General features: G+C 42.0%; 1 protein-coding gene across 2 annotated transcripts; it reads right to left on the bottom strand.

Annotated features, from left to right (window-relative positions):
- Positions 1–14591: 14591 nt before the first annotated feature.
- On the bottom strand, positions 14592–120536 carry MCTP2 (multiple C2 and transmembrane domain containing 2). 2 transcript variants are annotated; one of them, XM_075431833.1, is made up of 22 exons: positions 120022–120536; positions 115218–115280; positions 113948–114056; positions 102091–102233; positions 101220–101296; positions 99950–100061; positions 97909–97944; positions 88695–88859; positions 86741–86871; positions 79961–80147; positions 78973–79066; positions 75129–75231; positions 72636–72738; positions 63277–63378; positions 62477–62551; positions 61558–61677; positions 37921–38043; positions 35029–35070; positions 24381–24490; positions 21956–22065; positions 19553–19650; positions 14592–17315 (listed from the first exon to the last, which is right to left on the bottom strand). In XM_075431833.1, the coding sequence occupies exons 1-22, from the start codon at positions 120490–120492 to the stop codon at positions 17247–17249; spliced, it is 2643 nt and encodes an 880-aa protein (XP_075287948.1). In that variant the 5' UTR covers positions 120493–120536; the 3' UTR covers positions 14592–17246. The 2 variants fall into 2 exon arrangements, with proteins under 2 accessions (XP_075287948.1, XP_075287947.1); XM_075431832.1 differs by lacking the exons at positions 99950–100061; positions 101220–101296; positions 102091–102233; ... (1 more) ...; positions 115218–115280; positions 120022–120536 and having other exon boundaries at positions 86741–86806; positions 97909–97938.
- Between the last annotated feature and the right edge of the window lie 1862 nt (positions 120537–122398).

The following is a 122398-nucleotide window of genomic DNA, read 5'->3' as shown; positions in this document are numbered from 1 at the left end:
ACTGCAACCAGAAAACCAGTGTGCCGTCTCAGACCTGACAATGGGCTTGAATATGGAAAAGCTTGTCTCCCCACCCACAACTGTGATGAGTTTGTCAAATAAAAGATACTAGCTTTCTCCACGACCCTTGGCTTACTTGCTTTACTAACACTCCTCCTGTGAGTGAGGTTTTTCCCTCTAAGCATGGTGATAGATGTGCTCAGTGAGCACAATCACATGCAGGGCTGCAAGTTGTTAGAAGAAATGGCTATTTTAATTCCTACTGACCATTTGAAGTTTTGCAGGTAAGTTCTTTGAGACTGGCCCTGGTTCTCTGAGCAATGCTTAAAATCGTCCTTGTATTGCTCAAGAGATGTGTCTGTTCTCCCAGCCATTGCTTTTCAATCACTGTCAAATTCTGAAGCAGGTAAAAATGGACAAAAGGGATGGACGTAAGATGCTTCCCTCCCCTAGGCATACCTCATACAGGGTACTTACCTGTGGAATAAAAATTGCTCCAGTCAAAGCGAGGTCCACGCGCTTCCAGGCAGAGATGTTTGCTATTGCCTTCCCACGCATCATCTGGGAGAGCTGCAAGGTGGGACCACGACACAATGGAGTCATGGATTAATCTAAAGAATGAATCAGGCAAAAAGAAGCCCTAACCAAAAGGCTGTAGAAATGGTATATCTAAAAGAAAATGTTGGTTGGAATGACTGGCCATAGATGCAGATTTTGGGCATATTTTTGCTTTTGTAAAGTTTTTATTAATTGTTGTGACTTTATTGCATTCACTGAAGAAAGGTAAACATTTCCTTTAAGAAAGGTAAGCCTATCCTTAAAGAAAAAGATAAAAAGTATCCATCTGGTTTCAAATAAACCACTGAACATTTCAAAGTGAAGGAAACTGTGGACGCACATCCAAGAAGCCTGCAAAGGTGGTTGTGAAGATCAAGCCCATTCTCCTAGGCTCACATTTACACAAGAATCTTCATCTCACCTGTAATGTTTGAAGGGTCCATAAGCAGAAGAAAGATCAGCAATCTGCTCAAAAGGATGGTATCACAGTTACAGCACTAGACTGACTGCCAGGAGACCACTGCTTAATCCCTAGACATGTTACAGCCCGGATGCATGACCACAGACAAGCTGATCAGACCTGGTTCAGAATGAGTTAATCCTGCTACGTATCCAGCTCCTCAGACAAATATTGCAGCCTACACTGAGCTCCCACAGCAAAAGTGTAAATAAAGATTTGATGTTTTCAGGTAAGGCTGAAATTCAGGTGAGAACTAGTGTCCTGAGATTATCCAATCTGCACTTGAGTTGAAATAATTTTGCAGACAGAAATCAGAGCTCAACTCTTAAATTTTTAAATGCAGTGGATTAAATTTCAGACCCAAACCTGGTCAATCACACTTTGTAAGTGCTTCAGTTTAAGCAACATGTGTGAGCAGAACTGGCAGGTACACAGAGGACGAGAAGGGCATTAGCATAGCATTTCAGAAAAATGAAAGGTACAAACCTTTCAGAGTAGAAAGGAAAGCTGCTTGAGAGAGCTCAATGGTCCAGAGCGGTCTTTATGCTCCGAAATATATCTCCTTCCATAAGGTTTAGAAGGAGATTCCTGACTTTGAAACTTTCCTCGTTTATTTACTTCTTACATTTTTTGTCCAGGCAGGTGTGTTGAGAGGATGCGTACACTCCAAAGGGGTATGGAAAAGAAACAGCAGACCAGGAGAAGGGAATGCAGTAAGTGCTGGAAATGGACAGACATGTTATCGAAATTCTGACCTTTCTGACAGCTCCTGGCTTCCCGTCGGCATTGTGTCAGGGCCATGACTATCACATTTCAGCCTGCGCATTGCCTGCAGCAGCGTGTAGCAATTCCTTTATAATCAGTGAATTTTTTGTTTAATTGCATCATGATAGCACCTGAGCAGAGATTTTTAGGGAGGGTGCAAGCAGAGGATGAGAATCTCAACTGAGGAGAACTGGGAGCTGCTCAATTCAGGCTAAATGGAACTGGGCTTATTTATAACGACCATAGTTCAGTCCAAGATGCACTAATGACTAAACTACTCCTCTCTGCTAATGCAAAAATTAAGGGGTTAAACATTGCTTCTCTTCAAGTCAATGATAAAACTCTCTTTGGCAATAGTAGGAGTAAAATGCCATTAAAAATTTCTAATGCTGCTTCTAAGAAAAGTTTTGGGTAGGAAGGATAACTGTTGAGAATTTTTTTTTTCTGTGGTATCTTAGGTTGACTTATTATCAGAACTATTGCACTGTTACAAAATATTTTCCAAGGTCTTGCAATGAAACATAGCTGGTGATTTAAATAAAACATATGAAATGTGACTAGAAGTTTTAACAGACAGTTTGCTGCCTTCCATTTTGGAAATGGCAAAAATATCTTGGAATTTCAAGGCAAAGTATAAATCTGTATTTGTATCATAGCACTTACTATCAGGTTATGAACTGATTTGCTCCTCATACGTAACTGACTGGACACCTGCAATTTTCAGGCTAAAAGAGAGAAAAGCTAGAAGCATTACCGACAAAACTATGTGATATAAATTGAGCGCTAAAACTATAAAGACAGAGATAACTCCTAGCAGCATGTGCCTGTCACCACTGTATTACTAGGAGCTCCTTAAAAGAAACTACTTATTGAGTAGCAAGATAGGAGATTTCTTGATAATGTTTATTGTCCATTAAATTTCACAAAGTATTAGACCTGGGTAAGGGTTTTAAAGAATGTTTTGCAGATATTTGAATTGACTTGAATTGCTTCAGCGGTGCTGAGCCTCCTTTGGTGATTCGTAGGGTTAGTGTTACAGGGAAAGAATTTTATGTGAAGTAAGGAAATTAAGATACTTGGAATATACGAGCAGCCATAAGTGAACATCAGTGCCAGAAACATGACTTGCAAAATACGCTCACCCAGTCAAGAATCCAAAAAGCTGCACAGGTAAGAGTCCATTTGAAATGGTGTGAAATGCAGGTGGAACTAGCTAGGAACTTCTGAAGAACTTCATTATTTCAGAGTCCAGGACTATGACCCTCTTCTCAGGCTGCTAGAGACAATCCACCAGGACAAGATCTCCTTGTGGCATCATTCAGCATTTTTAAACGCTAATTTGAAAAAGTTCTGAACAATTTTTTCCAAGCTTTATGAACAGAAAGTGTAGAAGAAAAATCTAGGTTATATTCTAAGAACTATTCATTTCTATGAACCATGCCAGCAAGTCTTCATCATTCTCTCTCTAGAGAGTAACACAACCTCTGCCCCAGATGATGAGCAGTAATTCTCTTGTTCTTCTCTCTGAAAGCATCCAGACCTATTTCCTTTCAAGGACATGTTTGGGTCTGTGAAGTCTATCTCTGCCACTATGCTCTGCTCCCAGCGTGACCTCGCAGATGAGACCCAGCAAGTACCCGAGTGTATACCACTAAGGAAGGCAGACAACACCGAGGCATGGACATACTCTCTAATCCCAAGGGACTGCTGACTTTCTCGCAGCAAGAGATGCAAAACTCTTCCATCTCTCAGCTACAAGAAATATTAATTCTCCTGCATTAGAAGATCATCCATTAGCTTCTATAAATAAGAATTAGCCAGCATCAAACAATCAAGTCCCTGTGTATTCATCAGTTCTTTAAAAGTCGTATTATTTTGGATACCTTCTTGTGTCTAACTCTTCATTTTCTCCTATTCTGTGATTTAAGTGTTTGAATATTGCAGGAGGAAACTCAGAGTAAATATGAGGTAAATTGGGTTTTTTAGCAGGACAAAAACAAAACAAGCATTTTTCTCCAGGTCTCCTCTGTAAAGTAGGAAAGTGAGTTATAATAATGAAACATTTCTATTTTAGTGGTGCTTTTATCACTTTTCCAAAACTCCAATGCCTAATAATACAGCACATGGCTGTGGATTGCCAAAGGCATTAAAGTTTCACTTCTAAAAGCTGGCAGTAAACTTCAAAACCATTTGATTGGGCAGCATTCTCAAATTTTCAGCTTAATCTATAACTCTGGGACTAAAGCGACAAACTTGCATAAATTTGGTCCCTAAATGCCAGGACCATAACAAGTATCCAGTTGTTTTCAGAAAGGTGGCCTCAACTGGGCGAGTCTTCATCAATGTGTACATCCAAGCTTGTAATTCAAATATTCATGGACTTGTTTGCGTGGTTGAAGTAGGAGAAATGTCCTTTAAAAAGTAAAGGCAAGTGAATCCCCCAACAAAACAAAAAAATCCCGAAACTAAATACACAAGATTCGAACTCCAGGCTCTGCTAAGGAGCAGAAAATATTTTCCTGACCATTTCACACAAGGCCAGATGTGAATGTGTTACAGATTTTTGAGTAAGGGGCATTGAGTCACAACCTTCCTTGACTATCTTGGACTTGCAAAACTGTGGCAGAAAAAAGGGCTGAAACTATTGTGACAGCTCCTTGGGATTCTGGCTCCCTAACGTCTTCTGTCCCCAGTTCTGACCTTCTCAGACGTTTCCATCCATTTGGAAAGCACAGTTAAAGCAACTGCTGCAATGTTGTGGTTTGCAGTCCAGAATGCTGGGGATGTTTTAATGCAACAGGCTGCACTTTAGTAGCAGCGGTGATTGGGGAGGGAACCATCGCAGCTCCCTGAAGGCAAGCCACCCTCACTCATGGGTCCAAACCTTTTGATCTTCCAGCTCTAAAGGATGCAAACTCATTTCTCAGCAGTATTGCTTGAGGCAAAGTTTTGCCCCATGAAGTCAGTCACTGGATTTCCAGACAACAGACTCCCACCAGGGTTCAGCTGCTTTCAGCGCTGGTATTTTACCTTGTGGATGATGGAACACACGCTAGCAGAGAGTTTGTTTTGGCCCCACGATACAGGGCCGGTTGCACTCTGCATCCAGCAGAAGACTGTTGTTCCAGCAATGGAAAACGGAAGGGGGAATGAGATGAACTCAGAGCACGCAGCGCACCAATGCCAAAACACACATTGCAGATATTTCTTCTACAGTGGGATACGTAGGTGAAGCCAAGACAACACTCTGCAAGTCTGAAAACTCACAGTCCAGCGAGCGCCAGCCCTCAGCAGACCCTAACAGAGCAAAGGCTTATTACTCTGGAAAAGCAACTGGTAGAGGGGAAGCTTGAGGTTTTTAACAAGTTTCTCTAAAGACTTAATACCATATCTCCTCCTCTGATGCATTCCCTTCCTACAGCCAAGCCCTCCCAGGACGTTGCACACAGTTAAGTCACTCAGCTGCGAGACAAAGGAAGAGGAGGGTAAAGAGCAACTCAGGGAGCAAAAGATGGGACAGGTGGGAAGGTAACGCAGCTGCAACAGAGACCGCTGTCCCAGCTACGTGAGGGAGCTGCTGAGAGCAAAGATAGGAGAGAGAGAGATCACGCAAAAGAAGCCACCGGCATTGGCAAGTTGTCCTCCCCTGACTCCGCTGACTTTGCACATCAATTACAGTGTGAGGATGTCTGGAGCGAGTCCCTCTGGATAACACAGGCACTCCGATTCACTCACGGCAAAACCAGAGGAGCTACTCGACTGTGTCTTACCCAGCCTTGTCAGTGTGAGAAAATAAAGCTGCGCGCAGCCCCGGCTCATTGCAGGGAGATGTAAACAGCCGGAGGTTGTGTCCAGGTGCTGGCTCAGCCGCAGGCGGTGGGAGGTTTCTCAAAGCATCCTCACCACGCAGGTCAGCACCCCAGCACCAAGACACGGCATTTGCACACCCAGTTACACATCTGAAGCCCTGAACCAGCAGTACCCTTTGACTAGGATGCCTCAGCCTCTCCCTTCCCTCGCTGAAGCTCAAGAGAGATAATTAAAGCTGAACAGGGTTTTTTCGTTCTTTGACTTCTAGGCAAAGGGCATGAGCTGAGCTGTGGAGATATAAACTGCTTCATCCCAAACTCTGAGAACAGGCCTCTATGTGTGCTTTATCATGGCACATACCCTGGATTTTATACCACACGTCTGTCTTTGTTTTTTCTTCCTCTCCCCTTCCCTCCCCTCTCATCCCTTCCACAGGCACAGGCTGAAATCAGCTTTACTTCTACCCCATCCTCTCTCAGCATCTTTTCTTTGGGCTATAATCACTCCTCTTTGTCCACTGGCTTTGTCCTCCACGCTCTCCCCAAGCACAACGCAACATCCCAGCATCAGCTGAGTTCAGTCTAAAGCATTCAAATATACTACTCTGGACTGGATGAAAACTCAGGCTTGGGAATTTTGCATATCCGCCATGTATTCAGCTTGTACAAACGGTAGCAGATATTTCTGTCCCTTCTACACAGGCACACACACACGCTCCTGCTGCTCCCCTCCCTACAGGCATTCCCCAAAAGCCATCTAAAAATTATTGTAAATGCAACACCACGTTATGTCTTCTAAAAAATAAAATAAAATAGGATAGTCAAACCCTGGCGTATCTCCAGAGAGGAAAGCGTCAGATCTCAGCTGGTAAATAAGATGTTACTGTGAAGCTTGTAAAGCCAACGCTATTTCTCCTTTGTAAAGGCTCTACCTGCATAACATGAAGGGGGCTCAGTGACAGACACATTAAAACACCATTAAACTGTGAAATAGAACACAGTGTGAAAATAGATTTAACCTTCACAGCATATTGATCTCTACCCCGCACCGTGCCTAAGTTCTTGGACAACTGTTTTATAATAGGTTTTACTTATTTTCCTGTTGCTATTCTGACTTCCTCAGAGGAGGGTGTTATTTCTAAAAGCTCCTGACAGCTAAGGGAAAAGTGGGCTTGTTTCTTAGTCATTGCTCAGAGCTTGAGCGTTGCTGCTGCCAGCTGCTCCATAAACAGAAATCAGTTTTATGCGAGTGAAGGATGGGTCTGGGCAGCAGTGATTGCAGTGGGATGGGAGGAGGAGGAAGGGGAAGCGGAAAGGGAAGAGGAGACGGGCTGTTTGCAAGGACTCTGCTGAACAAAACTACGCAGGATGCAGGCAACCAGGCTGAACCTGAAATGCCTTCTGAAAGGGACAGCGCCAAGATTTATTTAAGCGTGCAGGGATGTGGACTGTGTTTGCGAAGATAGGTAAAATAATTGTGCACACATCTGCATATTCAGACGGGAAATCCTTCTGATGAAAAGACTGCTACAGGTCACACTGCTGCCAGCCAGTTCCTACACTTTCACTGTGAGACAGGACTTCTCGCAGCGATGAGTTATGCCGTAGGACCTTTGACCCCCACCGTCACCTCCCCTCCCACCATTCATCCATCTCCCAGCACGTTATGCGAAGAGTTCAAGCCCTTCCAAATGGCCAGGTAATTTTCTTTTTCGCATCAGCTCAACAAAAATGTTTCACCCTCCTCCACACTGGGATTTCCTTTCTGACCACCCCAAAATAAACCCTGCCGGAAGACAGGACAGATAATGTCCAGCCAAGTCCTGTAGCCATGAATGAGGGTTTTTGTAACACCCATGCATGAAGTAGATAAATTTTGGGGGGTGTGAATGGGTTATTGTTACGGAAATATTTCTGATACCTTCCCCACTGTGGTCATCTGGTAAATCCTGGCCTGGCTGGAGATCTCTAAACACGCGTGAAGGGGAGGCTGAGCCCATCCGTCAGCTATCCCTGAGATGCTGAACAGAAATCAAACCTCTAAACCGGCTGCTGGGCATGGCTGCAGCTCCCCCTGAGCAACGCTCTGGATCTGTGTGCCCAGACCGTGCCAGTAAATCAGCACCACACCAGACACGTTTGAACCCGTGGTTCACGGACCATTTGCAGATTGTCTGTGAGACAACCATGCAGCTGCAAACAGCACAGGCCACGAAGGTGACTACCCAGCAATGCTGTCCAGGGCTAATTTCAGCACAATGAGAGAGTTTCGTTGACTTCAGCAGGACTGGGATGGTGCCCAATGAATTTAAGGCAACTGCCTGCTGAAAATCTCAGTATACTTTCCCTTTGGGTTAGGTGTTCCAGTTTTCTGTAACATTGCACATTTTGATGTAGCATGAATGCCAACAAATTCCGCAAAACTGCAGTCCATCAAAATGTATAACAAGGCTAAATTTATCTCATAAACACTTGAACTATAATGATAATAATAATGATAGTAAAAAAATGGGAAGGCTGATGGCAAACTGGCCTTAAAAGCTGGCAATGGGAAGAATTATCTCTGGAAAAAATTTGTGGGGCAAGCATATATTCTACAGAAGGAGTTTCCTGTTCTGAATTACCTTAATACAAGTCACACTGTGATGATGGAAAAGACTGAACATGTGAGAAAATGGGAAATAACTACTTAGGAGGAAATCCCCTGTAAAGAAGCCTGACGCTATGCATGTGCAACAGAAAAGCATCAGCAAGGCCCCTCGCGTCCCCAGACTCCTCCTTTTCTGAGCACATCCACACGCTGCGCTCCTGGGCACTGCCTCTGGTGAGCAGCATCTCTGCAGAGCTTCAGGGGACAAATGAAATCCCTTAAAGCCCCTTCCAAGGAAGGAGGGAGGTGACAACTGGAAAAGCAGCAAGCTTGAATTTTCTGCGGTGCAGAGGTGGGCCAGGAGTGACTGTCGAAATCGCTAGGGCTCTGCTGGCACGAGCCAGAAAGGTGCGATCCTTCGCACTCCTAGTGCACAGTGCCGCAGTGGAGGAGACAACATGCCACGTTTGCAGAATTTGAGCGATGGAGCAGCTCCCTCCTTGCTGATCATATGAGAAGAGGCTCACTCTGGGGGTTCACAGTAAGCTTTTAACCCAGAGACGTTCAGGGGGTGCCAGCTCTTCTCCTGCGCTGCCACATGCAAACCCTGGGCAGACGGGTTTTGGCTGGCTGACAGAAGCCTGCATCATATCACGCTCTGGGCACGGTCAGCTTTTGGCAGGAGCTGAACAGCTCCTGCCTCTGCATGGGCATGGTGGCTTGCACGTGCCATGCAAGGCTCGGCTTCGTAACACCAGGCTACCCCGGGCAGGAAGGGGATTTTCCGAGTTTTGTGCACCCCAAAACCCCACCACTTACAGAGACGTTAAATTCTGCTGGCTTGCGATGCAAGCGGAAGGTGGGCAACAAATTCACATGACCTTGGATCCTGATGGGTCCAAATCAAATTATTTAATCTCAGCTGCAGCAGATCTGGGCATGGGTTGTCCTCTGCTGCCTTTGGGTGAAGCTACACCTGAAGTAGCATCTTTGTACCAGCTTGGAGCTCTTGAGGATCCCTGTGCTTTTTTGAAACAGAGCTGCTGCCCATTTTTTCCCCACTGAACCAAAGTTTTTCTGCTCTTTAGAAAACGTGAATACCCTGGCACACTGTCAGCAGGGCTGGCCACTGAGTGCCAGTTAATCTTCACCACCATGAAGGAACAGGCTAGACAGACGGACTGAGCGCGGAGCGTGAGCTCCAGCCCTCTCCTCCAAGCTGGCGTGAAAATGGGAGTGTGCGTGGTCAGCTGAGAGCTGCTTACAGCATCATTTGCTGCTCCACACTCATTTGGCAGTGGGCATGCCCCTAATAGAAGAATAATTTCCAAGGAGCACCATGTTGCATTTAGGAAAGCTCTTCCAGGGCATCACCTTCCTCCCAGCTTCGGGTGCACCCAGTTTATCAGCAGCATATCTGGCCACTATTTATGCCTTTTATAGACATAGCCAGACTGATCCAAAGCCTTTTGAGCTCAGCAGGCATTTGGCTTCAGTGCACTTCAGCTGCAGCTCATGAAGAACAACACTGTAGCACAGCAATGCAAGTGCAATACACTCAGCTGTTAATTTCTTTTTCATGTAGAGAAGTGGCTATATTTCCCTACAGGAATTCTGACACTGCTTCTGTTCCCAGGAAAAGGAATTCACCTTTTCCCTGAGCCTTCAAGAGAGCAAACGCTCCTCCCCAGAACAGCTGAGGAAGCCATTTCCATTTTTGATGATGCTGGGTGAGAAGGACATAGCACTCAGCCGTTTGACTGAAGATCAGTGAAAATGCAGACCTTCACCTTTCCTATGTTTCATCCACTTGTGGACACCACCACTCTGTTTTAAGAAACTCCCCAGAAACTTCTGTCTCGCTGTCACAGATGGCCCACAGCCTCTATGCATGTACCCGGTCAGTACTGTATAATTTCAACACTGTGTTTCCAGTTTACCCTGCTCCCAAACAGACACCTTAATTTGTTCCAGTTAGCCTCTTTTTAAAGAACTCTTCTGAATAATCCTCTCCTTCATGATTCAGTGCAACTTTTACCTGCTCTTACCTCTAGAGCAAACAACGGGGCTTGAGGGTCTTCCCTGGGGTCTGCGCACGCTTCGCGCAGCAGGACACAGGCACGGGGCTGTTGCTAATCCTGGACTTCTCTGTGGGTAGAACAGGTCAGCAGGCAGTGAGGAGCAGCAGATCCTGATGTTGGGTCAATGTCCCATGGAGGATGATAAAACTAGCTTGACACGTAACAAGGAGAAAATTTAAAGACAAGGCAAAGAAAGCGGACAGCTGACAATAGGAAAGAATAAACCACAGCAATTCAGGCTGTTAGTCCTTTTTTTGCCAGAGTCTCGCTCTGCGACCTCAGGCAAACCCTTCCTCAGTAAACGGCTCAAGTTTCTCCACTTGCCCTCTGGTCTTCTGATCAAAATGCCAAAATCTTTAGGATAGCACCTGAAACTTATGCATTGTATTTGGATCTCCAAGTTCAACCACTTAACAAACCAATTTAACCGTAATCTCAAGTGCAAAGCCTGAGATGCAAATGCCTCACTCAGAAACATATTTCGAAGCAGTAGTCACACATGACTATGGAAAGATGATGATAATTGTGACTGCTTACAGCAAATGGTATTGCCCAAATTGATATCATATCATACTCAAAAGGTCTGAACAGAAGCATCTGGACCATCATGGTAGAGTTAAAAACAAGCCCATCGAAAATGGATAAACAATTAAAAATGTATTGAAAGAAGAAAGAAAAAGAGAAATCATTCCTAATTAATTCTAGTGCCCTGTACAACCCCAGACTATTTGTAATCCTACAGGGAACATCTTTATTGATCTGAGGGACGCTGCAGCAGACTTCTGATGCTTATCTCAGCATAAAAATAGGCTCTTGTGATGAGCAGTGATTTAATTACATGACAATCACTGCTAACAATGCATGGCGAATACCAAAAATATGCAGAGCAAGAGTGGCAGTGATAAATGCAAGGGAATGGCATTGACTTTCAGTAAAGTCGTCTATTGCCAGAGACAGAGGGAGACTTCCCCCCCTCTTCTTCTAAGGTTGTAGCTGCTGAGCGGCTCCAGATACTCACTCTGTGGAGTGAGCCGACCACAGGGAGACAGAAGGTGGAGGGAGAAATCAGCCAGCCATGATCAAAGCAAAATTTAGCACAAAAGTCAATGAAACTAACAGTCTTTTTTTGTCTGTAGGAACATATGCTCTTTCCACTATGCATCTCCACTTGAAAATGATGATATTTACTCTGGGCGGTGGCAGTACTGAGCAAGTGAATAATACATGGGTTTGCTATGCACAGGCTCGGGACTTCAGAAGCAGTCAAATCCCATCTTCCACATACAGTAGCTAGAATAGCAGTAGCAGAAAGGATTTGCTCAAGCAATAAAAATAATGCATTTTGGTTTGCTTCTTTCCAGGTCACCTCCTTAAAAAAAATACCCACAATAGGAACAAAGGGAAATGTCACTAAGACAAACCCCCTTTTATTCAGTTACCCCCATGGAGGACGCAACTGAGGTATTTGCCAGCACCTTCGAAATCACTGTAACAATACCGGTGAGCAGACTTTGCACTTCTCTGAAGGATTTTGGATCCAGCAGCATTTTATACTCACATGCCTTTGGGACTGAAGGAGAATCTAGGCTGACCATGCATTTGGAAGTGTAAGTCCCAAGTCTTTCGGTTTTATCATCTCCAAGGTGGCAGGTGACAGTTAAACATCTAATATGCTTCCCAGACATAAAAGTAACTTACCGAAAATGCAGAGATCAAGAGCAGACAAATTCCTCATTCATATGCTAGAAATATGACCACAACAAATCGGGTGTAGAGGAGAAATCTCCAGCTGAGCAGTCCCAGGTTGCCTGGGAAAGCAGTCCCTAGCACAGGTTCCCTATTCATACCCGTCCATCTACCCCTCAAATCATTGAAGCCCAGTGCCTTATCCTTCCTCCATGGGCTGAGGGCCACTCTTTAAATGCACCATGGCTTCATGGAGCCATTCTAGTAGCCAATGAGCACTGGTGCGAGGCACAATCTGTTGATCATCTAAATCTGACTATGGTTGGCCCTGGAAGACCCAGAACCAGGTGTATGTGCCCAGCCCATGAGCCTGTCCTACCTTCCTTCCGCAAGGAAGTCCTCAAGAGGTTGGAAGGCTGGTTGCACTAAGACATCAGCACAAATGAAGTTTACACCAGCATGTCTTCCAGCTCTTACTTTCTTCCCCTGGAAGAGGCATATCATCTTGTTCAGCCAAGAGGGAGACTGCAGGTGTTCAGTCCAACATGCAACAACCAATTGGCAACGTTCCTTCAAGTAAAATTTAACAAGAATCACCAGCCCTCAAGTTAAAGCCATGCTGAGAACTTGAACTCCTGCCCGCCCAGGTGCTGCTGCTGTTGCAAACACCGAGACCTGAATACCACCTCCTGCTTCCCCTTGCTCAGCTTCATGACTCATGTCAGAAAAGCACGTTTTCTATTCAAAACAAAATGACCTTCTAAATTCTCTTGAAATGCTACACTGTTTTAAGTCAAGGCATCACAGAGAAAAGTAGATTACAAATGCTATAATCTCAAGAGGCTGTTTTTTCACTCTAAAATTATTTCTAAATGCTTGTGAATACTTACATTAATGATAAACACATCTTTTGCTCACATGTTCCTTGAACTATATAATTACTGTTGCCGCTGAGGTTCTTCCCCACTGATAAACAGTCAGGCAGATACTTTGTCCCAGAATTATGGAATTTCACCTGGCTTAACTTACCCCAATTTGAGAACGATTAAAACACTCCATCTGCAATACAGCAGACTAGCAATCATTTGTAGCATCTCGGCTTCTTTCCGAGTTGCTAACTTTAAGAATGCTAAAAAGCAGATACTCTTATCATGTCCCTGTGTGATCTGAAGGGGCAGATGCACCAGGGCCCTGACACATGTAGCTTTAAAGATAAAACACACGTACAATATTAAGTCAGAACAGGAGTCACTTCCAACACATGCCATAGTCTCTAAAGTCAAAGCTAACATTTCCCAAACAGTCTAACAGCTTAGTTTAAAGCATGGAGAATCTAAAGGTTAAGGTTTGATTAGAATGTATTTTCTCGATTTTTTCTTAACACATCAGAGCTGCCAAATTCCTTCCCAGTGTGAACCTACCGGTCCGATGAGAAAATAAGTCCAGTTCCACTCATGATAATGCCTGCAGGATAAGGCCCTCCAAATTAAAAATAAATAAAATAAATCATAGCCCCATGTAGAGTATAAGAAATTAAGTGGCAAGTCTCTGTTTTCTAGGGGGACAGCCCAATTCCAGGAGTTGCTATTGCTTTTACCCCAGGCAGTGAATTGGCAGCAGCCAGTGCAATTTCTCGGGGCCAAGCGCATTGCCTTTCCCAGGCACGGGGCGGCTGGTCTGCCGGCCACCGCTCTCCGGTGGGACCCCGGGCAGGGCTTTGTGGGTGGCTGGGGAGAGGGCACAGGGGGAAGCAGAGGGAGGAACGGCTACAGCTGAAGGTTAAAATCAGAGCTTTGCATGCAAAAAAAAAAAAAAAAAAAGGCGCGTGACATTTCCACCGACTTTGCTTTGTTTAGCTACTCGCTGGCTTTCCACAAGGTGCGTTTCAGTGACTGAGTTTTACTGACAGTGATCCATAGGGGAGCTGAGTCCTCAGTCCTATTCGTGATTATTCAAGAAACCAACCTTCAGCAGCAGCTTGTTTGGGCAAATTTGAGTACATATTGCATTTGCACATATACGTCAATTCCAGTTATTTACACACCGTACCGGTAGTGGACATGTTTAGTCATATTCTGGTATCTCCATGATTCTGTAATCAAGAGTCATCCAAAAGATCTACAGTTAGATTTAAATTTCTAAATGCCTTCTGGTCTTAGAGACTTTAGAATGCAAATGTATATATTGTTGCAGTGAAATGACTACCTTAAATTAAAACTGTAAGCTTATAATTTTCATGCTATACATTGAATAGATCAACAATGTAAAAGCTGATCATTTACACAGGCAAGTGGACACACAGAGATATGTATCAACTAATCTTCTTGCTTTAAGAACCAAATGAAAAGTCTCAGTAAAGAGTCTGATTACGGGGGTGTGCAGTAAATGCACATAATCCTCCTTTCCTTAGGCAGGGCCTAGGAAATCCCACTGAAGCATTGAAAGCAGGTGGCGCAAGGCTTCACCTCCTCTCCTGACGCAGTGCAGGCTCCATTACAAGTAACCTCCAGCGCCAGCTGTTACACTGCACTGTCAAGCGATGTACTTGCTTACCTAGTCAGATACTAAATAGCATAGCACAGTGAGCATTTTGCAAAGAATGGGAAATGTATCTTTTAATCCAGATAAATTAAAAGCATCAGTTTAACCTCAAATGTTTATTGCATTTCAAACAGCATTTATCAAAACACAGAGCTCATTACAACATATATAGGTACTGGACCATCCCAACCCCTTCATTTGGTATGTCTCCAGCATAACAATGTAATACAAATTATTCTGAAATACAACATATCTACATTAAAAAAAAAAAAGACATCACCCTGTCTCCTGAACAGAAATCAGTTCCACGTGGAAAAATCTACAGGAAAAAAAACCCCAAAACTATTAAAGTATCAGTCCCAACTTCCGAATAAATAAACAATTTTTCCTGCAGTTGAATGTTTTCACTCAAAGCAATGATCAATTCTTACATGCCTGCTCAGTATGTCTGACTTTGGTCCTTACAAAATGACAAGACTGCAGTATGATAAACCAGATGATAGTTTCAAGCAAGACAATAAGGCATTGTTTACACAGAAGATTGAGAAACTGGTTTAACAAAAGGAGTCCGAGGACATCTATTGTATGTACAAGAGGAGATTTACTGGAGATTTTATAATTTCTACAAGGCTCTTTCCAACCAGCTTCATTAACTTGAAGTAAATCAAATCATGTAGAGATCTGGCTCAGTCAGAAAGACATGCCGGGAAAGATACAAAATGAAGAAGAACAGACGCAAGATGATAAGCTTTAGAATCTTTGGCATTTTTCATAAATACTTTCAAGGTTTTTAAATCTGTATACTTACCCATTTTCCCACACACACTCATCTATAAATACATTATACACGTACTCTTCTTTATACACAACTCTGTGTACACATGGGTACACACCAACACGTGCACACAAAAACGCATTTTTGTGGCTTTTTACACCAGGATAATCTTTTTTCTATCTTTCCATACGCAGCTACACACAGCTTTGCATAAGCAAAATACATTCTTTATCCAATCAAGTCTACGAAAATGTGCCTCTCCTTATTCAAAGGCACAGTGGGGCTTGTTACTCTGAAAAATAAACTTCTCGAAAAATCACTGAATCTGGCTAATAATCCAGTGGAAGGTACTCTGGTGTGAGTTTTCCTTCTTCGAATTCATGCAACGGGCCCACAAGATTGCATTACTGAACCACACGGCACGACTCCATTTGGATCACCGATCCATAAGCAAGGTTTTACCTGTTTTACCTTCAATTACTTCCAAAGTCATCTTTCGTTAAAAAGAAGCCAGTCTCTTGGGGTTCTCTATTTCTCTGTACTGTGAACTACCCCAGGGGATGCTGGTGGTAACCCCAGCCTGGGAATCACAAGAAGCAACTCCAACTCTTGTGCTACCAATGATTTGTTGTGGTGGCAAGTTGCTCTCACAATGTCTTACAGCACCTAAAGGACCGAGGGCTACACTCTCATCAAAATCAAAGAAGTTTACAGATGATTCTGTGTTTCAGTTTCCTTAGTGAAACAACATAAATAATGCTGGTTATCTGGATTATACTAAGCAAAAGCACAATAGCTAAAAGATTGGTAAGTAGGCAAGAAATCACATTATTACATTCTCTTTAGAACAGAAAATGGGGTCCTTTCTTCTGTCTCTTCATTGCTCCCTTTCCATATGACTTCACTTTCTGACCCTCTCCTTGTGAACCATCAGGAAAGACTCCAACAAGACATCAGTGGTGGACCAAAGCCCACACACTATTGCACAACCACGCCTTTGGGCCCCGTGCTCTCTTTCTGCACAAGCACTTCTTTCTTTAAGGCTATAAAGTGTTTTTTCTCTTGGATCTGTAGTGTTGACCCCTCTGGATTTAGACAGGAAAACAACAGCTATGCTGAAAATATCTGATGAGATGGGATTAGAACAGGCAAGTCAACAGAGTCTTTTCAGGTCAGTGAGTTAGACTTTTCTACAGTCTTAATCCTTTCACGGCAGAAGGTTCTCATGCATCCATTGCCAGCAATGGATCTCTGATGATTCCAGTATCCGAAGAGTTAACCACAGGGTAAGCATTAAAAACAGAAGGAAAAAAAAGGAAAAAGAAAAACCCACAAGTGCTGGATGAAATACTGAGATACTGTTGGAGCTCCCAGTTCTTTCTGCTAATTATGATAAAAAACTTTTTAAAATGTACGCTGCTTGAGCAGAAGATGGGTATCAAAGACTCGTTAATTCAGAGTTTAAACCTTTCTAGGCATAGTGATTTAACTCAGAAAAGAATAGCTTTCATATCTTAATGTAAATCTGTTGGATATGTTAAAAACTGGTTCAGAACATCTCCTCAAATCAGCTCAGCTGATCTGCTACACTAAGAGGAATTATCTCTTCCTACATAAAACAGGGAGTGCTGCCACATCCAGCCTTGCCTCTGCAATTGAAGGGGACCAAAAAAAAGAAAAAAAAAAAAAAAAAAAGAGGTGCAGTTGCACCATCCTCTCCCACACTCCTCCCCACACCACAAACTAGTCCATACGTTCCACCTTGCTCTTTCTTGGGCTATGACTCCATGTCGACAAGAGAATTCAAAAAAAGACAACCCCAAGATAGGTGTTTATCAAAATCCACATCAAAAAAAAAAAAAAAAAAAGTCTGTGGCAGTGGTTATAGTGTTGTTCTGAAGCAAGAAGGGGAGGGGGGAGGCGTGTATGCACGCGCAGGGGGTACGGAGGGAGATGCCGCATTCCAAAATCGCGCTGCATCCTATAGCGCGCTCCGCTTCTTCCTAATGGGACTGGAGCTGCTGTATGGTTTCAATTCAGCGTGCTGCACCTGTAAAAACAAATAGACATGACGTCTGCAGTTAGGTAACTCTAGCTCACTACAGTGTGTGTTAATGGCTCCCCGAGGACAAACCAAGGGAAACTAAGGAAGGTTCAAAAGTAATGAATCATTTTCTAAACACAGGAACATGGGGGATTAATTGCAGGAAGGATTTGAGAAGTCATGCATCATTTCTTGAAATGAAAATATTAAAAGCAGATTTTTCTAATGAGATACATGGGGTTCTACCTGATTTCAGCAATGTAGGATAGATCTTTTGGGTTTGTTTTGGTTTGGGAGTTGTTTTTCTTCTTCTTCTGGCATTAACCTATAAGTTTAATAAACTTCTCTCAGGAGTTTAAATTCAAGTGGGTCTCAATACACAATAAGATGACAGTTGTCAAAACTATACACAGACCTTGGGATGCTGACATATTTAACCATTTCAAAAAAGGAAAATATTTTCCCACATAGAACCTGGACAAAGCTGCCTTCACCTTTCAAAACAACTTCATATACAATATAATGGTTAAAACGTGTGATAAACTGACAAGGATGGTGTAATCTCCAAATTGTCTGCTGTGCTACAGAGGAGTACTCCCATTGACATCACGGGCAACTTTTGCTGAACATGCCATCTTTTTCACTCCTCCTCTGTCTTTTGTCTAACACATGTGGGTTGTAAATGGCTAATGTACAGGCAGAGGTAAATTTGAACTCCTTGCGGTACCACAGTAAAATGATGGTGCATTGATAGCGCACGAAACGAAGCGGACAGAGAGGCTTTGGAGCTGCCATGGATGACTTTCACTAGAGCGTGTGGCTGTCACTTTATTTAGCACTGGTGGAAAACTCTGAGGCTTGTCCCACCCTAGGAACTTTATCACTCCTCCCTCATAGAAAACGGTTATCATTTTCCTCAGAGAGCTCAAAGGATCCCAAAATGATAGAAACCACTCAAGGAAACGTTATAAATGTAAATGTTAAATCTTTAAACATAAACACTAAAAGGGCATATGCAAACCATCACTGCAAATCCAGCGTGCTTTACCGGAGCAATGACAAAAAAATAAAAATACACTGCAGTTTAACGTCTCTATAATCATTTCTGTTTGCTTTTTTCCTCCCACCAGTCTATGGCGAGATTTCTCTCAAATTATCAGTGCTGCCACCAACCAATCTGGTGACCTCTTGAAATACGTGCCACCAGAAGCCTTTTCCAACCTTGTTTCTACCAGATGCCTCGACACTGCATGTGGGCAATTATTTTTCTGTCTCCAACAGAGTAACATCAGTATCAGAGAGATTGTGATCCCCTCATTCACAGTGAGCAGCACCCGACTGAAAGCACCGCGATTCACAGTGGAAGGTGCAATGTCAGTGGGACCCAGGGCATTGGGATCAGGGCCTGAGGACGGAGATTCCAGTTGCTTAAAACAAAAGAAAGAATCCTTTATATCATGTGGCTTCATTATCCAGCAAGACTATTTTCCTTCCTCCGAGAAATAAACAGATCTTGACATTCTAAGGGACTTGTTGTTCAAATAATTTCCAGGAAGATAGGCGAGATTACTGAAGACAGTGGTGGTGTTTAAAAGAAATATGAGAGGAGACTGAAATTTGAGGGAGGACAGATTCTGGTTAGATTAAAAGTTATAATTCCATAACGGTGGAATATTGTTCTGATCAACCACAGAATATTTGACACACATCTCAAGGCTTTCTCTAAAGAAAAAGATGAGCAGAGCATTGTCCAAGGGAGGACGGGAGCTCAAGGTGGGTGGCAAGGAAAAATTTTGAGGGATAGCTGATGTACAAAAAAACACAGCGAGCACTAAGTCACAGAAATAATGCCCCTCCCCCTCCATCTTGAGCAAAGGGAGAATTCAGCAAATCCTTTTGGATGGTTGTCTCTATCAAAAAGACTATTTTTCTCTTCCCTCCGTACAAATACCGGAGCAGAAAGGTGACAGAAACCACAGCTCAGTAACCATGCTGGGTGATTTTCCAGATCATTTTTAAGTAGGTCTTTTCAGGATAATTTTTCTGCAATCATTTTATCCTTCCGACAAAGGATTTTGGCTCCCTGCCCTTCTAACACCTCCCTCCCCCTCCCCCGTGGATCTTCCCCGATTCCTTATCTCCGTTATTCAAAAGTGCCCCGGCATCGCATCCCCCAAGCAGAGCACCCAGCCGCTCTCTGTGCCGCTTGTTGCCGCTGTTGGCGGTGGCCATTCATTACCTACCTTTTGAACATCCGATGGTACCCTGGAGAGGAAATCTAGCAGCTCATTATTGTCGATGGCGTAGGGATTTCTAAGCTTCTTAGTAAATTTATTTACGCCTAGAAAAAAAAAGAAAGATGTAAACAAAATAATACAACCCTTTTCTATTCCCTCCCTCCTAAACTGGTCAGGCAAGGTGCAAAAGGGAAGAGGAATTCACAGGTAAACATCAGTGTGAAAACAGTGCCTTGGACTTAAAGCCACGCACATGTTCCCTGTCACGGGGAATCGTTCATGTGCCTCCAGAAGGAAGTAGAGGATATTATTTATAAAAGTATTTCTTTACTTTGGGGATCATCTCTTGTCAACAACATGGCAAAAAGATTGCAGCATTCGTTCGTTCTGGGTGATATTCTGGGGAGAATATACAAATTTGCAGCTGGGACTACTGTTAGATCTGCTATTCTACATGACAAAAGACATTCCTTCTCCTCACGCCCAGAGAACTGCAGGGCTCTGAAAAGAAATGGGCAGGATTAAGGCTTTTTTTGGTTCCATTTCTTCTGAAAATGAAAACTTCCCTTTCTCATCATGTCTTATAGCTTGTCCTCTCTTTGCAGAACCAGATTGGACAAGCTGATCACACCACAATGGTGTGGGAAACTGTAAAAACTTATCACAAGGTTTACTTTATCCTGATCTTAGCGTGAATAATTTGGCTTGTTAACCGCAGCAACAGCTCTACCAGTGCTCGCCATGGACTTGGTCATGCTTCAGCTATCAGAGATGGTCCCTGGTGGGAGGAGATCCACAGGAGTGTATTATTCATATTATTGTGGAGATCATGAGATCTTCTCTTCTCCTCCCTTTGAGGAAAGGGAGTGATGAGCAGCCCACAGCCAGGGCATCTCTATTGCATGGACCAGGATGAGAAAGCGAGAGACCTGAGCACCCTTCCCAGCTCTCCCCTTGTGCCAGTGCAGCCACTTAACATCCTGTTGCCACTGCTTCCTCTCTAAGAAACAGAAGCTAGTAGTGTGGCTACATAAACGTGTGGCAGAAGAGCAAAGAATCATTAGGTGAAGAAAATCAGCTAACCCATCTGAAAGAACAGCAAAGAAAAAAAAAGTTGGTTGCCTCAAAGGATCATAACACAGCATTCAATTCCATCATGCCCCTGTCCAAAATCTCATAGTCGTTTCCCTTAAAGTGATTTCAAATGCAATGGCTGCTCCAGCCTTCTCTTCTCTCTGAAATGTACCTGCTTCACATCTGAGATCCAGCTTTCAAGCCATATACTTGTAGCAAAATGCCAACACAATTTTCTGTGTACCTGATTTTTAAAAAACAGAAAATATCATAAGGTCTTTTGAGGCCTTGCCACAGGGTAGTTGTTTAACATGTATCATATCTGAAGGCCCTGTCAGTCTAGATGATGTGGAATGGATGTATAGTTTTCATGTACTCACCATGTCTTCCATACAAGAACAGCAATATTTTGTTACTGAAATTTCACTCCTAGCAATTTCTCTCCTTCCCTTTTGCCCTTTCTTTTGTTTGATTTAATCCTTTATTTCGTTTATTTTTCGTCCAAGAGTGGCTTTTTGTACTGCCACTTTCTCATTCCCTCCCTTTTCTGCATCCAGGAGAGCAGCAGATGGCTCAGCCCTGGAAGGGTGACGGGGCACCCCAACAGCCCAGAGCCACACAGGGGCTGAGCTCCAATGGTTCGGTGAGGAATACCTGCACCTCAAGGCTGAGATTAAAGCTATCACCCTAAATAAGACAGAAGGCCATTTTGAGATACAGAAAGTCTTCAGCAGCTGGAATGTCATCTCCTCTGTGAAAGGCCATCTTGTGCTTCTTCATAACACTACCAGGAAATTTTCATAGTTAAAAGCTCCTCTTTTATTTCATGATGCATCTTCATACAAATACTTGCTGACCCGTGATGCACAGAGATGCTCCCGTTGGACCAGGGGGTACTGGGCATACTGCTCCTCCTGACTTCAGGAGAGTGGAGATCCAAAAGGCTCTCGGGGCCCAGGCCTCCGTGGTCCAGCTCTTCAAACACATCTGGGTCCACTCCCTACCATTTCCCAGCCTGGGGGCTCCAGCACCAGAAAGCTAATTACTCTCCTGCAGAATAATAATAATATGGAAAGTAGATTATCTAGACTAATGCTCTTCTTGTAATGCTGTTGGAAACTATAAGAAACTATAAGAATCTTAAGAAAAACAGATCATCAGATCACCGAGGGCAGGAGGAAAATGGTAATTTTAGAAGTTCATAGCATATTTATTTGCCTCTAAGCAACAGCACTTGATTGTCTGTGTAACAGGCCATTTAAAGCTTGTTTGATTTCATTCTGTAGATATATATTGTATTTATTGCATGTAAATGAGACACAGTGGAGTACTTACCCCAGATTAAAACAATGTACCTCAGCGGTATAAAATACAACATGACTGTTGCTGCTGCCAGGACCAAGCAGGCCAGGACAGAGAGGAAAGGCACTGTCCAGTTGAATGTGCTGTAAAGAAAACGAAAAATCCTTCTCAATGTTTTTGCTCTTGGACACTGCATGCACTCTGCTACCCAATAATAATTTAATGACCTCTTTGTAGTGCTTGGTGCTTTCAAATGCACTGAAATTGCAGGCCCTTTGGAGGGTGGATAAGCAGATTTCTGCCTCTGGATGCCATAATGTATTAAGGGAGATATCTGAGATGCAGGTATCATGATAAGGAGAGAGGAGAGAGAAGAGAGTCTCTGGGGAATTCAGTAAAGTTGTTAGGGACGTAGCGAGTTGTTTTTGTTTCTTCTTATATGTGTTGCGGTTGTTACGCATCTCTGCTCGCCAGTCAGCTCTCCATTATTCATGGGGGGATTATCTGATCTGGAGACGAGGCCATGCTGGAGGCGGGAGCCATCCGATGGGATGTGTGTCAGTGCACGACTCAAATGCGGCAGGTAGCCAGGCTCAGCCCCACCAACAACTTGGAATGGATGAATTCTGACTGAAACCTTAAAAGAGCAGTTAACGTCATTGCTCTATTAGGGATTAACATTCTATATAATTCTCTCTTTATTCATATATTTGCTCTTATTTCATTATGTTTTCAACAATCCCTTAACTGCATTTCGTATAGGAGGCTGTCCTGGGTAAGCTATAGCACACTAGCAGCAGTCCAAGCTTCTGTGCACCACCAGGCTCTCCAGGGGAGCACCCTTCAGTGGCTCAGTCACCACAGACTTTTGCAGCACTGTAGCATAAACCAGGCCTTTCTTCCACTCGAGCCACTCATCAGTAAACCCACAATGGACTTAAGGTGAGCAGCTATTGCCAACCCACCTTTGAATTTACTTTGTCCCCCTATGCCCTTGTAAGATACATCTCTACAGCATGCACTAAACATTGAGATACCTGGACTACATGAATGCCAATTAGTTCACAGGCAGATTTACGGATCTGGGCATCTCTGTTTCATACAATCTGCCTGCTAACTTCATCACATCATGATGACGGGGAGTAGGAAGAAGAATCAACATGGACCACTTATCAGGCTATAAAATGAGACGAACTTCCCTTGACAGATAAAATTAATAGGACGCTAAAAGAATTACTTTTAAGCTTCAATAGATGTATTAAATATTAAGTAAAGATAGGTGGGAGAGGACCCATCATTATCAATCAACGTAGCTTAAGTAAAAAAAAATAGCAAAACAGCTCAATTCAGTTAAACTATTAAAACTCTCTATGATTGTATAACTAGAGTGACAGACGGAAACTGTAGCACAATTCAGTCTGTCACTTACAGAAAAACTTTGGTGGCAATTTTTTAATGGTACATTACTGTTGAGTTACAATGGGATTCTTCTGAAATTACATCGGGCATCCACATTAATATCCAATGTGTTCTTTAAGGGCATTGTTACCAAAATGAATACAAGAATTACCAGTGTTTAACCGCTCTGAGTCTTCCTGCCACACAGCTGGGCAGAACAGTGTCCTGTTCATAGACTGGAATACATCTTTGGGCCACTTCCACCCCAGCTGGCGTGTCCGGCGTGGAACCACAGCACATGTGTTTGCTATATTTTTAGCCTGAACCCAGTTCCTCATTAAAGTGTGGCTTGATCACAAACCATCACTTTGTGTTCAAAACAGAAAACAATGTGGGCCAATTAAGCTCCAGTAAAGACTGGGTTATAAAAGTTTGTGGGGCGGCTGTTTTTTAGGCTCTTCACCTCCCCTCCTTTCTAAGGTCAGGAATACCCTATCTGCCTCCCTTTGCGATGAGACCCAGAAAACCCCTTTTGGGCTTCCTTGTGGCACCAGCAGGAAGCAGACAGCTCAAAATGGTAAAGACAGAAAAAAACATCAATGCGTTGGGCAGGGAAATAAGTAATTGGTAACCCCTGTAACCTGGCCAGAGTGGGGAGGGCGTGGGAAAGGCAATACCAACCATCAATTCCTACCTACTTTGTATGAAGGAAATGAAGAATAAAAGCCTGATACTTCTGTGCTCACGTCTTCAAGCAATGTTTTCCCTTGCATAGCATCATGACTCCCAACCCGATCACAGACAGAAAAGACCAGAAATCTGGCAAACGGGTGAATGCGAGAGCTACATCAGCAGAGCACATGGCTTCTCCTCTTCTCTATGCTTTGGAGAGGTTTTTAGAGTACAGGACTGCATAAGAAGAAGGAAAGGTGATAGGACTGGCCAGGCTCTTCCGCTGTACCTTGCAGTCATTTTTGGAGCAAGAAATTCACTTCACCTTAGTCCTCCTGGCTCTGCTTCACTGCAAATCATAGCTAAGCAAGAAAAAATTATCACTTACTTTTTAATCCTCTCTCCAAACGATGCTATCTCTTCTAGGATGCTTTGAACAGCTATAATGATCTCTTGGACCATGTGGATTCTGTCAATTAACCCCTTCTTCTCAGATTCCTAAAAAAAAAAAAAAAAAACCAAAACTTTTTATACATTCACTATTTGCCAACATATACACAGATATGTGAAGAAAGTAAGATTCCCAGTACCACCGATGCATCCACGAACCCAAGTATATCACTAAAGGAAGGAGAGAACACACACTCGAGGCTTACCGCATACAATTAACTTGAAAACATACAGATTCCTATATTTTCTCCCTTTTCCTCAGCACATGGGCAAAGGTTTCATCATCTTCCAACACAAATTGACTGCAGGATCTCAAACCGGGCTTTCACTGAAGAACCCAGTGGCATGCCAAATCAGAATAGATGCTGAGCACCCCGGAGCCCAGCTGACCTGTAGCAGAGTGCTGGGTGCTCAGTGCTTCTCAAGAACAAGAATATTATTGTGCAGAACTTCTGAATATCACTTTTCTAGGCTTTGTAGTCTCCCAACAGCCATGCTGTTTTCTGTATATAAATTAGCAGCAAGATAGTGAATGCAATATTTTTTTGAACATTCTGTATACAGAGACTTATTCTTTTACTGGAAAAAAAAAGAATCAAAGGAGAAAATGTCCTTTTCTTTTTACAGCAGTCATCTCACAACTTCATTTCTTACTGCTTATTTTAGGCAACAACATTACAGGACATTACTACACATGTGCAGAAATAAAAAGGAAGCATAGAATGAATTAAAAATCAAAAATGACTTAAATCAGCCTTGGAAATCAGTGTACAATTATCAGCATTCAACATTTCTTTGCCAGCAATCTAACACACACACAGGCATGCAAATTGGTGTGGTTGCAGATATTCTAGCAAGAAATCAGCAAAACATTCACTTATTACAAAACACAGAGCCCTGGACACTGATTTTACATCACATTTAGACTCTCCAAAATCAGCCCAGTTTAGAAAAAAGACATTTTAAGTTGCTTTTTAACCAGTCAGTGCCCAGAGAGGGGAGATGCTGGTAAAATACGAGTTGCATTCGTGTTCTCCGTGGTCCTCACCAGCCAGGGCAGGGGAAAGGGTGGGTGGGAGTAAGCAAGGGCCAGAGACACTCGGATCAACACTGCTCCAACTCTGCTTCTGTGTTTTGAACCCATGTTATTTCTCCGTGCAGGAGAGAGGGTCAGAGACTACCTAAAGTCACACCGGGCGAGAGAGGTGAAGGTTCACTGCTACAGCCTTTTGGCACTACTGTGCTGCGAGAGGGCTTGCATGCATCATTGTTATGTGCTGAAATAACACACAAACCATCCGTGGATGGTAAGAGGCAGACAGGACACCACAGCCCTTGTAACCCTTTGAATTACTTACTGCCCATTTCTCCTCACAGCAATTTTTGAGTTTAAAAAGCCAGCCAAAACCACTACGGAGTTATCAAGCTCCAGACATTTGAATATTTGCCTTTAGGTTGCAAGTGAGTGCACAATGAATAGAAGCAGCATTTTAAATAATCACACTTTTGGGTGTGAAAATGAGTATTTTTACATTAATAAAACAACCAACAAAAATGAAACCCTTCGGGTGTGAAATAACCCCAGAACAAAATAAATAAATAAATAGTCGGTTTATGTGAAAATAGCACCAAAAAGTCATTTTCACACAACTCCAGTTATAACCTTGTTAGACTCAAATGTAAATGACACATTGGGATTATTTTTAACTATTTACTCACTAGAATGGTACAACAGTCCCTTAGCCATAGTTGGCTTTTTTGCACCAAACTTGGAAGTAGAAGCTGGGGAGCAGTTCATGGAGAACCAGCCAATGGGAAATTCATTCTGCCCAAATTCAGACAAAGGGGTAAATAAACCACTTTATCTAAAGTGATATTCCAGGGCAAGCCTACTCTTGCTACCCAGAGCTGCAAGGAAGATCATCTGTCAGCTTTATCTGCATCATGCTGACTTCATTTACACGTCTTTGATTGAGCTTAGAAACGTGGTGATAACGCAGTTTAACCAACACAGTGTAACTTCTGCTGCAGCCACCAAGCAGACGAAGAAAAGATGACAGAAACTACCAGTTCCTGGGATATAATGACAACTGTATGCATATTCTTACCTATCATGCATGCTAAAATCACTCCCAGACAACGGTGTTTTCAATTTATAATACAAAATACGCCCAACAACGGAAAAGGCAGAGACAGACTGGGGTTAGAAAACCTTGTAAATGAAATCATTTGTTAGAGAGTAGAATAGGCTAGCAACTGCCCTCGCAGTAGGCACTGCAATATGCCTGCAGAACATTTGAAAACCCCAGAAATTTTTCAACGCCTTTTCTTCGTTATAGTTGTTTTGTTCTGGTAACCTACAGTCTAAACACATCTACAGGATGATTAGGTCACTTGTTAAGTAAGAGAGAAGCAGACTAATGAAGTACGACAAATGGGATTTTCCAAATTATTTAGGTTTTGTAGTGCTGTTTATGCTTTCTGAAGTCAGCACCTCACAAAACACTGTCAGAAGCAGTGAGACAGCTCATAGTCCATCAAGATGACAGTCACTGGCCCATAGTTTTTAGCAAACAGACAACTGTCATGCAGAAAGCTATATTTGAACATTACCGTATTTGTGGAAGATGTAAAAAATTATCCTAAATACATCTTCCATTAAACACACTTTCCCATCGCTGCAAGGTCCCACCACCCAGATAATTTCTATCCATCATCCTCTGGTATCATTCCTTTCTGATTTCTTTCAGACTCAACACATTATGCTGTGTGAAAACAGGATTTGGATACCCATGGTTCAAAATCAGAGCTTGGAAGCTTTCGCTTGAATTAAAAATAAAATATCCTGCCTGCTTCTGGCATTTTTTTCCTAAAGCCAGTCGTGAAACTTCCATTCCTTCAAGCTCTTTTTCTTCTTTATTTCTTAGCTGATTACAGCACTGTGGGTGGACCAAAACTAGTCTTCAGCCTCTGGGAAAGAATTAACTCCATCAAAATGATTTTACAACTGAGAATTAATTATATAATCAGCATGTTACTTCAAATCTTCCTTGCATATCCTGATTTAAGAAACCCTCATTTATACATTAATTGCCCGAACAAAAACACAAAAGGGGTCTTAGAAAAGATTAAGCATGTCAGGGGAAGGAAAAACCCCGAAACCAACACCCAGCAAAATCAGAAATTAAGACTTTCTTGTCTAGCTAACATACATCAACTCAAACTTGTAAACGAAGACACCAAATCTCTGCCATACTGAATGAAAGGTGCTTCTAGATTTTTCTATTTCTGAAATATGTAACAATTAATAAATGTGATGTACAAATTCACTCAAAGGGTTACTACAGCCCTGTGATCTTCCTTCCCTTTGACATTACACCACTCCCAGATGTTCAGGGACAGCTGCAAAAGAAACTGTCATGCGACCGCAAAATTGAGGTACTTCCATTGCTGAAGACTGTAAAAGCTTGTGAAATATGGGGCAGGCCAGGAAGGGACATCTCCAGCATTAACACACAATTCACGACGGGTGAGCTACGATTGTCAGAGCTGGGCTTGCAAGGGAAAATCATGAGACCTACGGAGGAGGAGACTGAAGGCAAAAATTATCAATCATTTGCAACAAAACCCAAATAACGCTCGTTAACGCTTCTGCTCTAGCAAAGCATCCATTATGGAATTGAAAACTTGGATGGCAGAGATCTTCTAACTTCTTGTGATCATTTGTTTCAATGATGAATAGGTTTCATCCTTACAAAAAGCTGTTCGCTATTTTTCAAATATGTCCTTCAGATATTTTTCCTCTGGATACATTCAAACTAGTAAGCAACACTCTAAATGCATAGACAATTTTTAATGTTGTCCTCTAACTGTATTTCTGATGTATACTGCAAATATCATACGCACACAACTAAAAACTTAGGCTTGAAGCCACAAGTAAGTTCTGAATACTTGCTCACTTGGATTTCATAGAAAACACTTGCACAAAAAGAAATCTTGCATGCAACTTTCAAACAAGTGGTATTCATCAGCAGATTTTCAGCATGCCAAGGGAAACTCAATATATAAAGACCAGGAACACTTGAGGGCAAGGATGAGGAAAAGGGGAGGAGAAAAAATAAATAGGGATTCATGCAAAAGGAAGAAGAAAACAGGATACAGGCAACTAAGTCAGGAATGAAAATCTTTAATATCTTCAGGAATTCAAAGAGTTAGTCTGCCTAGCCCTGGGCTGGCCTAACTTTCCAGATTAGCTTTTTTACAGAAGCCATCTCCTTGTGCCACTGTTGCTACAAGCACATCACGCCAATGTTTTACCAGGATTTATCCCATGTTACCACATATGAATTCCCCACTGTAACAGCAACAAACAAGACTGATAGAAAGAGGAAAGAAAGGAGAAAAATTCAGGCGTGCATGCCTTTTTGCTCCACTATTATTCTTTTTTTTAAAAAAACAAACATGTTGTAGTTATTTAGAGAAAAGCAGACTTAGCCAAAATTGGATTTCACTTGCAACTTGCTCTGTGCTAGGCTACAAAACACCAACCTTAGCGGTGTCCAGCAAAACCTGTGCCAAACAACATCTTAAGGCCAAAATACTCATCGATGCAGAACTTCTGGAACCGAAGAGATTTTATTGGGTATAAACAGCAGACCACTGGCCTCTATTGTCTGCAGGGGACGATTCCCTAACAGCTCCAGCCTAGCAGCAGAGTGAAGCTCTTGTGGGAGGTGGTAGCCATGGAGTGACAGACAGTCTCTTGGTAGCTAAAATGAATTCCAGGCAGAGCTTTGAAAATAGTCACCACAGCAACCCTGAACCAGATCCTGCCTTCGGTGGGAGCCAACGGCGGCTGAAACGAGCCCAGCAATCCGCCTTGCTGACTCACTGCCTTGCCCTGTGCGGCAATGTCTGCTGCGCGTCGAGGAGGGCGGCTCGGCTCTGCCAGGAGGATGGGCACCCAGAGAGGACGGCTGCCAAGCTCTCAGCGATTGCCTCGTGCGGTCCCGAAACTGTGCATCACGGGATCTTTTTGTTTATTAACACCATGCTGCAAACGTGCCTGCCTGGCTGTGGAAATTTAGCAAATCTGAGTGTACTTGAAATAATTACCAAATAGAGGAAATGCAACACATGCAGGTCAATTTATGCTCTCAGTTAAAAAGGTGTGAAATCTGGAGTAATTCCACCAAAGCCAATAGAATCACTTCCGACTGATATGAAGGGGAGCACCATCGCCCTTGGAAGGACACATTTGAAAAGCAATGGCACATCATTCCACAGCTAAGGCTGAGGAACCACTGGCTGCAAGGCAGGAGATGACCACGTCACCTTGTTCAGCAAGGCTTACACTTTCTTTGCTTACATTGCACAAACTTCGTCTGAGCACAGAGGACCAGCAAAAGTCTCCTAAGCCCAACCCAGGAAAAAGATCGTGTGGAGAGGCTTAGGTCAGTTCTGTTGCTCTCCCTCTGCCCAGGCACAAAATGCAGGGGGTTTAAGAGGCATTTTCTGTACTTGCTCACGTTTTCATAGACACGTAAAACAACCCAAAGTCTGGTGGTATTTCCACAAAGTTTCAGAGCAATACTGGTAGTCACAACAGAATAAAACACCATTCAGGTGAGGACTATGTGCATAAGAAGCAACAAGACAGAAGCCTGAATGGGGATAAGAAGTCATCAACCATCATTGCTACAGAAAAGGGAAGGGGAAAGAAAACAAATTTGGTCGAAATAAGTGCTTTCTCCTGGAAACACGCGAGACCTAAGAACAATCACACGGCGATTAGACCTGAACTACTGGATCATCATCTGTAATCTAGGCAACGATCTTTAGCAGTATGGGGTACAGAAGAAAGGTAGACCTCTTCATACATCTGCTCAATTCAAAAGAAATTTTAACAACATTTTAAATAGCTGGGATTTTTAAGGCACAAGAACTCCCTGAGGTTTATGTTCTCGGTCCAGTGGCCTGCCTAGTGCTACTTAATATTCCTCCAGAGATTTAGAGACGTCACAGTGTTGACTGACGTACCTCTAGGGCAAGAGGGAAAATTTTACACTGCCATAGGGCTGCTAAGGTTTCTATGCTAGTATTCCTATGCTATCCTAGTCCCCAGGATATGTAAAGGTGCTCTGCAAGTCCCTCCTCTCAACTCCTCTCTCCCACCACTCCTAAACCTATGAATGGGTGGGTCATGATGCTTGGACAAGGATTGTGCCAATTTATGGAATGCCGACAGATAAGAGCAGTCCTAAACAATGCTGCAGTGTAAATAAGAAGTAACAACAGACCATTTATCTTCCATTTTCTTGTACACAGGAGGCTCCAAAGCAAAGAGCAAAGCACAACCAGAGCAGCCCCTGCACTCTTTCATAACCTGAAGTTGCTTGTGTTAATAAGAAGCTTGGAGAAAACTTGCAGAAGCTGTAATTACATCTTAAGTGATACCCGGAATCTTGTATTACACTTTAGCCAAGTTGGTTGCAAGACCAGATGATTATGGGTGCTCACAAGTGTCCAATCATCCAGCTTTGCACCAAGCACAGCTCAGAAAAGTAGCAGATTCTGTCCCTTGGTGTCCCCATCACTAACGTATTCCTGGTCTGTGCACAGGCTCGTTCGGAAGCAGTGAGAGAAGCCACAGAGAGCCAACTGAAGAACGAGCAGCGATTTCAGGGAGTCTGCGCCTACACAAACACACATCTTGTGGGGATTTTTAGGATGCAATCTTGCCCATAATTTTGTGGACAAGGTGGGTGCTCCTTGTTAGTCTGAACATACCCCATGTATCATGGCATATTTTCAAGTCTTTACCATCATTTGTCTTCAGCAATCTTAACGGGAGATGTTGAAATATTATATTGCAATTGTTGTATTAAAGAGAAAAACTAATGAAATTATTCATACTTCCAGGGAAGAAAACAATGAGATGATGTTGTCTTGAATGACCTTTCCTAAGTATGGGGATATAGCATCTTACACAATAGACTCTTGGTTCATGTTTCAATTACTGACCTTTACTGTGGAGAAAATTAATGCAATTTTCATCGTAATCCACCCGTACAAATAAGATCCATACGGAAGGTTTCCACATGCTGAATCTAACTCAAATGGAAAATGTCAGCTGTTTGCTACTGGATGAATTTGACTTTAATTTGTTCAGCTGGAGTCTTTTTGAACTGTGTTCATAAAACTTTGTATATTTTTGGTACCTATTTTTGACAGAGAATTTCCTACATTAGAAACACTGGATTTTTCTTCATTGGGGATTTTTTCCCACTTTTCTTTTTTCCAATACATGATATACTAAACATTTCTTGGAAGCTGCCAAGTAACTTGGCGTAAAACCACCGTGTCATCTGATCCTTCCCTATTACATCCCACTAGTCAAGTAAGGCTATGTTGGCTCACCACCAGATAGAAACCCTCCAAAAAGAAGAAAAAAGGAATCGTTGTTTAGTTAATTTTGTCTCTGATTTTCTTTTCAATCAGTTACCAGACCTGGAAATTGCAGTAATTCAAGTTTTGTCTGTTTTTGAGGAGATGCAAACTTTTATCCAAACAACTTAAGATCGCGAGAAGACTCCAAGACTCTTTCCACCCGGGTGCTACAACATACTCACTCAACAAGGTAACTGTCTGCTCTTGAAGCTCTACAGTTGTTGTCAAAAAAGAAAGAAAAAAAAAGTAAAATAAACAGAAATAGTCAACAATCAGACAACTTCAATTGAGCTGCATGTAACTTGTCTACACCTTTCTACTGGCCAGCAAAAGATGTTTCAGTGATGTAATTTTGAAACAATCCCTATTCAGACAGCCTGACAGACCCCAGAGCTGACACAACGCAGCCCAAACTCCATGTCCAAGATGGCACAAATCCGAGAAGCCATTCATCCACCGAACAGCTTGTGCCAAAGGGACAGAGCTCTCTTATCTTTCACAGTCCTCCATCCTGGTATTTGGGGAGCCGAGAGGGGGGAAGAAGGGGGGAGCTGGCAATTAAGCCCTGTCATTTGAGACATAGTTTAGGTGGAGAGAGTTAATCTGCTCTCGGGTTTTTGAACTGAGCGTCTGTGTATTTATAATTTGTAAACAGTTCATCTCTTAGAGGGTGTGTTACAATTCCCAGAAGCATGGTCTGTTATGTCTAACATGCAGCAGAACCCAGCAGGGCTATGTGTGTGAGTATTTTGATACAGTATGATGACAGGAAACAGAAACAGTGACCTTGTATACCACAACCCAACTAGCAGATTTCAACTGTAGGAGCTCTTGTATTAGGGAGGAAAAAAAAATACACAGACTTCTTTTTAAAGTATAGTTGTCTGATTAAATGTTGACATTGCCATGAGATAATGTCACAAAACTACATTTTTCTTACACTCCCCAGAGAGCATTGGCCACCCTCAAACTTGGAAAAGTCACTTGCAATAACCTAATGTACTTCGAGATGCAAGTCATCAGAGTGCAAGCATGGTCCACCACCGATGCAAAGGGGATATGCCCAGGAGAGGACAAAGACAGTAAGGCAATGCTGCACAGCACTTGACGTGGGACACATGTAGCATCTGGCAATTCTCTCTCCTGGTAATTCTATATCAGAATTCCACAGACCAATAACACTAGTATATCAATTAATACAAGTTATGAATTATTGTTGCTGCAATGTTGGGATATACAGTGTTGTCCTGATGAGCAAGCCTGCTGGAGGTGTCTACTGTGAGTAGCTTTAGCCAGTGCTACCAGCCCTCCATTTCAAAAAGTCCCTCTCATGCATGAAATGGAGACAGAGGCAACATTGCTTACAAAATGGTAGGGTCAAATCAGCAGCAGCTCAACACTGACTCTCCGGAGTTTCCCCAAACCTGCATACTTAGTTAAAAGAAACCAAGAAAGGGAATGACACTGAAGTTTAGCAGGGGGTGTGGGGTAAATATGCAAAGTGATTAGATCCATGTTTAAGTGACCCAGCTGTATTTATAAAGCAAGACAAAGTCAGTGCAGTTAAATCTAGGGTAGATGTAACCTTCAATATTTTTGGCTTTGCAGCAATGAATCTGCTGCACAGCACAGGAAACAGAGGATTAAATACCCATTTAATACATTTTTACTTTTTTTTTTTCCCCAACTCAGCACTTGCAAATGAAAAAGAGAAATATTAAAAAAGAAGAAAGTAAATAGGATTGGTTCCAGTGAATAAGTTACACCTTTAGGCATCACACAAACAAGATCTAGGGTCAATATTCACAGCTGTCTAGCTTTGGGCACCCACAAAACAGAAATTATCAACTTTGAGAGATACACAGTATTTCTTTGAAAAAGATGCAACTTCCATTTAGCAACTTCTGACGAGTTTCAGATATTGGTCCGTTTCATTGACCAATTTTACGATGCAAAGAGTAAATTATAAACGAGTACATTTAAACAATTAGTGTATGTTGCAAGAAACCTGTAATTCAACTAGATTATCTAAAGTTCACTTTATAACTTTGATGCATTTCTGCTGCTCCTTAAAATATAACCACCACAGAAGAGCAGGTTAAATTTAAATAACTATTCCCATCAATTAGTCTGCTGAGTGTCAATTCTAGTGCCTGTGACTGGGAAGAGCTAAGGTTCGCTTGCTAACTGTGGTATTGATTTACTTCTCAATGATCAACAATCTCACTGTAACACTCTTAAAACATAGAATATTCAAGAAGATGCTTATTAACTTAGTATGCAATTTGAAAGTTTCACATCGCCTTGTGAACATTTTCTTCCTAACAGCTAATGTTCCTTTGCATGCTGTTCCTCGTTAAATAATTCCTCACCTTTTAGCTTTAAAGTATTTATAGATTATCAGATCCTCCTTCACTTACTTATGTTTTTTTCAAGCTGTATACATTAAGTTCTCTTAATCTTTCTTCATATGTCATGCCCTCTAATCCTTTTATCATTTGTCACTGTGGTTTGATAAACTTGAAAAAAAATCCAATGAATTTTTCATAGTGAGAAGAACGAGTAAGTATGCTCCAATAAAATAAGAAACAGGCTCTGCCAATTCCAATTCTTTCTACATTTCAGCCGACGAACTAAAAATCATTTTTCTCCCAAGCTGCGAGAGGAGTGTTGAGAAAATTCTAACCAGTCCTCCACAGATCACACCAATTCTGGCCTACAGAAATGCAAATGCCAAATCATTTGGGGAAAGCCACTAGTGCAGCATGTCATCCAGCATTTGAAATGGAAGTGATGGGGGATTTTACGCACTCCTGCATGTCTTTGCACCTCGTCCACCCATACACATACCTATTAACACACATACATGAACGCGTGCTTGTTACGACTTCAAGCACAAATTGGGGGCTGCTCAGATTCACTTAATGTTCAGAAGTCTTATGTAGGTAACCCCACTGTTGGATGTTACAGAAACCAATCTTTTCACACTTCCAAATTTGCCAACTGAAGAACTTGTAAGAATGGCTTTCCCAGTTAATACTGACAATAAATGAAAATCTCATGGAGATAGGATGGTGTGTTTGTGCTCTGCCATGTTCCTTGTGATTCTAGCAAACACAGTCGTGAGCTACGCTTACCTTATCATCTTCATCCTCATCTTCATCCAAGCCCATAAGCTCCTGCAAAAGCAGGATGTCCATATTACAAAACACAATACTTATTTTTCAGTGACAGGCAATGCTCAAAAAGGTTATGATACTCCCACAACATTTCATTACGTAATTTTCTCCCAACTCTATTGCAAGTCATCAAAAAAACCCCACCACTTCCATCTTTCAGAAACAATGTTTTGTATTCAAGGACGACTTTTTTTTTGTGATACCCTGAACAAAGCATGCAATACCCTATACAAATTTTAAGTCTAAATAAAGCATTAGTGGCTGTGTCCAGTAGTTTGAAGGCAACAGGCTTTCAAATTCATTGCCAACTTTTACTGTCTGTAAACAGCTTTGTTCTCAGTCTGACAAATGAACCAGCCGGTATGTCAAGGCTGAGGACTCAACTCGTTCCATCCTCACTGCTACAATGACTGCTCCCTCCCTTTAGGGCCATTACTGAAACATTAGACTTTAGAAAATACATTAGTATGAACATAATCAATCTCACGAATCACAGTCACATTTCTATGCAGCATTATTTCCTCCCTTTAACTTCTATGCTGACAGGTAGGGGAGAAAACAAAAGGCTTGGCCAAGGCTTGAAATTAGGAGCACTTGGCTTTCAATTCAGGTATTTAATAAGCTGAGCCTTTAACAGGGTCCTTCGAGTTTTTCTTGGTTATTTAATAGGTACATTTGAATCAGTGTACTACAAGTTTAAATACAGCAAACAGGCAAAGAATGTGGAGAACCACAATAAAAGATGTTTTGGATTTGGAAGTTTTGGGAAGTTGGGGGTTGTTTGTTTCTCTCCACTCCTTCCCCCCCCCCCCAAAAAAAAAGCACTTGCATCTAGTATGCAGAAGGTACTGAGAGCTCAGACATCCAGATTTACGCTTTGGCTCTCTGGAATACCCTGAGCAGCTGAACTAATGCTGATCCTGGTTTACATTTCTATAGAAGTTCCCATCTGTAAATCATAAATGATTTTACCAATATACGAATTTATACCAATATACGAATTTAGCCTCCTGGCAACTGGATCATGCACATAAGGTTAATACTGTTATCCCCATTTTATAGCACAGAAATCGGAGAGAATTTGAGGCCCACTTTTGCAAGGACTGTTGCTTGCATTCCTCTATATACATGGAACGTGCATGCTGGCACACAAAAACCAAAGGCAGCGCGCATGCAGCCAAGGTCTGAAGAAGTGAAAAATAAATGACTACGTAAAAAAAATCGGTATTTTGAAGAATTTTCTCATCTGCAGGACAGATGTGACTAGGGGTAGCACCTGATTGTCTATTTTTGACCTACAGATGTTTGGAATCATAGACACACATAAAACAAAATCAGGTAATATTAAAGGCACTTTGACTACTTGTTCCATATGACCCCAATCCTGCAAAGCACTTAGGCAGATGTGTAACTTTGCTTATGCGAAATGCACCCCTGAATTTCACAGCAATGCACTGCTTGCAGGAGGCACGCGACAGGAAAAGGGCCAACTTGCTGATGGACCTTTCTTCAGTACTACTACAATTAACTTCTATTTTCAGATGCAGCCCTTGTGTAGCATCCACCTGAACGATGTAATGCTCAATTCTGCTGACTTATGTTAGACTCTCCTCACTTGAGCATGCAACAACTCACCAGAGGATGAGTGATGGGCGCTGGAACGTATTCTCCATGTATTTTTTCCTGGGTAAGTTATTATTTTATATCATCTTTTATATTAAAAACAAAAACACCCGTTTGCCTAGGATTCTACCACATGGAAAATTCCGATTTTCTTGCTGAAATAAAGTAGTTACTGAAGACACACAATATCTTTCTACATTATTCTGGATTTGGCTGAAATTGGAGAATAGCGGTTCTTTTACCATTTGTTTTCCAATCCATTCTATGTCCTGGTCTGGACAATGCAGCCTTCCCTATCTTCTAACAGTCTTTCCACTTAGGAATGGATGCAAACTGAACTAGGAGCAACTTTCTTGCTAAAACTAATAAACCAGCTATTGACTTTCTAATTCTAGGACATTATTTCTTTGTATAAAATCCACTTTATTTGTTTGAGCAAAGGTATTCTTCATGGGTACATGTCAATCGTCTTTTTATCAAAAGTTAGAAAGGAGCTGTAATTTGGCCTGTATTTCATCACTGAACTTGTTACACATTTAAAACCAGAATATTATGGACATCCATGAATTTACTCTCATTTCTAACTGTAATTACCATTGTTATGAAAGTAAAGACAATTGTCAACATGAAACAGCATTTCATACCCCAACAGTCGCACTTTGCCACATATGTTGTAATTATTTTTTTATTTATATGTTTCTTTCTCCCAGATCACGTTAAAAAAACGGAAGGCTAAATTTCTGGGGGAAAAAAAACATTTGTCATTTAGAAGTCAGGGGTGGTGAGGAGGAGTAAGGACTACTTAAAGTCTCAGATCACAGGACAAGGTTTAAAAACAACTGAATTCTCTTTCAGCTTCTATTGACTTTTCTCTTCGGTGAATCATGAATCATCAGTGTGATGCACAGTGCAAGAGTGGTAGGGGCATGGGTTCTAGGGCCTTGTTGCTTTGTAAGTGCTTCTTAATTCAACTTAGTTAAAAATGTTTGTAGTTATTTAGCAAATGAAATCCCTCTCCTACACACTCTCACTGTCTTCTACTCTGAATGGTTTCTTGCTTGAATTGAATGATGAAAATGGTGAGGATTGAAGATTCTTTTCAGTAACTTTGAAATAAAAATGCTGTTTAGCTACACAACTAGCTTAATACCATTAAAATGCCTGACATTTTGCTCAAGGGCAAATTCAAGTTGGGGCTGCCAGAAATATTACTGCCACTTTACTCGCCTGGGCATCTTGGGCATTGTTGACCTTCCCTGTTGTGACGAGGGAGAAGTTGTAAGCAAAGAGCACCAGCAGAGCCAGGGGCACCATGTACAGTTCCACGCTCCAGACGGTGACCACAAATACCTGCGAGAAATAAAGCAGCAGAAGGCAATACATACTAGTGTTTAAAGAGAAAGACATACAAGAAAGCCTTTCAGTCATTATCCCTATGTACCTCATCCTTGAATCTCTGTTAACCTCATTCATATTATTATTTTGGCAAAGAAAATCCGCTCGCAAAGCGTGCTCTCCCTCTATTCTGTTTGAATCCATTAGGCTGCCACTTGCTAGCTTCTCCGCCCTTGTATCTGGTGAAGTACAAGGCTATGAACACAAGGTTAGTCTGATGGCTTTATTCACTCCTGCCCGGGACCCCCTCAAGCCTGAAAGCCCTTTGTCCTTAGTGCTAGTGCATAGCAGACCCACTTATAGAGGTAAACATGCTCCACTTCATCAAACTCTAATTGCCAGGGGTTCTTTCACAAGCTAGAGGAGACTTTTCTCCTCTTGCGCAACAGGAGCCACCCAGCTCCCTCGTCACTTTACAGGGGACGATCAGCAAATGCAACTTCACCATTAATCCTGCTATGTTCTTGGCATAGCAGCACAGAGAAAGGACCATCACCATCCAGGTGGCAAGGGTCTAGTTGCAAGTGATGCATTATTTTGGATCCAGTAAGCCTAGTCTGCATTCCCATATCCTTGCCATTTTTCAGCACAGCATATTCTGATTTCACTGGCTGCTTGGAGTCTCTCTGTCCAGAAATGGTATGAGTTTGTGCGTTTGGAGTGGTATCCGCCAAAATGCACTAATAGCAAAACCAGAAGCCAAATTCTGAAGTTCTGTTCTGCAAATTGGATCAGCAAAACATGTAACTAATATGATAGGGATTTAAAAAGCACTTAGAATTTCAAAAAAAAAACCCCACAACACAGTACCAAGCCAAACTGCAATCCTTACAAGTACCAACGATACCTGAACAGGCTCCAAACTTGGAGTGGTTGGCAATGCAAAGTTAACAAACTAAATCCAGAACTCCCATAAAATGCATGTTGTGATCCCATTTCCTTTTCTACTCATACATAGCATTTCCAGAATAACTGCCTAATGCTGGTAGTAACTTGAAGCTATTTTAAACGATCTCCTTTAAAGACAAGCCACAAACACGTTTATCTAATTTTTCATCCCCTAAAGGAACCTGGAATGATCAGAGACAAAAAAAAAAATCACACTTCTAGAATAATACAGATCGGTGAAAATGAGCCAGATCCAGTTAATGTATCTCAAGCCGCAACAAAGGGAAAACTCTATGGGTGATCACAGAAAGCTAAATCTCTACCGCCCTTCACCCTTGGCATGTCAGACACGACATATAAAGGCAACGCCGGTGCTTGCAGAATGGGATATTTATGGCAATGTATTTTGCGTTACGGACCCGAAAGTCTAACCACACTGTACCAAAGAAGCACTTCCCACTGCATTCAGCAGGGTGAGAATTTATACCCCTACAAAACAGCAGCTGTCGTAACTTTTAAACAAAAAGACTTGTCTGACATCAGACAAATGGCCAGTTAATATCTACCAGGGGCCAAACATAAACCAAGAAACAATGAGAGTATCCATAACCCTGCCCAAACTGCAGCTGCATCTTCTAGAGTGAACCTGATTTTATGTTAGCTGTTGCTATGCAAGGAATTAGACTGTGATTCTGTTCTTGGCATTTGTAGGCCAGTAAAACAATCTTTGAGATATATTTATAAAATGGGCTGACATCCAGACACTATATCCTTATACTATTGATTTGTAGCATCAGAACATAGAAGAGGATTTGGTTTTGATTTTTTTCTTCTTTTTGATCCTGCTTTTCAGCATACTAAAAACATTAGAAGTGATAATGATTCCAACAGCCACGCTTCTTCTGCAAGCAAGACAACCGAAACACAAGAATCCTGGCCAAGAAGGCACGGTACTTGATCTGTCTCATAGGAGGTCTTGCATGGCTATAGTTAATAAAGACTTCTAAAATTGTGATATTCCAAGCTAAAACGTCTTCCATGAATGAAAAGTTCTAACCTGAACAAGTTCCTCTGAAGCTACTCCAGCTTCCTTGGATAAATCTCTACTTGCTTTGTAAGACAAAATGAAGGTGATACCAGCTCCTGTCCTACCTCAAACGTCCCTCTAAAGAATAAGGACCTGTTATTGCACATATCAATACAGATATCTATCTCACGTATATCTAAACAGATAAAAATAGACATGCACATTTAATATAAATATACATCTGATCCTTACGTAAACTCCTTCACAGAAATTCATATTGCCATGTATTTATTCAAAACGTTTTCTCCAGCCTGTTGGAGGAGGTTGCATTCACATCATGTCCCTGGGGTATTAGCAAAATCCGTTTTCTCTTAATGCAGCAAAAAGGCTCCACTGGCAGTCAGCTACGCAAAGTCCTATAGGAGTCAATGAAGCTCTTGAAGAACCTCTCTTCATTCATTCAACTGCAGGACTTGAACCAATTTTAGTGCATCTGTCACCATCCTATATGAACATCACTCTGCTCAGTTGCAAGTATAATACAACCTTGCAATCACAGGTCATTTAGGCAAGATACAAAATTAAGACCTTGGTGATTTTAGATCCAACAGTACATTTTGTGTATTATTAAGTTTCAGACCCTAAATAAAACTTCAAACTTAATTACAAAATCTCACTGTAGTCTCAACTGATAGCTGAGGCATAACGTCGCTTCCTTTCTAATGCTGACTGGCTAATCATTTGCTGAGTTATAACTCAGACAGCGATGCTTTTATAGAGCTCCCACACCTCCTTAAGAAGAGTTGCTTTACTGCTACCGCCGCAGTAGAGGGAACTTTTATTACTATGACACAACACAGACACAAAGCAAATTGATTTAGCCATTCAGAAATTATTTAGCCTCAGAGGTATGGGAAATGATTGCTGTGAACATACAGTACATAATAAAAGTTCAGAGGGTGTTTATAAAGCAAAAAAATTTCTGCATCCTAACAGCCTTCTAGTAAGTCTGCAGCATCAGCTTTCAAAGCAGTTCCCAAATAGGCCCATGTCCTATTTATCAACTCTCACGCAGCTCCCTGACACTGCCTACAGGATCAGCAGACCTGTGCTATAGACACCCGCTCCCCTAATTACAAGGTTCTCAATCATGCATGTATTTATTTTCTCCCGTGTGACACCTTATGCCTGAGAGAAGCTCCAGCATTATCCTCCCTAAATTATTTTCTTAGCAATACCTTTTGCCAAAACTCAAGAATGGCTTAGCCCCCACTGTACACAATGGCTATTGCAAGGAACAGTATCTTCTCGATTCTTGGTAGTCCCTAGTCTGTCTTTTGCCTGATAGATAGGTTGGTAAATGAAATCATTAACAGGTTCAGATCACTTGCTCAGTATCACAGAAGTCAGGGACAGAATCCAAGCTCTCGTTCCAAGTGATCCAGTTTTAACAAACCATACTTCTTTCAATGTTTCATTGAAATATCATCGTTAGACCAGGTTGTCAGACATAATCCACTGCATCATTGACACCTTTTCTGCTGGGCTTCATACTGTGCATCAGAGAAGTTAAAAGGACAGTAGCCAAAAATATAAGTCCAACAAGTGGAAGCTAGCTTTCTGCATTACTTCTTTTAATGCAATTTGAGAGTATAAAAGCCTGTTATAGAACTGAGCAATTTAATTCACATCATTATAAAACAATGATCAAAATAGAAACAGAAATGAGATAGACACAGCTAGGAAAAAAAAAAAAGAGCTCTTGAAACTAATATTTAGACTGGAGTTCTACCTAGAAGAGAACAGCAATATCACAGCCTTGGAGAAAGGACCACTTGATTTCAGCTGATTAATGTGTTGCTATTTCAAAGAGCCTAATAACTACAAGTTAAAGCTCTGGAGGTTTGGAAGCCGTTTAATCTGAAAATCATTGAAGAGGGGTCCAACTGTTCCTGTCAAGAAGCATGGAGTTTGAACAACCATGAGAGTGGCCCTTTTGACAGCAGTACAAAAGATGAGAGAAGGCAGCCTCAACTGAAAGTAAAAACAAACCCTCAGAAACACATTTCAAATCTGGTTTTTCTGCCCCTCTGGTTCCAATTTAGGATCTGACTATTAAGAACAGATTTTAGACGGGTGTCTACTAAAGTATGCCCATAAAACATTTGTCACCAGCAAACCTCCAGTCATGGGATAGAACAGTTTTAAGAGGTTTAGAAACCTAGTATTAGAGAGGATTTTCTGTGTAATTCTTCTATGCAGTAATTATAATTTTTTTTAGCTCTAAAAACCAGGCTCTTTTTGACCTGCTAAATCTTCATGGAGAAGTAAAAGATGCTGTGTTGTGAGACAGAATAGTTCTTGGAAAACAACAGTGATGGAAAAGGAGTGGGATACATTCCATCAGATGGAAAAAATACAAGTGAAAGGAGATGAAATGCATGCAAGGAACCCATGGTAAAAGGTTATTTTCTTAGCCATTGTAGGCTCCAATGCTAATGAAATGCCTCATCAGCAGACCTGTGAAAAATATTATTCAGAACTCCAAGTTTCAAAACCACACACTATTTAACTGAACTCTCAGCTACTAACAGCTTCATCAAAAGTTTCCTTGCAATTTATAAACACGGTCTATGCAATTCATGAAGTCAGAAGAAAAACTTGAGCTGATACTGCTGTGAATGTCCAAGTCATGTTTTGAACTAAACCAAAACACAGATTTTGATTTGAGACACAAAGATGTGTTCCCCTTCATTGACAGAGAAAAGGAGTTACATACTTTTAACTTATTTCTAGGTTATGCAGCCTCAAGTTGCCATGTACGCACAAATGCACTCTGTAAAAGACGAGAAATGTCTGCAGCTAAATAATCAGGGACAAACTCTCTAGCAATTTTTTTGAAGCTTTCAGTCATTCGGTCTCAAACAAAATACAGGATATTAGCCAATAACATAAGATACTGGCTCCCCAAAAGGGCATTTGAATCCCTCGGAGGCAATAAGCCTGTCGACAACAAATTATTTCTGACAGATACTTATTCCTGCCTTTAGAAAGGGAGAGTAGAACAGTAGAGGAGAGAATGAACACGCTCACGTAGAGCTGGACATCCGTGCGTATGCATATATATATATAGCTGTGCACACAGAGGTATCTCTTCCAGATATGGGCAATATGACTGCATGAACACAGCGCTGCTGAGCCCATGCTAACAGAAATGTGGGTACATGGTGTGGGCTCAGCCTGATCGGAGTGCAGTAATGTGGCTTGTGATCTTGGGCTGGCTTGTGCATTGGACTGGTGAGAATATTAAAAAGAAGCCTATAACAATTATGGAAATTAGACTAACATAGCCCCACTTCAGGGCATGTCAAATAAAGGTTGAGGCAGTCACCTACCACGTATTCCCCAGTAAAGTCCCGCTACCAAAGATTTTTTTTTCTTTGTTCAAGAACAGATCCTCTCCCAACACTGCATTCCAGAATTACTTTTACTAATATTCCCCTTCCCATACCCGTACTGTGCCATGCCCAGCTGAGAGTGCTCCTACGCCACTCCACAGTCACCAAGCTGGAGCTGAAGGAGGGGTCGGTTACGAGCAGAGCAGAGTTACTCCCTCATTGCGATGCAGTAATGAAGAACAGGGCAGGAAGAGAAATTATACTTAAATAAACCGGCACTGTCAGAAGAAACCTATTTACTTTAGATTCAATTTGCTTTTTGTGTCCCCAGCAAAAGAACGCGGAGCATCTCAACAGGGGCATGAAACGTGCGCTGTATTGAACGGCAGTGACCAAAATCAAAAATGACCTGAAGGAATAGAGGTCTTTAAATATTTATGCCACATCACAAATTACCTCTGCATTGCTCCACACATCAGTGTACAAGTTACTAATTTTTTAAGGGTGTATCACAGGCAAAAATCACAAGCTTTCTGTTGCAAGCACAAACAAAATTGGAATCTAAAAACAGACATGCACACAAAAAAATCCACTTCAACATCCCAAAGCCAAACCGAAACATCCAAATTGTGCCCCAAAATAACTCCGTTTGTATTACATGAATGACTGCACAGAATTGAGAAGTTGGAATAAAGGATGCATTTGCACAATTTGCTATCATGTAGATTTACCTGAATCGTTTTCAGCAGATGCCTTGGGTAACAGAAACACCATGGCCATGTTTGCCCACCTCAGCTGCTGGCGTAGGTTAAACGACACCACTGCAAAGCCGTGTCCTGCTGCCACACCCAAGCATCCCAACCCTGCTTGTCCCAGCTGCAGCTTGCTGAGAGTGGCCGGGGTGAGGGGAAGGGGAGAAAAACCCAAGACACCCCACTTGTGCTTGACAATCTACATTACTGTGAGGATGCAACAAGGAAAAGGACTGCCTTCAAACAAAGGAGGCAAGGAACTATACCCATCAGGATCACAATTTTAACACCAGTTTGGACATTCAAAAAGAAAAGAAAAACACCAAAATGTTCCCCACTCCCAACAAAATAAGATATAAAACAACCAACAAACTACTGAAAAAAAAAAAATCCTTGAGGAACACACAAAACATCTCACACTGTTTAAGTCAATATGTGTTACGGCCTTTTTTATCACTGTCTGGTTTGGACTCTTCAGAGGGATCTCATTTTCTTTGCTGCTGCTAGGAAGTAGAAACTCATTTGTGTTTTAAATGAAAGCTGTGATTCATGTGCAATCACAGGACTCTAAGAAATGGTGTTTTAAGAAAAAGCACATTATTCTGCAAAAGTCGCAGTGAAATCAGAAGAGTTGAAAATATTGCAATCTGTTCTCCACCGTCCTCTTGGGACACTCCCGTTGGTAACTCCACCAGGGAAGGCTGGGACGCTATGCTTTAGACTGCAAAGACTTACAAAATGTCTGCACTCCGATCCTGAATTACCTTTGTGTCATTAACATGTCAACAGGTTTATTCCTTATTCAAAACAATGCCTGGAATCGGAAAGAGATAAACCACAAGAAAATAAAATCAAACCAACTAAAAAGCAAGGGGGTTCCTTTACTTTGATTATTTTGGTTACATTAATGAGGTTAGCCAGCCTAGGAAATTAAAAACAAGATCCTTAGAGATCTTTCTTTAATGAGGCATCAGGGAAGAGCTGCTCGGTTCAAGTTTGTTTCACTGAACTTCTCACCTGTTAAATTTATACGTAAGTTAAGATTTCTACATTGCATTCCAGCTACTTGAAGGTTACCTGTCCAACTGGTCAGAGTGGATGATGATCTTCAACGGCAAAGGGGCTGTGTCTTGGGGGGTTGCACATACAGCTAGACCCCAACAGCCCACTGCACGTCTACCAGCTGCCTCTACACAGTTTTCTTGTGGCTGGCACTTTCTAACTCCAAAAAAGGTTAATTGAAACAAAATCAGCTACAACACCACAAATTTGGGGTTCTATATTTATGTACACACAACAGTTCTAGAGTAAAAGACTTCAAATCCTTTTAGGCTGCAGACACTGAAGAAATGGCTGTTTGCTAGCATGCTGACCAGTCTAATTTTTCCCTCATGCTTTTATCTAACGTATTTTACATTTCCTGTGCCAAGTAAAATACAGTTTAGACCCTCAAGCAATACAGTTTAAAATTGAAAAAACAGGGAAAAAAAAATTACAACAGTTTTCTATCTTTTGGGGTAGTCCACTGGGAGTGGGTCGGAGGAATAAATCTGCATGTTATTTCTAAAGCGGTAACTATCACAGACAAAGGCAACGGGGGAAGATCCGAAAACAAAGGCGGGGGATGGCATGCCAAAAAAAAAAAAAAAAGTTGTTTTATATCGTAGCTAAATTAAACGGTCATTTTTATCTCTACTGTTTTGGTTTGTTTATCAGCAGGGTCACAATTACGGAATTACTCTCATATAGAAAGTTATGATCTATTTGCAGGGAAGACAGGCATTATGCGAGTTAAAAGCCTGGTCTTACAGTAAATAATTCTTCCAAAACGTGTCAGAAAAAAATATCTGTGCTATTTAAAAGGAGGCAAAAATGTAGGTTAATTTTATTTATTCTGGATAAGGTGAACACCTTAAAAGGGTCATGAAAAAATTTATCATTAGCTAAGCTGATAAATGTCCACTTACTTTGGAGACATATTTGTTAACATTGTGAGAAACATTAGCAGTGAGGGTCAGATGGTGACGTAATTGTACAGCGGTGGAAAGAGTATTTGGTGGAAGTGATTTTTAACTTTGGGTTCTCAGTATTGGGTTCCAACGGGTAGCAAATGGGAGGCTTAAACAAAATGTTTAAACTACTCTAATGACTTCCTCCTTCACGTTCATAGTGTGTATTAGATCAGAATGAGTAAAGGAAAAGGGCTCTCTATTAAAGCAAGTATGTTTAATTAGACTTAATTCAGTGTTCAGTGGTAGGAGGATCACACATAAGGTTACTTCCCTGGCAGTCTCCAGCTATAGCATGAAAGAAAAAAACAAAACAACCAGGTTTCAGTAAACCCACGTAAATGAGAAATAGATGCTTGTATGCACTAATGCTACAAACTGTCTGGTACCCTCTTTTCCAAAACCTCCAGTCCTTAAGAAATGTTTCCAGACTGAAGCAGAGCAGAAAGAGCAAAAATAATACATTAAAAATTGTCCCAGTAAACCCAGATAACAAAATCAGAAATCCAAAAACACCTACAAAGCACGTACAAAGCAGTGAGATGACATCCTTTCAGGCACAGAATTTCAGATTATTCTCTTCCCTTATGCTTATGTGGGATTCCCCACCACAGCCCCATGCCAGAGCCCAGGTGGTCTCTATCTACCTGAGATTCATTTCCCACAGTCAAGAGGAGAGCAAAAATCATACCTGAACCCCAGCCCTCCCCACACCTGACACACGCACTGGACACCAAGAACAGTGAGAATGATTACACCACACTTCAACAATTTCAGCAGGTTCATCATCTGCAGTGTGACAAAATTGCTGCATTACAGAACAAATGCATGAAGATGACTGGGAGACTCACAGTAATTACACCCTAAATATGTTACTATTATAAGCTAGCAACAACAGCAGTGACACAAAAAAAATCCGAAGTATTGACAGCATGACTATGTAACAGAGATTTTCCACTAGCAGACCTATAGCATCTTGCTTTCCAAAATACAGAACACTGAAAAAAAAAAAAAAAGTTGCAAGACCCTTGCAATTTCAGGCAGCTGTTCAGGTAAAACTAAAGCCAGAAGATTGTTTATTTTAATAAAGCTATTATATGTGCAGCTCCAAATTAGGAATGGCAGGAGACTAGGGGATGCCTAAACCATCACCACCTGTTTGCCCTGAAAATCAATTAAAGTCACACTATCACAGCGATCCCTTCTTAGCTAATAAAAGTTATACAGCTTCAACGTGCGGCTTTAGGTGCTTTGTGGGAATGTGCCTGAAATCTAAATCCTTAGTCTCACGTTACTTCGATGCTAAACGCAACTCCGAACTAACCACTGTAAAACTTGCCTTTTTGGGGTTAGCGAAGGTGTTAAGGGAAAAGAGATCCCAAACTGCTGTTTTGATGCAGTGGATTGAACTAATATTCTGTAAATTGTAGCAATGCAGCCAAGAACACTATACAGAGTTTTTAGCAGGAGAAAACTGAAGTCCTTTATGACACATGCCTGTTCAACATATTCTGTGCTGCAGAACAGATCCAACTTTACAAGTTGAAAGCAAGGGCAGTAGAGACATCCCAAGTGTTTTAGTAATTAAACGAATATGCATAATGAACCATATGCCCAAAGGGCCTGTTCTTCGTGTGGGCCAGATTTTTGTTTGAATTTTTAATTTTTATATACAGATGAAACATTTCATGTAATATAGCAACAGTGCAAAGGAACATGCTATGCAGGAAGGGAAGGAGGAACTACCCATGTGAGAACGATCAGAATACACTTGATGAATTCTGCTCCTCAATTTCCGATTCAGAGCCAAGAGGGCTTTTTTTTAAAAAAAAAAAAAGAGGGGGGGGAGAAAAAAAGTCCTTTTCTCCTTTGAACAGCTGTATTAGTCATCTGCTCAGAGTCTAGAAAAGAAGCATTAAATATATGTATATTTATATAGGTCATATTTATACATTTATATGTGTGAAATGGATTATATACACCAACAGATTTAGATGCTACGAGACTAGTAAAAACACAGACACTATCTCAAATGAAAAAGCTTCTCATCCACCAAAAAAAAAATAACTACAGGATGGCTCTCTGTTCAGCAGGACCTGGCACGTTGTGTGAGCTGCAGGGAAACAGGACGCACTCACATCTGCCTGTGAAACAGGAGCGGGCACTTTTAAAAAGATGGGTCAAATTCCACTCTTGTTACAATAACGTTACCCTACTGCCAAGGTTAGGATACCACGGCCTTGTTGCAGAATTATTAAATCTTCCAAATTCTCCGGGGTTTGAGCTGTGCTTCTCCTTTCTCAGTAACATTCGCCTTTTTTCATCCCTTGCGCTTAAAGGTCTTTTCCAAGCAAAAGCAGCACCCTTTGCAAACATAAGCCATTATAACAAGTTACTCCTCTAAACCAGCAACAAGACTGGTGCTTCAAACTGATTTTTCAAATAGCTAGACAGCACAGTAACAACCTGGTTCTTTTAAGAGGCTCTGATCCATTGGACCCATTTCTGTTTTGCTTTGTAAAACCAGCGATGGGGGTCAGGTGCTTGCCCGTGTGGACATGCTGGTTAGCAGCAGAAAAAAAAACTTTCCTGCATGAGCTTTACCAGATTTCTGAATATTTTTTTATACGTGATTTAGGCTCTGTGAACCAAGGGAAATCAAATCCTTTTCAGACTTAAGGAGGGAAAGGAAATTTTGGGTGTAAATAGCAGAGTGCCTCACAGTAACTCAGAGTTAGCACTGCACTTGGATAAATCGGCAGTATTACATACAGCAGCGTGGGCTGTCGCGTGCACTGACCCCGTGCCGCAGAGATGCGGTGGGGAAGCACCAGCCGTGCTCTGAGGGATGCAGACAATAACGTGATCCATTTCAGAACTGAAACAGTGACTTTTCCATCAAACTCGGTGAGTCCAACTTTTCGTGGGACTTTAGGAGTTCCCATCACCAAATGTAAATGGCACGGCATGTAAGAGCGATCCTGTCCCCAACCTTTAAAGTATTTGAAAGCTGAAATAACGAAGCTGTAAATAATGGCATTCATTGCTCTCGGTCCTAATTCAGGGTTCATGCTTTTGACACTACCTGGTTTACGTGATCTAGTGGTCTCCACGGAAAGACAGATAAACTTCAACGGCTGTCAGAAGACAAAAATTGACAAGGAGCATCACCTTTCCTGACTGTTTAAATCCTTTAAGGAAGTGTTGGAGCAATTAGAGAGGGAGTCTAATCTTTGCAGAGTGCATTAACACTCTCCGACCTCCCAGACAATAGATCAGACCTCAGACACATAATGCTTCCCTAAGGCTTTTTAACCAGAGCATTTGATCTCATAGTCCCCTCTGTATGTGTTACTATAGGTATCAGTGTGTAAGACAGTATTCACCGGGCAGTAAAGGATCACTACCTCTGCTAGTATTCATACAACTTTTAAAACAGAAAGCAGGAAAGCCATTGCAATGCATGCTGCTACAGAAGTACCACTTCCCAGAAAACAGTAAAAAAAAAAAAAAAAAGAAAAAAAGAAAAAAAAAGATTTAAAAAATCCAGACTAGCTCTGCAAAATGTCTTCATTTTTATTAATGTCATATTTCCTTTCTACCACCACTGTTTATTTCCCAGCTTTGGAATATAAATCTATTTTTAAAAAAAACATAGATTAGTTTTTTTTATTCATAGATGCAGTTATCTGATAATAATTTCAAAATACTTTATTTCTTAACCCCTGTGGAGGGACTTGAGGGAAGGGAATTAGGAAGACAGGTCTAGTTTATTAAGGAAATTGAAATATACCACTGCAAATTATTTTCCCAAATGTGTACACGGAAGCATCTGGGGAAGTTTTCTTAACTGCTAGAACAAGTCATCATCTAATTCCTGATAGGCATGTTTGGTAAAAAAAAAAAAGGTAATATCACTGTATCAATTATGTATCAAAAATTTCCCCTTTAACATTCTAAACATTTTAAGAAAAATTTGCTTGGTGCAATTTTTAAATGGAATTAGACTTCCTTGCCATCACATTCTGACAGAGGCCACATCTGAACCATTTTCATATGGACAATGCATAATGGAGTTTTAAAACCAGCTAACTGGATTCCCACCCATTGCTAAGTAACGGGTGCTGCAGTCTCACTGGGTCTCAGTTGCTTCCCCCCCTCCCCCAAAAATGTATTTGAGGTACAGGGCTAGCTATCAATACTTTATACGAATCTATTAATGCTTTGCATTAGCTGCAGGATTTTGTTTTACTTTTCCAGACCTACAAAAAGTGCCTTTTGTGAAGTGCCTGCATTACAAATAGTTTTTGCTGCTGTTTAAATGGGTATCTCAAATTTGCCAAGCCAAGTGCATCACAAATGTCAAAAAGGTCATATATACCCAGTATATTTAAAAACAAACAAACCTTCAAAGTGTAATGCAGTTATTGCTAATCTGAACAAACAATAGCCTACATCTAATGAAAGTTGACAATTGGCTTTGATACAGAGCTGTGCAGCTCCTCCGTTCCATTAACAGACGAAGGGAAAGTCCAGCAGACAGCGTCTTCTCCCAGAAAGCAAGTAAAAAGTTCTGAACCTGTTCTAACAGAGTAAATAAAGGCTGTTTTACTGGAGAGTTTTGCTCACATGTGATGTTCACCTTTCAGGAAACACGCTGACTTTACCTGGGTAATGTTAAGGCTAAAATAAATCACCATATTAGACTAGGACAAAACACTGCACGTTCTACATATTTCTTAACACTTCTCAAAATCACAGCATTGTCTTTAAAATCAAAAAAACACCTGAAACCAAGCCAAACTTGACTGCAGTGTGGATGTCGCAATTCAGATTAATACATTTAATTTTCACAAAGTGGTGGGCGAAGTGATCAAAACTCTACTAATGCTACTGGTACCAGTGTAATCCTTTACTGTGGAAGTAGTCAAATTTATTAATAATTACTAGTAAAGACTTTTTTTAAAAATCAGATTTCTGGGATTTTATAGTTATCCCATTGCTCCAGCTTTATTTTCCAATGAATGCTGAAAAAAAAAAGAAAGGACATACTCTGATTTAGGGTATATTTATTTTTATTGCTGTCCTTAAACCACCTGAGAACCTCCTGGTTGCTTAAGGCTCACCTCTAAGTCAAAGCACATCTCAGTTGCTAGTGAAGAACAGTAAAACTAATAGAGAACAGACTTTTTTTTTTTTAAAAAAAAAAAAAAGTATTTGCTCTGTAGCTTCTCTACTAATCCCTTTTTATTTCAGACCTGGCAAAGGATTCAACTCTTTCTTATTAAAAAAAAAAGAAAAATAAAGCCCTACAAGAAGTAGAATGCTTTAAGAGAAACCCCTCAAGGTGCATCTGTCTCCATCATAAAACCAAAATGCTGCATTACCTTGAAATAGGAAATTTCTTCCAGTTGTCAAGATTTCTGCAACTAGTCTTAGATTAGCGCTGAGAGAACGGGTGAATTAAATTAAAAATAAAATAGTTCAAGCAAGAGAAAGAAAACCTGCCAGAAAAAAATCTGACAGCAGCCCGACTGCCGGCGCTGGCTCATTCCTGAGGGTCCATCGCCACCTACAGGACTTTCCTCCCCTGCAGCAAGCCCGCTGCTCCTACCCACGCAGAGTTTGCCCCAAAATGAGGAAGGAGATTTTTAACTGATGCTAAATAACATCGGGTTCCTGAAGTTAATGGAGGTACAGTGATTTAAACCACCTACGGACATGTCTCTACTTACTCCCTCGTTTTAGAAGAACTAACTATACATTTCAGGGAATGCACTGTTCTAAGCTTACATCTCTGTTAAAAATAAAGGATTTGCCTCTTTAAAAATTCTTTTTTTAAAAAAAGGGAAAAAAAACCCCACAAAATAAGGATAGGGTTGCTCCACCAATGATAACAGTCAACATCTACAATCTTCCTGTACAAATAAGTGCTTTAAAATACTTTCCAAGAGGTGCCAGGTCAAAGGAATATATATCGATAATGAGACAAAACCTACCAGATCCTGACTGAAAGAAAATTAATACACCTGGGGTTCTGGGGGGAAAAAGTGCACGCTAAGGTAAAAGAATTTTACTTAATTTCACTTCCTAATACACACCTTTTTCGTAACAGATACCATGGGTTTCCTACCTTTTTTTTTTTTTCCTGTTGTTTGGACTGAGCTGTGTGCCTTTTTCCATACAGCTTGCACAGTGCAAATCCATGCCAAACTCTGGCAATTTTACACATAAGCTTCTCAAACTCCGCTATTTCCAATAGCAGTGGGTAAGCAGCTTCTCTCTCCCACTCCTGCTTAATAAGTCTCAAACAGATACAGCATTCATTAAACTTAGAATACTAATTTAATCTTTGTTTACGCAATTTCTAATCTATGAATAAAGTGAACTTTGAGGAAAGGCAACAGGCAAATTGGGAAAATAAGTGTCTGGATCCTGATATGGAATATCATCTCTTTAGGACCACATAAGCTAGCAAATGGTTATAGAAAAACTACTCTCGTTTTTCAACCTACCAGTCAATTGATAACAATTACAAATTACTGCTTTCACCCAAATTCAGAACATGGTCGAGATGTTTAATCTGAAGTTCCTCTAAAGAATCTAAAACTTCAAAAAGACACCAACAGAGAAAGAAGCCAGTTTTCAGGCAGTGTGCACTTCAGTCTTTCCTGCACCTTTTGTGGCAAATTCCTAACATCAGGATGTAGATTTGTAAGGTAACGGTAAGAATCACGAGCTAAATTCAACTTTGGCATATGCAAGTTTTTCAATTCCATCAAGAATAAAGGAACCAATGTTGCCTTCATGGCTAGCAAATTTGATCTTTTATAAAACAGTTAAATAATAGCCAAAAACAAAAAACCATAATTAAATGCTAATCTGTGATTAGCCTCACAACTAGGAGAAGACAGCATATCTGCTCATGTGTGGTTAGAAAACAGGAGTTCAGCAATGCTAAATATACAAATAAAACCAACCACAGGCAAGCGTGCTATTTTACCTTGCCAGACAAAGCAAAATAAATACAAGATATTAAAAAATAAATAGCAAATGTATAAAATGGCGTAAGATCAACAACAACATCTTATAAAACTTCAGAACTTCAAAAGCCACAAGTCATTATATATGAGGGGAAAAAAAAGGGGGGGGGGGGGCAGCTTCGTAAATCAAACAGCTAAAGTACAAAACAATATAGCAAACTCCAGCCAGACCACAAAGAGGGTTTGCTCTTCGTAAACATCAGATCAGGCAGCTAAAATTATTACCAAAGCTCTCTTGTAACTGTCACCTGTGGTGGGTATAATTACAGGCTACTGCTGCAAGCACGCCCACGTCATATGGCAATAAAAGGCCCTACAGCTTGCCAAGCCCAGGCAGACAATGGAGAACACACACCACCTGACGAGAGCCCAAAAAGATCAGCCAGGGAGACTAATAAAAATGACAGCTTCGAAACAAATGACAAAGCTTCAACCACAAAAAAAAAAGGGCGATATCAAATTAGCTGGAAATGCAAGCGCCGAGCAGAGTGCTCCAACAGGTCGCAACTCGAGCAGAAAGGCAGTCAGAGCTGTTTGGGATGCATTTAGTTCAGGTTTTACCTATAAAGAGCCCTTTTTCATTAGGGTGGGTTGTTGTTTTTTTTTTTCCAGTTACACAAAATGTTTGCAAATTTGGGCTTGGCTTCGTGGGCTGTCATTAGATAGCCAAATGGATGAAAATTATATATTTCTAACCCAATTCTGGAGACCGACAACTAGATAGGTACGTGTATCTTTATACAGACACCTTCTAGGGATACATCTATATAATGTAACAAATCTGAATTTCTTTCTCATGGCCTTAATTCATTGCCTTAATTCTCTGCTGGATGCCTGCATACCCATTCCTGCTGACCAGCTGCACAGACGCTTATCCTCCAGCAGGACTGGTACTTTGCTTATATAGTTTAACACACACAACCAAGGTATTAAAAGGCAACTAAGAACAACATAATGCAATTAAACAGTGAGAGGCAGTGATTTAGATGTCTCTCATCACCTGGCCTGAGGGAATCGTTCCCACGTGATGCATGCAAGTTTTGAGTACACGGCACAGAAAGCGCTACTATCGCTCAAAAATACGAGCACAGCACAGACTTAATTTACGAGGAAGCTCCCCAACCACAAAAGCAAGGGACTCTCTACATAGGGTAAGCGCCTTGTTAAGCAGGCCCATAGGAAATGAGTATTACTCCTCAGCTGCAAAACACAGCTTTGTTTTTCTTTTTACTTGGGAACATTTCACTGGTAAAAAGCAAATCCCCAAAACCCCTGAGCTGGGAACGTATGACCACCTACCCTTTTCAAAGTTAAAAGGGGTATTTGCACTGATCTCTGCTCAGCTCCGTCTCACCCCGACTCCAAAGCTTCAAACTTTGCTTTTTGAATCTTGTTTATTGTGTTGTCAAGCTTCTAAGTGGTTATTTCCCTATTAACTTTGTCCTTGTTTGTTCTTGCATTTTTGAAAGAGCTGCAAATAACATGTGTTTACTTTGCTGTGCGTCTCTCAGCATCATCAATATCACTGTTGCTATTCCAGGAATTTTAACTGCTGCAGCAAAGCAAAGCCTGGGATCTCAAGCTTAAATCGTACTCCCCTCCACCACAGAAGAATAATACTGGAAATGTAACAATTGCTGGGAGAAGGGTAAAACCACCTCCTTTAATTGCCTAGAGAAGCCTGTTTCTCATCTGAGCAGTTACTTGCATGTGTCAGGTAACGTGCTCCTAACAGCTCTGCATGCACAAACGGCGAATTTTCACAGGCACGGCCATGAGCAGCGTGGAAAAGGAGGATGTAAACGTTTCCTCCATCGTTAGGAAAATGCTTTTACTGGGATATAATAGCTTGAAATGAAAACATACCTCTGATCCAGCCTTTCCACTGGAGTTCACAACGATAATTTTAAAGATGTGCCTTTGCCAGGATTTAGAGGGGAAAAAGGGGAGGAAATGTTTGGGGCTCCGAAGAATTATTTACTAGGTCACATTCCTGAAACCCTGCCTTTCTCTGCTCCTCCAACACTAGCTCTAGTCTTCAGTATGAATAATTTTTTGTGCCAGAGTGTTATTTTTCAGCTTCCTTATTTAAATAGGAACTGCATTCGTCCCTTTGACGACTGCTTCTTTAAAACTGTAGCAAAGCACAAGCTGCAAATGGTCTAAGAAAAGCCCTTAGCAAAAGCTCTACAGTAAAGCGGAAGTAAAGACCATCTCTTTTGCATTAATATTTTTTTCCTTTTTTTTAAGCTTTTTCTTTTTCCAAGTTCTCTATTCAGTGTTTGAAGAATACTCATTCTTCTCTCTTTAGGATTACATCTATTCATTTTATTTAGCTTTTTAATGTGGAGACATTTTAATCTCCCATTACTTCAATGCTGTTCCTGAATAGTTTAGGAACAATGATTTATATTTCGTCTTCAGCTACGAGGATAAAAAAAAAAGGGGGGGGGGGGGGGTGTGGAGAAAAAAGACCATGTCCTTCTCATCAGTTACACATGTAGTCATGGCGGGTTGGTTTGTGCTTTGTATCAGGGAACTGCTCGTTCAAAATTAGTGGACAATTCATGGCGAAAATAAGAATGATTTTAGGGAAGCTCATGTGAGAGCACATCTTCCTTCCCCACCCTAGAAAAAAGTGAATTGTTACCATTTACTGGTAAATCACGAGCAAAGCCTCAGTTAAAATTAACCTCTATCCTCTGCTTGGTTGGCCAGAAGTCCGAGAGATGTGCGATGACTCGGTCTCTATCCTAAGCTCTTTGGATTTCATAGCTGTTACCGGTCTCCCTTCTGCACAGATTCCTCATAGTCCCTGTTAAAATTTTGTCCCAAGAATTGGCCTTTATTAATCTGCAACTCTCCTCCCACCAAAGAAACAAAAAAAAAAACAAACAACTTTTGTGTTGCAAAACAATGCACGAGTTAAACTGGATGTTTTATCCATATATTGTTGTCATATCCAGGGTTGAATTATGCCCAGTACAAACAGGACGGGAACATTCTGTGTTTTACTTGGGAAAGTCTAACCATAACACAGCAGGAGACACTTGTCCACAAGCAGAATGAAAGACTTACCCCAAGTAACTCCAGCAGGCATAGATTTTGAGTTAACAAACTTCTTTCCTGAGGGAACATGTCCCTCTTACTGATATGAAACTAGCAATGTTCGAGGACACTGTCAACAAGCTAATGGCCTTCTGCCTGTGGGTCATCAGTATAAATACAGCCCAGCTCAACAGGGATGAAAAATTGTTCATGTCTAATAAGATGGGTCGTGTCTCGTCTACGAGATGTGTTTGACTGGGCGCAGATCCAGCTCCCATATCGCAAACTTAAGCGGCAGTGTGTTAAACGGCACACTCAGCAGAGATGCCCAGAAGTTCACGGGCTGCAGAGTCTAAACCATCCCTCTGCTGCTATCCCAGGTCACGACTGCAGTGAACTGGCACAGTAACGCACATACGCGCAGCCTCACCCAGCTCACCCTGCGACTCCTAGGGTTTCCAGTTCCCACAGCCCAAGAGACCAGCAACAAAAAAAGGAACATCCTCCAGCTATCTCTGGATTTACAAAGCTTTGGAGATCTTCATGAAGAAGGATGCCAAAATACGACCTCTGCACCAAGGAGCTCAAAAGCTTAAGTTTGGGGTTTGTGCTGCACCCACAACCCCCAGTTGCTCTGCTGGGCATTCACAACCCCCAGGGCTTCCCTACTCTTGCATCAAACAGCTTTTTGGGAAGCCCAAACTGCTCCAAAATGATCCCATGCCTGTCATTTTCCCAGCTGCCCACCATTAAATAGCTGCTGTCAGTTTGACCAGAAACTCCACATTTCCCACACATTACGTTGCATCACCACATATTCCTTTGTGTCCTCCCGGCACTAACCCATCATAAAATAATTATCAGGCACACTGCAATGTCAGTGCAAACTAAGTAAATACTGCCTATGCATGCTGCATTCCTTGGCTGACCAGCCCAGGCTGCCAGCTAGGGCTAAGCCTGAAAAATAGCTCCCACCTGTCCCCACCCTGGCAGCAGCCTCGATTAGCAAGAAGCCTAAACCTGATATAGTGGGACATGCTGCCAGTAAAAATGAAGGATGTTGGCATGGGTGAGTGTGCAGGGACCCTGAAGCAAATCAGCAGCGAGCACTGCCAGTCACACCGGAGGTGCTACGGTGGCTGCTTTCCCATCGTTTGCCTGATTCTGTTAATGTCTCTTGCAACTATCACACAAACTTTAAAAAAAAAATATATGATAGTAAAAATTCCAGTCAATATATCCTTTTAATTTGCACCAGATTATAGTTTTTTTAATGCAATTACTGTAATTTCATTAAATGACATAATTACCATTAATGCAGAGAAAACTGTCAATAGAAGGTGTAATTATGTTGTATAAAATCACCAGCACAATGTGCAATGATGCATAATTCCTCATGAAAATCATTCTGTGACTAAAATTAACTTTTAAAATATTTTAAAAATATATACTGTACAGTAAGAATGATTCAGTTATTATGGACTTAACTTCCACGACCAGGGAAGAAGGGGGAGCGGAGCAGGCAGAAGGAAGGACCAGGAATTCATTTTAAAAATGCATCAGAAAGATAAGAACACAAGTTTTCAGATGCACGAGTGGGAAAAACAAACAGCTTACAATCACACAGACATACAACACGACTTGTGAGTGGCCATTCCCTTCGGCACATTTCACCACGCAGCCCCAGCTGTCTGGACGCCAGTAATGCAGCATGGAAGTGACGTCTCAATGGAGAAAGGTGCGACAAGAGGATGGAGTGATGAAGGCCAGGTTAAAAACACAATGTTCACCCTGGAATCCAGGAGCAAGCTGTCCCGGGTAGGATATGGAGAGTGTCAGGCACATGAGCAGAACCATACAGGGATGTATTAGAGTATGTCTCTAGGGGGTCTTCAAAATAAAGCCTTTTTTGAGAGGAACGTTTCAGGTCAAAATGTAAAATATTGGGTTGAATACAGAGATAACTGCATCAAAATTAAATAAGCCAAGTAGAATGCCTGAAGAGTTTTTGGTCTTAAAAATCTACAAATCCCCTCAAATCCTGAATTGATGGAGGGGAACACATGGACAAAGTCTTTTAAGATCTCTCCTGGTATATGAGCACTATTAATTCCAAAGGCAACATTTTCCACATGTGGGAATATTCCTGACACTCCCAGGCAGGCACAAACATGTGTGTCCATTTTTCGCACCAGACCAATGATGAAATGTACACTTTAAAGAAGCCAGAAAACCTATGTGTGACTTCTTCCTCCGACCCAAGATGTTTTTTCTAGAATTTGCGTAACACTATTTGCACCAAACCCTTTGTGCACAGGACAAATATCACCAAAAGAGAAATTTTGCTTTTCACCTCACCTCCCTTTCAACCCTCTTTCCAAAACCTCGAAATCTGAAAAATTTCTAATTATACTTGCACCCGAGCAGGCTCAGTCTGTGTCCTCTGTGCCTATACAATTAACTCGGGCTTACAATCATCAGATTAATATCGCAGAATGCTGATGAACAACACAATTTCATTTTTGCAGTGTAAACAAAAAACAAAAATGCCCCACAAAACCCAAACCTACTCACATGTTTTCTTGGATTGTCTCCTTTCAGCATGACAATAAAGAAATTAAGCTTGGGATGATGTACCTTACAAATGAGAGAACATGATGATTGCATTTTTCTCATTCACTTGTGTCCTGCCTGTGCTGTCTCTATTTCCTCCCTCTTTACCTGTCCTTCTGTCTCTCTCGCACCCAGAAGTAGCACCTAATGTCCGTGTCACACTGGAGAGCTGCCAGTGCTAATGGGGAGGGAGGTGTGCTGTAAGGAAGACTGCAACAAGAAGGTGTAAGATACCGCGGCCTCGCCTATTGCCATGTGCTGATGATCTCTTAAGTATTTCCTTCTGTCTGGCGGTGGTTTTTGTCAGATTGCTTAAGAAAACAAGGTTCACGTGATTATACTGTCTGCTTGTCTTCCTCCTCCTCCGCCCCCTTACTACCCCCCTTGGAGGAAGGGGCATGGGCTACGTGTAGAGGGAAACCAAGGGCAATACAACAGGGGAGGAGGGTCCTAAGGGCCACCCAATCTCTGGGATTATCGCAGTGAAGATATGTGGAATAGGTAGAATATGGTCACAACAGTTCTTGCCAGTGGCCTAAGGGACAAGGTCTGGGAGGAAAAAACAAACATAGGCATTTTATGGTTTGAGGGCCTGGCTGGCTCTTAAGCTACAAGCCATGGTTTCAAGAGCCCAAGCTGAAAAACAGGCGAGAAGCTTTGTGCACCTTCCTCGCCTCTGGCTTTCAGAGTCAGCCACAAGCGTCAGTAAGGACAAATACGGTACAAGCTAAGCTGATTCAAAGCCAGGTGCTGAGATATATAGCCACTGCTTGCTGGGGAATGATGACTTTAAAAATGTGATATTTGATACAACTTTTCTTTAACCTGGTAAGAGCGGATTTTATGTACAGATTGCGGCAGGGAGGGATGCTGCACCTACCAAGCTTCGTGCATATTTTCAATACTATGAATGCACACGGTGGAAACAGTGAGAGAGAGATACAGAATTAGTACTTCATTTTAAGTACCAGAGCTGAATTATTGCCATGTGGAAAAAAAATCAGACAGACTTAAATTTTGGTTTGTAGAAGCAACTGCGGTAATTATTCTTAGCATAATGTATTTTTATACCTTTCTCATTACCCAGGAAACCAGTAGTAGTATGGTATCTGGGAAAGATGTTGTTAATCTGTAACTTGTAACCTGCTCATCCTCCTTTTCGCTAGCAATCAATTCCTTTTTCTGCAGACCCGCTTTCCCACCTTCTTATTTTTCTGCCTCTCCACCACTTACGAGCTTTTCTTAAGTCTAGAAAACTGAACTTCACAGCTACAACTTCGAAAGCATTTCGGTGCAAAATCTCTTAAGAGAAAATCTCTTAAGTATGTGTTTAAATTCTTGCTGAATGGTGATGGTAGTATGTCAGCACTGGCATTTCATGTCTGTCCCTCCCTCTCCAGCCCTAGTGTGCATGACCAGCAGATTGCCTTGCACGCAACCGCAGAGCCGCCTTGCACAACCGTACCTGCTTCAGTGAGGTACCGTCTGCTCTGCTCTCCACCAGCTCTTGAACCACCAACTTCAGAGATGATCTAAACAAGCTCTGAGCAACAGGAAGGAAAAAGAAAAACCACAGAGAAAAGACGCTCTCATCCTACCTACTCTTACGTGTCAGTCATCCCTCTAACCCACAGGGTGAAAGACAGCTCCTCTGCCTTTGCTCTGGAGATTCTTTCAATCAGGGATGGTCCACTTTACTCATCTGTAGCAAATACACTGTAAAGTGTTTTCCTCCACAGAACATTTAAGTGACTTCTAATTCACAGTGAAAGGAGGAGGAAAATCTTGGAGATGGTTATTTTGCTTAATAAACACTCAACTCAAAAACTTTCTTTCTGCATGCTGGACCACCACAAAACAATTTTGCAACCTTTAATGGCATGCCAAACACTTCAAGCATGAAGAAAATGTCACACCACAGAATAAAAAGCAGGGAAAACCTTTTTGTGCTTGAGTGGATTATGAGGAAACTGCAAATGGGGTGTTTACTACCAAGAGCAAAAAGGAGAGAGCTGAAAAGCGGGACAGGCAGGTGGAGAACTTGGCTCTTTGTTCACAGTGCACAGGAGAACTCACTGACCAGCCTTTTCCTGTTCTTTTTATTTTAAGCAACATATTATTACCAACAAGAGAACAGATTTGCAACAGGCGATGTCAGAAGAGCTGCTGACGTGCCATGGGGACACGGGCACAGCAGGCATTGATATAACCTGCAGCGAAGAGCTGCCTTGTTGCAATGTAAGATAGAAGGGACAAGACCCATTTGCTCACCGCTTCACCCAAATCTCCCTGCATCACCCTCTCAGCCACCACCTCCCTCCTTTCCTACCACCCAGTTGCCACATTTAAAACAAACAAACAAACAAAAAAAAACATATCCAGAGTCATGACACGGTCACAGCCTTTACAGGGTGGCATCACCCACCCTGGACATCCTCAGTGCTTGGTGCAGGTTGGTGAACACCACTGCACCAAGTGAAGAAAGGCTATTTCTGAAGGTCTAATTTCGATGCCCATCAGGCCCAGCGTGGCCCAAGCTGCCTTGAAACCCACAGCCCTGCAGCCATGTAGCTACAAAATACCAGTAACAGCAAACGAGAAAGGGCTTTATGCCGGTGGAGAGGAAGGCACTGTAACACTCGAGATCTTGTATCGCTTCGCCTCATGCAATAAAAGAAGAAATCCACTTACCACAAATGCTATCACGCTCTTTACCGTGGATTCCCAAAGAAAGCAGCTCCGAAGGAATTGTATTGTATTCCATATTGCCATGGTGATTTTTTTCACGCGATCAACATTTCTTGATAAGATCTGATAAATATTGAGTGGGAGGAGGGGAGGAGAAGAAGAGTTTAATCAAACACTCTATATCCTACTATTGCTTCAGAAACAGGGATAATTTAAGCTACAAATGCATGCCAGGGCACATATTACAAATAAAGCTTCTATTTCAGAGACACACTCCAGCTCCTGTCTGCCTTCTGATTAGACCCAAACCTTCCAGATTTTCCTCATCCCTTAGAAAAAAAGGGGGAAAAAAAAAGCACGTCTTGATGCCAAAACTAAATAAAACAGTAACACAAACCTATCTTCATTTCTCTTCAATTTTCAGAATATAGCAGTGTCTCAGGAAAAAGGGCCAGAATGAAATTAATCAAAACACTGAACCTCTTCTCTACATGTTTTAGATTAGTCCATAGAAATAAATACGGAATTTTAGCCTTATTATAAGTCACCTCTATTTACAAAAAGGATAATGGCCATTGTGCTAAAATCCTACAGACTTTTAAAATAACTAATTTAGACCTGATTTCTTCCTTCCCAAAGAGGGAATAAGGCTCTCATCAAGCTTTAGGTGCTGCGAACTGTGCAACATCCACAGTTATCGTTCTCCCCACTCTGAAGCATGAAACAGAACTACCAATGCAAACTAGATCAGAAAGCAATTTTGTGTTAACACAAACAAACCTTTTAATACATACAAAAATACGCAGAATTTACATGTGTTCACCATTTTATGCATAAATAGGTTTTGTTCTTGCAACCGTGCTACAGCAATTCAAATCTTTTCAAAACAGACGCGAGAGTTTAGCCTGGACACAATTTTCACCTTTTTAGAAAATTTGCGGTTCTCCTCAGTAAAGCGCTTTTCTCGAGGCTTGAATGTTCTAATACTTGCTTTTATCTAAAAATAAAGAAAAAAATACAAAAAGATGTCACGTAGTTTTAAGTGCATTGTTTCAGCTTTGTATCACCGGTGCTGATTAGGAATTACAAGATCTTTCATTCTTTTCAGCTTGTATGCAACTTTGGAGGAGCTGCTAGGAAAGATGCGGATGAGTTAAACTGGGCAGGGCTGGACTCACTTCAACAAGCGCAGAGCTGTGCTGTAGCCCACCATGGCCTTAACAAATAGGATTTCACTTGGTAAAAGGCTGTAGGGCATAAACAATAAAGACTGACCCAGCCACCTAAAAACAAGTGCACTGTGTCCATGCCTCATTAATTTTCCTGTCAACACCCTGGGAAGAGAACATTGTGAGTCAGCTTTTTGGGGAGGATGTAGGTGCTCGAAGTAACATATGATAATCTAAACATTAAGCCCTTTTTTGGCTGTTGCAAATGAAGCTGTGGCTGTACAGTAATGGGCATCTCCTTCCTAAGCTGCTCATGGTCCAAAAACGCCCCTGTTTTGTCCCATCCACCCGGAGGGGCCATCGCAGAGCTCCGATGCCCAGTGCTTCTTCACGCAAGAGCTGAAACACCCCTCCACCACGCCCCAGATGCAATCGGGGCAAGACTTCTCCCGCTTGGCTCCTGGTTTTGAAAGCATCACCCCCCACCCTCGTCCTTGCAGGTTCACACATTTCTTACACCAGCGATAAGCAAAGAGAAAATATTTCAACTCACAGGATTAAACAGGACATCCAGCTCCAAGTAAATTACTCCTTTTGAAGCACGTTCCAAGTCTTTATTCTTCAGCGTGTAACAACTTTGTTTACCGTTTCTAATCTATAGTTTGGAGGGGGGAGAAAAAGCATCAATATTTTCCTGGCTGTAATTCACAATATAATTTAAAGACAATACAAACAAGTAAATAAATAAATTGCAAGCACAAAAAAAGCCCCTTCCCAAACCCTGCTAATATACTCAAAGCCTGAAATGCAAAATGACCGTTGAATTAGAGACCTATAAAATTGCAGATTACATCTCTTATGGCCCAACTTTAATTTACAGTCCTTGTACTTTATAGTAGAGCAGCACACGCAATAACCAGTTTGAAAATTCTGCCCTGGAAGCCAGTGAGTTGATGGGAAGTAATCAGCCTCCGTTATTACAGGTTTAAAATGGGATTTTTCTTCCAAAGTTCAGGAAAAGAGCCACAAACAACAACTTACCTACCTATTGCACACTCCAGTATATGAACCCACTTCTCAACGCTTAGTTTATTGTAAGGTTGTCAGATTACTCCCCAGCAAACAAACGCAATCCAAAGAAATTACTCAGCTTAAGTGGAGCAAATGCTAATGTAACGAATGTTCAAAATCAACTAATTTACGTAAAAGACTTCTCCCCCCACCCCACCCCTGAATTTCAACACCATTTCTACGCTCTAATCCACCGGTTGGCCCTATCGCATTAAACATCTATTAAAAAAAAAAAAAACAAACCAAAAACCAACTGAAAAACCCTCCCTCACCATTTTGTAAACTATTTGGCTCAAATCAAAAGCATTTGCTCTTCAAAAAGTGATGGCAGAAATGTATTTATTATACACAGTAGGATATGTATTGATTAAACATTTGGCTTTTTAGGAAGCAGACCAGTTAATTCTAAACAGCAGTAACATAAAAAAACCTGCAGCTTACCAAAAAGCTACATTCGGGGACTGTAATGATCAAAGATTAAAGATAACGGAGGAAATTTTGGGGCATGAAATTGCAACCATATTTAAAACGGCTACTGCTGCTCTGGCATTTAGAAGAGGCACTCACATAAACCTTGGTAGAAATGAGTAAGAGGGGGGGAAAAAAAGGTATAATGGGAACGAAGTGATTTCATGAGCCAAGGGAAAGGTCCCTTCCCTTCCCAGCGTTGCTCCACTCCTGCTGTACCAAATAGCTCGTCAAAGGGTAGACGGGTTTTCTGGCTAACGGTTGAAAGGGAACAGGGCTCCCACACGGACCAGCTTTGCATCCTCAGTGGTGTCCAAGCAAGAACTCCAGCTTTTATTACATTCTCATCCAAAGCTTTGCTTAACTGGATGCTGGGAGTTATACAGGCATATGTGGAATATATTTAATAACAATAAATAATAACAATAATAATAGGCACCGCACTAAACTGCTCACAAAGCACCTCTGATTTCACTGCAAGAGAGTCCATGCAGGGCTGGAGTTGGCGGCAAAGGATGCAGCAGGTCCCAAGAAAGGGGCAGGCAGAAAACAATTTGGCAGACCAGCAGGCTCAGAGAACCTGCACCTCAAAACAGAAGAGCTGCTGAAGTGGCTCGCCCCTCTTCCAGACCCAAACAGACCGGCAACAGAAGGTCTTTAGGCCAACTGCCACATACAGTATTGTCGGCCCATCATAAAGGACTCTGCTGTTTCAACACTTTGATTTTCCCACCCTCAAGCAAGGGCAAAAAATAATTTTAAAAGCTACTGAATGAAAATAAAAGAAAATGTATTTGGAAATTAAAGATTTTGTTCAATTTCCCAAATTAACTGAAAAATGGATTAACTGATGGTAGGGATACAGGGCAAGAGGGACTTGGCTTGCGGTTGTTATCTCTTTGGTCCCAAGGAGATGCCACCAGCAGCAGGCTGAGACTGAGCTTTGACTCATGGACTCTCCTGCAACAGGATAGAAGCTATATTGTTCCCAGCATGGCTGCAGAGATGTAGGTGTCTAATACATATCACAATATCATAATTCTGGATTCTCCATAGTTAATAATTTGGGGGTTGAACTTCCACGTATTTCAGTTCACATATATTTCTCATAACTTTTCACCCTATTACCCTATGAGCAACAACTAGTGGGAAGCTGCCTTTATATTCCTTGGGATATACTTCTTTCTTACATCTTTCAAGAGCATAACCAACAAGGAAAAAAATGTCCAGTGCTGCTAAATTGACAGAAAAGGGAAGAGCAATGCTGTCACTACTGAGAAGGTCCGAGTCTGATATCACGGTATTCCACGCTCAAAAAATGCTTCTGACTTTGGGGAAAAAGACTCTTCATTTTAGGAGCTGGAGCTGACTCAAACATTTTGGGTGTGTCTGCAGGTGTGTTCGCACAGTAACTCTCAAAGCAGCAACAAACAACTTCCACCTCTGTCTGTCTTTGGAAATAGAGAAACAACTTTCTTTGTTGCTTGGGAAAATTTTTAAAATGGTGTCCTTATTGTTGCTGCTGCTATTTTAAAATTGAACAGGGCAGAAAGTAACACAGTGTAAATACAGTTTTACAGTCAGCTTCATTTGGCATCTTTAATTCTAAATGTTTGGCTTGTCTGGTAAAAGATGTGCAATTATAACTCAGTCTAAGACTAAACATTCATACAGATATCCTAGCTTTTGACCTTCTTCAGAGGAAAAAAAGCACAAGAGAAGAACAACTGGCTACAAAATGGCATTTCTCCATTGCATTTTCATTTGGATAAAAAGAAAAAAACCCTGTTAAAAAGTCAAAGTAAAATATCTCTTACAGTTTTGGCAACGTGGTAAGCCCGTGCAGTTCAGCAAAAGGTGCAGGGTAATTCGAACACCCATGACTGCACGGAGATTAGATCGGTGGCATGTCTCAACTGTGCCCAGAAGAAAACATCCAAAATAGCTTTTAATACTCTACATTTTCATTGTATGCTGTTCTCGGGCTAGAGTTCAGATTCTGTTCAACGTCTCCCTCAATCTCAAGAGACAACCAGTCATATTAATTTCATTTTGGATCTATTTCTTTCTCCTCTCTGGGTACTTTTCCCCAGTCTCTGCTCTTCACAAAGACTGCTAAAGCGCTTTCTCCAGCTGTGGAAGAGGTGAGCAGCCAGGGCTGGGGTCCTAGGACAAACCTAAATGTCAGAAAGATCACATTTCTTCTATCGCCCAAACACCTTTTACTACATACCTGATCTCACATGGATTTCACTCAATGAATATTCCCTATAGCTGTGTCTAAAATAGGTTCTCCCTCCCATGAATGTTTACATCTACTTATGGGAAAAGGGAAGGAAAGGAATATTCAAATTAAATGTGAAAATATCTGCAGGTGAGGTCCTCAAAGAGACATAATCAATATTATTCCTTTACTGATGAGGTTTTATACCCTCACTGAATACTAATGCCTGCACTTTCTGAAAGCTTCTTAATGACATACGACATACTGGGGCTCAATCACCAACCAGGACTGCCCGTAACCATGCGATTAACGTGAGGACAGCAATGCCTACCCCACTGACATGCTTCATTTTGCAGGGTCACCATCAGAAGACCTCTGAAAGAAAGTAAAGATTTTCACCCCATGGGAATTGCTAATACTTGGGGTATTTCCCTGTTCTGAGTCAACTCAGAAGGACAAAATACCAGCACCAATATTTTCACAGAACAATTCATATATTTGATATCACAGTCCCTTCTCCATACAGGACCATGAAAGGAAATTATCAGCTGGAAGAAAAGCTAAAATTCTTTGTGCAGTAAGTATTTGGACCTACAGAGGCACTTCAGACAGAGGCAACTTCTGGCAGTGCTGTAGCTGAAGGAAGCATTCAGGTACACGAGACCACCGTACAGTCAAGGCCCAAAGTGCACCGGGTTCCTTTCAAATGAATGAATACATTTGCTAAACTCTTCCCACAGATGTCCCCAGTAAAACAAATGTGACTAAACACAGTATTGATGTAGCCAGCCAATGCTAAATCTATTAAGCAACAACCTTCTGACCGCTTGGGAATTTTAATGAAATAGCGAAAGCCGAGATTGATATGACACAAAACACGGAGAAGACAGGACCCTTACGCAGCAAAGGGTGTTTTTTCATTGCTCTTGTCTCAAAGAAATATGGTTTAGTGGCTTTTTTTTTTTTACATTGATTGTAAGAAAACTTCACTCCATATCCAGCTTTGATGCAGATTCAATGTCATATATTGATGACCTGACAGAAGAACGCTGGGTTAAACCTCTGTACATCAACACCCACGACATGTGGAAAGGGTAGTGGCTACTCTCCAAGGGTAATCCATCTAACGCATTTGGGACCTCTGATATTCCTGCTTGAGCTCATTGCTGATGCACAATGTCATACCATTTGCCCTGAATAACATAAAGCTGTCTTGTAGCAGACACACACCTACCCTTATCAAAGGACATATTTCCCCAGGAAAAGATGAAAGCAAGCAAGATATTTGATCCACTTGGACCTGAATAAAGGGGTTTTTGTTTCTCCCCAGTTTTGCAATATACCTTGATTTGATTTTGCACAAAATGCCCATTCATTCACCCCAAACCTCTTTGCCCCAAACTTTTCACTTTTTACAACCTTCTGTGAGATCCAAAGTCGAATGGAGGTTTGGGTTCTTGGCGGAGGATGGATATCCAAAGACCAAACAGATATGGAGCTGATGGTCTGAAAGAAAGCAGGCAGCCAGACGAGGGCTTCCAGGCAGCCTGAGGAGGAGCTGAAGGGAGCACAAGGATCCTAGGTGTTACTCAGAAAAAACATTCCTGTTGACACCATTTCAATGAGGAGGGCAGGGTCGGGGGAGAATTTCATTTCAAAAACAAGGTGTCATTTTTTCTGGAAGAGATGTGGGATCTTTTTCCCCCATTCCAAAATTTCTGGTTCATGACAGGGATAAAAGTCAGAACAGACGATACACTTCACAGCTGCCTCTATTGCACAAATGCTGCATTTTCACTTGTCTCAAACCTCAGAGCTTTCTCCTGGAAAAGGCTGTGCACTTATGGTCAAGTGCTAAGTAATTGCAGTCATCAGGTGTCTGCTCTCTGAATCCAGGCCATGTTTTAGATAATTAAGCTTGCGAAAGGCATACTACTTGTTTTCACTGTATCGTTGGCTACCGACCTTGCTTGGCACTTGAAAAATACTTCATAGACCTTTTGCTGTTTGCGGAAAAAAGGGTGCAGCTGAAGACTACTCTGAGCTGATAATTCAGCAGATAAAAAACATTCCATTCTGCGATACAACTCTTCACTCAGAGGTCTTTCTGCACGAGGACATTTGATATACTCTGCTTTCAAATTCATTGAAGCACACTATAAGCTCCCATGTCTCTAATAACTTGCAGCCTTCTAGGAGATAGGAGTCTCTTGAAGTAAAACAAAAAAGACAGACCCTCACAAAGAGAAACAAGGTTGCTTTTACTAACGTCTAGGGCACAAAGGAACACAGAGATGGAAAGGACCTCTTTGAAAATTAGTTCAAGTCGTCCCAAACCTACAAAACTTCTAAACCTATCAAACCCTTTTCTTGAAGCAGTGATATTTTTGTCCTACTTCTCTGTTCCTCAGGATCTTCTTCAGTTTCTAGTACAAAAGCCTGCTCTGTTCAGTGGCGTAAATTGTCTTCCCTTTCATTCTGCAGGCTCTGAGACAGCAATCCCCCTCTCAGCCCAAAGGTTAGGCAAGCCAGACCCTACAGGACACCTTTGGCAAGAGAGTGACCCATCGTGCTAAATATTTTGGTAGGACTACTCTGTGTCCCTTCCAGTTTAAATTCTGCTTCTGTGAATGTGGCTCACCAGAGCCGTACTTGAGATGAGGTCTCTTACACACGCTTTAGAGGAGGACAGTAGTTTGACAAAAAAGGGTGGGAGAGAAAACGTACAGTAGGTTGATTAACACAGAAAAGCTAAAGGTAAAATGCAAGCAAGTCACAACCTCTCTCCCTCTGTCCCACAAATTCAGTGTACTGCTACCAAAATCAACGTCTCTACAGTGCATTATTAATAGAGCTGTATGAGAAAAAGCAAGATGTGCATTCATCCAACATAGCTTCACCACATCTATCAGAAGGAACACGAACTCTGCAGCTTTATTCGTCATCTGACACCTTAAGACTCTTGTCATGCTGCTCAGTTTTTTCTGTTTCTTATTTGGTGCCTGCAATAAGCCCAGATCTTAACGAGACACGGTCAGCATGACACAGAACTACGACAACAGTCAAGGATGAATGGAAAGCTTAAGTAATTTCACTATCTCTGAATTTTTGTGCAGTAGGGTTATTCGTGTGTTAATGTTAATGTGATGATGAAGGTGTATGCATGTTTGCGAAATGCCAGTGTAAGACTCCTGAACACATTGAAACCAAAATTCTTTGTCAAATTAATTAAACATTTCATATCTCTCCAAGGTACACTTTATTCAAGGCAATTTTTCATTAAGAAAAGAATCCAGTCATCCAGGAACAATTCCTGAAGTAAACTTACTTCATGTGCTGACAGCTCACAAGTCAAACTTTTGCATTTTTAACCGGAAAAAAAAAATAGGCACTTCTGTTTTCGAAAGGGAATTTAATGCAAGGCAAATATTAGGCCTGATTACCTAGCAGAAATTAAACTTATATGATTTGTGAGGCTTCCTTGAGTCTTTAACTATTGTTCTCTTTCAGCATATTTATCTACATGGTTCAAAGAATACATTCAAACTTATCGTCAGAATGACAACATACATTGAAATTCCCATTTCAAGAAAAAGAGCTTAGAAAATTGCAGTTCTCTGTCTGAGCAGACTAAGTTAATAGGTGCAAAATGGTTTTTAATCAGAAGCAGAGACGAATATATTTACACTAGATTTGACTGAGATAGGAGGCAGAGAACTTTGGACGCGGAGGAAGAAGATCAGTTGGCAAGGGAAAGCATAAACAATTTTTTTTTTTTTTTTTTTTTTTGTCTCAAACCTTGGATAAAAAAAACCTAGGCTGAATAGTTTGGACATTACCACACACATGCACTCTCCTCCTCTGCCTTGTTACATGCTTCCTAAGGGATACTTGACAAATGCCTATGAAATCAACAGAAAATCCAAATCTAACATCATCTCACTGTGAGCCCACACAGCCTGCTGCCGATCATGCAGGCCATTTGGCAAGCACCGGATCTGCAGGACAGCAGCTGCTCCAGCCACTCTCTTCCAGTAACATGAGAGATATGAGGACTTGGGGAAAAATTAACAGAGCAATCAAAAATGGAATAAAAGATGTTAAGAGGTTTTTTCCTCCCTGTAAACATCAAATCATCCTCCATGGCCAACTGACTCTAATATTGTTCTAAAACTGGAGATATTGACAACCTGAGCCACTAAAATAGACAAACAATCTAAAACATCCCCAGCCTCAAAAAGAACTTGTGGTCCGAGCCACAGAGGGAAGAGGACTGCAAAGCACACCAGTGTGTGTGGGGCACCAAGAGACCAGTATTTACTCCTCAACTTCTATCGCTCAGGCTCTTCTTATCCCCAAATGGCAGGGGTTCCCCTCTTCTGGACTCCAGTATAACTTGGAAAGAGCACACGGTGGATGAAAACAAACACACTTTAGTGAAAAGATTCAGAAATCACATTGCTTTTAACTCGCATATACAAGAAATATGCTTATTTAGACAAAATAATAACAAAACTGGAGCACATTAGTCTATTTCTTTACCACTATAAAACATTCCTCAGGTTGGAATCATATCCTCCAAGTCAGTTTGAGAGTCTTCTGGGCAGTTCATTATTTATTTGGAAACATCAAGTATTTGCAGTTCCCCTCTCTGATCTCTACTGGTCCCATTGGTCCATTACCTAAATCGTGCTGACTCTGTGTGGCTTACATGGGCCGCTTCGATCAGATGGGACCTTTGCTTTCCCTCTAGAAACCTCCTATTTCTCCAGTGTCCGCCAGGACAGAGCCCACTAACCCATCCCTGCAATGCTGCCTTTCCTGCAGCAGCCCACCTCTACAACTCGAAGACAAACTCTTACCTTAACCATGAGAGATGCATGCCAGCCTTTCTGCAGCGGTGAACGTGCTTTCACTGAGATGTTTCAAAACAATACTGCAATTTTGTAATCTGTAATTTCAATCAGGATTCACCGTCTGCCTATTCGAGAGTGCTGTTACCGACAGCATCACACTGCGCGTTACCGAAAGCATCTCACTACTGCCTGTATCACTCGAGTCGTGTCATATACTGCAAGCATGAATCTTGCACAGGGCTCAATGCAGTACTCGCTGCATAAACACCTGTCACACCCTCTCCTCTGCATAAGGAACCTACTGCAAAACATCAGTACCTCGAAACTCCAGGAAACCCCCATGCTTACAGTTAAACACCTTTACATGACTTGACTGGTACGAGCACAAGAGTCCTGGGATGTTTCAAGCCTCATCTACTAGTTGATTTAATAAAAACCACAGCCTAGAAAGTTCTACATTGCAAGTTACCAGAACTTTCTGTGATACCACACATGCACATGGAGCTGTTAGCATCCTCTTCATCTGGTTTACTCACTCTATTACCACCAGCCTTGTTCCAAAATCAAATCAGTCTCACCAAAAGCAAAGCTGCTTTTCCCCCATTTCTCTATTAATGTCTCTTAATGAGCCTTTTACATTACCCTTTCTTTAGCTTGGCCTTTATTGGCCATTTCTGAAAAAGTTTCAACTCTCCTTCATCTCCAGAGCAATCACTTCCCCCCCCCCCCCCCCCCCGAGCTCACTTTGTTTCCAGTTTTGATTTTATACTCCCATGGTAGCACTCACTCTTCACATATTTGTTTACAGAACAAAAGCCACCAGTCTTTAAAAGCACTACGGAGTAGAAAACACCCCTTTTAGGTAATTTTATTCAGCTGTGCCAATAACAACAGCTATCTCTAGTCAATCCTATGGTAATGTGCAATTACTTTCTTAGAGTAAAAAGAAGCAAGACAGAACAGACACATGCGTAAAATGTTACCTTCTGAAGACGATGTGGAAACACAGAGAACAACTCAATTATGTTTTCAGCCCTACATGGCATATAGTACTGATGAAGTACAGACACTTCTGCAATTTTCTTTCCAATCAAGCAAATTTGTACTAAAATGGGTTGGCAGTGCTCGTTACACTAAGGAGAACTATAAACACTGCCAACTAAGGCATATATAGATCACAAAACCTGTTTATCTCTAAATCTGTGTTGGTTTGTGCTATAGAGAAAAGAAATGCAACTCGTTCCCAGCAAAACTATCAATGTTTGAATGATACATGTAGTAAAGGTTACTTACAGACAGCAGAGGGATGGCAACTTTTCCAAGAAAATCAGGGGGTTTATCTCCATCTTCATCAAACACGGTAACTTCCAGAACATCATGAATATCTTTAATAGGGCTGGAACAAAAAGTGCAGACATATAAAAAAAATAATATTCGATACACATGCACACAGTATCCTCCATAAAGATCCGAGAAGACTGTTTTACTAATTAAGTTTCTGTTACCTTGGAGTATTAAACTAGCATTTAATTAAATTCCCCCAAAAAATGAATCAAATGATGGGTATTCCCCAAGCTTTCCCCTCATGGTTGAGTACCACAACTAGGTGAAGAAAATAACTACTAGCCAGTGACATTTTTTTGTGCATCGATATTGATGCTAACAGTGTAGAACTCAGCTCTCTAACAGAGAAAGCTGGTGACCGGGAGAGCTGAAGGGCTGAATTCAAAAGCAGGCTTCAGGACATTAAAGAAATAATCCAGGAAACAAAACTTCATTTGATTTGAACAATTATCAAACAGTTATCTCCCTTTTAAGGTACTAACAAAACCAATTACTTAAAAAAAAAACCAAACAACCCTTAAAAACCTTAATTAAAGGCCAAATATGCAATATTTTTGTTGCATTCAGTGCAAATGCTCTACTTATGTGGCAGCAGGCACTCGATCCTAAGTATTTATCAGATCATTAATAAATCCGAGTCTCATCTGAGAAAAGTTATAGCTGTGTGCCTGCAAAAGCACGGCTAACTGGAGACGACTTCTGAGTTGCATTCATTATCCCCTCTTTTCCTTTTTCCATGTGCAAGAGTTAAGTAAAGAGGCATGTGGTACAGCGTGTGTTCACCATTCTGCCCTAAAGAAAGGCATTTCAGAGCAGTCCTGCTCCCAGGAGCTTCTGACTGGGACATGGTGGAGTTGCTCCTCACAGAGCAGTGTCTGAACCTACCAGTCACCTGGTTGTCTCTCCAGCTTGCAGGCGTAGCAGGTTCTGTGCTGCGACCCAGGCACCAGTGGCAGCCAAACAACAATGAAATGCACTGTTTTCAACACATTATGACTTTAAAATACATTGAAACCTGCCACTTCCACAACCATACTTCCATGTTCCTCTCCAAACCATTATAATTTCGTATACGATATAGCCACCAGTGGTATAAAATGTTAATACCCCACAGTGACACACACAGGTAAATGTGCTGCAGAAAATCTGAGTATGATGGGAAGGGGTCTCTGGTGGTATTGAACGCTCCAGCCGAAATGGATTCATCTACTCAGAACAATCCACTCTGCTTCAAAATAAATCTAAATCATCAATAGCTTTTAAGGTGCATAACTGAAACTTGAAAATGGCCAAAAATCTTAAGGAGAGACGCAAGACCCTGACTGGCTCTGCAGATTTGGTGCTTGGATTAGCCCTGCAATAGCAATAAGAAAGTCAGAGATAGTCCACAGCTGACATTTCTGAGACTCACAGGAAGCGTAGACACAAACTTTCTTTTTAAATGAAATAATTTTGGATTCTTTTTAGATCTATTTTGTTGGCTGAACATCCGACAGGACTCATCTGCCAGCACAATCTCAGAATAAACAGTGATTGGGGGATGCTTCTTGAGAACAAACAAAGTAAGAGAAAGGACTTCAAGAGAAACGAGTTCAGCTGCAGCTGATATACAGCATGAATTAAACCAGAAATCCCACAAGGTACTTCTACGAAAGAGTTCAGATACTTTTTATTGTGTTCACATCCAGTATTTATGAATGTTGCTATCGCAAGAAGTCCATCATTCTTAAACTGTTCTTCCAGTGGACCGGTGCAAATGTCATGAATGCTCCATTGCCAGCCCTCATGGCTGCCTTCCTTGCCACAGACTGCTACAGTCTTGGAGACATTTACTCACTCAGCTATTCACAAAAATCTTCGTCAGCATAAAGCAAAATTAAAAAACTGTGCTGCCTAAAAGCAATACCTAAATTAACACTTTTGTTATTAATAAAGTCACAAAAAAAAATAATACTTTGATTTCCATAAAAATTTGAGCTTCTAATTTGGAGTAAGCTATGTTTGACTAGCTTAAATGCAGAAGATATGACAGGAACAACATGAGCTCTAATTTTCTGCTTACTTACAAATTAAACAAGGATTCTACCACGGTTCAATGAAACATATTTTAAATTATGGAAAATGTAGGCATGAGTATCTGGTCTCTGCTTTCTGCTATATTATCTCTTGGATCCAGCTACAACTCCATTATGTCTAGTCATGCTTCTTCCTATAAATATCACAGTAATTTTTCTTTTAATGACTTCTATTAATAAACTCCATGCAAGAACTAGTAAAAGGCAAAAGGCTTTGAGTTCTATTTGATATTTCTCCAACATCCTCTCTGACTATGAAAAAACGACATATCTTAAACTTGACCTTTGTATTTTCCCAAAGTCGGTAACTTTTATAGTTAAGCTGCTGACTGGTGCTGGAGTATGTTTTCTAAACCAATCCACTTACAATGTGAAAACTTTATTCCACTCCGGATTGAGGTTCTTGTAAACAGTGTGTGTTTGAAGACTGTCATTTCCCAGCTCTAATACACAGAAAGGATCACTTTTACCTAGGGAAAGATCAGATAGAAAAAATAAAAAGAAAAAAAAAAATTAAGCAGACCAGTTCTTCTATTTAGCATGCACACTCTTGTTTTGCAGTAGGGCTGGGGAAGTGACTGGCCAAATAAAACCAAGATCCATTAAGACAACTGCAAATCGTCTCATTCTGTTGGAATGACTTGCTAAATAAAGAGTATCTCCGATGCATCCTCAGTTCTGCAAAGTCTAACACTTACCTTACAACTCGTTCAGGTGGCTTCACTCTAATACCTGAAATCTGAGACTTACAGTGAATCATCTCTCAGTCTTTACAGCAAGAAAAACTGCTCACACTGATGATTATTCAGACAATGTTATGAAAGCAATACCGTCATTGTGACCCAGGTAAGCGTCAGTGCCACAGTTACAGCTCTCTATTTTAGTCTCCACCTAGAGTCTGTGCTCTTCTTCAGTTGATTACAGGATTAAGTACCACCCCATGAGAAGAGAAGCATGGCACTGTGTTTGTCTCGGCAGCATTTCTTCAGTTCCAGGTGAGCAAGTCCTTGAGGCTATGAAGACTCTACACAGTGCCACAGTTTAAACAAAACCAAACATCAACTGGAGAATCCATGCATGAAGGAGGTATTGTATGTAAAGCAAACAAACAAAACAAACACCCCAAACCCAACCTCCTCTCAAAAGAAGGATGTCGAAGTGGACCCTATTATGGTGAAGACACGTTTGCTAATGTACTGTTTTGGTAACTCACGTTACACGAATTTGTAGCTTTCGCAGCTTATTGCAGGCTCAGCAGCTTCTAGCGTGCACAGAGTACCCTTCATCCGCATGTCTGGCTCAGTATCTGACCTAATGTCATCTTCAGTGGTCATGTATAACTCAGCCACAGACACTCCAGCCTAAATTTTATGTAGGCAACTAAATATGTCAGCAATGCAGGGATTTAGACAGCAGACAAACAAGATATTTAAGCAAAAGCTGTCTTTTTCTTAATCCTTATTTTTGGGTATTATTAATGCAGAGCTCTTAAGGTTCTTACTCTGAGAAGTTTATAAACTAAACAGGAATCTTTCCAGCATGTAAACAGTGGGTATTAACTCATCAATATTGGTAAAGTTTAAAGACCATGTGTATTACTGGAATCTATTTGTCCTCTCCTTTTCAGCTTACATGCCCATTCCCTGATAAGCATGGAAAATGCATGTAGTCTTTCAGAGAAACTGCTTGAAATGCAAACTGGTATATGCCAAAAACAGGCCCACTGTATAATTTGGTATTCTGAATGCTATTTTTTGGTCAGTGAGCAAATGCAGTGTTTGAGAAGAACTCTCATGCATACACAGAAAACATCCAACAAAGCAGAAAAAGTCATTTTCACGTCAACAAAACTATTATCTACGAATACAAAAGTATGAAATGCTCAAAGTAGGCTAGCTGTGGCTGAAGAGCTTCTACGTATTTGATGTATCTGTGTGGAAACTAGCCTAAAATTTACGTCAAATGGTAAAATATGGATTTTCAACACACTGTTCAAAACCAAAGAAGACACTATGTTGTTTTCTGATATCTACTTTATAGTAGGCTAAAAACTTGCATTTAAAATCCATAATGTCAGCTGACAACAGCAATCCCAATCACACCAAAATCCAATCTTTATTATGGGAATAAGTAATAAGGCGTAAGGTGGCACGACACTTGCCATGAGATGACTGATCTGCGGAAGCTCACCCAGCCAAGGCTCATGACCACTGTTGGACAGGGCAGGGACGGAATGCTACCTCCTCATGCTGCTCCTCTTTTAACCCTTCAAAATCTTTGTACCTCTTCTTGTCTCTGCAATTTTCCCTTTATCAGATTTTTAGCTCGACTTCGAATTTACTTTTATCAATAACAATAAATCTGAGCAGTCTCCCTGGCAGTGCAGGAAATATGGCACTGCTCTAGGAGGGCTCTATTATGGAAGCCCATAATTGCTGCACTAATCATTTATGAATGGCTCAGAACAGATAATTAATCTTTATGTCTCTCATTTCATGATCAGAAATTATGCTATTTTTACCTAAAATGGCTGCATCCTTTTGCAATTTGGTGGGTCTATTACAGCATAATACTAGGATATTTTCAGCACTGCCATTGAAAAACAATTTGTCATTTGCTTCATGAATCAGGCTCAAAGCCTGGGTTATTTTGAATATAATGACAGACTGAGTAACCTTTTACTTAAGCAGAATTTCATTCTGTGCTATGCACAAGGAATGTGTGTCACATACTCTGTATGAAAAGTCTTTGAATTGCAGAATCAAGAACCTGCGTGTCAGTGTCTCTTCCAATGTTCATTATCCACCCACATGCTCCTGTTTAAGTATTGCGGGAAAGGGGGCCAAATCCGTCACTGATGCAACTGCAATAGCATCAGTGTAGTTCTCCAAAGCGTAAACAACCTTCTGGGCTCAGCTCTTTCCCTGGACACTGTCTATCTTAAAACCTCACGTATTTCTAGATAGCCCTAGCTTTGCCATTTGCCAAAGGTTCTGCTTTGCTGTGGTACAGTTCTTATTAAATTTGTCAGTAAGGTGCAGTTACAACCCTAATTCCATATATACTTATGACATTATATCAATTTAGAAATGCATTTCTGTTCAAGCTGCCTTTCATCACTGGCAGGTTTTTTGTTTGTTTTCAAATTAAGTTCTTCAGTTCTTTAAAGTACTGCTGTCTGCACTAACATTGTTTTTTCCACTGCAGGGTTAAGCAGTGAATTAAAACTGAAATAGTATCGTGATTAACCTTAGGCTTTCTCCTTCAGTCCTTATTTTAGGAGCAATGTTCTCATACGTTACAATGCCTGCACGACCACCACGGAATGGGACAAGAGTGTTTTTTCTCTAGTATCCTTCCTGCCTTTATCAACAGGTTATCTTAAAAAAATGACTATGTCAGCAACTATACAACACACAATGCTATGTCTGTAAATTACGAGCTCCTGCAAGATAGAGAGGGGAATTAAAAGGTCTCCAGAATTCTGGAGAAGATGATAATAAAAATAATAATATCCAGGCAGTCACTACAGATAAGTATGAATTCCCTAGACCTTCCCTGGAGAAACAATATAAAGTTGTATTTTCAAAAGGTGTGAGTGTCCATTGCTGTCAGGACCAAGCACAATTTTGAGGTAAAACTCTACGGAAAATCTATGTTTTTCTTGGAGAAAGAGCACCAAAAAGATCATCCCAAATCGAAGCCTCAAATGAGCTGTAAGAGAAGCCGACACACTCACATCCCCACCGCTGGCAAGCTTTCTTTTTCGGGTGACAGCCTGCAGTGCCACCCAAACCCACACACTCATCACCGTGTCAGATGTCCCCAAAATCTTTCAGTCTCATTCACAAACTCACAAGGCACCCGATAAAAAGATGGAGAGGCTGCTTTTCAGGCACCATCACTTTACATAAGACTCTTATTTTACCTGTTTCTGTTGGACAATACAACAGCACATCATGCTAAGTGCTAAGTTATTGGTCACGCTGCTCAGACCTAAAGAGGAAATACGATGTCCGTCCACTAGACCTTCTCACATACCTTTGGCAGTCAAAACCATTTGGCATCTCAGTTCCTTGAGGCAGGTTTCAGCACCGGAGAAATGATGGGAAGATTTACTCTTCCTTGATCAACTGACAGTACTGCACAAAGTCTAAATAGCACTCACAATATATTATAGCATCATATGCTGGAAAATAGGAATAAAATACCTGCAAAATCTGCTGCCAACAGGTCCACCGCCTTTAAAACTTTGACTTGTAAGAAGCCAATGTCCTTCATATCCCGAAAAGAATTCTTTACACACTGCAAGGAGGAAAGCGTAAAGATATACTTCCTTTGTAACTCAGTAAGAAACAGAAAATATTGAAGTACTAAATGACTTACATTTTTATATCCATCACTATTTCTGCAGTGTCTCAGTTCAGCAGCTGATATACCCATAAATACCTCTCCACTATCTCAGTCTTACTACATCATGACCCTGAGGTTCACGACTTCACATGCTGCCTGCTCCTAACGAAACTCTCCGTTCACATAGGCTACACATTAACTTCATGGTGGAGACTGAAAGGAGCCCTGTGTGTTTATGCAGTATCATCCGCCAGTTAAAACAGAAAACGGGACATAGGCAGACCTGGAGAAGAAGCATGGGTTGGGAAGGCAGCACAGTCAATCAGGACTGAGGAATCTCTCCTCAAAAGTAACTTTGACTCACGCTGTTGAAATTGCTCACACCTCAGTCTCACACCCCGTTTTAGAGATACACATGTTATTCCTTCTTGCCCAGCTTTTGAGGATTGAGGTGTGGAAGCCATCACAAGGCTTTATTTTCCAACAGTTGAACATCCTGAACATGTCTTCTCCGTAGGAGGAAAGAAAGTTAAGTATACTATGAGCTTCTCCATGATATTCAATGTCTCCCATTCCCCATGATAATCTCTTAATACAATTCAAGTTTGCAAAGAAAAGCATTATTTTAAAACTCAACAAATACAAGCAGCCAAATTGCTTGGGTCTATCTGCCCTGCCAATCTCCTTGTCATTCTGAACATAATAACTCGCCCGTGTAATAGTTCTCTCTGGTAGGAGACATGTTATTATGACTGGACAAATCTTTATTATTCTTTTTTTCTGCAATTTTGACTACTTTCAAAAGTAAAGGAGAAAAAAGGAAGGAACAAAAAAATGCAAACTCACATAGCGCTGTGAAATCTGTTGCCTTTCACTGGGGTCTCCCAAAGGGCAGACACACAGATCAGAGATAGACACTCCTGTACACGGGGCAACAGCAATCAACATTAGCAGGGACCCTGGGCGTTTTTCCAGAGGCAGCTCTAAGCAATTGGTCTGCTTCATCGGCAGGGCACTAATGTCAACTTGGCACCTGGAATGACAGTGCCAAGGGTTAATAAGAAAAAGGAACCAGAAAAAAAAAATAAAATAAAGCAACGTTTATATTGATTTCAGCTGCAAATAGGCACCTAAACTTACTGCTTGTTCAGGATGCAAAAAAAAAAAAAACAGCTTCTTAAAATTAAACATGGGAAATCAGTTAGCTGGTTTCTATTGCACTTACTGTCAGTTTTGCTACTGGTAAGCAGAGGTAAAAGGTTTGGGCTGCAAGTAGAGTAAGAGAACTTAACTCTGGCCTGCCTCACTTCCCCTCTAAAATCCCCTAGGTGCTTTGGGACAGATTTGAAACACAATTTTATTTCACCTGGGGGAAAAGAAAAGGGGCAAACACAAAATTTAAAACATTAGCCTAAAATAGATTAGTTTCTTTAAAGTCACATACTCCATTTTATGCTACATTATACTGTATGCCCCAATCTCTTTTACAAGCCTTACTAGAGCTACATTTTCAGTGTACTGTTATATTTCCCAAAGGGAAGGATTGTCTTTAAAAGTCCCCCCACCCTCTCACATAATATGTACCATTAACCTGATACTTCCCCAAAAAACAAAAATAAGGAGGAAAAAAAAAAGAGAAACATTCATAAATAGACAGTAATAAAAGATGAGTAAGGGCTAAAGCAGGGAGAGACCACTAGACAGCCAGTTATACGCAAAGGGAGCGGTTAAATGCAACAGAAAGCCTAATCACTTGGTTCAGCTAAATGCCTTCTATTTAGAAGTCCAGTAAATGGAGTGGAACTTTTCTGAACCTCCGTGGGGCTTGGCTTTTAAGAACAGGCTGAACAAAAGTTACAGATGAAAAAGGGGAAAAAAAACAAAAAAAAATGAGGAGGGAGAAGCTTTGTTGCCACAGTGCAAGGGGAGTCACATTGCTCAAAGGGATGGCGAGTGGATGATGGAGAGCGAGAGCTTTCGCTCCGCTTAATGCCTGCCGACAAGTTTTTATTTAAACTAAACTTGTTAAGGTGTTGTCTTAATAGGCTAAAATTCCACAGGGTTCCCCCAGGTGGGTTTCTTCTGGGTAAATGGTGCATGTAGTGTTCCTGATTGATCCCATTCCAGTAGTAGAGCTGTAGCGGTTTATACCCATCTGCTATAAATTGCATGCTTTCCGCTTCTTAACAGCCTATTTTCTGCGAATGCTAAGGGGGGTGAAAAAAAAAAAATCCCAAAACATTTCAGCCTGAAAACCCAAACTATGTGCTGAAGTAAAAGTCATCGCTCTGATGAGTTTGTAAGTCATTCAGTAGCTCCATTCTCGCCAGAATCAATGGGGATGACTTCGCCTTAAGTACGCTCTTTGCTATTCACCGCACTGAACATACAACAGGTTGCAAGTTTACTCTTATTAACTGCTCTCAAGTGCTTTGAAAGAGAAAGAAAACAAACCAGGAAGAGTAGGAACACTGCTCGGCGTGTAGGCTGCCTCTCAACACAATTTCCAAGTGTGAGAGGTTGCATTTAAAGCTCATTGCTATGCCTAGACTCTTCACAAAGATATGACAAGAGAAGTTACAGCAGAAAGGAAAACAAAACAACAACAACAGAGGCAAGCATTTGAGAAAAAGACCTTATCACTTTCACACTGGAGGTCAACATCACCTTGGCTGCATTCAAACAGTCGCTTGTCAGACTGCAGCAGTTTTACTGATACCTCAGGTATCAGTGCAAAAGGGGGAATGTATCATTATCTCGGGGGTTTTTTTTGTTGTGTTTTTTTTTTTTTAAACAGGTGACGAAACTGAAGGAAGGAGAGGTGAAAATTCAAGGTCACCCAGCTGGTCTGTGGTTCAGCTGGCAATAAAGGCCATGTCTCCCACATCAGCATTTCATACACCACCCACTCACCACAGTCCACAACTGGGAAAAGCCGCATTTGCCTTTTTATCTTAAGAAATTTCCATGGGGTACGAGAGAAAAGACAACTCGTTCAGACAACAGTGCATCTGCCACCAAAAGATAACCTCAGAAATCTCTCGTATCTCAAAGGCAAAGTTAAATATAATTCCAGCTTGTTTTGGCAAATTGGAATTGTTTCTGTTATTAAAAGCATTTGATTAGCCAAAGGTCAAAGAAAAGACGGACTATAAGGACATGGGGGTAGAGGGATGCACATGTGGAGGAGAAAACAGCAGGAGGTGTAGTGTAAGCATTTCTTCCTCAAATCATGTCTGATTTCCGTGCGAACTGACTTCCTTAAAACATCTGTGTTCACTCAAGGTGATGGTATGCCTCTGTATTTTCTTTTGAAGAACTGAAAAGAAAACCCACATTCGCACTTGCAAATGGCAAAAGACTTAAGACAAAAAAAAAAAAAGACAATCTGTTTCATTTAGGTTATACAATGTAATTGATCAGACTGCAAAGAATGCAGCTTGGTAAAACAATTAGACGTTCAATTTACTGTATAAAATCAGCAGTTTCCACACAAATGCTTCTACACTATTAAAACGAGTCTAATGATTTCAAACTACTTCCCCCATCATCCTGAAACTGAAACTCTCAGCTTTCCTTATTTTTCAGCTTTCTATCAGCAAGACCTTATTACAGATAATTATGCACAGGAAAGTGGTAAGAGACTACGGTGATGGGCACAGTATAAAACTAATGGAAGCAACCCACTTTTTGCTCAAAAGTTGCCTGATCTGAATGCAAAGGGCAAAACTCTCAGATTATTTGTATTTTAGGTGATGCAAACGATCTCCTGAGTTAAATTCTCAACATAGCAATCCTACCTCAGAATAGGATAGATCTGCTTGTTGTCATCTTTTGCTACACTACATAATAAATTCAGGTATAAACTTTCACATGCACGACTATATGCTTGATCTGTAGGGGATACAGTTCTGTAACTTCAGACTGCATTGTGCACACAAATGTATCACTTTTTTTTTTTAACCACAATTAAACGCTTTCCTTCTTCCTCCTGATCAATATCAAGGTCTACTCCTCTATACTCACCTCTAGTCCTGTAAAGGATTACACCACAGCTTTACTTTTCATTTAAGACTGTTCTTTCGACTCACAGCCCTCATCTTTAGCTGCCAAAAATTTTTCCCCTTTTTTATTAATTTTGCAGAGAAATATTACTTGAGAACACTACACAGCAAATTTGGGGTTAAATTATTTAACTTTATCAGGGAACCAAATGTTAATATTTCTCTAAAAGGTGCTGAGCTTAGCCTCTTACCAGTAACCATGGAGTTAGATTTTATTATCCAATCCACCGTTCATCAAATTATGATAAGTATCCTTAAATATATATAAATACATATGAAAAAATCTGCACGCAACATTGCCACTTTTTTCCCCTGCAGAATTCTTGAAAGCCCTTCACACGAGAGGTCAGAACCATTATCTCAGTATACGGTAAGATGCATCTATGATTGATAATGCGAAAGGAATTTCAAATGCCACAGGTGCCAGGGAGACAATTAATAAGGTCTTATTCTGACTTATTCTACAGATAAGTTTTGGTTGTCTGATTCTTCCTGTAGCTTGATGAAATTTAAATGAAAGATCTGGATGCAGCTATAGTAGATTTTCCTGCTCCATCCCAACAGCATGGCCTTTAAAATAAGGATTGTTTCTTGTTGCAAAAACACTGTTTCCTGGAGGCATTCATCATAAAGATACTGGATCCACTCCAATCTCATAGCTCGTGGTCTTAAGGCTAGCAGTTTCTGTAAAACCTCTTTCTTGAGGTAAATACGTGAAGAAAAAAAGCCCCAACATTTTGCAGCATCTCTTTTTCAAAACATACCCTTTAATGCAGAAACACTCCCTAACAACGTGGCATAAACAATTTAATTCTGTCTGGACAAATTCTGCACATGTTAACACCTTTGTTTATTAATATACATTAACATCACCTCCTGTTTATAGCATGTCTCCTATCCCAAAGGACACAAAAAGCACTCAAACATTAGTAATGGTTCTGGGCAGACTAAGTAGAGGGATTATTTCATCTAGAACCAAAACACAGCTACCCCTCAGTGTCGGACCCTGGCAGCTGAACCACTCACGGCTGCAGTAGAAAAATCTAAGGAGAACACAGGTAGGCTGAATGTAATAGTTTAGCTTGCAATGTGCACTGACAGTGAAGGTTCATTTTGTGATAGAAGGGTGATGTGAAATCCCATGGAATGTTTCTTCACTAATTCAGCAGCAGACAAAGGCCCCGGGTGTTAGTGTTTAGTACCGGAGGTCCAACACATTTCTTATTCTACATGTTCCATAGACTCCACAGACACTTCAGGTCCTATTTCAAGAACAATAATTTACCTTGAAACCAAATATGCCTGGGAGAAGACCCACGTTCCAGGGGCTTAAGGCTTCCATCCCACATGAAATCCTGGGTCTAAAGTAGTCTTTATTCTGCAAGAGTTCAGCAGTCTGGATTATCCGACATGACTCCACCACGTGCATCTCCTCAACTTAATTTAAATATTCTGTGTGTACATATATATTTAAAGGTCTAACCAAAACAGTTCAAACTACACAGCCATGAGCGAGCATAATGAATCCCAACTGAATCCTCAAATTGACCACAAAATTACTAATTACGATCCAGCAAATTTTGCCTTTTCCTTCAAACCACGCAAATTATTTGAGGGCAGTTGGGTTGTACGGCTGTTTGTAATGACCGAATACAACCCACAAACATTTTACTCAGGAGTTTTTCCTATAGCGATGTTACAAAATCCAGAAATCTCAAAACTCAACTTGGAAGTCATGAAGACACTAAACATGGCACCTCATAATGTTGTTTCACCTATAGAATCCTTTTCCAGATTAGACTGCACTTGAATCCTTCATAAAATATCATTTATTGGGTGTCAAAAGTTTCTACACTGTACAAACAAGGGTTGTTACTGTGCATTTCGCATTTACCTATTCTGGCAATCATTTTTTAAAATCTAGTATAATTTTTTCCTGTTTGGATGCTACAGCACATTTGCTGCACTTAAGGCAACAACAGTAATATTTTCTCTCTACACAGGCAGCAAAAATAACTTTAAAGTAAATCTGACACACGCAGGCTTTCCTAGTGTTGAAATCTTCAATAACAGAATCAACATTTTGCTGAGAATTTTTTGCGACATTGAACACCACCTGCAAGAAACCAGCAGGGGAAAAAAAGATGGGGGAAAACCCAAGGAAGAATTTCTCCAGCATCAGACTGAACAGAGGCAAGCTGCGAACAGTGCTACATTTCCTAACTCTAACCAGAATATCAGAAGTAATAAAAGTAACTGTGAGAATGGAAGGAACGGATTCATCTTCAGCCACTTCTCCATGTGATGAGCAATAGCATTCAGCCAGAACGCATTTCCTGCTCTGCAAAACCACAAACATTTGTAGAGCCAAAGGGCATTGTTCTTTTCAGTGAATAGTTTCAAACTATTTGAATGCTTCAAGTAAGAGAATGCTCTTATGAGTTACTGTTATTTAGTCAGCAAGTTGTGAAATGCTCGCCAGGTGAGAATGGCAAACAACTGCAGACAGGATCCCTGCCCCTAAGAATTCAGAGCCTGTGGCACTGATCTTGCCAGCAGATAAGCACGGACAGACCCAAGAGGGTCTCCAGTAAATTAAATGGTTCTGCTGTGTGCGGCCAGCTGTGCAGATGCAGTTTTGGGGAGATGGGTCTAGATGAAAACACTGAAAGCCAAAAGAAGGAGGAAGATGCTGTTACTACTAGGAAATCAAGGCTGTACTACTACCGTACAAAATTAAGACAGAGTGGACGGGAAAAAGCACGACATAAGAGCAGGAACCATATTCTATTGCCACTAAAAAATGAAAATAAGAGGTTGACTGCTATCCCACAAAAAGTCTCATCTGCTAATGTGGCATAAGATCATTACTTGAGAATTTAAAGCTATAATGGCATAATGCAGTGGGACAAAATCTGCTATCAGTCAGAAGATGGGTAAATCACCTGTGAGGCTGCCCCTGAAAATGATGCTTTAAGCAACCTGAGCTTGTGCAATAGCATGGGGCACCAAGACCACAGAGATCAGTTCCTTGTGGTGACAGGGAAGAGATAACCCACATAAAGCAAACCGAGGTAACAGGACCCACGTGTAAAGAAGGCTACAGAAGTACACCGCCAAGGTGCTGGCAGAGAAAAAGAACCCCAGCACTACTCTCAAAATGAGCACAAAGACCCCCGAGCTGCCGTCAGCCTGAAGCAGCGAATCAGCCCTGCAGAGCACGAGGGATCTGGAGCAGTATCACCACAGAAATGCGGCCAGATCCCGCCTCCTTGCAGCCACCGGCTCCCCCCAAAACGGCTGCGGCTGAGGTCCCACAGTATTTTGGATTTTACAGTCAGCGTGGGTGTCTCTGCATTCAGGTTGTGGTTAATCACTCACCCAATAATAGGTTTCAAAAAACATACCCTTACAGAAGTATCTGGACACGACTGGAATAAGGAGAGAAACATACAGTACGATGCTGGTAATGAAAATAAGTGGATCAATTTAAAAAATAATACTAAAAATCACATTATCTTTTGTAATTACTCCATCCACCCCACCAAAAACCCCAACTTACCTTCCCAAAAGCTCCTCGTGCTTTTTGTTATCCTTTCTCCAGACCTCAATGTCCAACATATCCTTCCTGTCAGAGAAGTAGTGAAAATCAAACTGTTCCCTCCACTGAGGATTTGCACTCTTACACAGTGTCTAGAAAACATGCAGTTATAATATTTACTTTTCTTAAATGGTACTTATTTCAACAGTAAAGCACATATCAATTCTTCTACAAGAACAAGGCTGGATGTTAGGGCATCAAGTACTAAGGTCATTCCAATCAAAGCTCCCCAATCTATCATGCACAGCCTCATCTTCCTTAAAAACTCACATTCTTCTCTCTCAATAATGACAAATACGCAAGTGTGACATGAACGAATGGCTGGAGAAATTCTGAAAAGAAAGGTGGATCCACCAGCTCCCCTTTCAGTGGACTGTGGGCATCATTCAACATCACACACTGGAAGAAATGGTGAATAAACCTTTTGAAGGCAATCACCTGAAACCAGGTTTGAATGAATTCAGAAACCCAAAGCAGTATTTTTCACCCTTCCACATTAAGACATAGGCAAAGGAGGAGCAGCCTTGAAGTTATTAATATCCAGTCAATTTGATATCTGTAAATTGTGCCTCTGAGTTCAGCGAAATTGTTCATGTGTTCAGGTTACTCTGAGTATTCATCGGATTGGCACTTAAATCACTTGCAATTCACATCACACTACACTACCCACCATCGATACCAGCACAGCCACTGAGAGAACAGGAGGTGGATTAGCCAGACCGTGACTGAGATTCCTCCCACCTTGTCTGCTTCTCTGGACCATGAGAGATCGTACTTCACAAGCTGAATAAACTCCAGGAAAGAACATGAAGTACTCCCAATGTGAAGTCTTATTAGGGTATAAAAGCAGTGGTCCCAAACTTTTTCCTGGACCCCAGACAGAAATACTGAGCAATTAACTCACTGCAGACAATGCTGTACTTGACTTCCCATTTTAAACTTTTTAATTTTCTGTGACTGCAAACAGCGCAGTCTTGCGGATTCTTGACACAGGCTACGGACCATTAAAGAGAAACACAAAAAGGGATCCTAACTGGAATAACGTATATTTATTCTAAAATAACTAAACCATTTGTTATTTTTCAAAACTGCTTTTCTAAATAAAAACATTGTATCTTGACCTTGGTTTGAGGTCCGATGTGGGGGACAGACTGCAGGTTTCAGATGTGCCTACATCTTAACATTATGTTCTGTGAACTTGCTCTGTACATTTTGTACAGGAAGAGATGTGTTCGTTTCCTCCTCCCTCCGCACTTCCAGTTCATGACATGCAGAGAGCTCTTGCCTTCCCAACAGAATATTACTTTAATTACAGCCCCTCTCCTTATTAGACTTCGGAGATGAAATATCTATCTTTGGGAACCCCATTCATTTCTTAGATTCCCATGACACGGTACTGGATACAAGTAAACACAGAGGAATAAAAATTCAAATCAAAATCATGGAATATTCTGTGCGGGGTTTTGTGGTGTTGGTTTTTTTTTTTTCCTTTTATAGGTAACATTTTTCAAGAAAGGTGTCTTAAAAAGTAAAAATAAAAAAATTCCCCTGCACTAGGAACCGTTTCAGGTCTGCTTTTCCGGCATGCCTAACATTGCAAACCTAACTCCTGTATTGCCACAGAACAAAACACATGTGTGATGCATGTAACTTTATTTCATTACATATTAATGTCAAACATCCATCAACATGATCAGTATGTTAAATGTACAAAAACAGCTAAATACAATATTTCTAACTTCCTATTTCTATATTGGCATGTAAAATGCATTAATAAAATGTTAATGTCCCTGATCTGGTCTCCTGGTTTTGATCTCGCTTATACAAAGGACATTCAGGAATAGTTCCATCTGAAGTAGCAACACTGGTAAAAGAAACACTAAGTACCTTACTGGCAGAAATCCTTAATACTTACCTTACTCTTGTATCTTTGATCTCCCAGTTTGAGGAGAATAAAAATCTCTGCCAAGCCCCCTCCGGGGATGTTCTTCCCCTCCAACAATGTGATGCTGACCAGGCCGTTCCACAACTGGTTCTTGCGCAACGCATCGGAGAGTCGCACGCTTCGCATGAAACTTGACTGAAAAGCAAGTGAGCAACGTGAAACCTTTCTACACCCAAACCCACATTTTCATGCTCAAACTGACTGTGGTAAGAAAGCATCAGAAGTGAGAGAGGTACCACGGTCCCCTCAGAGCAAGCAGGAATGGAGGGCAGTAGGATGCCATGGATTTTCCGCTGGTACTGCGCATGTCCGGCCCTGTGAAGGCACGGTGCTCAGCATCAGAGCAAAATCAGCAGGGTTAGCTTAAACCACCAGAGAAGTTGACTTCAGCTAACCTGGCTGAGCTTCAGTAAGAGCAGACCTCCAGCACTGAGAGCAATCTGTTACCTTGGCTCAGGGAAAGACCAGGAGAGTGCTGGGGAGGAGAGGTGGAAAAGGGGAGAAACCAAAGTAAAACTTTCAACCTCTCCAGCTACATCCATGAAACGCGGGTCTGTCCTTTCCAAGGAGGCAGCCCACAATCATAAAGCCTACAGCCAGGTGAAAGGCTGAGCACGTGTCTTCCACCTCCTCCATCACTCAACCGCCCGTTGTCCACGTTAGCTCTTTGCCTGCTGGCTCTGCAGCTCCTGCTTCCAGCAACCAAGCTCACGAATCAAAAATACTGATGCCTCCTGAAAAAACACTGACACCGCCAGGCTCTTTATCTGGAGTTATGGTTACCTGGTAGCCACATTTGTTACCTCTGCAGCTTCATCCTACATAGCGCGGCCGCGCTAACAGTTTGCTAACTGGCAATATTTTATTGGACAGAGGATGATTAAATAGGCCTTTATTTGGGGGGAGTGAGCTGGAAACATTAAAACTCAAGGCTACACTTTTCTTCTCGCAGTAAAAATCCTACCATATTTTATTCTCGTGAAGCAACTTTTAACTCGCCACACTTTGGAGCTTCAATCATGTCATATACAGGTGGGAGCAAGACGGAGGAGAAGATTTCACAAGTCACTTTAAAACAGGACGTGTTAGCTTTAAAAGCAAGTAAGAAATGTTGTTGCTAAATAAAACGATTGCAAAAGCACCTGATGTCTGAAGATTACTTTTTATGGATCAATTACCCAGCAACAAAATTCTTAAATCATGGGTGGTGAACTCACAAATTTTTTTACTTGCTTTTTACTGGTTGAAGTACTCAACTCTGAATCCCACAAGCATATTAATATACTTCTATTTAAACACCACATTTGGCTTTCCTGGCACACTGATTAAAAATTCCTACCTTTAAAAAGAAAACGAGATTTTGATTCATAAATCCAGCTGCAATGTAATTTCTTTCTTTTTTTTTTTTTTTTTTAAAGTTCGTCTTTTAGGCCAAAAAGCTAAAGCATGACTGTTCCCATGGACATACTTCAAAGTCCCGGCAGATATATTCCTCCCTAAACACTGAACTATTTCAAAATCCTTTTTATAAAAAAGGGAGTAATGTCCACAAGGGATCAAAGGGCATTCTACAGTCTGGCAATCGCCTTAGAAAAATGGCAGTGCTTCCATGAAATATGCCCTAAAATAATTTTGCAGCTTGGTATGTCCTAATTTCAAATTGGATGTTTATCTTGGAAAGGCTTCTATCTAACTTGTCCATAAAACAGCTCCACTTAGCTCTATGAGCCCTGTGAAAATGGAATCCAAAGCTGGCTATTAAAGGGGCCTGGAGATTGCTTCCATATGGCGTAACAGCATGGGAGTGGAGGGCTAAGGCCTACAGCAGGCGCTGCTTGGCTGGAGCTCCCCATCTATCCGTGGACACTCGTTGCATTACACCATAACATCTGGATTATTGCTTGTAATGTCCCTGGGAAATATCCACTTCCCATCAAAGCCTTTATCTATCTCGGTTGTACTTTGAACATTTTAGTATGTAACATCGTCATGTTTGATGTGATGTACTTGCTGCTTTAGGACCAAGGATCTTCTCTCCCCCCCCGGCTCCTTCCTCAGAGGAGGAAGAGGTATTTGATCTTAGTTCACGCAAAAAAAACAGACATAGTTTATTATCTGTGTTACAATTTCTTTTAAAAACAAAGCATCCAGTTCCCTTCAAAGCTTCCAGGATGAACACGGAATACAGTTGTTATCACTCAGTTTTCAAATCAAATTTGGATTCTTTTCATTTTTTAACCAGGGCAGTATTTTAGGGAGTCACTCAGCGTTGGGGGCCTTTCTACCCAAATTCTGTAGCATACATAACCCCACCCTTCTAGCCACCGACTTAACAGTTCAAAGGTGTGTTGGGAGGTACCCAAACCAGCCCGGATTCCATACGGTCCCGGGAAAAATCAGCGCTCGCGTATTACTAGCGCTCTTTGCAATGCACCAACTCCGACCTTCCGAAACGGGCCAACGGCCTTGTGCTCCCCCTTTCCGCACGGCTGCGCAGCTGCAAAAGCGCGCTGCGCTCCGCTCAGAAGAGGGGTATGTTGGTCTCCAGCTCACAGGACCCAGCTGCTTTCTGGATTAGATCCAGCATCACTTCAGAGCATCACACCGGACAGAGAAGTCGAGATGTTTGCAGCTGGTTTAGGGCACTGCGCTGGTCTGCAGCAGCTCGACCCAGGCTGGGTGACTGCGGTAGGAAGCACCCTACCTCTCCAGCCCAGCTCTGCCGCTGCCGTAAGCCTCTCCCCAAAGGGAGCAGCACAGAGCACGGGATGGCTGCTCGCTTTGCGCCCCTGCAAGACAGCCCATCGTGTTAGGAATGCTTTCGATTTCCTGGACATGCCCAGGTCATTCGCACAGCGTGCGCTCAGCGGGTCTGGCACGGCTCCTGTGCCTCATGTCGCCTACACACACACCAAGAACCACTCTGTGCATGCTCCGCGGCCACCTCTCCAGCCTCCCCGGGTATTTGGCAGGCTGTTTCCCTGACCACCCTGATGGAAATCCCAGCCAAACAGGCAGTGTCTCAGATTCCGCTCGCAGTTTCTGGAAGGAAGCACGTCTGGGGAAATCCAGATGTGCGGTAGGCCCACGGACCTGGACCTTCAATGAGTCAACATTAGTATTGCCTGGGGACGTCTGCACTATGGAAAATGTCTCCCAGGTGGCAAGAAAACGATATTGCATTATTTATTTTAAAAGTCTTACCTCCTCTCTGATACTCTGCACCTACTCGTTTCAAACTGATTTACACGGAGTTAATTGATTAAACTTCACAGCCTCCCTCCGAGTTGGCAAAACTATTACAGAGCAGAGCACGGAGAAGTGCAGCAGTGATCACTCTGACAATGTTACTCGGGCAAAACATGCACTGAAAAACCCACCCCAAACACTACACTAACCTGCCTTCCCAGAGAGACACCAGAAAACTCAAAGCCCCTCTTCTAAATTGGCCGGAAAAGGGGGACATCGTTGCTTTATCGGTGATAATTTTAAAGTGGTTTTATCTTTCCAGCTCTTCCCTCACCCTGCTACCTCCCAGGCTACGGACGCTTCTGCACTTGGGTACTTCAGCTTCTCCCGCTGCTGAACCCGAGCTCTTTCCAGCTGTGCTCCCAGACTGGATGCCAGGTCCTTCAGGCCTCTCCTGCGATATTTTCCTGTAAACTCTCTGCGGTCAGCCAGCTCACACTCTGGCTACGTCCCAGACCAAAGTAAAGGTGCCTTGCAGAGGTACAGAAAAGTTGGCTGAAGCTGGGATCAGGCTAGAGGGCTGGAAACTACGAAACACACGCTTTATGATGGGAGCTGGCACATGTCCCGAGCACAAGACATTGGACAAATTTGCTTATCCCACACCTGAGGCTCCCGTCATTACTTCTGAAATCAAGATAGCCTCAAGACCAGAACTTGAGGGGTTGTCTCCACATAGAGCTCTGATTTTGGCTGGGCTCTGCGTGCAAATGACCAGTGATACCATAAAGGCCACCTTGATGAGCAGTTCACTGTGGTAAAATGGATAACAACATGAACAAAAAGCATCCCTCAAACACGCCAGGCAAAGAAAATACTAAGCACAAGAATATCCAGAAAGCTTCATTCTTCAAAAACAAACTAGATGCTTTTAAATTCTAAGAGCCCATGTTCACTGCAGATTTAGAGACTGTGCAACATCAGGTAAGTAATGAGCAATCTTTTCCAATGCAGAAGTATGGCATGGTCATAGAGCAGGACCCTGCCACATGAGGAACAGAAGATGGTTCTCCCTGCTGCTTAGAAAGAACATTTCCCCACAAAACATTCCATGTCTCTGAACAGAAAAATGAAGGAAAAAAAAAAAAATCAATCCTCACAATGCCATTTTCAGAATCTAGTTTCTGGTTTCACAATCAATATAAAAGCTTCTCACAGCAACTTTGAATTTGTCATTACTTTCTGGTTCTGGTTTGAAGAAGAAAGCTGGACAAGAACGAGCAGGTGGGCCTTATGCTGCCTTCAGACGCAAATACAGGAGATGAGCAAGACCAATGGAGCTTTGGAGAGGAAAGAACTGGTTCATTGATCCAGCTTCGCAAAATCCTTTGGGAACTCAAGTATCCCTGCTAACACCATTTGTATGCCATCTCCCTCTACAGGCACCCAGCGAATCCCCTCTGGTGCATCAGGGCTGCTTTCAAATCTGTCTCTTTTCCTGACACACACATACATGCCCCAAGTTCAAACTTGTTTTTGAAGCAATAAAGAGAAGCAGAAAATTTGTACATTTAAATGACATGGCGAGGTGGCCAAGTGTGAAGCAAACCCATCTCTCACATCTTTCATTTAAAAGGATGAGACAGGACAACAGAAAGCCTGCTGCAATCCCTGTGAAGAGGTCAACGTCGAAACTGGGCCACGTAATTTGCCATTTGAGAAAACAACAACACGCAAATAGGAAGCCTCTTTGGACCTCTCCTCATTAGGCAGGGAAACCATTTTGCAGAGGCAGTCTCCCCCTGGGAAAGAGGAGAGGGCAGCGAGAAGGCAAGTGAACCGACACGAGATTGCCGCCACGATGCGTGACCCCGTGGCAAGCGAGTCCCTCCGCTCCGCGAAACGCTCGGAGAGCCTCGCTGCCCACGGGGTACTGGGGAAGAAAGCCAAATACAATGAGGCAGGCAAAAATGAAACCTAACAGCCCACGCGGAAACAGGAGAGCGAGGGATTTTCCCCTGCAATGACACACCAAGGAGCACTTGGGTCCGGTCAGCCTTTCAGCCAATTTATTCAATCAGCTTAGGCTATCAAGGTGGCAATTGCGTCGCGTTTGTTTCAGGGCTGAACTGCTGCGGGTCAATCCACCCCAAGCAAACCTGCTTATTTGCTTCATAGATGTTCAACACCTAAAGGCTGTTCAGCTGTACAAATGCTGGAAATAGCACGCGGGGCACTCAGGGTGAGACTCAAGCCATCCGGGACAAACAAGGCGACTGAGCATCACCATGTTGGGCCCCAGCAGAGATAGCTACCAACTCCCTCTGTGCCCCAGAAAGAAAAACACAGAAAAGAGCGGAGAGCTTGCCAATACACAGATATGAGTACATATATTAATGCTGCCTAATAGTATCCTCTTCCCTTTGCAATGCCACCCTCCACGAGAAAAAGACGAAAGCTGCGCTCTTGGAGACAGCTCCCACAGAGGACAATGCTGTTCTCAGCTCCCATAAAAAATGAGGGAGCTGGATGTGCTGCCCGTGTCTTGGGAGTCCGCCCAAATGTGCAATGACTCCCTTCCAGCAGCAGTGAAAAATATATACTGTGTAATCAACAGATAGCTAAATCATCCAGTTCAACAGCTCTTGCACCAAAATGATTTAAAAGACAATATTCAGTCGCTGAAATCCTTCCTGTGTACTCTCTGTAATGACTGTGAGACAACTGTAGCTAGACTGGAGATCTTGTACTGCTGCTGTTCTTGTCACTGTCCAAAATGTAGCTTTTTCCTCAAATATGAAGGGAGCTCAGAGAACACACATGAAGAGTGCACAGCATCCACAAACGCCCACGTGAACCCCTTCGCCAGTCTGACACGGATGGGGCTGCATCAGGTATTAATGCCATCAGCAGGGGTACTACCCATTTGGGGTGAATTTGGGAAACCAGCATGCATCCCGTGACTCATGTGACAAGACTCATTTAGGATGCTGATGTGCCAAGCCTGCACTAAGATAACATAAAAAGCTCAAATTAGAATATAACCAGATTTCTTTGATAAAGTCAATGGAGATTAAAAAGAACTGTGAAAGTTATATTCATTTTGTTCATCCTTAAAATGAGTCATTTTCCCTATATGTGTAGAAAAAAGCTAAATATTACAATACAGGTCAGCTATCGTTCAGTGGAAAAAAAAAAAAAAAACAGGAAAACCAATTCCAAATAGAAAACTTATATTTGCCTAAATCTACAGAGATGAAATTTAGAGCTGTCTCAGTTCAGCTGCTCAAATGGAAAGCATACGGCCTTTCTCTCCTGCAACAACCAACCAGAGTCAGCTCAGCAGCCAAAAAAGAGACGAGCCTGTGCATCCGTTGCAGAGCTCTCTCCATTTCCCCTGCCCCCCTTCTTCCTGTATCTTTATCTCGTCCAGCGACATTGTTTTCTACCCCATCATACTCTCTTCCATAACCTCTTGTGCCTTCCCTCGACGCCTATATTCCCCATGCACACAATTTTTCTTTCTAGCCTTTATGTCCTGCCACAAACTGCTAGTACTGCTTCCACAGACCAGAGTTTCCTAACTAAAGATGGTTATTGATGTACAGTACTAGTGTTTTAGTGCAGTAGCAGAATCAATAAACTAGGAAATACTGCTTTGTCAGATTTTTCCAGCGCATGCTGGGAAATATTTTTACTGCCTTTGGATGGTCACAGAGCTTTTCTTTAGAGATCACACCGGAGCATGAACTGTGTCTTTCCTAGGAAGAACTGAAGCTCTCCTACCCTCTAGTGACTGGAATAGAATAGAGCACAGGGTTGCAGCTACTTTTCTTTTTCCCTCCACTTTTAAACAATACTTTCACTCTGCCCGAGTACCATGCTTCAGCATCTCTTTTATTTTAAAAGCTGCTAAGGCACAAGCCAGAGTATTGAGAACTGAATGACCTGCCTGTATGGCTTACAGCTAAAGGTCCAAAAACCTGTGTGTAAAAAAAAATATTCAAAATGTAATGAGAGAGAGGGTGCAACAACAACAACAAAAAAATCCAGTGACAGCAACCAAAACAGAAGTTTAGCTATTCTGAACAAAAAGGATCAGAGTTTAAAAACCTGGCTCCCTTTCCCAGGACCCAAAGCCAACCAGCATCAAAAGAGAGCTGTGTGTCCATGTGTGAGAAAAAGCGGGACCAAGCTACACTGACTGAGTGAGGACACAGTGATTTCCAGAGCTCTAGGTAAAAACTAAAGTGCTGAGCTCTTCAATTATTCCATCACTTTCTGTCACATGGCATTCAGGGATGCTGGGCGGCTCTCTGTGCCGAATGCCATGGGAAGGGCTGCGATATCCCGGGAACCGGGGCTCGCCGAGCTGCCATCCAGATCCAAGGGCTGCACTTTGCACTTCTTCTATTGACAGAAATACACTTACTGGCATGATATCCAAGAGGCTTGGCTCCTCTACACAGCACACCATAGTTTTAATGAATAAAACAATTATTCAATTTATTTAGGCACAAATCAATAGTTATATAGGGAAAAGAATCACGAGCAGCATGGCCAGCAGGGCAAGAGGGGGGATTCAGCCCCTCTGCCCCGCTCTGGTGAGACCCCCCGGGAGTCCTGCGTCCAGCTCTGGAGCCCTCAGCACGGGACAGACCTGGAGCTGTTGGAGTGGGGCCAGAGGAGGCCCCAGCAATGATCTGAGGGCTGGAACCCCTCTGCTGTGAGGAAGGGCTGGGAGAGCTGGGGCTGTTCAGTCTGGAGAAGGGAAGGCTGCAGGGAGACCTTAGAGCAGCCTTCCACTACTTAAAGGGGTCTTATAAAAAAGATGGGGAGAAACTTTTTAGCAGGGTCTGTTGTGATAGGACAAGGGGTAATGGTTTTAAACTAAAAGAGGGGAGATTTATAATGGATATAAACAAAAAAATTTTACAGTGAGGGTGGTGAAACACTGGCATAGGTTGCCCAGACTGACACAGGTCGCCCAGAGAGGTGGCTGATGCCCCATCCCTGGAAACATCCAAGGCCAGATTGGATGGGGCTCTGAGCAACCTGATCTTGCTGAAGATGTCCCTGCTCATTACAGGAGGGTTGGGCTAGATGACCGTTAAAGGTCCCTTCCAACCCAAACCATTCCATGATTCTATGAAAATATCAAGATGCATGCCTGTTCTCGTAAGAGCCAAATTCTGCTTTTCAGAGAGTCAGACCGTATAGCTCTCAAGCCGGGTACTGGGGCCTGCACTTTCTATATTATTGTGATTTATTCAATAGTAAATTAAAGCTTTACAGAACAAATAAAAAGCCACAGTCTGTTTCCCGAACAAGTTAAAATCTAATGCAAATATGGGACAGTACAGGAATATAGAGGTAATGGAAACCTGCAGGGATACTACAGAAGACCAAGGGAAGCAAGTTATGTAGATACGTCGCAACACACAAATACTGCAAATCCTGTTTACGTTGCTGGTAACGAAAACTCCCTGCTCGGCCTCCATCCCCAAAATAAAAGGTATTCAAAACCCACAGGAGCGACCAGAAGAAATACTGCCTCAAAAATTCCTCCCGTGGTGAGACAAAACCCAACCCAAACGATTAGACTGGGAACCAGGAGAGCCATGTCCAACTCCAGTACCGACTACAGGCCACCTTTCAGGTATCCTTAAGCAACTCAGATCTCCCACAGATGCTTTATTTGGTTGTATTTACACCCCCTTCCTTAGCATGGACAGTTTCTCTCTTCCTACAGCTCTTTGCTGAGTGGGGTCCTACTGTCACTTGCCACTAGATGCTACAACAGGACCTACAATAAGAAAATAGCAGCAATTTCTCATCACATTAAAAAAAAAAAGCAAAAAGGCAAAAAAATATGCCACCACATTTAGACAGGTTGTGTTCAGAGTTTTCTTATTTTTACACTTTCTGCTTCAGAGAAGGGCACAAAGATTTTGCAAGGGGACTTCTTTTTTGAAGAGAAAAAAATATGGATTACCTTGGATGAATTTCGCTTCTTCCGACTCGACCATCTCTATTATTCATGAGTCCCCACCATTGCATCAGAGAACCCAGAAAGAGGAAAAAGAGAAGTAAAGAAAGTATTTAGTAATATAATTCAAGCAGCAGCTTGTCAAATGTGTTAGAAAAGCTTAATCATAAGTAGGGGGTTGGATCTGCTACTGTACTCATCTACCTCCCCTCCCTCATGGAACATAATCATCAACAAACTCAGAATACCTGCACTGCACCAAAAAAAACCAGAGGAAATTAAGAAAAAGAAATCAAGAATAAAAAGTGGAGGGACCCAAAGCCATTAGTAAGAAACACGGCTTCTACTTTTGGTGCCATCTGGTTCTACAGTAAGCTAATTTGAAAAGGGGAAAAAAAAAAAAATCGTCTTGCTGCTAAGTGCTAATGTGGACAGAGCCATTTCACTATTCTGATTCCACTGGAAATGGCTGAGCAATTTGCATTTGAAATATGAGGGCTTAAAACATCGTCTTTAAAAAAAATTACAGCGTGCACCAACTCTTCTATCATCCGCACTCTGAATGTTAACTAAGCACCCAAGAGTACCAAAAGCTGCTACTCTAAAACAATGTATTTTCTGTCTCACTGGCTAGGTCCAGTTTAGCTCATGTCTTCCTAAAAATCCCAGAAGAATTCCTGAGGTTCTTTTGGCTAAACTGCTTTGTTGCTAAAGAAACTTTATGTCTTTGCTTCCCTCCTTCCTGCAACCCAGCAATGTGTGTGCCAACCACACTCTTGTACAAGTCAGAGGGGGAATTCACATCCCAGATCAAAGGCATATCATAATATAGATATATAAATATGAGAACAGTGTTTTAGATGTTGTCATTAAGCTTTTAAATAATCACATACTGAGGTAAAAATAACTCTACAATTACCTTAATATTGAGATTTTACAATTCTCAAAAAAAGGCAACTATGTGAAAAATAAATAACGAACGGCAGGCATCCCACATAAGCATTTTCTTATTTTGCTTTCCAACCCCTTAAAACATTTGTGTTTCCATAAATAACCCCATTCAGACTGGAATTCCATACCTATAATTCAATAACGTGCTGTAAACAGCAACTTTTGTCCTAGACTATATAGAAGACCTGTAGGAATATTTTCTCTTTACATATGTATTACACATATTTTAAAATTAGCTGTGGTTTTCAAGCCAGTCCAAGTAAATGCCTGATCTTGACTTTCCCCCATCCCTTGCTGGCCAGGAGCACGATGAGTTCACCAACACAGCTATGCTTCACGCTCTGTGTAAAACACTGGTAGGAATGTTCAAAGATAAAAACAAAAGCAAAAAACCACGTGCAGGCCCTGAAATTTAAAAACTATCAGCTTCTGTTGTGGTGCTCCCAGTCTCTTCCCAGGTTCTTCTGGGTTTCTGGCATCACTAAATGCACCATATTTCAGCATCAGGAGCCTAGTTCAGTTGAACTCAGTCAAGAAACTGTCAGTGGCAAATTTCGGGTTTTTACAAGCAATTTCTTCCTCTCAGCCAGCGTGCTGCTCCACAGAATTAGTGCAGTTTAAGTCTTAACATCAAATCCCTGCTTTTAGATTTCCCGTGGATATATTTTTTCATTGTCAGGGGGAAAAAAAAAAAAAAAAAGAATTTACTTATTTATTTTTTTAAAACTGTTTAAGTGTCTTCCTAAGTGGACATCAGGAAATCATACGCTGTGGAATAGCAATCGGAGCAGGTATGGTTCACAGCTGCACTGCAGCAACCTGCCCGTTGCGGTGACGGACACCACACCCCCGATACACGGAGAGCCCCGCCACAGCGCGCGTCACAGCTGCGAGACGGAACCATCCAGCTACTGACGCCAAAGCAACTTTTACCCAGATATAAATATGTGGCTTTTTTTAAAGTCATGATCTATCTTGATTTCAATATTGAGTCTCAGAGGATAAAGGTGGCATTTCCCAGTAAATCAGATTATGCCAGCTCTTCCCCCCACACACACACATTCCAGCTACAAATTTGATTTCCTAAGCCACTTACATTTCTCTTGAATTCTCCTTGCTTGACTGCTAGACTCAAGTTTAATACGATCACTCCCATGTCATCTTCTAAACTGTTGGGATCTTCCAGTTTTAAAATCTGTTCAGTAGTTCTACAAGCAAAACAACAAAAAAAGTGCATTTATTGACTCCAGTTAACTCCAGTTCATTATTAAAGGTCACGCTGAGCTGTGCAAATTTCAGCTTCTTCTTGTCTGAAATTCTCAATATTGAGTTTAAATGTTAAAACGAGAAATCTGGAGGGCTCCTCCTCAGTTCTGACAAAACACACCACCCTTTTAATAATGCAGCCTAGCATCTATATAGCATTACTTAATACTCATAACTCTCCACATGCAAATGCACACTGAATTAAGTTACTACTACCTCCACTTCACAGGGAAGAGGAGCGACAGAGAAATTCATCCAAGTAAATTTTCTAACATTCATGGCTGGGATTCGACTCACAAGACCCATGTTCTGCCTTACCCCCCGCCTGCGTTTAATCTCCCTCCATGACTCAGTTCCCTCTCTGAAAACGGGAATGCTGGCATTTACCTGGTGGCACTATCTCACAGATAAATTCATTAATGCTTCTAGAAATTCAGATACAACAGCCACTGGAACTATAATATAGCCGCAGAAAACACATTTTCTGCAGAAAAACAGTTGCACAGCGAGGGAGTATAAAAGAGAGAACCAAAACTTGAATTCCTGGCTTCCAGCTCCGCTTTGAGCCCCAGCAGCAGCAGACAAAAGGCGCAGGGCTTGCCTCCGCACTAAATCAGGGCCAGATGAGCTGCCGCGGGGACGGACGGCTGCGGGGGGAGGCTGGAAACGGGGCGCTCGCAGCCGGCCAGGCAACCGCTCCCCAGCCCAGAGCACAGAGAAAAAGGCACCCTGCGCTGCGTGGGGCTAGGAAGGGGTCTCAGCCCTCTCCTCCCTCTCTTCTACCACCTCCATAAATTATTCTGGTGTAGGTCTCCCTCAACAGTGCTGCACACAGAAACTCCTGTTCTTATTCCTAGACATGAAAAGGAAAGGGCGCCTTCTGCTGAACTGGGCTCCATCCAGGCTGGGTTTGAATCCAGTATGTAACGCCAGATAAAAACATGCGTGCACAGGATCTACCTCAAGCCTTTTCTTTTAAAATGTGCTCCTCACCCTTCTATCAAAGTAAGTTTTCATGAATAGAGCAAAAACGTTTCACTATTTTCCTATGTTTCTCATTTAAGCTGCATTAACAACCTTTAATTAAATAAATGTATTACCTATTGAGTTCAAGTTCAGCGAGTGCTACAAATGCTGAACCCATGAAGTCTGAAGACGTTAAATCTCGATCGTACACCTGGTAGCAAAATAAAATAAATATTTATAATTTTCACATCATAAGCCAGTTTTATCCCAGCCAATAAAAGAACACATATTTTAAGCCCTTTCAGTTCAATTTTGTATTTGAAAGATCAAAGCTTAGATATAATTCAAGGATAATTTTCCATCTCCCTGCTTTAATTTGTATTTTTAACTAAATATTTGAACAGCATTTTGGAAGTATCTTCTTAATATTATGTAAACATAGACACGTGTGCTGCTACGGATTGTGCCTGCTCCTTTATGGTCTGCGCGATGGCATGCTGAAACGCTGCACAAAAATCAGGTACTTCTGGCTACAGATGTTTTAGCAATTAGTGCTCGCAACTGGTAGCTTGCAGTTCTGGTAACTGTAACGTTACTCATAATGAGAAAAGGCTTTGCTACTTGTCACGGCTGCATCTCAGGTAATAATTCTGTTCAACCCAGCCAAATTACACTCTTAAAACGTGCTTATGAAACCACAGTTGGTTTCACCGAGTTTGCACAAGCACAGTAAGAGCGAGCAGAATTTAGCTCCACAGCTTTAAACACATCCAGTCAAGGAGTTTTATTTCAGCTTGGATTTTTGCAGACGGAAAGCAAAACAGGCGGGTAAAATCTGGAAGAGACATATGTGCATTTTAATTTGAAATTGCTGAAACTCTTAAACCGGATCGTTTTTTATGTTACACCGCTACAGCAAATAAAAAACAATACATTTTTAAAGTAGAAAATAATTGCTTAAAAAAATATTTATCCACCTTGCAGAAATCTAAAACCAAAACTTGCCTTGATCCAGAGTTTTTGATCGAGGGTCTGTACGGGCAGCACAACAGTCTCATCCCAAACCGGGTTGAGGTTCTTGTAGACTACCTTACTTTTGTATAAAGTTTTCCCATTCAATTTAAATTTCACATACGGGTCACTTGTACCTGTGATAATCAATTAAAAAAAAAAAAAATTTGCATTGCCTCCACATAACCCCACAATCTTAAATTATATTTTCATAAAACAATAAATAACTGCAATAAATAGCAATTACTTATTTTATACACAGACGCATATATCTAATTACCTATATAAAAACTTCCAGTTCATACAGGAAATCTATTGAACAGAACCAGAAAGCTGTTTTAAAGCAGGCAACAAAATTTCTGCTAATTATTCTTTAGTAATTTAGTTAACATTTTAATTTGGGAAAAGAGCAAACGGAAGCAGGGATGAAGGACGATTTACAGGCCAACTAACAACACAAACAGTGGAAAAGAGAAAATGGGATCCTGTGACCATGAATATATAAAAAGCCAAAACTCAAAAGCGTCGTAGTTTGGACAGGAGCTCCAAGGAAACCAGTAACAATAGCTAAAATACCCGTCACGATTTCCTCACTGGTATCGCCTGCCAATTCACTTAAAAACAAATTTGAAGTTTCAGTGAAAAAATGCTGACATTGTTCACCAGATCAGGATAAAAACCACATGCAGAACAGACTCCGTAAAGACAACAGGCAATATTCAGGTAACACATTTTTTAATCCAAGTGGCACAATTTGCCATGGCAATAATGTCCCATATTTTTATGGAGCAGATGTCCATGGACAGAGCGTGAGGCTCGTGCCACTCGGCAGCAATAGAAAGACTTGCAGCTGTCAAAGGAGAAGAGAAGAGAGAATCAACTTTTTATTATTGTTATTAAATCAGCGGTGCCTGTACAAACACCAGTCACCACACAGGACACCGTACAAAAGGCGGAACAAAGTACACGAAGGGTTTACTAGGTGGCTGCTTTCGTGGTGCACAGAGACTTTGCAACAAAACCTCACAAGCTGTAAATAAGGGAAAGAATAAACCAGAGCTGTAGCAGCATATACAATTAACTGATCCCAGGTGCCGTTTATCTGTCATACTCAATATTGTCTGTATTATACTTTTTATTTGGAATTAAACTTCCATTTTAACAGTTCAGTTTCATTAGAAGAATAACAGCTAATGCGCTGGTGTGGGCTGCGGGCAGGGAAAGGCTGACTCCTACACCAGGCTTCACACATTCAGAACTAACCTGAGCCTGTCCCCCCTGGTCCCCACCGAGATACCGGCCGACAAACGCGTGGCAGTTCAGGACAACCCAGTATCAGACCAATACTCAGTCTTGTCAGTAGTTTGATGAAAGAGTGAGGATGTGAAAAATCCATATTTAACCACCCAAAGCTCTGATCAGTGTAATGCGAAGACAGACTCCGGCTCAAGAAAAAAATGGCTACGTGTTTGCATCTATTTGGAATTACATAGTACTATAAAGAACTGTGCTCCTGGGACATACAGACTTCTTATTAAGAATTGCAGAAAATTTTTACTCTGTTTTCATTTCAAAAGGGAAAGAGTAGTAGAGCCCTGGCCAATTCTGCACATAAAGGGTGTTTCATTCACAGGAGGAAAATATCAATTGGTTTTCAAACACTACCTGCAGCTAATCCTTTTCCTAAACAGTAATTTTTAAAATCAACCCCTCTTTGTGAAAAATGCTGCAAACTTAAAAAGAAGTTTCTTTTCCTTCTCCTCCAAGAGAGAATAATAAGGGCCTGATCCAAAGCCAGGGAAGTCAGAGGGCAGCTTCTCATTGTCTTCAGTGGGTTAGGACTAGACCTTTCCCTAGAATACTTCTCAGAACTATGATTATACTCTCATATAAAATGCACAGCTTAAAACCAGCACCCTTTCCACAAAGAGTGGGAACACACAGATAAATCACAGCCCCACAACACAGGCAGCAGCCCTCAGAGAACGCAGAAGTTAAGAAATAACAGCCCTGAGCTCTTTGGTGTTAGTTTCTTCCAGCTCCTTTAAAAAGAAAAAAAAAAACCAAATCCACAACTGGCTTTTATTCATAGGATAAGCAGGGGCAAGCCGCATTATTAAAAATAACAATAATAGCAATAATAATGTCCACAACCTATTCTGTACATGAAATAGCAACTGGCCTAGACAAGGAAAGCAACTGATGAAAGGAAAGCATGAAGAGGGTGATGGAGGCAGGTGGTCTACAGCCATAACTCCTGTGCTTTTGGCACAGACAACCCATGAGCAAGGGCAAAACCTGAAAAGAAAGAGAGAAAGAGGAGACAGAGAAAGTCAACAGCCAGCAATTCCAATATCTGCAGGTATAAAACTCCAAGCCTTTTTTCCAAGGATGGCAAGTGAGAAGACTATAGCTAAGTAAGCATCCCAATTACATTATTGTTCTGAAAGCTTTCCAGGTTGTTATACAGTAAAGGAAAATAAAAGAGGAGGAAGGTTTGCCCAGCACTGCTCACGTGAGTCAGCCTTCAGCAATCATTCTCATATAAAGGAACACATTCTTTATATATATATATTTATATATCTACATACATTTAGAAATGTGTATATATGCATAAAAATATATGTACATATATAAAAGGAATATATATATTTATATAAAGGGAATGTATGTATTTTTATATAAAATATATATATAAATATATATCTATAAAAAACAGCGAGGGGGAGAAAAGCTATAATAAAAAGAGGCCTTTAATTAAATAAGATTGCCACTCTGGGATCAGGTCTTCATGCTTGTCAGCTTACTCTCAAAATAAACATCTCAACCCGGGGCCTCAGTGGTGTCACTTACCCCGGCAAGGCACGCCGGGTAATCCCTCGCTATCTTGACAGCTACATAATGTTCAAACTGTTTCACGGGTGAACGGCGGCACTTGCGCGAAAGAAAATATTAATGCCGGGAATTAATAGAAAAAGGGATGATGGTTTACAAAAGCCAAACAAGGAAAAGGTGTCAAGTTAGTGCCGGCGTTAATTGTTAGGGAAAATAATTGCGGAGGGGCACGGGTGTCGGCGGCGCTCGCCTGTCTGGCTGTCAGAGGGGTAACATCTCAACTAGGCAGGCCGGGGAGAAGGGCCAGCAGCGCGGGATCGTACAGATGACGGGCTGACACCTCCGTGATGGCAAACAGATGGACCTCCATCTCCGCGGAGGGAGCCGGGGCTCGGCGGTGCTTGGTCAGGTGGACCTGGCTGGCCAGGAGAGAAACGATGGGGCTGAATGTGCCCCACGAGGCCTTCAAGGCTTCCCCCAGGTTGCTCCTGGGATGCTGATGAAGCTCCTGTAGCTCCCTGGATCAGCACTCCCACTTCTGTTCTTCTTTAAAATGCCTCAGATTGCATCCAGGTCATCAAAACAGATTAAAAAGGAGACAGGGAATGAGAAATAAGCCAGGTGGACAAGCCTCACCTGATATATGAACAGCATAGACTGAAAAATATTCACTGCATTTGAATTCAAGGCTAGAAGGCTTCTGGACTCAAGACTGAAAAGACATCTGCATCTATTAAAAGCTGTTTATTAGAGATGATCTACAATCTAGCCAAAAGAACATAACTTTTCAAAAAAGATCCTAGTGATTTTAGAGGTCTGAAAAAGGGTATCTCTTAAAATTTTCATTTAGACATGACATGCACCCAATAATTTTCTTAAGAAGCCAGGCCATTTAAAAAAAAAAAAAAATACAGCTTTTCAGCAGCCATTTTCTAGTGAAGGCAACACAGTCAACTTTTAAGCACGTGCACCCAAGCCATTCTGCAATGCAATGTCTGAACGTGTTCACCTCAGTCACATCAGCTGTAGCCACGTGTCAACGGGGTAATGCGAGGAGACTGATTATTCTTGAAATCAGTTGAGAATTTAGCCCAAGAAAAACACTTTTCTGGTGGGAAAAGCAAGATGTGATGCTCTGAGGTTATTTAAAATGTTATGCAATGACAAGACGGTTCCCACCCGTAAAATGGATAAAATATATAAACCGAACAGGATTATCTGATTCTCAGCCTAATACAAACCCAGTAAGAATAAAAAGAAAGGACAGCCTCTAAAAAAATCACTCCATCAGCTGGACCTGCTTTCCCATTAGATAAAGAACACGCATCTCAACAGTGATGCTCCCTTGAATTTATTTGCATAATATCTATTTTACTTCTATTTTCTTCCACTAACACTAAAAAGCAACGAGTGGAGGCAAACCAAACATCAGCTAAAATCCGAGCAAGCTACAGTGGGCAAAAGTTGCTGGGACACAGCAGCAGGACAGGGTTTAGCAGCCCAAGAAACTGTTAATGGTGTTTTTAAACGGATACTGCTGCCCTCTAGCAGCTACCGAGCGCTGTACCACACCAACTGTGGCTCATACTCATACACACTGCTTCATAATTCGGAAAAAAAAAACCCAAAAAAACACCACCCCAAAACCAGAAGACCCGATATAATTTCAAGCCACACACTCTTTTACAGGAGTAAACTTACTGGAAACATAGCATATGAAACAAGTCTCCTTACATAAATAAATAAAAATTACCACCAAGTCGCCTTAAAATCCTGGAGGGTGGGAATCAAAGAACAGTGTGCAATATAACCTAGACCATCTTACGTTTTGGTTGAAAACCTAAATTTTAATCTGAAGAAGGAAATTAAGGATTTATATTATATGCATGTAAAGAATAAATCCTTAAAATCTTCCTAGAAATAGAATCACTGGCGTTATTTACAACAAGGAATAAAAGACATTTTAAAATAGAACACACACTTTTCATTTGAAGTTGAAAACCACTATATTCTTCTAGTGAAATAGCTGAGATCAAGGCTTAACTGCGAAATCAGAAAAAAACGTATTCTGCTGGCAGGAAATTCAGGTAATTTTGAAAGTTTTGTGCCCAGCTAGTTTTACGTGGCCAGATGGAAGTGAAACATTGCTTGGAAACCAGCATCACCAATAGGTTCCAAGGGAAAATGAACCAGCAAACAAGTAAAAAAAAAAAAAGCCCCACAAACCAAAAAAACCCACCGCAACAGAAACCAATAAACCAAAAACACCAGAGAAGTGTGAAGAATGCATACAAACCCCCGGCGGATGGAGAAAAGAGGGGGAAATAAAGCCTGAACCGAACATTAATAGAATGCAAGAAGCAGATGGAGGATATTCTGTGCAAGACATTTCAGAAATAACGTTTTGAAACAACAAACTAAAATAAACAAACCAAGAAAAAAAACCCAAGACCCTACCAAAACTCCAGCAGTCCAACTGAACGTTGTATTCCCCGCCGGGGCTCAGGTATGCAGGCACAGGAGGGCACGAGGACATGGCAGAAGCCCCTGCTACGTTACTAGCCAGCGCTGAGAACCTCTGGTGTAAATAGCTGCATCTTTCTGTATTCTCAGCCTTTGGCCTAATAAAATCTTGTTATGGGGGTCCCAGAAAAATGCAGTGTGGGCTGTGAATGCAGGCAGCTGCCCCCCAGTAGCCAGCTCTGAGGGATGGAGCGTAAACGGTTTAAGAAACCCGTTATCTAAATCACATTTACCTACAAAAGAAGAGTCATAGGGTATTCTCCAGGCCCTACATATTCTCTTCCTGTGCTGCCATACCCATATTTCTTAATTTAACATTAATTTACCAAAGGTGGCTATGCATATAATGGATTAATTGCTTTTGTTTGAACTCAATCTATTTTCCCGAGGTTCCTATCTATCTCTGCACACTCATTTCCCACGGCCAGTCCAGGAGGGCTGCTCCCAGGGATCGCTGTGTGCAAGGGCAGTTTCAGCCGCACGCGTTGCACGCCCAGAAAGCGGACTTGGCACAGCCAAACGCTCGCAGCACAAGCCCTTGTACGCAGAGCTACACGGGATCCAGAAAACATCAAAATAAGTACCCAGCATCATTCATTCAAATTCTTCGCAGTCGTAAATTAGCCATGATTACGCCTTTCAAAAAGAAGTGTGAAAAGTTGCCTAATACATCTCAATAATTAATAAATCTGAAGGACTAATGATCTAATTGCAGATACCGTGAAAACACAGAAAGTCTAAATTAATCAGCGTGTTTTCAGGGAGCAATTCAGCCTAATTGCTCTGAGCATTTGCTTTCCAAACAATGGACTTGCTCTAAGCCGGCAAACGCCCGGTGCAGCACAAGCACATCCCTTCCTCCAGCACCCGGCTACCAGCGCAGACCCAGGCAGTGGACAGCCCCCAGCTACGAGTGGTAGGCTACCACCGGTTCATGAGTGCTTGAAGTTAAAAGGACACGTTATTCTGTCCTCTTTCACGTTATTCTGCCCTTTGGAGACAGAGCTTTGGCACAGTTTGCGCTGCTGTTAGGGGCTGTGCGTGCAGCACGGCGTCTCTGCCAGCTCCAGGAGCCCACCGGGACCCCTGGCAGCAGTGGTGGATGCGAGAGCAGGCGACGATGTGCTCTGGATGTGTGCACAGGAGGGGGGATGCACCCAGGAAGGTGACAGCACTTTCTGCACTCCTGCAACCCAGCCCGCTCCTTTTGCATGTTCAGCTGTACAACAAGAGGAAAGAAATGAAAGCAAAGCCAAAGTGCAGCAACAGCAAGCAACAAGGGAAACCTGAAAGAAAAGAAATAGATGGGGCACAAAACCCTGTAAAAAAACTAGAAAACACAAGGCCAAGTGGAAAAGAGACACACAGAAAATTCAGGCTGGAGGAACACAGGGGGTGAAGAGAGAGCAACCACAGCCACCCACCAGCTGACATCACACCCAAGAAACACATTTCTTGTAACCGCATCATTTAACAGATGAAAACATACACTCAAACTCTAAAAATACAGGATTTGGAGACAGGAGGGGGTTCTAACCCTTACAGGCACTCAAACCCCAGTTTCTGTTTGTTCTTGCAGCGGTAGAGCTGGGTTTGTCAGCTCTTGGAAGGTCACGCTGTCCTGCAGCTGTGGCACTGAGCTGCTGCCGGGTGTCACAGCGTCACCGTTGTGCAAAGGAGACTCGTGCAGGCAGCAACGGGCACAGTCGGAGCACCTCAGAGCCATAAGGGAGCAGGACATTCCAGATTTCATTAGACTGGCATCACTCTGCCCTGTGAAAGCAAACCAGCAAGTAGAAACGGGCTCCAGCCCCTCCCAGTTCAAAGCATGTGGAACTGGAAGTTGCGAGCTTCGCAGAAAAAGGCTCAACGAGGCCACAAAACCACTAAGGGTGCAACAAAATGGCAACACTGAGAGCACTGGTGAATCGGGGTGCTTAATTTTTTTTTCAGCCAAATAAGATATAGAGCAATTATCTCTCTTTTCTGCAGAACTACCAGTGCTCTACAGATATTTAATTAATAAAATACATTTCGACTTTCTTACTACTCAGAGTATTGAAAGTACACAGATCACAAACTCCTCGCCATCACCGAGATACATCACTTCATCTGGTAACAGTGACACTACAAACAGTACACAGAAAACCAAACCTCAGCATCCGCTTAGAGAGTTTCGAATGTGCTGGAGTGGGTCCAGAGGAGGGCCACCAAGATGATCAGAGGGCAGATTAACAGAGTTGGGGCTGTTCAGCCTGGAGAAGAGAAGTCTCCAGGGTGACCTTAGAGCAGCCTTCCAGTACCTGAAGGGGCCGACAGGAAGGGTGGAGAGGGACTTTTCACAAGGGTGTGTAGTGATAGGACAAGGTGGAACAGTTCTAAACTGAAAGAGGGCAGATTTAGATTAGATATTAGGAAGAAATTCTTCACCATGAGGGTGGTGAGGCACTGGAACAGGTCGCCCAGAGAAGCTGTGGCTGTCCCCTCCCTGGGAGTGTTCAAGGCCAGGCTGGATGGAGTTCTGAGCAACCTGGGCTGGTGGAAGGTGTCCCTGCTCATGGCAGGGGGGTTGGAACTAAATTATCTTTCAGGTCCCTTCCAACCCTTACCATTCTATTATTCTATGATATGACTGAGTTCAGCTGTATCCCAAGAAGCAGTGAGAAGAAAGTAAATCAGACTCCAAGCAGGTAACACTTTGCTCATCCTGCATCCCCAAGACAGGACACTGCAATTTTGACCCGGAGAGCGATTTTTCAGTACTGAGGTACATATAGTGGGTGTTGCTGGATGGAGGCTTTCTCTTTCCCTTCCACTTCCAAGAAAAAAGGAAAAAAAAGGAGAAGGAAATGCTGCAATTCTGATATTTTTTTCCTGCACTGCTTACGCACTTCACAGGAAGCAACCAGGCGCACACGCAGCTGAGGCAGACTCCTGGGCTGATGCACTGCACCTCTCTACAGAGAGCAGGTACGAAGAGAGGAGCTACAGAAAGTCCAGGACTGGAGAGACACAAAAGACAGACAAAAAAAAAACGCAAGAGGCAAAAGGCAAAGAGAAAAATAGGAAAGAGTAGATGTTAGCAGGGATAATATCACAAAGGGAAAAAAACCCCAGAGTAATAAAAATCTGGTAAAGGGAAGGAGGAATTTAAATCACCCCAAAGGGAACATATCCTGGAACAAGCAGCACATACAAGTCAAAAAGTCTGGAAAAACACCTGGAAAGCTGGGAACAAGTAAAGTCACGTGTTGGCCTTACAGCCTGCAGTTATCAGCAGAACCACTGCTTGCCTTTACTCAGCCAAGTGTAATTAATTCCTATTTAATAACTGCTACACATATAACAAGAAAATTCAGGGAGACCCCTGCGAATTTGCCAAGTAGAACCAGGAGTTTCCAGCAAAAGCTGTTCCAATGCCAGAAACATTTCTCCTCTGTCACGCACCTTAGATTAAAATGTATCTATGTCTCTGCATACGCAAATACTATTACACGGGGACATAACAGAAGCAGAAACAGAGACTGAACGCCAGTACAAGAGACTTCCAAGCACGTCTCGTTCATCACTTCCCACACTGCGAAGCGACCGATGCGACCGCAGCCGTCGCCCGGCCCCGAACCTTCGGTCCCGGGGCCGGAGCCGCCCGGCAGCACCGGGAGCCGCCAGCAGGGGGCGGCAGCCACCCGCGGCGCGAGCGACTCGGAAAGCGGCCGGGAAAGGTAAAATGGAGGGGAAAAGCCCCCGCGGGACACGGGGCCTCAGCGCCACGGGCTGTAGCTTTGGGTGGGTGCAGAACCCCCCCCCCCCGACAACGTGAACTGATGGGTTCGCTGCCTGCCGGGGGCCTTGGTTCAGAGAAATCGCCGACATCACGACGGAATATTAAAATTCAGGGAATTTACCCACCTTACGTTAAACCCGATTTAGGCTAAAGATGCCAGCATACACTCTTCACTCCACCTGTAGTTTTCATGCGGACTTTTTGCCGTTGAATGTATAGCATACTCCACACAGGATTTGGAGTTACTCAGGATTTGGAGTTAGTTACTCAGTATTTGGAGTTACTCTCCATCAACAACCAGTGAAGCAGCTACCGCTCAGTATGACCACTTTATTTGAGTAAAAGCAGGACATCGCTACTCCTACCTACCAACGCTGACGCTCTGCAATGTATAGCATACTCTGCACAGGATTTGGAGTTACTCAGTATTTGGAGTTACTTAGTATTTGGAGTTACTCTCCATCAACGACCAGTGAAGGAGCTACCGCTCGGCATGGCCACTTTATCTGAATAAAAGCAGGACATTGCTACTCCTACCTACCAATGCCAACGCTCTGCCACCACTCCTGCCTAACCGGAGCGTTTTTGCCGCGGCTCGCACAAGGCTGACCAGAAGAGGTTTCAGACTCCAACCCCCCCATAAAACACAGGGACCAGCAGCTCAGCGTTACCCACTGGGGAGCTCCAGCACCTCGCCGCGTACAGAAAACCGTGGGGAAGAGGGACTGAAAGCAGGCAGCGTCGCTTGGTTAGCTCTAGAGGTTTGCTGTTCCCAAAACGTGAAGGAGGACGACTTGGCCTCCACCCAAGCAGCAGTCAGGCTCGGAGGACACGCCGGCTGCGGACAGCTTGTTCCTGTATTCGGATTATTCGGATCAGGCCAGTATAACCCAGCGCAGCGGCTGTATCCGGCGTCGTGGTGGGGAGAGAAGAGGGAAGTCGCGTGTTCCTGACCCACAAGGTTTCTCTGAGGTTTTCTCATGTTGGAATGATGAGCAAAACTGACAACTTCCCGCTTTTAAAAGCGCATTGCAAAACACACAGTGGTTGCAGGTCAGGCCCGAGCGTCACGCAAAGACTCTAAGTAACCGGTACAACAGCAGAGAGCCATGAAGATGTGCATCAGGGCATCAGCAGCATGTTTTCTTTTAAGGAGGCAGCACTGCAACATGATGGTGATTGAAAAATAATCATTAAGTCACTATTTTCCCCCGTCCCAGTGTCTGTGCAAAACAAGCAGGAATTTTATCGAACGATGCACCACCTCACATACTTCATCTACTAAATGAGTGGTCATTTGCCAGAAAGCAACAGAGACCCATTAAAATCACGTTTTTTCCCCTTGCTTATGCTGCTTCAAGGTGTTATCCAATGCTTCACTAAGACAAGCATTTGCTTTCTTACGCAACAAAACACAGCCTAGAGCAAACTATGCTTTGTCTTTAGAAATACTGCTCTGCTGGAATTGCTCATTTATAGCATCTTTTCTGTACAGGCAGCTGGATGTGTCCTGGCTTGTGCAGCTCGCTAGTAAATCTGATGAACTGCAACACTGTCAGGAAATACGTGCTTCTGTTTAAAGAGAGAAGATCTTAATCTAAGTATTCACTCACTCCTTCCAAAAGCTGGGAGGAAAAAGCAGCATACACTTGGGCCAGGAGTTACTGTTTGGTGAAGACAAGAAAAACCAGCAGGGAAAAAGTTAACAGCGATAATAGATAATGGAAACCCCAACCAGCAGTGCATGCAGGAAGGTTTCTAAATCCATACAGGTTCCTCCAGATGGAAACTTTCACAGGCTTTTAAGGCTTTGTAAGCTTATTTTCTTTAAACCCGTATGAATAAACCCTGTTGCTTCATCTCAAAAGAAAGAAATTGCTCATACATTTTGCAATGCAAAAGCATCAGAACTGTTTCCACATGCAGAAAAAAATACAAAATAAAGAATAAATCTAAAATGCAGAAAGACTGGACACACGGAAGAGCTCTCTGACAGGTTCAGATCAAAGGTCCTGAAGCAGCTGCTGCTGCAGAGCCCTACAAAACTCCGCGGATCCTCCAAGACAGCTCTTCCCTCCACGACAAGCAGAGAAACTGGACCCTTACAAGCACTTTTACTCCCTGTTGCAACAGCCTGAAAGAGAGCCAGGCTAACAGCAGGCACTTTCACACAGGTTTTCCAGGAGTTCCCCAAATCTTTTCCTTTGTTTGGTAAGTTTTTTTTTTTAATGTTGTCCTCCTGAGGTTGCCTCCCAGATTAGAGGAGATTGTTGGCTTGCAGCCCTGCTCCCATGGTTTCCCTTTTATTAAAATCTTTGCAGATAACCCCAAAAAGCACTCCTAGAACAGCTCCAGCATTTAATAAATTTCAAAACATTCTTTGGCTTTTTTTTTTTTTTAAGCTCAAATAGAAATTCTCGAGACCAATGACTCTGCAGCTCCTGAATAGGTACAGATGCTAAGCCCAGCCCAGAAGATGCTTTGCAGCTGCGCAGCCAGGCAGGAGGAGCAGCAGGCAGATGGCAGCTCTCCCCTGTGTACCTAAGGTGGACAAACCCAATCACTGAGTGGTCTGACCTGGGCAAGGGACACAAATCAATGACTTCTTGCATCAGAGATAAGCAAAGAAGCCAACTGCTGCCAAACTGACGTCAGTGAAAGGAGAGCCCTGCGAATTTTCAAGGAAACCAGCTGGAAGGCGGGGCTCACCACAGCGATCCCTGATAACCAGGTTCCGGCCCTCCTTCAGGTGGATGGTCAGCAGGTAGGCAAAGGGGCTGGGCAGCTCGCTCAAGCAATCGTTGGCTTCCTCCAGAGCCTACGGAGAACAAAGACATCGGTCACCACCACACAGCTCCTGAACCGGACCGTGAATGAAGCAGGCGTTCTCTTGGCTTTGCAGGGACAAAGTTCTCGCCTTTCCTTAGGGCAATCTTTTACAGAAAGGAAAAAAACAAACAAACAAACAAAAGATTTCTTTCCCAGGCTTTGTTTCATGATGTAAATAGCTAATTATCAGTATCATATGTTCAGCAAAGCAAGGGGTAACACAAGGAGGGTTACACCTGAAAATGAGTGATAATATTAAACAATCATAAATGCACGCACAGGTTTTCCAGATCCTACCGACTTCTTGCATCTTTTTTTCCTAGCTGTTTCTTGTGCATTCATAGAGTATCTCAAGCTGGAAGGGACCCGTAAGGACCATCGAGTCCGTTCATTCTCCTCTGATGAACTCATGAGGAAGCACACATTATTGCTACTGAGATGACAGCATTTCTTTACACAGATCTAAAGGAGAGACACGCAGCAGTGGGCATTCAATGCTACTCGTGAGGTTTTGCAGCAGCAAACTGGAGAGACTTCTTGCTCAGAGATGCTGTCAGGGTTATGCACAACAGCATCAGCATCATCCAGCCGGCACGTCTGGTGAAAACAGCCTCTGTATCAGAGGGCACACGTAGAGACGTTCATTGGAATAGGCAAATATGCTTTACGTGAGAAGAGCACGTGTCCAAACTATCAGTGCCTTTTCGTGCTGCTCTAAAACTGGGGTTTTGTTGTCTGTCAAACCCTACAGCCACATTAAGGCATTTGCTGCCTTTATTTTAATCCATTTTGTTCCTGGGCTGCTAGTCGAGCATTTATGTTGATGCTTTCATCAGTTACCAGTGCAACACAGAAATTACAGAATACTTTACAAGAAATCCAGAACATCTGGGCCTACTTAAAACATCAGCAACTGCCTTGTACTACTGGAGTAAAAACAAAAAAAAAGACAAAAAACCCCAAACAAACAAATAAATCCCCAACAAACCAAAATAAAACCACACTTGGGAAACCTATAGAAGGTTTCTTCATCTGCTGGGTTTTTAAATTTTAAAAAAGCAAGAAAGTGAAGAATCTGAACCTAAAATAAACTGTGCTTCCCCCAAAAATTCTGATCAAGTTTCAAAATGCTTTAAATGAAAGGACTTACCACCTGATCATCAAAAATTTGAGACGATATGGAAGAGTCTATATCCATTTCTCCACATGAGTACTATAAAAAAAAGATACAGTGAATTAGACAACAGTAATGTAGGGATCGAGAAAATACTCATACATGTGTAACCACTGAAATTCTTCTGCTTATGGAACCTCCCCCTCCATAATTTAGATCTGTATTTCTTCTTCCTGTTTTACGGTAACTGTACTTAGTCTCTTGAGCCTAATCTAAAAAACAAGGGCCTGCTTCCAGCTATTGGAACAAATTCTCCTCCTCCCCAGTAAAGACCTGTGCTTTCAGTGCTGAAGGTCCTTAACCACAAACTCTCCTGATGCCTGAAGGTTATCGCACCTGGTGACTTACCAGTCAGCGTTGCAATGCTGACCCCGATTCCTAAGCAGAATTTTATTTGTTGAATCCTCAAACGTCCTCACTAAGATCAAATACAAAACGCCAGAAAAGCTGGCAGCAGCAGCAATATCCTGGGGTCGGAGAGCAGGCTGCTCTCTCACTTGACTACAATTTGTCCTTCATCGCCCAAAAGGCAAGGTCCAGGAAAAGTTTTGGTTTGTCTGTTTTTCAAAAAAAAAAAAAAAAAGCTCAGGGAAAAAATTAGAAAGAAATGGTCAAAAGGAAAGGGAAAAAAGATGTTGGACGTGTACTTCCCACCACTTTCTGCAGTAACTGGAAGATCCAAAGGATTTCATCTCGTGCACAGCATAGGAGAGGAAGTCAAGCATTTCTTTCTAAATACTGATTCATCCAAAAACTTGAGGCTACGGTGGCACGGTGCCTAGACTGTCTGGACGCACAGAAGGGACCCATCGGTCAAGACACCTCTGACGCTGTTTTGACTGCTAGGGCAGTCTAAGGTCATCATTTTAGCCGAAGAGGACCTACGTGCCTGGGCAACTCTTTTGGTCTAATGCAGGGCAGCCACAGCCCATTCAAATACAAAGATTTATGCTAAGAATAACCTCAGTCTCCAGAAATGCACAGAGGTGGAATTCGATCCTCATGTGAAAATGTTATTATGTGCAGTGTTGTACCATCCAGATCGCTCAGATGAGAGCTGCATTGTGTGGAGAACTATACAAACATCAGAAAAAAAGAGCCTGCTCCTGCACCAAAGATCATATATCTTAGATACATTGATATGCTGAAACAAATACGCTTTTGTGTCATTCTTCTCCTCTTCCTCTCCCCCAAAATACATATATTACATATCAGGAAGTACAGTAATCCAGCATTGCAAGTAAAATTTCACTTGCATGACAGACAAAATTTAACATTATGGTTCCCACAGTAATCGTAACTTGGCCACCTTGCAAAAAATACATTAAAAGTAGAAAAATTATCATCATAAAGAGCAGCAGAAGAGTTTTCTCACACAACGGAGCTGAGTTACAGCTGCTAAGGGAACCCTAACTTTGAATTTCCTGAGTAGTATGCATAAAATCTCACTTGTGTGCATTAAACCTAGCACTTCTCACAGTCTCTGGCTTCACAGGAATCTCCTTCAGGCAACATCGTTGGCACTGATAATGGTTTCTCTTTACAGCTTGTTTTGCATGGCATAAACATAGAATTAAAGAACTGTATTGAAATTATAAAGAAGTACCCTCTCTGCTAGCTTGATATCATTTATAATAAAAAAATTACCCTCAAAGTTATAACTTTGTCTTTATTCTGCTTTTTGATTACTTGCATTACATCGACAGATTTTTAACAAAGATTATAATTTTAAATAAAAAGAGCTTGGTTTTTCATTTTAACTCCATATAACGAAAATTGCTATCATTCTAGGTAGCTAACTGCAATGAGATCACTGAGTACAGCCAAAAGCCTCGCTGAAAATATGGTCCCGAAATCTTGATTTTTATCTAACTACAGTGATGTTTCTGAACTTTAAAGTATAAACAAACGTGGCCACATCCACCAAGCAGGTCATAGGCCTAAGTGTATCCGTGTAAAAACAAATCAGACAAAAGCCTATAAATAAATATATACCAAGTGTTCCTCCTGACAAGATTTACAACCTCTATCTCCTCTCGTTTTCTGCAGAAGAATGATTCAAAACAGAAGGGCACCGAGTGCATCAGCGGCGGGACGAGGCTTTGGGCTGCCGGCGACTCACTGCACTGTGTTTGCAAGATGACGAAGAAGCCATGCTAGAGCACTTCAGCAACGACGCGTGACCACGGACAAAACCCAGCCGCAGAAAAGCGGCATTAACGGTGCCCTTTGCAACCCGCATCAGTCAGCGAGGGGTTCAACGCGACTTCAGCTGCTTCCTCCCCCTCCAGATTTGCCTCGCTGGGCTGCAGCAGAGAACAGATCAAGGAAATCTCTTTGCAAATGGAAAGATGGGACCTGTGGCAAGAGCCTTTACCGAAGCTGGCACGCTCCGAGCACCGACAGCTCTGTACCGACAGTTCAGACGAGTGTAAAAACCACAAGCCCACACTGAGCTCATGCATGAGGCTTGGAAAGCATCTGGTGATATTGGGTGACCAAAGCTAACCAGGAAATGAGTAGGTGGCATGCGACAAGCAATTCCGGGAGAAAAAAGCTCAACCTACATTTTTGCTTTTCTTGGTTTCTTTTATTCCAGGGATCTGCCTTCCTTCTCATTTACCTCACTGATCAGTAAATGATGCTCACAAAAGAATGATGTGTGCTACTGTCGCGCTCTCAACAGCAACCTCACCCAGTCATAGGAGACCAATAACCTCTGCAATAAGCTGTCCCCATCCCAGGCTCACAGAGCACAAATTCTGTAGCTGTTCAATGAAGTATGTGAAAAGCTGAATATTGATGTTTTTATTAAATTCAACTTCAACATAATAAAATTTATGCGATATTCCTTATCTGTCTCTACTTTGCTTTGCTCTCTGCTATGTAGTCTTTAGGAAAAACAAAACTATCTCCTTCTGCATTTAACAGCTGTAATTGGAGGCAGATTATAGGAAGGAAGGTAGGATAACCACACACTGAGAATATCTGGTATAAAAGTAAATATTAACTGACTTACACACACAAGCACATACACAAATACACACACAAGCACATACACAAATACACACACAAGCACATACACAAATACACAATTTGGGAAAGATCTAAATGCTGCAGAGAATAAGCCAGACTCAGACTGTGCTTATGGACGAAACTTGAAGTCAAGCTATGCCGTCACTGTACAGGTACCTCCTTCTCCTTAAGCACTTAGTTTGCCTGAAGTCGGAGCAGGATTTAGGATTAACTTTGGTGATGCTGCAGTAAATTTTAGGTTAAGAGTTTCTGGTCTACAACAGTAGGAAAGAACTGCTGCTATCATTAAAACAACCTGGAAAAAACTCCTAAAATAATGACGCTCATCACGTTCAATCTGCCATACACTGAGTGAGTTCCTACAACTTTTGAGTAAAGTTCAAGCACAGAAGCAAAATTATATACTATTTTAGCTATTTTTCTTATGCAGACCCCTGAATAATGGTACACTCCAGTGAGTTGAACCCAATGTGTCAATGATTTAACAACACAAAACTGGAAGTGATGGTCACTAACTACCAGTCTGACACTCTGCACCACAACAGACCAGGAGCTAACACCGGTTTGATAACAATACACAGACCTTCAAGATGCAGCAGTTTCATATCAGAAAGGATCATTTGCCCCACAGCAGCACTAGCTGTCATTTTGAACATACAGTTAAAAAATGTTAATTAACCCGTGAAATCACAGAATCACAGAATGTTCAGGGTTGGAAGGGACCTCTGTGAGTCACCTAGTCCAAACCAAAATGTCTCTTTCCCATTTTTGCATCTCGGATGACTACTACCATAACTGGAACATCGAAGTTATGGGTGAAAAGGCCTCAAAACGAAGTTCAAAATCTAACCTTCCCAGTGAAAACTCAACAGAGGGAGATACACTTCCACAAAATGTAAATAAAAAAATTTTGCCTAAAATGTTTCATGCAGCTACAGTCTTCACATGCTGTCCATATTACAAAGCCATCATGCAACTCCCCAGGATTCCCCACTTGCTCAGGCCACGCAGGAATTACTGTTTCATGTCAGATTTGAAGCACACTGGACTCGGATCCTCCTGGGACAGTATGTCCAGCCACAGAAACACTGACTGCAAAGGTGAAAGGAAAGGGAAGGAGGAGGACAAGGCGGGGAGTGCAGAGGAAATGTTTTGGTTTTGCAACCTGCTCTAATTAATCACGATGCAAACCCAAAGGACAGCCCTGAGCACGATGCTATGTGTTCACCGTTCTCCATCACGTGCTGGTTTTGGTTACTTCCAGGTACAGGCAGAGTTCACCTCGCTCACCCATCAGCTTTCACCTCTTGCCTTCAGCTGGATCGTGAGCGGGCAGATGGTAAATTGATTTTGCTATACAGCAATCCTAGTAAAGCTATACTAATTAAAAGGATCATATGGCAAATGTATCAGTAGCACGTTTCAGAGCTCAGAGGGCTGCCACAACTTTTGACTTAAGCAAGCAATTCCAACAACTCTGAAAAACCTGAGGTATCACAACCTTGCCAAAATTAAAAAAAAAAAAATTACGGAGCGGGGTTACATTGCAGCTCCAGATTGACAGAAAGGATGATTTGAATTAGTCTCCAATAATTTATATATCATGTATGTTTTATGCTTATTTTTATCCCCCATTCATTCCTTGAATAGGGCTCCCTCCTCCATCCCCTTAACCCAGAGAATTAAGGAGAAGCAGGATGAGCCCGAGAGGGTCACCGAGCCCGGCGGATGCCCAAGCACCCACCTCTGCCCCGCCGTCCGACAGCGCAGTGCTCAGGTGGGCACTCTGCAGCAGCTCGAAGAGCTCGTTGCTGGACCTCCTCTTCCCCGTGGACACCGGGCCACCTGCGACCTGTGTGTCCGGGCTGGTGACCGTCACCTCCGTGTGCATCGCCGGCTGCGGCATCCACGGCCAGTCCTCGCCCGCCAGCCTCACCGAACTTCTGCTCCTCAGGGCCACGACAGACCTGGAGAAGCTCTTGGGTGAGCAGCTCGACAACACCCGAGTACTCGAGTAAGTCCTTTCTTCTTCCATAACAGTCTCCACCTCCAGCATATCAGGCACGGACACGCTGAGGCGTCGGTCCAAGGAGTGGACCTTCCTCTCCACTGTTTTGCTAGACCTCTTCTTTGTCTTCTTCATGCTGAGGTTTTGCAGGAATGGTCTAGTTTTCTGCTTCAGGGATCCCCAGACGGATGGCTTATCCAAGTCCATTGCTGCGAGGGGAATCTCAGCAACGTCTCCCGCACAAAACGGCTTCAGCGATTCCCAGGGTGACTAAAAGGAACGTAGGAAGCAGGCGAGTCAATCACGAAAGTGAACAGCTGCTGAAGATGATGATTCATGTTGTCTCATCTTGAAAGTTTCAGCCATTTTTCTAAACAGTTAAAACAAAATGTGCTGCATTAGTAAATGCTTCCAAATACAATCTGGTGGGTAGGTTTGATTATTTAGGAGGCAAACAGCCAGAACAAGTATTTAATCCTACACTAAAAGGTAATGTCTGCCCACAACTTTATGATTGCTAAGGGGAGACAATGTATTTCTTCCTCTGCCAAGTCCCAATTTGCAAAAATTTGAGATTTATCAAATTTGAAACACTTTCTGTACAAAACTTACTGATGGGAGTTAAATCATGATAATGCTAGCACACGACAAATTCTGGCAGAGCTGGCACCGTAATTCTTGCTGACGCTTTTCCAGCCTATGTGGGGGTTTTTGGGCTATTTCCTAGGCTATGTGGATTCTTCCACGACGTGTTAGTGGACAAGCACAACACAAAAAACAGCTCCACAAACTAAGTGGCTGAGACTGAAGAGGACACACAGGGCACGACAAATCCCAGCTGCCACCCCAGAACACTCCCTTATGTTCACCCACTGACAGCGAAAGTCACCGCTACAGAATTAGTTTTCATCATAAAGAAGGCAATACAGAGAAAATGAGGACAAAACTGGATGGATGGATCACTTACAGATTTTGAAAACCTGTTGGTGGTCTCCTGTCTTTGAGTTGATTCGTACTGGACATTTACACAGTAATGAGGGACAAGAAGAAAAGAACCAAGCCAAAATCATCTATTGTATCTGCATCGTCAGGGAGCGGTCGAACGGACACCTCTGTGCACAGGAATATCCTCGCAGACGGTGCCTTCTGTAGTTAACAGCTTAACAACCATCCTTATTCTGTGAAGCAGAGACAGTCAAATCATCATCAAGACTCACTACGAAAAAAGGTAATGAAACCTGCAGATTTACTCCTGTCCCAAAGACAAACACACACAGAGTTTACAGCATGCATCTATATCCTTAGATACGTATACCGTTAACTACATAACTGCTGCTCCCAAAACTCATTGCACATTTATGTTCTAATATTTGCATAGTTGGCCAATAATAACTTATGTCACTGTTTTCCTGATCACTAGGGAAAATGCCAGAAGAGGCAATAGAAATACAACTGTTGGATAAACCCAGACAGAGAAATCGCTGCCTCTTTTCAAAGAAATCTACTCTTCGTAAATTTGAATGAGGTTGTATAGCCAGTTACTTAATAGCTTATTTAAATAATTTTATGACTAATCCCACCGTATTGGAGAGTATTCAGGCATCTACAAATAAATGCTTTAACAGTATCACTATGTAACTAAAGCTGCACAATCCTCTCCCCATTTATATTGGTATATAAGTGATTAATGTCAACATCATTACATTCCATACAAAAACTAATCAGCGTTAATGGCATTACATGCAGTCACAAGGCAGTAACAATTTTTCCCTGAATAGGAAGCAGCACTACTATAGATTTATCAGCTCAACACAGTATTTTCCCCTCTACCTCCAGAAGTCAGACCCAGTATCAAAGTGCACATGGACAAAGGGAAATCATTTTTTCCCCTTCACAGCACCAATGAGAAGCAAAAACAATTTTCTGAACCTCACAGAAGATGTGAGGCACACAAAGGCATGGCAGGAGTTTCTTTTCTCACTGAACTCAGGGTGAAGTGCAAGATGATCAGATTTACAGGGGGAAGACAAAAGAAATAAATGCCAACCCTAACACATTTGACCCGAGAGCCAGGAATGCCCACGCTGGGGCAGCACAGAATCACACACAGAAT

Source organism: Opisthocomus hoazin, chromosome 10, assembly GCF_030867145.1.
Source record: "Opisthocomus hoazin isolate bOpiHoa1 chromosome 10, bOpiHoa1.hap1, whole genome shotgun sequence".
In the NCBI taxonomy this organism is placed as follows: domain Eukaryota; kingdom Metazoa; phylum Chordata; class Aves; order Opisthocomiformes; family Opisthocomidae; genus Opisthocomus; species Opisthocomus hoazin.
Note: the sequence above shows the minus strand (reverse complement) of the source record. Positions and strands in the feature narration are given on the sequence as shown.

Excerpts from the sequence above, each read along its gene's own strand:
- MCTP2 (XM_075431833.1), bottom strand. The coding sequence starts at position 120,492 with ATGGACTTGGATAAGCCATCCGTCTGGGGATCCCTGAAGCAGAAAACT. Across the intron at positions 115,281-120,021 it reads TGTCGGACGGCGGGGCAGAG|TACTCATGTGGAGAAATGGA; the intron begins GTGGGTGCTTGG and ends TTTTTTTTATAG. Across the intron at positions 101,297-102,090 it reads ATCAAAAACTCTGGATCAAG|GTGTACGATCGAGATTTAAC; the intron begins GCAAGTTTTGGT and ends TTTTGCTACCAG.